The 144179-nt window shown below is 43.3% G+C and overlaps 2 protein-coding genes, 2 long non-coding RNA genes and 2 pseudogenes across 10 annotated transcripts in view; 2 read left to right on the top strand and 4 right to left on the bottom strand.

Moving 5' to 3' along the window:
- The window catches only part of LOC134486912 (uncharacterized), a 68747-nt gene extending 48130 nt beyond the window's left edge, over window positions 1-20617 (top strand). Inside the window, exon 3 of the long non-coding RNA XR_015620598.1 lies at window positions 20533-20617. This is a non-coding gene — a long non-coding RNA (uncharacterized LOC134486912). The remainder of the gene's footprint in view (window positions 1-20532) is intronic.
- On the bottom strand, window positions 18575-19252 carry LOC297756 (ribosomal protein S8-like; annotated as a pseudogene).
- A 7887-nt stretch (window positions 20618-28504) lies between the features above and the next one.
- Window positions 28505-58970, top strand: Sbspon (somatomedin B and thrombospondin, type 1 domain containing). The gene is given in 5 exon segments (NM_001399482.1): window positions 28505-28785; window positions 40204-40398; window positions 51053-51143; window positions 52749-52925; window positions 58286-58970. Coding segments are annotated over 5 exon segments (795 nt in total). The 5' UTR covers window positions 28505-28571; the 3' UTR covers window positions 58404-58970.
- Window positions 58971-68747: 9777 nt separating this feature from the next.
- Window positions 68748-97969, bottom strand: Terf1 (telomeric repeat binding factor 1). Of its 6 annotated transcripts, NM_001012464.1 has the most exon segments (10): window positions 68748-69667; window positions 73470-73576; window positions 76566-76654; window positions 77602-77661; window positions 84765-84877; window positions 85430-85579; window positions 88498-88584; window positions 89498-89619; window positions 95905-96000; window positions 97666-97945. In NM_001012464.1, coding segments are annotated over 10 exon segments (1266 nt in total). In that variant the 3' UTR covers window positions 68748-69505.
- Window positions 97970-103070: 5101 nt separating this feature from the next.
- On the bottom strand, window positions 103071-104045 carry Ergic2-ps2 (ERGIC and golgi 2, pseudogene 2; annotated as a pseudogene).
- A 17164-nt stretch (window positions 104046-121209) lies between these two features.
- LOC148005612 (uncharacterized) lies at window positions 121210-127347 on the bottom strand. Of its 2 annotated transcripts, none has more exons than XR_015620100.1 (2): window positions 126683-127347; window positions 121210-122216 (listed from the first exon to the last, which is right to left on the bottom strand). It is a non-coding gene; the product is annotated as an uncharacterized LOC148005612 (long non-coding RNA). The 2 variants fall into 2 exon arrangements; XR_015620099.1 differs by lacking the exon at window positions 126683-127347 and adding an exon at window positions 125322-126487.
- Between the last annotated feature and the right edge of the window lie 16832 nt (window positions 127348-144179).

Consider the following 144179-nt stretch of genomic DNA (forward strand, 5'->3'; position numbering starts at 1 on the left):
TTTCAGTTTGTTTATATAATGGATCACGTTGATGGTTTTCCGTATATTAAACCATCCCTGCATGCCTGGGATGAAGCCTACTTGATCATGGTGGATGATTGTTTTGATGTGCTCTTGAATTCGGTTTGCCAGAATTTTATTGACTATTTTTGCGTCGATATTCATAAGGAAAATTGGTCTGAAGTTCTCTTTCTTTGTTGTGTCTTTTTGTGGTTTAGGTATAAGAGTAATTGTGGCTTCGTAGAAGGAATTCGGTAGGGCTCCATCTGTTTCAATTTTGTGGAATAGTTTGGATAATATTGGTATGAGGTCTTCTATGAAGGTCTGATAGAATTCTGCACTAAACCCGTCTGGACCTGGGTTCTTTTTGGTTGGGAGACCTTTAATGACTGCTTCTGTTTCCTTAGGAGTTATGGGGTTGTTTAACTGGTTTATCTGTTCCTGATTTAACTTCGGTACCTGGTATCTGTCTAGGAAATTGTCCATTTCCTGCAGATTTTCAAGTTTTGTTGAATATAGGCTTTTATAGTAAGATCTGATGATTTTTTGAATTTCCTCTGAATCTGTAGTTATGTCTCCCTTTTCATTTCTGATTTTGTTAATTTGGACACACTCTCTGTGTCCTCTCGTTAGTCTGGCTAAGGGTTTATCTATGTTGTTGATTTTCTCAAAGAACCAACTTTTGGTTCTGTTGATTCTTTCTATGGTCCTTTTTGTTTCTACTTGGTTGATTTCAGCTCTGAGTTTGATTATTTCCTGCCTTCTACTCCTCCTTGGTGTATTTGCTTCTTTTTGTTCTAGAGCTTTTAGGTGTGTTGTCAAGCTGGTGACATATGCTCTTTCCTGTTTCTTTCTGCAGGCACTCAGCGCTATGAGTTTTCCTCTTAGCACAGCTTTCATTGTGTCCCATAAGTTTGGGTAGTTTGTACCTTCATTTTCATTAAATTCTAAAAAGTCTTTAATTTCTTTCTTTATTTCTTCCTTGACCAGGTTATCATTGAGTAGAGCATTGTTCAATTTCCACGTATATGTGGGCATTCTTCCCTTATTGTTATTGAAGACCAGCTTTAGGCCATGGTGGTCTGATAGCACGCTTGGGATTATTTCTATCTTTCTGTACCTGTTGAGGCCTGTTTTTTGACCAATTATATGGTCAATTTTGGAGAAAGTACCATGAGGAGCTGAGAAGAAGGTATATCCTTTTGCTTTAGGATAGAATGTTCTATAAATGTCCGTTAAGTCCATTTGGCTCATGACTTCTCTTAGTCTGTCTACGTCTCTGTTTAATTTCTGTTTCCATGATCTGTCCATTGATGAGAGTGGGGTGTTGAAATCTCCCACTATTATTGTGTGAGGTACAATGTGTGTTTTGAGCTTTAGTAAGGTTTCTTTTACGTATGTAGGTGCCCTTGTATTTGGGGCATAGATATTTAGGATTGAGAGTTCATCTTGGTGGATTTTTCCTTTGATGAATATGAAGTGTCCTTCCTTAACTTTTTTGATGACTTTTAGTTGGAAATTGATTTTATTTGATATTAGAATGGCTACTCCAGCTTGCTTCTTCTGACCATTTGCTTGGAAAGTTGTTTTCCAGCCTTTCACTCTGAGGTAGTGTCTGTCTTTGTCTCTGAGGTGTGTTTCCTGTAGGCAGCAGAATGCAGGGTCCTCGTTGCGTATCCAGTTTGTTAATCTATGTCTTTTTATTGGGGAGTTGAGGCCATTGATGATGAGAGATATTAAGGAATAGTGATTATTGCTTCCTCTTATATTCATATTTGGATATGAGGTTATGTTTGTGTGCTTTTCTTCTCTTTGTTTTGTTGCCAAGATGATTAGTTTCTTGCTTCTTCTAGGGTATAGCTTGCCTCCTTATGTTGGGCTTTACCATTTATTATCCTTTGTAGTGCTGGATTTGTAGAAAGATATTGTGTAAATTTGGTTTTGACATGGAATATTTTGGTTTCTCCATCTATGTTAATTGAGAGTTTTGCAGGATACAGTAACCTGGGCTGGCATTTGTGTTCTCTTAGGGTCTGTATGACATCTGTCCAGGATCTTCTGGCTTTCATAGTTTCTGGCGAAAAGTCTGGTGTGATTCTGATAGGTCTGCCTTTATATGATACTTGACCTTTTTCCCTTACTGCTTTTAATATTCTTTCTTTATTTTGTGCGTTTGGTGTTTTGACTATTATGTGACAGGAGGAGTTTCTTTTCTGGTGCAATCTATTTGGAGTTCTGTAGGCTTCCTGAATGTTTATGGGTATCTCTTTCTTTAGGTTAGGGAAGTTTTCTTCTATGATTTTGTTGAAGATATTTACTGGTCCTTTGAGCTGGGAGTCTTCACTCTCTTCTATACCTATTATCCTTAGGTTTGATCTTCTCATTGAGTCCTGGATTTCCTGTATGTTTTGGACCAGTAGCTTTTTCCACTTTACATTATCTTTGACAGTTGAGTCAATGATTTCTATGGAATCTTCTGCTCCTGAGATTCTCTCTTCCATCTCTTGTATTCTGTTGGTGAAGCTCATATCTACAGCTCCTTGTCTCTTCTTTTGGTTTTCTATATCCAGGGTTGTTTCCATGTGTTCTTTTTTGATTGCTTCTATTTCCATTTTTAATTCCTTCAACTGTTTGATTGTGTTTTCCTGGAATTCTTTCAGGGATTTTTGTGACTCCTCTCTATGGGCTTCTACTTGTTTATTTATGTTTTCCTGGAATTCTTTCAGGGATTTTTGCGATTCCTCTCTGTAGGCTTCTACTTGTTTATTAATGTTTTCCTGTGTTTCTCTAAGGGAGTTCTTCACCTCTTTCTTGAAGTCCTCCAGCATCATGATCAAATATGATTTTGAAACTAGATCTTGCTTTTCTGGTGTGTTTGGATATTCCGTGTTTGCTTTGGTGGGAGAATTGGGCTCCGATGATGCCATGTAGTCTTGGTTTCTGTTGCTTGGGTTCCTGCGCTTGCCTCTTGCCATCAGATTATCTCTAGTGTTACTTTGTTCTGCCATTTCTGACAGTGGCTAGACTGTCCTATAAGCCTGTGTTTCAGGAGTGCTGTAGACCTGTTTTCCTGTTTTCTTTCAGCCAGTTATGGGGACAGAGTGTTCTGCTTTCGGGCGTGTAGTTTTTCCTCTCTACAGGTCTTCAGCTGTTCCTGTGGGCCTGTGTCTTGAGTTCACCAGGCAGGTTGCTTGCAGCAGAAAAGTTGGTCTTACTTGTGGTCCCGAGGCTCAAGTTTGCTCGTGGGGTATTGCTTATGAGCTCTCCGTGGCGGCAGCAACCAAAAAGATCTGTGCCGCCCTTTCCGGGAGCTTCCGTGCACCAGGGTTCCAGATGGCGTCTGGTGTTTTCCTCTGGAGTCAGAGATGTGTGTGCAGAGTGCAGTCTCTTCTGGTTTCCCAGGCGTGTCTGCCTCTCTGAAGGTTTAGCTCTCTCTCCCACGGGATTTGGGTGCAGAGAACTGTTTATCCGGTCTGTTTTCCTCAGGTTCCGGTGGTTTCTCAGGCAGGGGTCCTGCCGCTCCTGGGCCCTCCTCCACGGGAACCCAGAGGCCTTATACAGTTTCCTCTTGGGCCAGGGATGTGGGCAGGGGTGGGCAGTGTTGGTGGTCTCCTCTGCTCTGCAGCCTCAGGAGTGCCCACCTGACCAGGCGGTGAGGGCTCTCTCCCACGGGGTTTGGGAGCAGAGAGCTGCTGTGGGCAGGGATCTGCCGGTTTGGAACTTCCATTTGTTGTTTCTTGATCTTAGAGCATAAGCCATTGGTGTTTTGTTCAGGAAATTTTCCCCAGGGCCCATGTGTTCCAGTTCTTCCCCACTTTTTTCTATTAGTTTGAGTGTATCTGCTTTTATGTGGAGGTCCTTCACCCACTTGGACTTGAGCTTTGCACAGGGTGATAAGAGTGGATCGATTTGGGCTGGAGAGATGGCTTAGCGGTTAAGAGCACCCTCTTCCAGAGGTCATGAGTTCAATTCCCAGCAACCACATGGTGGCTCACAACCATCTGTAAAGAGATCTGATGCCCTCTTCTGGTGTATTTGAAGACAGTTACAGTGTACTTATATATAGTAAATAAATAAATAAATCTTTTAAAAAAAAAGAATGGATCGATTTGCATTCTTCTACATGCTGCCCTCCAGTTGAACCAGAACCATTTGTTGAAAATGTTATCTTTTTTTCTACTGGATGGTTTTAGCTCCTTTGGCAAAGATCAAGTGACCATAGGTGTGTGGGTTCATTTCTGGGTCTTCAACTCTATTTCATTCATCTACATGCCTGTCTCTGTACCAATACCATACAGGTTTTTTTTATTTTTATTTTTTTATAACCATTGCTCTGTAATACTGCTTGAAGTCAGTGATGATGATTCCCCCAGAAGTTCTTTTATTATTGAAGATAGTTTTTCCTATCCTGGATTTTTTGTTATTCCAAATAAATTTACAAATTTCTCTTTCTAACTCTGTGAAGAGTCGAGTTGGGATTTTGGTGGGGATTTTATTGTACCTGTGTCTGGCTTTTGGCAAAATGGCCATTTTTACCATATTAATCCTGCCAATCCATGAGCATGGGAGATCTTTCCATCTTCTGAAATCTTCCTTCCTTTCTTTCTTCAGAGACTTGAAGTTCTTGTCATACAAATCTTTCACTTGCTTGGTTAAAGTCACATTGAGGTATTTTATATTACTTGTGACTATTGTGAAGGAGTCATTTCCCTAATTTCTTTCTCAGCCTGTTTGTCCTTTGAGTAGAGGAAGGCTCCTGCTCTGTTTGAGTTTATGCCCAGCCACATTGCTGAAAGTGTTTATCCGGCTTAGTAGTTCTCTGGTGGAACTTTTGGAGTCACTTAAGTATACCATCATATCATCTGCAAATAGCGATATTTTTACTTCTTTCTTTCCAATTTGTATTCCTTTGACCTCCTTTTGTTGTCTGATTGCTCTGGCTAGGACTTTGCGTACTATATTGAATAAGTAGGGAGAGAGTGGGCAGCCTTGTCTAGTCCCTGATTTTAGTGGGATTGCTTAATGTTTCTCTCCATTTAGTTTAATGTTGGCTACTGGTTTGCTGTATATGGCTTTTATATGTTTAGGTAGGGGCCTTGAATTCCTGATCTTTCCAAGACTTTTAACATGAAGGGGTATTGGATTTTGTCAAATGCTTTCTCAGCATCTAAGGAGATAATCATGAGTTTTTTTCTTTGAGTTTGTTTATATAGTGGATTGCATTGATGGATTTCCATATATTGAACCATCTGCATCCCTGGGATGAAGCCTACTTGATCATGATGGATGATCATTTTGATGTTTTCCTGGATTCAGTTTGCCAGAATTTTATTGATTATTTTTGCATCAATCTCATAAGGGAGATTGGTCTGAAGTTCTCTTTCTTTGTTAGGTCTTTGTGTGGTTTAGGTATACATGTAATTGTGGCTTCAAAGAATGGATTGGATAGTGTTCCATCTGTTTCTATTTTGTGGAATACTTTGAACAGTATTGGTATGAGGTCTTCTGTGAAGGTCTGATAGAATTCTGCACTGAACCCATCCGGTCTTGGTTTTTTTTTTTTTTTTTTTTTTGTTTGTTTGTTTGTTTGTTTGGTTTTTTTTTTTTGGTTTTTTTTTTTGGTTGTTTTTTTTTTTTTGTTTTTTTGTTGTTGTTGTTGTTGTTGCTGTTGGGAGACTTTCAATGACTGGTTCTATTTCTTTAGGAGTTATGAGACTGTTTAGATGGTTTATCTGATCTTGATTTAACTTTGATACCTGATAACTGTCTAGAAAATTGTCCATTTCATTCAGATTTTCCAGTTTTGTTGAATATAGGCTTTTATAGTAGGATCTGATGATTTTCTGAATTTCCTCAAATTCTGTTGTTATGTCTCCCTTTTCATTTCTGATTTTATTAATTTGGATACACACTCTGTGCCCTCTGGTTAATCTGGCTAAGGGCTTATTTATCTTCATGATTTTCTCAAAGAACCAGATCCTGGTTTTGTTGATATAGTTCTGTTGTTGTTGTTGTTGTTGTTGTTGTTGTATAGTTCTTTTTGTTTCTACTTGGTTGATTTCAGCCCTGAGTTTGATTATTTCCTGCCTTCTTCTCCTCTTGGGTGTATTTGCTTCTTTTTGTTTTGGAGTTTTTAGGTGTGCTGTCAAGCCATTAGTGTATGCTCTCTCCAGTCTCTTTTTGGAGGCATTCAGGACTATAGAGTTTTTTTCTTAGCACTGTTTTCCTTGTGTTCCATAAATTTTGGTATGCTGTGCCTTCATTATCATTAAATTCTAAAATGTCATCAATTTTTCTTTCTTTATTTCTTCCTTGACCGAGTTATCATTGAATAGAGCACTGTTCAACTTCCATGTATATGTTGACTTTCTGTCGTTTTTGTTGTTGTTGAAGACCAGTCTTAGTCCATGGTGATCTGATAGATGCATGGGATTATTTCAATCTCCTTTTATCTGTTGAGGCCTGTTTTGTGATTGATTATATAGTCAGTTTTGGAGAAGGTACCATGAGGTACTGAGAAGGTATATTCTCCTGTTTTAGAATGAAATTTTCTATAAATATCTATTACATCCATTTGGTTTATAACTTCTGTTAGTTTCTCCATGTCTCTGTTTAGTTTCTGTTTCCATGATCTGTTCATTGCTTAGAGTGGGGTTTTGAAATTTCCCACTATTTTATTGTGAAGCACAATGTGTGCTTTGAGCTTTAGTAAGGTTTCTTTTGTGAAAATAGATACCCTTGTATTTGGAGCATAGATATTCAGGATTGAAAGTTCATCTTGGTGGATTTTTCCTTTGATGAATATGAAGTGTCTTCCTTATTGTTTTTGATAGCTTTTGGTTTCAAGTAGATTTTGTTCCATATTTTAATCTCTACTCCAGCTTGTTTCTTGGGATCATTTACTTGGAAAATTGTTTTCCAGCCTTTACAGGTAGTGTCTGTCATTGTAACTGAGATGTGTTTTCTGTATGCAGCAAAATGCTGGGTCCTCTTTATGTATCCAGTCTGTTAGTCTATATTTTTTATTGGGGAATTGAGTCGATTTATGTTAAAATGATTGTTGTTTCCTGTTATTTTTGTTGTTAGAGGTGGAATTATGTTTGTGCGGCTCTCTTCTTTTGGGTTTGTTGCAAGAAGATTACATTCTTGCCTTTTCTAGGATATAGTTTCCTTCCTTGTGCTGGAGTTTTCCATCTATTATTCTTTGGAGGCCTGTATTTGTGAAAAGGTATTGTGTAAATTTGGTTTTGTCATGGAATATCTTGGTTTCTCCATCCATATGTTAACTGAGATTTTTGCTGGATATAGTAGCCTTGTCTGGTATTTGTGTTCTATTATGGTCTGTATGACATCTGCCAGGATCTTCTGGCTTTCATAGTCTCTGATGAGAAGTTTGGTATAATTCTCATAGGTCTGCCTTTATATGTTACTTGACCTTACTGCTTTTAATATCCTTTCTTTGTTTTGTGTGTTTGGTGTTTTGACTATTATGTGATGGGAGGAATTTCTTTTCTGGTCCAATCTATTTGGAGTTCTGTAGGCTTCTTGTATGTTCATGGACATCTCTTTCTTTAGGTTAGAGAAGTTTTCTTCTACAATTTTGTTGAAAATATTTACTGGCCCTTTAAGTTGGGATCTTCACTCTTTTCTTTACCTATTATCTTTAGGTTTGATCTTCTCATTGTGTCCTGGATTTCCTGGATGTTTTAGGTTAGGAGTGTTTTACATTTTCTTTGATGGTTGTGTCAATGTTTTCTATGGTATCTTCTGCCCCTGAGATTCTCTCTTCTATCTCCTGTATTCTGTTGGTGATGCTTGTGTCTATGTTCCTGATCTTTTTTCATAGATTTTCTATCTCCAGGGTTGTCTTCCTTTGTTCTTTCTTTATTGTTTCTATTTCCATTTTTAAATCCTAGATGCTTTGTTCAATTTCTTCACTAGTTTAGTTGTGTTTTCCTGTAATTCTTTAAGGGATTTTTGTGTTTCCTCTTTAAAGGCTTCTACTGGTTTACCTGTGTTGTCCTGTATTTCTTTAAGAGAGTTATTTATGTCCTTCTTAAATTCCTCTAACATCATTATGAGTTGTGATTTTAAATCTAAATCTTGATTTTCCAGGGTGTTTGGATATCCACTATTTACTTTGATGTGAGAACTGCACTCTGATGATGCCAAGTTGTCTTGGTTTTTGTTACTTAGGTTCCTCTGCTTGCCTCTTGCCATCACTTTGTCTCTGGTGTTAGCTTGTCTTGTTGTCTTTGACAGTGGCTTGACCCTCCTGTAAGCCTGTGTGTCAGGACTCCTTTAGACCTATTTTCTTTCATCAGGATCTGGGAACAGAGAGCTGCTCCTGGGTTTGTGTATCCTGAAACCTCTAGGCTGGTTGCTGGAACAGAAGAGTTTGTTTTACCTCTGCTCTCAGTGTGTCATCAGTCCAAGAGACTGACTTCCAGCTCTGGGCTTAGGCAGAAACCAGAAGGGTCCTGTCTCTGACTGCTCCTAGGTTCCTGTATCCAGAGGGTACTAGGCAGGTTCTTCTTAGCCCAAAAATGTGAGCACCATTGGCAGTCTCCCCTGATCTCTCAGGTTCACACTTCTGAGAATTCAGCTGTCTCTGCCACAGGATTTGAGTACAGAGAGCTGTGGGAACTGTTCAACTCCAGGAGCAGGCAGAAACCGGAGGTGTCCTATCCCAGACTACTTCTGTCTTTGTCTGTCCTGAAGGCACCAGGCCAGTCACTTTGAGCAGAAGAGTTGGTCTTACCTCTGCTCTCAGGTGTGTCCCCTTTCCTGGTGACTGGCTTTCTGCTCTCAGAGCAGGCAGAAACCAGAAGTGTCCTGCCCCTGACTGTTCCTAGGTTCCTGTGTCCAGAGGGTACTAGCCAAGTTCCTCTTGGGCCAGGAATGTGAGCAGCAGTGGCAGTGTCCCCTGAGCTCTCAGGAATATCAGCATTTCTGAGAGTCCTGCTCTCTTCCCCACAGGATTTGGCTACAGAGCCATTCGTAGTATTAATATGTGGTCATACGTGGTCTTCTGTCTTTTGTTTGCCTCCAGGAGGCACCATGGTTAAGGAGTGTGGGTTCCAATCCAAGCTCTACCTTTATACTGATTATCTTTAGGCAGGCCGCATAGCCACAACATGCTAGGTTTCCTGTTGAATTGAAAATTAACTGCAAATTGCATTTGCAATCACGATTCACCCACCTTCTGCCTTCTCTTTCAAAATAGTCTCTTCTCCACTTTACCAAATTCAGGCAGAATTCTGAGATGTGTGACCAGAAAGGATAATGGGACAAAATTAACCTGCAAAGTGCAGCTGGGTAGCCAAAGAAGCACACAGAGAGGTGGTACCTGAGATCTTGGTAGAGGAAGTGGGTTGGGGGGGATGTGACCCAGAAGTGAATGCAGATGCTCTGAGAGGGCTCAAGGGTGAACAGTGACCTGGGTAGGATCCACATGGTTGTATATTCTTTAATACCACCACTCAGGAAGCGTAGGCCAAGGGATTTAGAGTGTGAGGGCAGCCTAGGCTACAAAGCAAGAACCAGTCTCTGATGAATATGAAAACAAATGTTCTCAGTGCTTACATAAAAAAAAAGGAGTAAATTTATAATAATTCTGTCTCATAACAATGAGAATTTTATATCTACGAGTATAAAAACATTTTTTAAAAGTTCCAGATAATATCGCGAGGATTATTTTGGGATACCTCTCTCCTGCACCTAGATTACTCTAGAGCAGTGCTCTTCCACCTTCCTAATACTGCAGTTTTAATCAGTTCCTCATGTTGTGGAACCTTAAAATTATTTTTGTTGCTACTTTTTACCTGTAATTTTTCTACTGTCATTAGTTGTAATGTAAATCTCTGTGTTTTACAGATGATTTTAGGTGACCCCTGTAAAAGGACCCTGAGACTCCTGGAGAGGTCGTGACCCACAGGTTGAGAGCCCCTCTCACTCTTGGGGTCTCTTAAGAAGCACTTCCCCCCATTTCACTCACACTGCTAAACCGGGATAATTAGAGGAAAAGAACCGTGGTTTTTGAAGTCAGAACTTGATTAATTGCAAACAAAACATTTCTGCTTTTCATTGTTTATTGTCTCTGCAAGTACACAGTCAAAGTTGCTTATCCCAAGCTTTTGGGCTCCTCAAGACTTTTTGAACGTTGAGTATTGGCTAATCTTAAACGAAGTCTCTGGACCTTTGCTATTCTACTGGAAGTTTCTCCTGTAGTGGAGTAGATTTCATTTAGAAAAGTACCTTTGCTACCTGACCTGTCTCCATGGTCAGACGGGGCAAGGGCTCTCTAATTCAAGAGCCATCAAAATACTTATTTTAAAAACTTTGGAAAAAGGTTGTACTCTTTGCACTTAATTTTTTCATTTTGTATCACTGATGTACTGTGATGTAAGTCATTTGATCAAAGAGATGTGCATGGTTTAATCTGACAAATAATTGTCTGAGATGAAATATGAAATTTTATGGGAATTCTGCTTTGGGAGCACAGCCTCTCCATAGAACCAACCTCACCATGGTTGGGCTGACACTAGGAAGGCAGAGGCCAAGCAAGAGAGGAGCCCAGCCGGAAAGAGGCCCAGACACTGGCCAAACAGCTGCATTTCAATTGTCTCCCAGTTCTTCCAAAGGTCAAGGGTCCTTAGCTTCTTTTATCTCTGTTTCTTGTCTTGTAAACTGGAATCCTCTTTCCTTCAGAGGGTTGTGGCTTGTGCAAAGCTTCACGCACAGTAATGTGAAGTGAGGCGTGTGAGGTTAGCTCAGTGGTCAAGTGCTTGCTAAGCAAACTTAAGACCCTGGGTTCAGTCCAACAATGATCTGTGGGAACTGAAAAGAAGTGCAATTGCTAATTACTGTCCTGATAGGAGCAGATGCCCTTTCTGAAATGTGTCTTGTATAGTATCATCTGTACACTTAATGTGTACCCCAAGTATTGAAGTAAAACTAAGACAAATTCGTTAAAAAAAATCAAGGTCCTTAGAGATCTTTGAAGTAATCCTTGAGATGAAATGAAAAGATTCTTAATAAACTTAACAGGCTGAATCATGACTTCAGTGGGAAAGTGACTCTAGGTAGGCTCCCAGCTAGGGTCCACAACCCAGGGAAACCCATCCACCAACTAGTCACTTAGGAGCGAGTTTGAGAACCATAGAATCACATTTACACACACCAGACAGCTTCGAGTCTTAGAAGCCTTTCATTCTGGAACTTTGGAGGGTATGTACTGAGCCGTGTGTGTGTGTGTGTGTGTGTGTGTGTGTGTGTGTGTGTGTGTGCATCTCTAGAGTGTAAATATACAAGGAAGTAGCAAGAGTGGGAGGACGGAAAGAAAACAGGACGACGCAGTGTGTTTGAAGTCTCCGGATCCTGACTCCATCAGTCCAATCCCCGGAGGCCCAACACACTGAGCAAGCTTGTTTGCAGCGAGGTGTGGTGGCTCTCTGCCAAACGTGGAGGTGTGGCAGCTCTCCCCTACAGCCGCACCTCAGCCCAGCTTTGAAGTTGAACTGAACAATTGTCTCATTGAGTGTTCAATATTGCTGTGGCTGTAATTTAAACTTGAATCAAGAACAAAGTCTTTTACTATTGACTAAATTCTATGTGAAAACAGGCCTTCTGTAATAGACTGCTTCCCTCTGTTCCCCCTTCTTGGTGGTACAGAAATACAGACAGACACATATATGTACACACACCCCAATGCACGCAGGCAAACACACACACACACACACACACATACACACACAGGCACACACACACATACACACACACATACACACACACAGGCACATACACACACACAGGCACACACACACATACACACACACAGGCACACACACACATACACACACACAGGCACACACACACAGGCACACACACACATACACACACACAGGCACACACACACAGGCACACACACACATACACACACACACCAGCTTTGAAACCATCTCTACGTAGAGCAGGTCAGCAGTTATGAATCCAGGGCTCATTGCAGGGCCCTGCAGAGATAGGGCAATTAAAAAACAACAACTCTACCTCTTCCCCTCCTTATTTTTTCCTTTCCTTGCTTCTTTTTCCTTTTTTCTTAGAAAAAATGATTATGTCTTCCCCCATCTCTTCCTCCTTTTCTTCCTCTTTTTCTTTTTCCTCCAAGGATAAACTTGCTATCTATGCAAATATGACTTAAGGCTCTGAAGGGCTGGACTGACATGCATGCCTGGGACAGGAGGCCGTGCTTGTGAGGTGCTGGGGATGGAGCCAGGGCTCCGTGAACATACAGAAGCATTTTGCCACTGATGCTACATTGTTGGTCCTCCTCTGACTGCTTACAGCCCCAATGCAGTAGGGTAATACATGTAGTGTTCATTGTAAAAGAGTAAGAAAAACACATAAGCAAAAACTGAACAAATCTAACAAAAATGCACGAGTCATTTCATCCTAAGTTAACATTTTGGTGATCCAGAATTGCCATGTATCTGTCTCTCTGTCATCTCACTCATGAGTGTGTGTGTGTGTGTGTGTGTGTGTGTGTGTGTGATGAGTCTCACTTCCCCTAACTTGATTCAATTCTAATTCTAGATAGAATCTTCCATCTGTGTCCTCCACGGGCCTTACTTTGGTTTTGTTTACCCGCAGCTGACTCAGGCTGTGCAATACGATGCAGTTTTCAGGCCGGCTTGTGTCTCAGAGCGTGACGTGGAATTAAAAGTCTGAGTCGTCAGTATGAGCTGCTACCATTTGCTCTGAGCAAGTCTGAACAGGCTTGTCTTCGTCCCTACTGACAAAGTGTGACTGAGAAAAGGAAGTGCGCACAGTAGGCTTCCTCCTCCCTTCACCCTGCTCCCCCATTTCCAAGGGGATGATGCAGTGGAACCACATCTGCTCACGCACAGCACCAATGCATAGTGTAGAGCATGAGGTCTAGCCTTCGCTCATTCTGTATGAGAGAGAGAAGTGTTGGTGGAGGGATGCGATGGGGTGGGAGGGGTGAAAAAGAAAGAGTTAAGGATGAAGAGGTTAAGGAAAGATTCTGAGCTGTGCACTCAGTCTAACTTTATGGGTCCTGGTAGCAAGGCTGACAAACAGCCTCGGCTCAGGGAACATGTTAAGTGTGCCCACACGGAGGGAGAGAGAAGAAAAGACCATCATCAAAATCAAATGTCACTGGAAGTAATGAGGCCTGAAGTAAGGCTTAGCAATTTGGGGCAGTTGGAAAAGAATCTTCCTGCTCTGCCTCTTTGTCTCTTCAGTTCCTCTGTTGCCCAAGCCACATATTAGAAGCTCTCTCTTGGCAATTCCTAGAAGCTCTAATGTTACAACAGCCCTGTTCTGGTTTCCACCACAGCTGAGAATGCCTTCTAGCTTATTTCAAGATTTGCACAATGGCTCCTAATGAGCTAGTTTGGGCATGAAAAAAATTGAAGACCCCTTTTATAAAGGAGTTTCACCCTTGATAATTCAGCCATAATATCTAAAGGGAAACATGGAGAGAGGGAGGGAAGAAGCAAGAAAGAGAGAGTGAGAAAGAGAGAGAGAGAGAGAGAGAGAGAGAGAGAGAGAGAGAGAGAGAGAGAGAGACTGAGGAGAAGAGGGGGCAGGTAAGAATACCCAGTGTATGTCTATACCTCTGTCTATTGAGACTGTCACAGCTGACTGGTTGCCTTTGAATCAAGTCTGCCCCAAGACACTGAGTGCTGGTCTGGGTGTGTCAGTTTTAACAGTCACATGGGACCACTGTGATCAGGGCTTACCCTGAAGACTTATTTGTTACAGTGCTCCCTTCAATCCATCCTTTGTCACTAAGGAGTTTTAAAAAACATGGATTACCTGGACTATCCGGTCCATCTTAAAGTCCTTCAGTTTGTTCCTTAAGATTAAATACGTCACATGTTCACGTGGGAAGGATGGGGAGGGTGTGAACGGAGGGAACTGGAATAGGAATCACCAAGAGCAAAGCTGAGTACTGGGGACCCTGGATTCTGCTTTGTCAGTCCTGTCTCATCGGTGGCCTTGCTTCTGCACTTTTAACAGTATTTGGTAGAAATGTGTTCTATTTTATTCTGCTCAGATTTCTTGATTCTTCACTGTAATACTAGGGACAAAAATCTGTTCCAAGTGAGGGATTCAGTTATGGCAATATGGATCATAAATGTTATGTTATCTAGTTTTTTTATAACAAAATAGCTGAAATAAGTAAGTCACAAACAGAGAAGGTTTCTGTGCCTCCTGATTCCAGGCTATGATGAAGAAGGCCCCTGGCTTTTAGACCCTTGTAGATGGGGATGCTATGTGGCACTGACTGTGAGCATGCGATGGAGAAAACAAATAAGGAAGCGACCAGCTCCTTCAATGCGTGCCCTCAATGACCGAGGACTGCACACAAGGCACATAAGGCCCCACTTATAGATCTAGCCTCCACCCTGTAGTGGCGCCCTGGGCTCACATGCCTTTAGGAGACATTCAGAAGTGTAAGAAATAGGGGCTGGAGAGAAGGCTCAGCTCTTCAGAGCACTTACCACTCTAGCAGAGAACCTGTTTCATTCCTAGTATTTACACAGTGGCTCCCAACTGTCTGTAACCATAGTTCCAAGATTTGACACCCATGTTCACATAAAAGGGTCTACTATACATACACAGGCACTCTCCCCCAGGAGCTAGAGTAAATGAACTTACCTGCTAGTAACTGATAAGAAATAAAACTGAGAAATAACAGCTCTGGAGGTCTCTGTGTACGAGGTCATGACCAAATCCCGCCCCTGTAAACAAACAAACACCATCACCACATGACACCCCTTCCGGCTTCTCATAGTCATCGAATGGTGTAAGCAGACTTGGGATTCTGAGACACTTCCTGCCCCTTTTTTTCAAAAGAATAATTTCAAAGCGTCCTTTTGAATCTATTCTACTTTTTAGCTTTAGGAGTGAATGTCAAGTGCCAAAATAATTCAGCCCCAAACAAACTTCAGGAACCGGTGGAAGTAGAAATGACATGAGGTTGACCTCCACGAAGAGATTAAACACTTCTATGGCTGGCTGGTTAACTCGCAGTTCACAACAGTCTTTGGGAGGGTAGACGCAACAGTGTGTCAACAATTCACTGTCTCAGTGATTACAATGGATCCCGTAACTAGATAAAGAGGCTCAAATTGCAGGTTTAGGTGGATTTTGTTCCTCTGCCCCGAACAATGTGTCTGTCCCTGAGGCCAAACGTAGCATCGATCACGTTAACACACCAGACTCACATTAACAAACTCAAATTCATCCACAGAAGCAGGCTGAAACGTGTGGCTAGGTGGAGGACTGTCTGTGCTAGCTAGTTTTTCTGTTCATATGACAAAAGCCAAGAGTCTTGTGAGAGGGGAGCCTTAATTGGGAAAATGCCCCCCATAAGATCCAGTGGTAGGCAAGGCATTTTCTCAGTTGGTGACTGATGTGGCTGGCCTAGCCCATTGTGTGTGGTAGCATCCCTCAGCTGGTGTTCCTGCGTATTACGGGAAAGTAGGCTGAGCAAACCAAGAGGAACAAGCCAGTAAGCTGCACCCTTCCGTGCCCTCAGCTCCTGCTTCCGGTTCCTGCCCTGTTTGACTTTCTGTCCTGATTTCCATCGGTAATTATGATGTGAGATTGTAAGTTGAAATAACCCCTTCCTCTCCAATGTGTTGTCGTGTTGTTACTGTTGTCATACAGTTTCATCACAGTAATGGAAACCTTATCCAAGACGCTGCTCAAAAGTTCTTTCATGTGATAGCACAGCTGTTTGTTCCTTCGTCTTCTGTCTCACTTCAAGCTAGGAAGCCCTTCTCCTCTGCAGGGCAGCCTTTCTCCCTTCTTGTTCAACCCACTAGGAAGCTGTTCCTCCCTAACAAAGGCTGCTCTTAATTAGCAGGATACTGACTTCTGACTGATGTGTTCACACAAGGCTTTCTTATGTCTTTATTTCCAACATCTACCTCAACGCTGACTACATCTGAGGACTCAGAAATGATTGCGTTGATGGCTGCTGGGGAAGGTGGCAATGCACAGGGATGGACCAATAGCAGCCATCTCGTAAGGACTTCTATTCTGGTGTATTTTATAGCAGTAAAAATGCTATATGCTGTCAATGCAAATATATCAGGACCCATCACTATCTGAATGCTAGTGACAGGAAAGGCAAGATGCTGTGTAGGAAATCTTTATCCTACTGTTACTTGAAAAAGAAAAAGGGAGAAATCTGGTTTAAATAGGAGAGAATGAGGAGGTGGGTACAGAGACTTGCCACCAGCCCTGGAAACCCGAGTTAGATCCTCAAGACTCTCACATTATGGAAAGAGAGAACTGACTCTCACAAGTTGTCCTCTGACCTCTACACGTGGTATGCCCCTTTGCCCTTACACATGAGTGTGCATGTGTGCACACCCAGAAATAATTACATAAATAAAATAAATGCAATAAAATGTGAAAATAGAATCCCATCTCCGAAGTGATTTTAGTGGTTGCCCACACCTCTATTCAGGTGTGGCTGAATTTCAAAGCCCATGGCTATCTTGCCTCTTTTTCAGTGTTCCTACCCTAGATGAGTCCCTAGTTATAGGGACTATATGAGTGGACATAGTTATAAATATAGAAAACAAGCAAGCAAACAAGGAAAACAAAACAAAGCAAGCAAACAAACAAACAAACAAACAACCCCATTTGACTATGATGGGGTCACCTATAACCGAGGAGGAAGGCCTGGCTCGTACCCTTCCCTGAGAGCTGTGGGAAGGATCCAGCCCACCCATCACTTGCAGCCTCCGGACCAGAGACGATGCCATCTGAGTAGTCTGGTGTGTGGAGCTTTGTCACAGAGGCCCCAGCAAATTAGAAGAGGAAGAAAGACAGGTCTGTACACATGTGAAATAAGGACTTCCTGAGATGAAGATCGTGAGTTGTGTGGATGAATCTAGAGAAGTAGGGAGGGCCCCAATTTAGTTCCCGGCACCAGCCAGCAGGTGGGGCTGCTGATTGGAACGGTTTCTGTGGAAGAAGGGCAAAATGTCTGGATGGCCCTTTCCAACCTGTTCTCAGGTGATGGATCCAAGTAGCCAGGATGTAGTAACTGTGTACATCCAGTCTGGAGGGCTCGAAAAGCAGAGGTACTGTTTCCTGTGATTCTAAGCCATGCAGGCCCACATGGTTCAATGGCATGCCAACACAGAATTGAAATCTCTGCCAGGTCCAGTTACAATGTAAACAATAAAGGTTTGTGGCCAGATGTGCTGTTCTGTTTACATAGCATCTTAGATAACATCAGGAAATGGTCTTTCTGCCTTGGCATGGTGGCACATGCCTGTGATATCAGCACTTGGAAGGGCAGGGGAAAGGAGAACAGGCCTGAGGCCTGCTTGGGCTACATAGTAAATCTCTGCGTAAAAACATATCTTTCTTTGAGAGGGTGATACCTTTATTCCTTTAGGCTTACTAAAAGGAGACACACTACATCTTATAAGCCAAGGTATGTACAAAGTTTGAATTTAAATCTCTGAGGGCAGGAGAAATGACTTTGGAGCTAAAGAACTTGCAGTTCAATCCCGATCTCTGAGTTTGAATCCTCAGAGTCCACATAATGCTGGGCAGTGCTGCACACAGCCAGAGCCCCAGTGTTCCCACAGCAAGAAGACAGATGGAGACAGAAGAATTTCAAGGCTTGAGGGATAGTAAGCCTCAGACTCAGTTCAGAACAGCTGAAGCCCAAGGGTTCTGACAACGAGGGCTGTCCTCTGACCCTCATAAGCACACTGTAACATTTGTGACCTGGACATGAGCACGCGTGCGCACACATTCATACACACACACACACCCAGGGACGCGCGCACACGCGCGCACACACACACACACATTTTAAGTTTTTTGAAGTTATCTAAGTAAGGTGACACACACCTGTAACAGGAAGATTTGTGCATTGAAGGCCAGCCTGAGTTATACAGCAAGACCCCGCCTCAATCATTCAATCTATCCATCTGTGAGGCATGTTTCCATTTGTTGTAGGTTATAAACATCCAAATGTGAACAGATTTCCATGTAATGACACTCTAACAATGACAAGACACAATAATGCTTATAAAGCACTCTCATAGATACGGCTTTACTTGATCCTCACAAGATCTGTTTTTGTTTTTAGTTTTTGTTCTTGTTTTGAAATAATTTTGTTGTCCCTACTTTATAATGCAGAAAACTGAGACTTACAGAGTTTGCTAAATGCCCCAGCTCACATCCAGAGGACATAACAGAATCGACTTTAGAACCCACCTCTCCACCCTCCAGCTCAATCTTTCTCATTAAGTATTTCAGAACGTAAGACACTGTCTGTAGAATAGAGGGCTCCCCCACTCGGCCTTTCCTCGTTCATCATACAGTATCCGGGAGATTCCGTGTTTTATAGACGCATTTATTTTATGAGTATAAATGTTTTGCCTGTGTGCATGTGTGTGCACTATGAGGAAGCTGGTGCCTATGGGAGTCAGAAGAGGGTGTAGTCTCCTAGAACTGAGCCACGGATGGTTGTGAATCACAGGTGATGGGAAGGGCTCTTTTTTTTTTTTTTTTTACACGAGTATGACAGTTTATTTGCCTTTCCGGGTTTTGATCTTCCGCAGATAGAAAGAACTCCATCTCCTTGCCTTTTAGCACACAGCCATCTGCTCTGCCACACTGGCCTGGTCTTGAGGCAATACAGGCAAGAAGCTTGCCCTGCTGGAACTGCTCCTCCAGAAGACTGCTGATTTTGGCATTCTTTTTCCTTTCATCATATTTCTTCTGAATTTTCTTTGATCGTTTTTTGTTTAAAATCTCTTCCTCCTCAGGAGTCAGCTTGGCCCCCTTCTTGCGGCCCAGGGGCAGTGCATAGTGGGACTCGTACCACTGTCGGTACGGTGTGCTGTCAATAAGCACAATGCAGTTCTTCACCAGGGTCTTGGTGCGGACGAGCTCGTTATTGAATGCATTGTAGACAACATCAACGATCCTTGTTTTTCGAGTACAACACTCAGAGCCCCAGGAAAAGTTCCCCACATCCAATCTCAGAGCACGATACTTCTTATTGCCTCCTCGAACTCGGACTGTGTGTATGCGGCGAGGGCCAATCTTAGTGTTGGCGGCCAGCCGTCCCAGCTCATACTTCCGCTTCTTGTGGTAGGGTTTTCTCTTACCCTACCGGTTTTGCGGCGCTTGTGCCAGTTGTCCCGAGAGATGCCCATCGCTCGGCGCTGGCTGGAAAGAGCGGGAAGGGCTCTTAATCTCTGAGCCATTTCTCCAGTACCACTGATTGATTGACTGATTGATTGAGATAGGGTTTCCCTATATAGATCCAACTAGTTATGCCTCTCTATGTAGACCAGGCTGCCGGGAACTCTGAGATCCTCCTGCCTCTCTTCACCAGTGCTGAGAATAAAGGCATGCATCACCAGGCCCCGTTGGCCTTTGAATTTTAATTCATAGTAAGTCATTAATTATGCAGTTAACTTTGTGAGCAGACACAGAACTGATTTGAGTATCTCTAAGATGCATTCTTCATACATAGCTTCAGCAGCTTCAGCTATGATGATACATTAAGAGCCAGCGAAGAACTGTGGGGCAAATAGACCTCTACAAACAGTAGCTCCGTTACTCCTGGTATTTGAGAATCTGGAGGCTTAGCGTGCAAAGAACACATTTTCCCTCAAGCAAATGTCTAGGTTCAAGGTCACAGCTATGGAGTGCCTCCACACCCACGCAGAGCTGTCCGCCTGGTCAGGGAGTGTTGCATGTTTGGAATAAATGGAGAAGGAACTCTCTGAAGGGGCACATTTCTCCCTGGCTAATGCGGCTCCCATCTTAGGCCTTTGTGCCCTTTGCTGACACAGAGTTTGCGTGTAGGAAGGAAGAACAATTTGCTATAAAGATTCCTGGTGTGGATCAGAGGCATTTTACTGTAAAAGGAACAAAGTTACATATCTCTTTAATGTCAACCAGATGCTTTTTCTCCTTTGCGTTTTTCAGCTTTTGCTTATAATTGCAAAGAATTCCCAAGCAGCATGGGAGAAATCTTGGCACTGTGTGCAGCTTCGCCGTCACCAACAATGTTTGCTGGTGTGAGGTTTCTGGCTGCACCTTTTTAAACTTCAGAATCCTGTCTTAAATAAACCACTGACACGCGGATGAAGGCACTGGAGTGAACCCAGAGTGTCGTGCACAGTGCTTCACGGAGCTTTAGAGCTGGATGCATAGTCTAGGGGCCAACAGACTTAGTCGGCAAGGACATTAGTATAAGTTAGTGTTGCAGGTCTCAGAGCTTTCATTTGCTGCAGTGACTCGGATCTGCCCCTGCAGTGAGGGGTGGTAGATGAACCTGGCACGCCCTATGGCTTGTATGTGTTCCCCAAGAATTTCCGTGAAGCATGTTAGCAAGTCTGACCTTTGGGAGGACTACAATTATGAAGACTCCACATAAGTTAATGAATTGATGGTGTATCACAAAATGACTTTGTTATAAAATGAACTATCTTGCTTGCTGTCCTCCAGGTTACAGTGCAGCTGAGCAGATGACGGTGCCTTTCTCTTGGATTTTCCAGTCCTGTGGGTCAAATAAACATGTGTTCTGATTAAACCACCCAGTCCGTTTTTCACATCCAGTAACAGAAGGCCAGTTAAGATAGCATACTGTGTTTCAATAAAACATCGTGGATTCTGGGCTCGTGGGGGACCTGCACACCGGTCGTGGTGCCTGCCGCTGCTAGAAATATCTCATAACAGAGGTCCCTCTGCACAGACTCAGTCTCACTCAAATTTGCTCTCTCTGGTGTCTCCCCAGCCTGTCCACCACGGTGAAAGCACCATGTAGCCATGCTTACTGAGCATCTTGTGGACAGAGAGCCCACTGGAAGCTGGCTGCTGTGTCTGCTGAGCATGGGTCATGTGGTTCACTTTCCAGACCGGTACTCGCTGCTGCTCTCTAGCACTGGAGCCATTTTGATTTGTGGATCAGGATGAACTGTTAATGGCGTAGTGTGCTGAAAAGGCTACAAGAATAACAAATTATCCAGTTGCAACTGGAAACATTTCTACTCTCTTGTTTATTGTTCTCAGGAAACACTGTGTGAGCCTCTGTGTGGCCTGAACGCTAAAACTGGAGCACAGTCCTTACTTCTTGTCAAGTAAGTACTCACCAAGAAAAATTCCCCACCAGTCTCAGTTAGGCTCAGGGCTGATTTGGGTGGCGAGGGAGGACTGTGGTCTCTGTGGGAACCTGCATGTGGAGGAAAGGGTTAGCATCAGACATCTTCCTCCCCATCTCCACCTTATTTTTAAGATGGGGTCTCTCACTGAATCTGGGGCTTACCAGTTAGATGAGATTGAGCAGCCAGCAAGCTCTGATGATCTGCCCTATCTCCTCTCCATCCCCAGGACTGGGATTATGTATGTGTGCCACTATGCTTGGCCTTTTGGTGGGTGCTTAGGAACCAAATCCAGGTCCTTAGGCCAGCATGGCGAGCACTTTATGACTGAGCCAAGTCCTTGGGGTCACAATGGTCAGTTTGTGTGTATTTGTCTTGTTTTTCTGGAGTTGCGTGGTCATTGGTATAGGAATCTATTTATGGTTGTTAAACTAAAACCTAGAATGTTCTAAAGGTATTGCTACTGCTGTTAAGAGAAAACACTAAGCCGGGGCTCTATGGCTTCCGTGATGCCATTCTGGGTTACAGAGCCTGTGAGAGTCAACAGTGATCAGACTCCCCTAGTACAGCTCCAGTTACCAGGGAAGCCTTCTGACTCACTGTAGATACCCACAGTCCTCAGAAACTTGTTTTCAACTCAGTTATGTGAATGGTCACTTCTACAGGAACTGCCCTCTGGGATTTTTGGAAAGAAACAGGGACAGATAGGACAAACAACAGAGACTCCAATAGAACAGAAAAAGAGAAACAAACCTGATATGGTAACACATGCCTATAATTCTGACTCAGGAGTCAGAGGCAGGGAGATAGCAAGTTCCAGGCCAGCCTAAGCTACACAGTGACACACTGTGCTCAATTAAAACAAAGGAAGCAAGCAAACAAGCCACTCCCCAGAAGAACATGCAAGGGTTAGGAGCCGACTCATTGGGTAAGGATACTTACCAACTTGTGTTGCCTGGCAACCCAAGTGTGGTCCTCTGGATTCTGGAGGTGGAGGCAGAGAAGTTCCCCATGAGGCTTGTCTTGTTACCTCCACGCATGTGCCATGAGACTTCTGCCCCCTCACCGGGCACAGACATGAAATAAATATTATAATCTAAGGAAAGCAAGGGCCAGGGACGTATCTCAGTGGTAGAGGGCAAGGTCCTGGGTCTGAAAAATATCAGCCAGTTGAACTGAACTGTACCTAGATGTTTGCTTCAGCAGCACAAGTACGGACATCAAAATGAAGCGGATTGACTTGGCTCTGCGCAAGGTTGACATGTGAATCCATGAAGTGTTTGTATTTCCATGGTGCTGAAGAAAATTGGTACCTATGAGCAGAAGAATGAAAACAGATTCAGATCTCTGAACCTGAACAAAAAAAAAAAAATCCATTCAAAATGAAGCAAAGACCTTTCTGTGAAGTGTGCATCCTGTAAACTGCTAGAAAAAAAACAGAATATGCCCAGAACTAGATGCAGCAAAGGGCCCTTGAAAAGATTTCAATGCCTTGGGAAACAGTATCAAGGATTACGTCTGACATCGTGGTGCACGCATGTAGAGCCAGCATTAGGGAGGCAAAGGCCTGAGAGCTAACTTGAGTTTGGGGCTGGCCTGACCTACATAATGAAGTCCACATTCGCCATGGCTATATGGTAAAATACTGATGTAGAAAAGGGGTGTGTAATGGCTTATGCTCTAAGATCAAGAATCGACAAATGGGATCTCATAAAACTGCAAAGCTTCTGTAAGGCAAAGGACACTGTGGTTAGGACAAAACGGCAACCAACAGATTGGGAAAAGATCTTTACCAATCCTATAACAGATAGAGGCCTTATATCCAAAATATACAAAGAACTCAAGAAGTTAGACCGCAGGGAAACAAATAACCCTATTAAAAAATGGGGTTCAGAGCTAAACAAAGAATTCACAGCTGAGGAATGCCGAATGGCTGAGAAACACCTAAAGAAATGTTCAACATCTTTAGTCATAAGGGAAATGCAAATCAAAACAACCCTGAGATTTCACCTCACACCAGTGAGAATGGCTAAGATCAAAAACTCAGGTGACAGCAGATGCTGGCGAGGATGTGGAGAAAGAGGAACACTCCTCCATTGTTGGTGGGATTGCAGACTGGTAAAACCATTCTGGAAATCAGTCTGGAGGTTCCTCAGAAAATTGGACATTGAACTGCCTGAGGATCCAGCTATACCTCTCTTGGGCATATACCCAAAAGATGCCTCAACATATAAAAGAGACACGTGCTCCACTATGTTCATCGCAGCCTTATTTATAATAGCCAGAAACTGGAAAGAACCCAGATGCCCTTCAACAGAGGAATGGATACAGAAAATGTGGTACATCTACACAATGGAATATTACTCAGCTATCAAAAACAACGACTTTATGAAATTCGTAGGCAAATGGTTGGAACTGGAAAATATCATCCTGAGTGAGCTAACCCACTCACAGAAAGACATACATGGTATGCACTCATTGATAAGTGGCTATTAGCCCAAATGCTTGAATTACCCTAGATCCCTAGAACAAAGGAAACTCAAGACGGATGATCAAAATGTGAATGCTTCACTCCTTCTTTAAATGAGGAAAAAGAATACCCTTGGCAGGGAAGGGAGAGGCAAAGATTAAAACAGAGACTGAAGGAACACCCATTCAGAGCCTGCCCCACAGGTGGCCCATACATATACAGCCACCCAATTAGACAAGATGGATGAAGCAAAGAAGTGCAGACCGACAGGAGCCGGATGTAGATCGCTCCTGAGAGACACAGCCAGAATACAGCAAATACAGAGGCGAATGCCAGCAGCAAACCACTGAACTGAGAATAGGTCCCCCGTTGAAGGAATCAGAGAAAGAACTGGAAGAGCTTGAAGGTGCTCGAGACCCCAAAAGTACAACAATGTCAAGCAACCAGAGCTTCCAGGGACTAAGCCACTACCTAAAGACTATACATGGACTGACCCTGGACTCTGTCCCCATAGGTAGCAATGAATATCCTAGTAAGAGCACCAGTGGAAGGGGAAGCCCTGGGTCCTGCTAAGACTGAACCCCCAGTGAACTAGACTATGCGGGGAGGGTGGCAATGGGGGGAGGTTTGGGAGGGGAACACCCATAAGGAAGGGGAGGGGGGAGGGTGATGTTTGTCCGGAAACCGGGAAAGGGAATAACACTTGAAATGTATATAAGAAATACTCAAGTTAATAAAAAAAAAAAAAAAGGGGGTGTGTGTGTGTGCAGATTCCATGAAACTAGAAAGTTTCCAAACCATGTTCATCATCTATTGTCTATTGTCCCTGCAGTTGGGAGGCGTAGGCAAGAAAGCTGACAGGCGTTCGAGCCCAGGCTATGCTATGTAGTAGGTTCCAGACTTGCCCAGGCTGCAGTGAAGCACTCTCTTAGAACACAACACGAGCAAACAAGCAATCAAGGAGGCAAGCAAACAAGCAGAAATCCTCTTCTGAGTAAAGGAGCAACCTAGCAAGTGGCTGCCTGCAGGAGGACAGGAGGTCTTCACTTGCTATGTAGCCGACATTAAGACCTCATTGAAGTATACTCATCTCTGAAATTAAAATCCTTCCTATGATCTGTCTGCATTATTTTGTCTTAGGACAAATCAAGCAAACAAACCCCCACAGATTATGTAGTCAAAGACATCTGGAATTCAGAAAACAGGTTACAGAAATCCATTTGGTGTTGTGCCTCTGACAAATGGCTTCCAAGTTGTCAACTGTCCTATCTGTCACCGATCTCAAGAGATTTCCTTCTGCCTTTCAGAGCACCCTGGCTGGTTTTAACAAAGCTCTTTATTCAATTTTTATAAGTAAAAGTGTAAAACTTTTATTTTTTATTTTTTCCATGTTTTGTGTGTGTGTGTGTGCACATGCATATGCACATGGGCACACACATCTGTACATGGGTACCCGTGTATGCGTGTTTGCATGCAAGTCTGAAGTTGATAGTGAGTGTATTCCTTATCTGCTGACCCATCTCCTCAGCTTACATTTTAAATGCACTCCAGCATCTTCAGAAACTGCTGGTATTCTGATTTCTATATACTTAGACTTACTTACAGTACTCTGCCCAGTAGTTCCTAATGTTATCCATCTTTTTTCTCCATTGTCATATTTTTTTCACTACCCCATCCCAAACTGGAAGTTATGGAAGACACTTTTGTGCGTTGGAAAGGGTGATTTTGGTTCTGGGCCTGATTACTTACTAATGTGTCTCTCAGCTGTAAGACGGGGGAGGGATTTGCTTCACAGTTACACAGGCTCAAGCGAGACCGTGCAGGTGGAGTCCCCTACAGTTACTGTGTTCTGGAGTCTGATGGACCAGGTAAGCCTCAGCCTCTCTTTGTAATTTTCCCGATCTTGGATAACTCCCAAGGACAACAGACAGGAAGTCTTTCAAGGAACCCTTGATTACTTCCTATGTTTGTCTCGGTGGTGATTTCTGTCCTTCAAATATCCACACAGCAAGGCAAACAAAGCAAGTCCCTGTGATAGCTGACTGCGTCCAGTCTCTAGCAAGGATGTGAGGGAGTGTGACTGCTTCACATGTTGCTGTCCCCTCGCTTTGCACTGTGTTTCGCTGGGGAAGGGTCTCTTGATGCTTGAATATGGTACCGTGAGCTTCTTCAAGCATTACCAGAGGCAAGTGCCCCTTTGTTTGCTTTAACGGAATGATCTTTTCTTCGAGGTCTTCTTTCTTTTTTTAAATCTTAAACTTTGCACTTTCCAGTGTGTTGCACACCAATAGAGCTGTACTTGTCTTTCACTTGCTATTAGCATAAAGAAAGGCAGGGAGTGGCCCCACCATAAGATATTTAGTAGACAATTTGTGCTCAGTTTACACCTGTCACCACATTTCCTGTAGGCTTCTGTGGAGATTGGAGTAGATCTGAATGGGATGAAGCTGTTGAGGTGATTGTCAAGGATGGCAGTCCTTGTTCTTTCTAAATGCAAAGCCCAGACCCCCGAATTGTGAACTTGAAGCTGGTGGGGTTGGAGCAGGGTTGGAGAGTCTCCTCCCTGACAAACCAGTATGGTAACCCTGCAGTTCCAGCCCATTTCTAACCCTTTTCCTGTCAACTTTTGCTTTTGTCAGTGCATAAAGGAAAGGGAAGTGAAGATATGGCTTTTGAGCAAGCATTTGACATTATGCTTTTGTGCTTCTCTGTTTTATTTTTATAAAATGTGAGCACTCACATTCTGTGTGTGTGTGTCTGTCTGTCTGTCTGTCTGTCTGTCTGTCTGTCTGTCTGTGTCTGTGTCTATGTTTCCTCTGTGCTCAGATCCTCTGGCACTGGAGGAATTCATCACCCTTGGGTGCAATGGAAGGACAGCCAGCTCCTCTAACCATTCCCTCTCCTCAGCCCATCTTGCACTTCTGTTAAGACAGAGCTCATCTCTTCTCTGCGACCATTTCATTTCATGTTTTGGTCTGGAAAATGAACGAGTCAGTGGATTGTTTGCTTTTATACCTCTCTGGCATGATTCCAGATTCTTACGGCATTGCAGAAGTTCTGCCCAGAGGCATCACATGGAGGAGATGGACTGGAGAAGGCACGGAGATAAATTGCATGGATGTGTTGCTACACTACAGCTAATAAAACTTCTAACAGGAGGGAAGCTGAGGGTGTATGTAATCTTTTGGCAAGAGTATTTAGTCCCAACCATCAAAACTAAAACAAAAAGAAGCACATATTATTTCTTTAAACTACAAAAGGAAGAGTTAGTTGCCAGAAAGGAAAACAAAAAAGTTTTCCAATGCCCAGAACTTATTTGTATAAACTCACAAAGAAAAGTTTCTCTCTCTTTTTTTTTTCTTTTTAGAGTATATTTTCTTTGGACAATCAAATAGCATTACATTCTACATTGGTCAAAACAATCCCAGACCGGGGCTTATCAGATACAGCCCTTACAATGTAGGTTTTTCCATTGCATAACATGCTTACTTTTTATATTGGTTGCTAAGTTGCTTTACCATACATGTAGTAAAGTTTAGGATTTCTACTTACATTACTTTCTCTCCAAGGAGAGAAATATCACTTTGAGAAGACCTTGTACGAAGAAGGAAGAAACTAGACTTTGAATTTAATTTGATTTCTTAGGTTCTCAGATATAGAAAATGTTTCTTTCCATAAGCCATGCTAATTAAAATGATTTAAGATAATAAAGAAAAAGTGAAACTTCCAGAATAAATTTCGGTGAATAACGTGTAGAAAACTTAATCTATTTAGAGAAGAGAAAAAACACATATAAAAAGTTGGGTGTGAAGCCGGGCATAGTAGCTTTTCACTCTAGCACTTGGGGGACAGATGCAAGTGGCTTTCTGTGAATTCGAGACCATCCTGGTCTACGTAGCGAGTTACAGGTCAGCCATAGATAAGTAGTAAGTCCTCCATCTCAACAAGCAAGCAAACAAACAGTTGCGGGTCGGGTGTAGCTTCATAGGAGAGCTTGCGTTGGTCAGGATCTAGTTTCCATCCTCAGCGTGGCAAGAACACAATAACAAACAAGAGACATGCAAGCAAATAAACCCTCAAAAGTTAGGCTAACGGGGGTTGGGGATTTAGCTCAGTGGTAGAGCGCTTGCCTGGGAAGCGCAAGGCCCTGGGTTCGGTCCCCAGTCTCCGGAAAAAAAAAAAAAAAGAACCGAAAAAGAAAAAAAAAAAAAGTTAGGCTAACACCTTAAAGTGTTTTTAAAAAAACAACATTATGGGTGGGGTTCTCTTTGGGGAACTGGCTTTAACAGAATACAGGGCACAGTTTCCACTTTATCAGTTCCTTCATATTCATTACTTTGTCCCTTAAGTGAAGCAAAGTAGTATTTTTCTGAGTGAGGAAAAAGCCACTATAAAATGTTGCGGAAAGTTACTTCTGGCTCCTCTGTGCCCAACAGGGCCTAGGAGAGTTGGGGAAGTCGTTGGAAAAAGCCTCCGAGAGCTTTCTAGAGCGAGCTGGGGCGACCAGGGGTCGCCCAGGTGCACAGGGGCTCCGTTTTTCGGACGACTTTCCAGGTGCAAACAGGCACAGGCTACCCTGTCCCCAGACCTAAGGAGGCAGAGTTTGGAGCCTGGGCAAAGTAGCCGCGGGGTCAGGCTGTGCAAGCACCTGCTTTGCGGCGGTCCGGGGCAGTCTGGGGCGGACTGGTGGCCGGGAGGAGAGGCGCGTCCCACCTTGGCCCCAGTGCCACCCGCCCAGCGCCACCCGCCCAGCGCCACCGGCCCAGAGCCCGCCGGGCGGGCGCGCAGCCAGGGCAGCCAGGGGGCGGTGCGGAAGGGCGGAGGGCCGAGGGCGGGGGCTGCGGCTGTCGGAGGAGCAGAGCGCTCGCCCGAGGCTCTGGCTGGGTTGGCTCGCAGGTGTGGCCGCAGCTCTGGCCATGAGGACCCTGTGGATGGTGCTGTGCGCTCTGGCGCGGCTGTGGCCCGGGGCCCTGGCTGGCTGCGCAGAGGCGGGCCGCTGCTGTCCTGGTCGGGACCCAGCCTGCTTCGCCCGTGGCTGGAGACTGGACAGAGTCTATGGAACTTGCTTCTGCGATCAAGCCTGCCGTCTCACCGGGGACTGCTGCTTCGACTATGACAGGGCGTGCCCAGGTGCGTGACTGAGCCCGGGGAGGGGAGCACTAGGAAGCCAGGAATCATTTGGTCCCTTCTAGGTCAGGCCAGTATCAGCCTTCCCATTCCCAATACCCACCTACTTCAACCCCCGCCCCGCTCAATCCCAGGCTTCCCAGTCCTCTTCATCCAACGTCCCGAAGCACCCCCAATATCTGTGGGGTCACCTCTAATTTGCATTCTGTGACTCAAGAACTCCAGCCACATAGAGTCACCTGGGGCCTGGAAGGATGGTGCTGACAGTTGTCAGGGGTGTGTCCCTGGACCAGCCTTCACCACACTCATTCTGTCAACCTCATAGATAAAGTTTGGGAATAGAGAAGTGACAAGGGCAGAAAGGTGAGACTTTCCCACTTTGTACCACGCTTGCCCAAGGGGCCTCCAAGTTCTCAGAGGTCTGAAGTGTTCTGTGGTGGGCTCCAACACTGACTACAGCTGCTTCCCGTGAGGTTTCCTGTGCTCCTGGAGCCATCTTTAGGATACTTTCCTTCCTAGAGTCTCTGTAGTGTTGACTCCGGCCAGCTTTCCTTCAGAGTGAGGCCTTTTCTTATTTAACATTCTCATAGCATCTCACAGTTCTTTAGGTTCAGTCTACGCTGGTTCAATTGAATTTAAAGGTAAAGGAAGAAATAAGAAACACAGTCCTGAAAACCAAGCGTGCCCAAGAAGTCAGCCCTGGAAACCGAAGCAGCTCTGCCTCTTGCTAATCAGATCAGCCCCAAAGCCGTACATATGGTAGGGCCTGAACTCACCGTTCCCCACACGAGTCCTAGGCAGTGAAGAGGAGAGGACCCGAGGGCCGTGCCACACCTCAGGAGCCAGAGGCACATCAGTCACCCAGGCCTGACACCGTGGCAGGGCACAGATGAAAAACTACAAGATTTACTGACTGGGACTAATCATTTACCTGTGGCGAGGATGTTCCTTTGATAGCTGCCCCCACCCCTTTCCAGGGCATCTTGCCTGAGACTAAAGGCAGCTGGAAAAGTCAGTTAGTCAGAAAATGAAGTGATTCTGAGCCATGTGTTCCCACCCCTGACAGCACCTTAAACTGGGTGTCTCAGCTTCGTCTCCCTGGGTCTTGCCAAACCGCTCGTTCTTGAGGGGTTTGCCTTCGTATTAATCATGGAGTCCTGTAGTCCTGGTGTGTAGCCAGCACACGGATGGTGCATGCGTGCGTGTGTGCGTGCGACACTGAAGGTGCAGTCTCTACTCAGGAAGTCACTGTGTACCAGAAGCACAGGAGAAACTGCACACACACAGTACAGAACGCTCCCTCTTCCTGCAGGGGACACTGTCCATGATGGCCAGGGATGCCCAATAGCAGAACTGGATTGGATTTGTTCCTGTGTGTCCTTTCCTACAGTCCCGGGGTTCATCTGTCCTCTTACATTTTATGCTGTGGCTCGTCTCCTGTATTTTTACTTTTGCGCCCCATGGCTCTGTGTGAGTGAAATAATACCCCATACATAATATTACCACAGTGGTAACATTCGAGAAGGCTCCTGCATGGCTAACAGGAAATAGCATGCACGTGAGGACAGAGGGATGAGCAGTGCTTGGAAAGAAACACAGGAGCAGAGCAGCTCGAGACTTCCTCCTGTTATCTGGAAATGCACAGGCGTGAACATTTATTAGTTACTTCTAGAATTTTCCATTGAATATTTTCAAACAGCTGGCTACAGGTAACTGAAGGCAGTAGAACTAGGGTCGGGAGAGAGTTTTACTAAAACAGGAGAAAGACAGTTTGCAAGGATATACTTGGAAGATCTGTGGAAATTCTCCTAACGTCCCTGCCCAGTTGCCTGTAGGGGGCAGGATGCTTCTGCCAGGCCCTGCAGCTTATAGAGTGGACACAACCAGATAAAGAGAGATTCAGGCTCTCTGGAGGGATGGTGCCATGAGAGGAATTTAGAAGTAGTAGTAGTAGTAGTAGTAGTAGTAGTAGTAGCAGCAGCAGCAGCAACAGCAGCAGCAGTAGTAGCAGTAGTAGTAGTAGTAGTAGTAGCAGCAGCAGCAGCAGCAGCAGCAGTAGTAGTAGTAGTAGTAGCAGCAGCAGCAGCAGCAGCAGCAGTAGTAGTAGTAGTAGTAGTAGCAGCAGTAGTAGTAGTAGTAGTAGCAGCAGCAGCAGCAGCAGCAGTAGTAGTAGTAGTAGCAGCAGTAGTAGTAGTAGTAGTAGCAGCAGCAGCAGCAGCAGCAGTAGTAGTAGTAGTAGTAGCAGTAGTAGTAGTAGTAGTAGTAGCAGCAGCAGCAGCAGCAGCAGTAGTAGTAGTAGCAGCAGCAGCAGCAGCAGCAGCAGCAGCAGCAGTAGTAGTAGTAGTAGCAGCAGTAGTAGTAGTAGTAGTAGTAGCAGCAGCAGCAGCAGCAGTAGTAGTAGTAGTAGTAGCAGTAGTAGTAGTAGTAGTAGCAGCAGCAGCAGTAGTAGTAGTAGTAGTAGCAGTAGTAGTAGTAGTAGTAGTAGCAGCAGCAGCAGCAGCAGTAGTAGTAGTAGCAGCAGTAGTAGTAGCAGCAGCAGCAGCAGCAGCAGTAGTAGTAGCAGTAGTAGCAGTAGTAGTAGTAGTAGTAGTAGTAGCAGCAGCAGCAGTAGTAGTAGTAGTAGCAGTAGTAGTAGTAGTAGTAGTAGTAGTAGCAGCAGCAGCAGCAGCAGCAGTAGTAGTAGCAGCAGCAGCAGCAGCAGCAGCAGCAGCAGCAGCAGCAGCAGTAGCGGTAGTAGTAGTTTTTGAGACAGGGTCTCTCTCTGTACCTCTGGCTGTCCTCAGACTCACAGAGATCGTCCTACCTCTGCCTTCAGAGTGCGGAGACTAAAGATGTACACTACCACACTTGGCTGTACTTTGTTTCTAAGCTTACCATCTCGTGAAGAACTCCACAAGACTCCATATGGTTTGTTTTTTTTTTTTGTTTGTTTTTTTGTTTTTTTGTTTTCCAAACAAACCATAGAAACCATACTCCTTCCAGAAAGGTTGTGTGTGATAGACGGAGGAACTAAAGTGAGAGAAGGGCTAGTGTGTGGTTCCAAGAGTCCTACGTGAACTTTCCTGGGGCTAGAGAACAGCAGAGCAATAAGGCCCCTTGCTGACATGCTCTGCCAGAAGTTCCTTGAAGACACAAGGAAAGAGCAGCCATTGGAAACTGGCTACTTGGTGAAACTGAGCCCGCCTATGCATTACAGGAAAGGATAATGGGCAAGGGCAGGGCAGGGCCCCCTCAGCACTGGGCGAGCACTGTGGGTCAGGGTTGCTGTGGACCTGCCTCCAATGGCCACAGCTAAATTTGCAGCTAGAAGCTGCCCTGAGAGCAACACTTTGGCAGAATGCCTCTAATCTGGAATTTCCCTCCAAATATTTATTATTTGTGATCCCCTTTCTCTCTGAAATAGCCATAATGTTACGGTTTTGTCCCTGATGTCAAAGACTCCTGGGCTTAACCTTTACTTTGCCATCCATTGGCCCTAGGGGTTTGGAGAGTGCGTGCAGGTCTCTTGGGGCTCAGAGTATGTCCTGTGTAAAGGAAATGAAAAGAACACCTTGGAGGGCTGCCTATCGATCCCCAGAAGATAATACCTAAGAAACTTAGCACAATACTACAATCAGCTCCTGGTTCTGGGCCTACCTGCTCTGTCGACTACATGAACCATTATGAGTAAATTAGTTAAAAGTCACACACTCGAGATGTCATTTGCCTAGTATGGGAAGGTCTTGAGTTTGGCCACCAGCACCACAATTTATTTTTCTTTGTTGCAAAAATCTGCCCCGGACCCTGGGGAGAAAAGACACCCAATAAAGTATGCACATTGGTGTTTATCTAAGTACATCTGCCTAAGGTCAGGGAAGGCCTGAGCTCAGAAACTCGTCTGACTCAGGGACATTGGGAAACGTGCAGTTGCCCTGTGTTACCATTTTACAAATGCCAACACTGAGCTATGCAAGAGCTCCCATCACCCCAGCTCACAGGGGTGAGCATAGGACTACGGCTTGATCTCAGGTTGCTCCTAGCCACCTCTTTGAATGGAATCTTTGGTGACATTTTCTTACACACAGTGAAGTCGAGAGTCCCAGGTAACTCAGTACTCACAGCCGTCTCACCGTTCAGACTTTGTTCTTGCCCGAGGTCATGCTTCCTATCTTTGTTTTCCAAAGCCCTTTGACTGACAGTATGACCAATGTGATTCCCAGGACAGCCAGGGATACACAGGCAAAGTCGGGAGAACTTAGTGTGAGTCTTGCTTGCCCAGTCCCTCTCCCAAGTTGCTACTCAGAACTGGGCTCCTACGACCGAAACTGTACTGGATCCTTCACAGAAATGTCGGGAAGAGGTAGAAATATGTATAGCAAGTATTAACTCACATAGGACAGGGCAAAAACTGTGTCCCCTGTGTCTTCTCCCGGATCTATGGGGAGCCCAGGAAACAAGCCGACTGAAATCCAATGGGGAAAGGGACAGCGTGCTTAAGAACCCGGGCTCCCAACCAACCAAGAGGAGGGATGGCTCAGACGGTGAGGACAATGAAGGTGAAGCTTTTCCAATCAGCTCAGCATGAGAGGTAGGCTGTGCAGGACATGCCACCCTTACACAGCTGACTTAGCAGTGGTGGCCTACAGTTAGGAGAGGGGAGACGTTGACACTCGGGTGACATTCCCCTGGGCCAGCACTGGCTCCCTATCCCCACCCACACACTCCTAATCACAGCACAGCCACCTACAGCCATTGACTCCCTGTAGTATCATGACCTGCTTAAGTTACACTTGATTTTGGTCTCATCTTATTCCCCAGCATTGCCAAGAGGATGAGGGGCCCAGAAGTGCATACAAGGACACAGTCCTATTGCAAATGCTACCCAGAAGAAAACACCATTACCTTTTTCCATTTGTATTTTCTCCCTCAGCCCCACCCCAGATTTACGTGATGTCTAGAGTCCCGCTTATCAAAGTAGCTAAATTCATTGTTCTGCTTGAATTTTATAAACTAGTCCACCTGATATCTTAAAAGATTTTGTAAAAACCTACTGAGGTCCAGATGACATCGTTTTTTACAAGAGCAAAAACCAAACCAATACAACAATGCTGAAAACTAATTTTTTTTATTGATGTAGAAAGAGTCTCTTGGGCAATCTGGGTTTATCTGAGTCTCAGAAAGGCTTTGACAAGGTGCAGAAAAGGATGTACATGCCTAGAAAGGAAAAGGAAGACGGCAGAGATGTAACGTAACATACCCACAAGATATGCCTGCCCTTCTGTGCTGGTTTGGACCTTTTGTATAGACTGTCAAGAAGTAACTGTTGTTAACAGATGGGCCCTTCTGCAGCGCCTGCGCAGAAGTTGTTAACAGACAGGCACATTTGTAGCGCCTGCGCAGAAGTTGTTAACAGACAGGCACATTTGTAGCGCCTGCACAGAATTGTTAACAAACGGGCACTAATGTAGTGCCTGCACAGACTATTCCAAAGGGTATAAGGATGTCTGCACCTGATGTGAGAACGCATTTAACCTTTGACTTTTAGATGGACCAAGCAGGTAGGGTGGGGTGACAAAGAAGAGTGCCTGTGTTTGTGTGACCAACTCAGGAGAGATTCCTATATGACGACAAGATCCAGATGCTACACCAGAGAAAGAAGAACTCAATGGTACTGATCGAATGAGGGATGCTTCTCTTGCTAGCAGTTTAATTTGTGATGCGATGGTGGTGTGTGCTCACTTTGAGAGCAAGTATCATCAAGAAAAATGATTTTATTTTTGAGATAGAACGTTGTCCATGATGTAGCCTGTGGTGCCTTTGAATTCACTATGTAGCTGAGGATGCCCATGAACTTCTTTCTGACCTTCCTACCTCCAACTCCCAAGTGCTGGGATTGCGGACATGTACCACCATATCTGGCTGGAAAAAAAATAAAATTATCTTTTGAAGATCGTAGTGGTCCTGTAATCCTAGCAACCAGGATACTGAAGAGAGAAGGACTGCAATTTAGGCCAGTTTTAGCTGGATGTTGAGTTTGAAGCCATCCTGGTTTTACACCGGTGCATTGTCTCAAAACACAGCCAAAGAAAACAAATAAAAATTTCCCTTGGGAACCTGAAGACTAAAAGTAGTCGGCATAACTTAGAGAAAGACCATGGTAACCCTGCTCCACAGAAAGACAGCCCAGAACTTCAGTACGCCATGGGGAAAGACCACGCCAAGCAGGCAGGAGACAGTCAGCCTGCGAAGGGCACAGAAAGGGAACATTTCTTTCACTATATGCTGAAACCTTTGGGTGAGGAAAGTTGGGATCAAATAAAAGGCAATACAGTTTCAGGCCTCCGATGATAAACTGAAGGAGCTCATCACTTAAGACGAGGTACTGGCAAGAGATGTAAACAAGCTAAAAGGGGTTGAGAGTCCAGGCTGCCAGCAGAGGCCAGCTCTCCCCAAGCTACACGGAGAGAAAGGACTGGGCTGAGGAACCAGTTTGTCTGAGACTTTAGCAGTTCTCAGTCATACTTTGTACAGAAAGAAGCCTGAAGGAAAGTGAAAATGTGCCCAGAGGCCTAGAGCACACACGTGCTTGCAGTGTCCTGGGAGAAGAGAGGCGGTGTAGGTAAAGCTTGGTGCCAGTGTGGTGCGTGTGTGCTGTGAGGAGTCTGGATTTCATGCCATATGAAGCAAGGGTGGCTTGAATAGAAATATTCTCCATAGGCTTGTGTATTTGAGCCCCTGGTCCCAGCTGGTGACACTGTTTGGAAGAGGTTGTGCAGCCTTGCTGGAGAAACTGCATCACCGCGCACAGGCACTGAGGGTTTGTGCCCCAGCCGACTTCATGCTCCATCTCCCTTTCCCAACTGCAATGGAGATGTGAGATTTCAGTCTCTCGGCTTCCTGCATCGACTACATGCTGTACCTTTCTCCAGTTCTCAGAGACCATAAGCCGAATACACTTGTCCTTTCTGTACTTGTTTTTGGTCATGGTATTCTTTCGCAGCCACAGAAAAGTAACACCCTTTCAAAGAAAACCAAACAACAACAACAACCAGGACAAAAGCGAAGCCAGGTAGGAGAGCGCACACCTTTCCATCTCAGCCCTTGAACTAATCTCTGAGAGTTCAAGAATAGCACGGGTGTGATACCAATGGGCAAATCTCGGCCACTTGGGCTACATGGTGAGACCCTGTCTCAAAACAGTAACAATAACAAACAAATAGGGGTACAATTTTTAAAGTTCTTGAACTTGGACATGACTGGCTGTCCCTATCAGGACATTCTTTCATACAGTGTATCTGTTTGCTCTTGGCCATTCCCTTATGCCTGGAGGTACAGATCTCTGAGACCATTGACCAATCAGAACTCCACCATTCCTCACTCTCTGGTTGATCCATCGCCCTAGTGTCCAGTGGGTTAGAGTCAGAGGTGTACTAGGCTAACAGCAGGAACATGGCTATGCATTCTGTGTTTGTTCTCCTGCACTCCCAATGTGTTTGGTAGACTTACTTTCCAAATCAAGGTCTTACATTCAAGTCTACATCCCATGGGCTGCTGCTTCTGAAAGAAGCCAACCTGAACACCGAGTTGAGTTTAAACAAAGAAGAGAAAGATGTCACCAAGTTTCCTGTACTGAATTTTGGTGCCCTGAAAGGGGTGGGATGATGTCATCAAATTGTTAAACAGTTGAGCAGAGTGAAATCCAAGGCCATCAAGCACCAGCTGATTAGGTGGCAGTGTGACAGACCCCATCAGCAGCTGGTAAAAGACTGAGAAGACTGAATTTGAAGAAAGAATATTTTATCTTGTTGTCTTTAAAGATAAGCTTTAGTGGGAACGGGGCAGGGCTGCTAATGAAACAGTTCAAACAGAAACATGTCATGCAGCTGAATATATGACAGGCAATAAATCTGTCAGAAGTTCCTGTACTTATAACCTCTGGGACCAAAAATCTCTTGTGGTAAATTCCACCTACAGTGAATTCCATCTCACAGAATCAAAAGTTCACAAGAGAATCAGAAATAGACGAAGGACTTAGACAATTCTAAGCAGTCCACAGATGTGCGACATACGAAGGTTCCTCCTTTAGATGCGTTCAAAAGGAGAGAGCTCATCAGGAGATGAGCCGTTCCTAAGGGGAGTTTCCATGGTTGGTGCGGCAACCAAGACTGGCCTGGCTCACTTCCTGCACAAAGGCACTTGACTCTGACACCAATGGGCTTTCAGATGGCAAACGGAACATGCTTTGAAATACTCTAAAAACTCAGCTTTCAATGTGTATCCGCTTTTCATACCAGGTGTAGGGTGTTTTCATGTCAGAACTGTCAGACATTTCCAAAAGTCAGAGGGATTGCTTATAAATGACACTATGTCTTGAGGGTAAGGGGGGGTCTTATTTTGTAGAAAAGAAAGTTTTGGCATCTAACTCAGGGACACGTCCATAACACTTGGATTCCTTAGGCTCAGATGGCTACCAGCGTGGTGGAACACCTTTAATCCCTGCAGTTGGGAGGCAGAGGGGCAGGGGCAGAGGAGCAGAGGGGCAGAAAGGCAGAGGGGCAAAGAGGCAGAGAGGCAGGGGCAGAGGGGCAGAGGGGCAGAGGGGCAGAGGGGCAGAGGGACAGAGGGGCAGAGAGGCAGAGGGGCAGAGAGGCAGAGAGGCAGGGGCAGAGGAGCAGAGGGGCAGAAAGGCAGAGGGGCAGAGAGGCAGGGGCAGAGGAGCAGAGGGGCAGAAAGGCAGACGGGCAGAGAGGCAGAGAGGCAGGGGGCAGAGAGGCAGAGAGGCAGGGGCAGAGAAAGAGGGGCAGAGGCAGAGGGGCAGAGAGGCAGAGGGACAGAGAGGCAGAGAGGCAGGGGCAGAGGAGCAGAGGGGCAGAGGGGCAGAGGGGCAGAGGGGCAGAGAGGCAGAGGGGCAGAGAAGCAGGGGCAGAGGCAGAGGGGCAGAGGGGCAGAGGGGCAGAGGGGCAGAGGGGCAGAGGGGCAGAGGCAGACACATCTCTTTGAGTTTGATGCCAGCATGGTTTGCAAAGTAGGTTCCAGGACAGTCAGAGCTATGTAGAGAGACCTGTCTCAACATAACACAAAGCAGCACAACACAGCGAGGCTCGGGTGGAAGCTATGCTCAGCTCAGGAATTGGAGCTGAGACCCTGAGTGGTAGAGCTGAATAACACTGCAGTTCTATTTTTAGAGTTTTTGAGGAACCTCCACACTGATTTCCATGGTGGTTGTACCAGTTTATTCTCTAGTTACAACAGCGAACTAGGGTTGCCCTCGCCAGCATTCCCAGTCATTTATTATCTTGATAATGGCCATTTACCTAACTGGGGGAGGAAGTGCGAAGGAACACGAAATGTAGAAAGGACATTGAAGGCACAGGAACATTGGTTAATAAAACAAGCACCTTTCCTCTTCTGGGTCTTGATGATTGTGGGGGTCCAGGAATCGCCCCCTAAGCCACATAAACACTGATCTCAGCTAAACAGGCATGGTTTATTGAATGCACATCCCAAGAATGATCGCCAAGGGCAACAGCTCAAAGCTGTGAGCTGGACATTTCTCAGGGCCAGATTATGAAGGTTAAATCAGCAAAAACCACAGTGAGCTCAGATGCGGGTGCTGGAAGTGCCGCCCAGTGGTCAGGCCTGACTCAAACCATTTTAGACCTAACAGTTCATACTGACCTTTAATTTGATGGGTCCTATGTGAAGCTTACAGTTGTGGAACTTCTTAAGATTAACAAACCTTTGAACATACAGAACATAGCATGGCATGTGACCAGCATGACCCTGCTCTGAGTCGGTTATTTTTCTGTGTCAAAGACTAGCAGGCAGATTACAGCAACAAAATGAATAGTTGGCAGGCATGGAACAAAATGGCGGCAGCTATGCTAGGGGGACAGACCTCAACACTGATAGCAGACAGTGAAATGACCATTTATTAACCGTGTTATCTTCATGTTTGACTTCTAAGTTCTGGTATACTTCCGGCACTAATTCTGTCAGGTGTACCACTGGCAAAGATTGTTTCCTATGTTGTAGGCTGCCTCTTCACCCCATCAACAGAAGCTTTTATATTTTGTCAGATCCCACTGTCTCCATTTTTGGCTTTATTTCCTGGAGTCCTGTGTGTGCACATAGTTTCGGGTGTACGCACTACTTTATCTTGTAGTGCTTTTAGAGTTTGACAGCCAACACTGAGATCTTCGAGCCACTGGAATTGATTTTTATGCAGAGTGAGAGATAAGGATCCAATTTCATTTTTCTATTTGTAGATATCCAAATGCCCCAGAATCATTTGAAGAGCAAAATAATGGAAAAGCATTCAGATTTTATATGATGGCCGGCAGGGTCGGGTCTGAGCCCATGCAGGCTGTGTAGATTCATCCAGTACTAGCTGCCCTTACCAGAGCTAGTTGACTTTGCAGGGAAGGTTATGGGGTGGGTCCCAGTGAACAGACACATTGCGGCTTCTTTACCCAACAATAATCCTTCTGTTTACCCAGCCAGAGTCCCCCTGTTTAGGGCGTGGTCACCAGCACTGCCTGCTTAGGTGAATGGGGGCTCTGGGACCTTGACAGCTCTCCGTTCTCCAGTGTGTACTTCTGTTTCCTTTGTCAACAGTCAGGTGGCTGTAGTTCCATGGACGTCTGCAGGTCTGCAGGGACCTTGTATTGCACAGACCTGTGTGTCCAGTTAGTCTTTGTTGAGTCACACGTCTCATCACTACATTTTCTACAGGGATTGATCAGGAAGTGTGGGGTTACTGATGGATAAGGTGCACTTTTGTTTTCTCATAATTATTTTCTCTGTTTCCTACAGTGAATGTATATTACTGTTAGTAGTGTTCTGGGAAGGGAGGAAGAAAGGCCGTCTGCCAGGTGTTAGAAGAAATCACTCCCAATGTTCTGTAGCCAGATGACTGCGGCTGTTAACAATTTTATATTCCAAAATGGCTATAAGTTCTGCCTACAGGAAATGCTCAGTGTTTAAGAAAGTCGGTTTACCAGTGACAAATTTGAACATTATACACTTGTACACGTGTATTGAACTAGCATACCCTTTTCTATAAATATGTACATGTGAAAATACAATCTGGAAAGAAATCGTGTTAAAAATTAGTGGCTGGGCTAAAAGTTACTATAAGGGACCAAAAAAAAAAAAAAAAAAAAAAAAGTCAGCAGTATAAGGAAGTATACTGTAGAAATGTACCTGTGTCCCTGGCCAACCCTCAGCATCCCAGACCTCCGCAGAGGCACATGATTATCAGTTAACCATCAGGATGGGTGGAGTTCATATCTCTGAGACCTGCTGTGTTCCCAGATACAGGTCATGGCTAAGTTTACGAAGTTTACACAGCTACATTGATTCCACTGTTGGTGTGGGCAGGAACAACCCGGCAGGTTGGTTGGGTTTACTCCAGTGCGAGCATGTTGTTCTATTTTCCAGCTCGCCCTTGCTTTGTGGGAGAATGGAGTCCCTGGAGTGGCTGCGCAGGTCAGTGCCAGCCCACCATGCGTGTGCGCAGGCGTTCGGTCCATCAGGAGCCACTGAATGGAGGGGCGCCCTGCCCACCCCTGGAAGAGAGAGCCGGCTGCCTGGAGTACTCCTCGTCACAAGGCCAGGATTGCGGGCACTCCTTTGGTACTGGTGTTCTCATGACTGCTGTCTTTGTTGCTTTTGATGACTTTATTGCCACTTCCTGAAAGGTCATGTGGTGCTCAGAGAAAGTTCCATGAAGTGCAGAGAATGAGATGGACTAATCTGCCCAAAGTAGATACGCAGTTCAGGAAATGCTTGTTAAGGGGATGGGTAGCCAGCTGCACAAACGCCTCTTTCCTTTGCTTCCCTCAGGGTTTTTGGTTTTCGTGATTGGTTTTAGGGCAATGGTCCTTTCAGTTTTGCATGGACGTAGTAGTAAACACGTGAGAATATTACCAGCTGACTGACCCTTTCTCCTCTTACTGGGCACTGAAATATATACTAGTTAAGAACTCCACTGCTGAGCAACACTCCAGCACTCACACGCATGCGTTCGGTTTTCCCTCCAGCACTCATCGGCACATGTCTTGGGCAATCACTCAAGCTAGGGACAGAGGAAGTTAGACGTTTCACACAAGAGAGCAGTCTCTAGCCAGGGTAACCTTTTCACTGTCTTGGTGGTTTTCTTAATCCCACAGGGTGAGATTACTATCTCGATTTTTGATCCAATTTTGAGGCAAGCCTTATTAAATACTGGCCAGGATGATGGTCACTGGGCAGATCCATACCCAGGATTCCCGAGAATGGCCCCGAATTACATTAGTCAGGTGTTTATAAAGGCAAACCCCACAAGGTTGTATACTTCCTGTATCTGCCATGGACGTGTGATCAAATACATCCTGTGCAGTTGGGGAACCAGTCTTGTTGACAGAATTGAAAACTCGTAGCTTTTTATCGCACATGCATGACAACTCCAGCATTCTAGGAGGTCGTCTGTCCTTGGGGGAAGTGAGGTTTACAGGGTAGAAGAGGTTTTATTTTGTAGATCTCTCGAGCACAGTAATTAAGACTTAAAGCATAACTTCAGCCTCATAATTTCCGATTAAACAGGACTTTTAATTTATTCATTCACAAACATGAAAAATAAAAGAAAACTGATTCATTTCTAAACTATGATAAAATGATCTTTTGAAGCACTCACCTCTCCTTTCAGGCTGACTGGACTGGGGCTGACCTGGTCAGGTTTGTGAGTCAGCTGAAAAGGTTATGTTGTCTGAGCGCAGGGGCAGTCACGTGTACGCAAAGCTACTCCAGGGCAGAGAGATCATTAAATCAAGGAGTTCAAGGCCACCCTGAACAAAGTCATCAGAGCCCGTCTCAGCAAACAACCAACCAACCAAACACATACACAGTCAAAAAGAAAGAAAAGGAGAAATGGATATGGTGTGGAGTAGTTGGTGAAGTGGTCAGAGAAGCTGGTTCACTAACCCACCAGAAACTGTGTCTTATGAGGAGATGAACAGAGGCTGGCTCCGGTGCTGCTCTGGACTGAATTCAGTGTGGCAAAGCATTGGCTTTCCTGGTAGAAAACACCATATGTTTTGTATAAACCTGGAAATTTTTACATCAATGTGATCTTTATCAAACAATTTCATTCTTTTTTCCCCACATACATGTATTTATTTGCTGAATGTCAATTTGGCGCCAGACATGGGCTGTATGGTGGGTTACCATTGGGAGGAATGTTAATGTGAGACCCAAAGTTCTGAATACTGCAGTTTAGTGGGACGGTACATAAACATCTTATAATCCCAGGAAATTAATCTAGAAATTTTAACTGCGTTAATTTGTACAACTGAGGCAAACAAATCACTCATCCAAGGAGCCGTAAGCAGGAATAATACTGACTCCTTTTCGTCTTGAGGGACAGGAGTTATTTTTTTGGAGATGAGGCCAAGAACCCCTAGCCACCTAAAGAAAGGCCAGCTTGCTTAAACCTGATGATCAGTTGTACACAGGTGGAGGGACTGATTAAAGCCCACGTAGGCCCACGAGAGACAAACCTGAACTGCCGGTGCTTGAGCAGGGTATGTGGAAGGGAACGCCTCACGGCATGGCAGCCGGGGGTCTACGAGGTAAAGTCCTCTCTCATCAGTGGATATTGGGTGTGGTGCCACAGCTGGGCAAGTGAGCCCTAAATGCTAAAAAGTTGCTTTTGATTGTTAGAGGTGTATATATTCATGTGTATATGTGTGCATACATGTGGAGGTCAAAGGACAGCCTCCATGTCATTCCTCAGGCACCATTTCCCTCATTCTTTCACTAAGATCTCTTACTGACCTGGAACTGAGCAATTAAACTAGGTTGGCTGGTCAGAGCCCCAGGGATCTGCTTCTCTATGCTTCTCTCAAGCTACTAGTATACCAAGCACAGAGTCCCCCTCCCCCATGTCTGGCGGGTTTTATGTGGTTTCTGGGGATCAAACTCGAGTCCTCAAGCACTTTACTGACTGAATTGCTCTTCAAGCCCTTGTTTGGCTATTTAAAAAACTGAATGTGGAAAATTTGGGGGTTGGTGCCAGCAAGCTTCTGAACTAGAGAGAACTCTATTTTTGGATTCCTGTCTTTTTCCGAAGAGCCTTGGAAAGGCACACTGAGGTGTTTTCTGCTGCAGGGACCATTGTAATCAGACCAGGAATTGTAAAGGGTCACAGTGGACGGCTTTGGTGGAGGCCTGGCATTGATTCGGTGGTCACATCAAGCTTAGGGGGAAATCATTATGCAGCTCCAAAGGGACCATTCACAGAAGCCATTATAGGGCATAGTTCATTCTCAGTCCAGGCCCTCAGCAGAAACACAACACAGCAGGCCCAGCAAGATGGCTGTTGTATGGTTTCTGGTGGCTCTAGTCCTAGAGTCTACCTAGCAAGAAGAGCATCTATTCTCTTCATTCACAGTATTTGGGTGCTGGAAGGGTTTCTTCAACACCCAGGCCATTGTACTTCCCAGTCTTGAGTCTCTACTTATACCCAGGGGATAGTGTGCCCCAGGAGAATCTGGTTCATGCAGAGCCCCGGATGTCTCTCTTCTGCCTAGAGGTGCTCACTTCTTGTCCAGCAGCTCCAGATCGGCCTCCTAACTCCTCTTCCACATGGTCCCAAATCTCTGCCTCACAGCTCCTGCCAACACACCCCACTGAGGATTTGATGTGACAGTCTTTCTCTCTTGCTTCCTAAAGCTGCTAGTGGCCTTGGCTTACACTGGTGTAGACTCTGCGTTCACACTCCCTACAGGCATAAGGAATAACCTCCTAGTTTGCAAAGAAGAGGTACATCTCCAGTTTTAGTCCTGACTTGTCCCCAAGCTGGCTGGGGAGCAGAGTGTCCATTGAATATTGCACTGAGATCCTGAACCAGGAGTGTCTGAGCCACTTAGAAATTCATCAGAAATATAATTCTGGGGCCTGGCCCAGACCCATGACATCAGAATACCTGAGGTAGGTTCAGAATTTTGTCTGAATTGTAATGAACTTTTCTGGATTGACCAATGGTCACTAGAGTTTCAGAATATCCCAAACATGGCCATGCACTTCTGCCTGTGTCATGGCTGGCAAAAGTTCCCAAAGTGGATCTTCTTTTGTAATAATAATATGAACAAAAGGGAATTTGTTTACTGTACCAGAGAACCTTTCAGAACTAATGATTGAGTCAAGTCCACTCTGCAAAGAAGGATGTAGAATATGCAGGGTTTCCCCACCTTGTTTAATTAGACAAACTTTCCCTACCCCAGAAGCAACTCAGTAAAATCACTGGTGTTTGTAAATATGTGATAAAGGTGAACAATTAGAGGAAGAGGTAAGTGATAGGCAGAACATCCGCCTTGTTAGATTCTTCAGTGCCTGTTTCATACAAGGTCCTGCTCATTCAGACTCTGCGAGCTTAGGTAGAAGTCCGAGCTAAGGAGCACATTGTTCTCCTCCATCAGGGCAGATCCTCCTCTTCAGTTAAACACACACCCTCAGAAAGGATGACAATGGAAAGTGTCAGGGAGGAAGGGGACACCTGCCCAGCAAGTCAGAGCAACACAATCGAACCTGGTGATCAGTGGGGAGACACATGACATGGCCCAGTCACATATTCATCTAACACTTGCTTCCTGCTTCCTGCCATGACTGTTTAAGATTTTAGAGATCCAGGCTGGAGAGATGGCTCAGTGGTTAAGAGCACCGACTGCTCTTCCAGAGGTCCTGAGTTCAAATCCCAGCAACTACATGGTGGCTCATAACTATCTGTAATGAGATCTGATGCCCTCTTCTGGTGTCTGAAGACAGCTACAGCATACTTATATATAATGAATATGTCTTTAAAAAAAAAAGATTTAGAGATTCGAACCCAGACAGCAAGTGTATCACAGCTGCTATAGCTCAGGTTCATGAGCACTGTGCTAGGGAGATTCTCGGGCTGGAGGTCACTTGTCACTTGCTGGAACCCACACAGTAGAAGGGAGGCAAACAACTCCTGCAAGTTCTCCTTTAACCTCTACACACTCCCTCTGGCATGCACCAAGCGCTACCCCCAATTTTAAAAGTGGTGTGTGTGTGTGTGTGTGTGTGTGTGTGTGTGTGTGTGTGTGCATTTGTTCTGCCCTGTGGTGACATATGAACCTCCACCACAGTTCCTGTTCATGGAGCATGAGCACAAGCATAGTTACACTTCGCTTTTGAATGGCACAGATAGCTTTTGTTTGCTTGCTTGTTTTTTTGTTTGTTTGTTTGTTTGTTTGTTTGTTTTTGAAACAAGATCATGATCATGTAGCCCAGGCTGAGCTCAAACTTTCTATGTACCTGTTAATGACCTTGGACTTCTGATCCTTCTGTCATCCCCTCCCAAGTGCTGGGATTACAGACTGTTGTCACCTGCAGATATGCGCATGCCTTGTTCAGAGAGCTCTCATAAGCATTCAGTTTTCAAAGAAATCATCCCGATGGCTGCTGGAATAAATCGCCAAAAACTCACTGGCTTAATATGACACATATATTTTCTTATGGTCCTGTAGGACATAATTTAGCAGGTCTACGTGGATTAAAGCTAGTGGGTCAGAAAGGGCCTATCCCTTCCTGAAGGCTCTTTGGGAAAACGATTCAAGCCTGTTCATGAGTGAGAGAGGATCCTGGTGCACAGGGGCAGAAAGCACAGTGGGTGTATCTCCAGTTCCATGGGAGTAGAAGTTGTAAATGACGAATGGACCTTGTGGATTTAGCCAAGGAGAACCCTAAGTGTGATGTTGTACATATAGCCTGGGTTCTTCTTACCACTTATAGTAAATCAGAAGTGAAAAGAGATACAGAATGAGAAGAAAATATTTAATCTTAATGGAATCAGGATTACAGATTGGTAAGTTCTCAGTTTATGGAAGACGGCAGCACAGCGGTGATGATATGCTCTTAGGAAAAACACAGGTTCTAGGAAAAACACCAAGGTTATGGCTGTAAAGTCGCTTAACATCTCCAAAAGCTAAGGTGCCACTGATTTAGTGACCTAGACAATTCAATATCTTACCATTCTGGAGGTCAGGAATTGGACACAGGTTTCACTAGGTTGAGGTATCAGTGGGGCTTCATTCCTTCCTGGGACGTGGAGGGCCAGTCTCTTTTAGACATTTTTTCCTTGCTGACGTTTGTGGGCCTAGCCTTTAATGGCTAACCATCTCTCCAGCTCCTTTCTTCATCGTGCAGACTAACTACATTCCTTGTCTCATGGTCCCGTCCATCCGCACAGCATCTGCCTGTACCTTTTTTCTGAAATCACATCCCCCTCCCGGCAGATATTTTAAGAGTCCCTAGTGATTGCCCGGGATCCATCTAGAAGATGGAGAGCCTTCCTATTTCAAACTCAACTGAGGAGAAACGCGAGTTCCATCTGCATGTGGAGTCTCTCTTTGCCACATACCACTGTGTTCACTCTGGAGACTGGGACTTGGACATCTCGAGGGCATGGTGTGCCTCAGTCCTGAAGCTTGGCTTACACAGGGAGACACTGTAGAGTTCTGGAAGGCAATTGGTTGTTCGTGGCTATCAGGACTAAAACTTACACCCCGTGGGTTCAAATCCTGTGCTGCTTCCTTTTCATATTGTCATCATCAAAATTAGGACTACAGAGCTGGTGACCAAGTCAAAATATAAAAGTCCCATGAAGCCCGTGAACACGACTACTCTTTTCTAATGAGTTTTTCTCATTAAACTTAAGGGATATAATTATATTCTATCTGAAAAAAAAAACATAAAAGGCCAAACTGCTGCACATTGCTAAGGTTTATGTGCATTTTTTCTTCCCACAAAAGGCCAATGTGCATTAGCAATAAACTATGTTTCCAGGTTGGGGTTATTTGCCAAGTCCCCCCTCTATTCTTTTCGGTATTGTATGTATAGAACAGAGGTCCTAAGCCTGCTTTTGTGGCATGCCCTGTGTCAGAGGCTTATGAAATTCTCAAAGCAAACTTCATTTACTTTCATGTTCAGAGGAAATATGTGCGGTGCTGTGCTTTTTTTTTAAAGTGAAACTTGTAAAAGTGAACAATGATAGGTTCATAGGTTGCCAGAAAGTTGGCAAATGGCCTCTGAGCAAAGACAATATTACATCTGAACAGGGCTGCCACCAAGGGACAAGGAAGGGGCAGTCATTTATGGGGACAGTGTCCTGAAGCACAGCCTACAGAAGCAGAGGCAGGCTGAAGGCAAATGTAACTTTTAAATTATTTATGACCCTCAAGGTATGAAAATTAAACTTGTGGATTATTATTGAAGAGTGGCTTTGGTTCAAAGTGCTGCAGGCCATCTGGCCCTGAGTCTGCACTGAAGACTCAGGGGAGGGATATCCTGGATCCAAACCCTGCAGCCCCTGGGGTGGGAGCAGCCAGGTTCCTCAGGAATGCTTTTCTTTTAAGATGTGTCATAAGGCAGGGGCGTTAAGGCTCAGGCAAGAGGATTTGGACTTGAAAACCAGCCTGGGCCACAAAGAAAGAAAGAAATAACAACAACGATAAACACTATAACACACACTATCAACACAGAAACTAAAGACTCCTACAGTCCAGACTGGGCATGAACCTCTGATTCTCATACATCTACTCCTGAGTGATAGGACCACGTGTGTGTGTTCGTGCGTGTGTGTGTGTGTGTGTGTGTGTGTGTGTGCATGTGTGTGTTTGTGTGTGTGTGTCTGTGTGTGTGTTTGTGTGTGTGTGTCTGTGTGTGTGTGTTTGTGTGTGTGTCTGTGTGTTTGTGTGTGTCTGTGTGTGTGTGTCTGTGTGTGTGTGCGCGTGCGTGTGTTTGTGTGTGTGTGTGTGTCTGTGTGTGTGTGTGTGTGTCTGTGTGTCTGTGTGTCTGTGTGTCTGTGTGCATGTTGTTGCTGTTGTTTTCCAGTGCTAGGGATAGACTCGGGGCTTCATGCTGAAGAAAGTTTTACTGACTGAACTACATTCTCAGCCCCCGGACAGTGAAGTCTGAAGACCGGAAGGTGAAAACCGAACATGGTGCATGTGCTTATGATGCCAGTGTGGAAGTGTTGATAAGCTGGACTCGAGTGATCTCTAGAGGTTAGAGGCTACAGTGACCAGACAGTCTTACTAGAGACCTTGTCTCCTAAAACAAAGCAGGAGGCTGTCGAGGACTGACATCTCATGTTGGTCCTGACCGCCTTGTGTCTGAGCACACACATACACATCTGGTCTCGGCTTGGTGAAAACTGCATAGACCTTCCCATTTGGAAAGGTCAGTGTCTTCTGGGCGCACACATTTTCTTGTAGCCACTGGCCCCATCACTGGTGCTGCCGCCCCAGCCAGAACCAAAGCCAAGAAAAGGTCTAAGGAGTCAGATAAAGGATTTGGACTCTTGACTAATCCTCTCCAAACGCTCAACTCTGCTGCTTTTGTCTAAGAAACATGTAAATAAAGGGCTAGTCCTGTTTAAAACAGAAAGAGAGGAAGGAAGGAAGGAAGGAAGGAAGGAAGGAAGGAAGGAAGGAAGGAAGGAAGAAGAGAGGAAGAAAGGAGAAAAATAACAAAAACCCACAAAGCAAAACAAAAGAAAATCTGAAAGAGAATTTAGGCTGCCTTCTTGAGGCAATCAGGTGCCAGGAAAGTCAGCATATAGTCTGAAGCCTTTTGTCCTTTTTAAACTAGCACCCTCACACCACTTTGCTCTTGGTAATTATTTTAGCATTTCAAAACCAGCCTTAGCCTGTCTACCCTTATCTAGATTGTCCAGTTCCTGAAGCAAAAGGTAGGAGAGGCTGTTGAGTCACTCACAGGCTCTGCCATACAATCTGTAGATTCACCCAAGTAGGACTGGAAATATTTGAGATAAAATTGTCTATACTGAACATATGCAGCCATATGGGGTGTGTGTGTGTGTGTGTGTGTGTGTGTGTGTGTGTGTGTGTGTGTGTGTACAGAGATTAGAGGTTGGCACTGGGTGTTTTCCCAGTCTCTCTCCACCTTATCTTTTGAGAAATGCTGCCTCATTGAGCCTGGAGTTAGCTCACTGGCTCAGCTGGACTCTCCCGAGTGCTAGGATTCTACAGGAACTGCTGCCGTGCCTGTGTTTTCTTTTTTAATGTGGCTGCTAGGCACGGAACTCAGGTCCGCACACTGCAGCAGCAAGCACATTACCTCCTGAGCCACCTCCCTGCCCGGACTCTTTCCCCCAAGATTGTTTCTAAACCAGGACTTCTTAACTTTTTCCTCCGGTGACTCCTTTTCACCCTCCAAATTTTTATTTCATCCCAAGTATATATGATAGGTAAATAAATAAAATGTTTACTGATAATAAACCCTGATGAAAGTTATTTTAAAACAATGCTTTTTTAATATAATTTTGCCACTTATTAAAGATAAAAGCAGATATGCACACTAATGAAGTAGATGTGATTATTTATTTTCTCATAAAAATTAAGTCCTGATTGAATATTTAATATACAGGACACACAAAAAAACTTTGATATTTTTCAGAGTTGATTTTGATTTTATAATTTTATAGTTGATTAATGTTGAACACACTGTTCACATAAAAATGCAGTACCAAATAGCAGAAGGATGTTTAAGGTCACTTCAGAAATTGTTGGAAAATTTGTCCTAATTTCAAGTTAAAATAACTGAATGGCCTTTTAAAAAAAAAAAAAAAAAGGAAATTCAAGTCAGCTACGAGAACAGCAGTCTTTAAATTCAAGCATTCTAACACTACACTATACGAAGAAAAAGAGTTAATACTTTTTTGACATCAAATCTTTATATTTATATTATATTTCAGTAAGAGGAAAAAACTTTGCATCTACATTAAAAACACTAAAAACCTTAATATACCATAGCCTCAAACAGTGGCTGATCCAGCGCTTCTTGGTGTGATGACAAATTCAGTGCCAAGCATACATTTTCAGGATCCAGGCCATGGTGAGGTCATGTGACGCATGTCGGCACATATTGCCAGAAACAGCTCCCATTCACTGTAAGTCTAACCTTGAGTTACTTTTTGGTCATCGCACATCCAAACACCTTTTGTTCTTGCCAAATTTTCACAACCTTCACATTCAATTCTAGGGAATCCTATCTGGGACTTCAATCCACAGTTTAGGAAGCTAAAAAGTAACAGCGATTTGTGCTGCATTGGGTATTTTAAGTATTTTGAATTTGAGTTAAAACATATGGGTGGAGTTGGGGTGTAACCCAGTGGTAAAATATGTGATTAACGTGTGTGATGTCTTAAATATGATCCCGGCACTTAAAAAGTGTAACAGGGGAGGTATTTAAGTGTATTTTATTTAAGGACTTAGTACACCCAAGGGTTCTGGTATGTTTTAGAGGTCCTAAAACTAACAGCCTCAGACACCAAGAGAACAGTGCATAAAGCAGACCAGAGGATGTAGGACCTGTGTGTCTTGGTAGAGACCCCACATCTTCACTCCATTTCTCAATGGCCCATCACTCATGGTACAACCATGTATTATTGAGTGTATTAGAGTACTAGGGGTACAGTGATCACCATGAAGTCAAGCGGCTTATCGAGAGATACTTCAGCAGACTTACGACTGAACAGAGATGAACAGATAGATAAAGGAAGGGATCAGAGGAAGTACCCCTGGCTGCTTACTTTCCTTTGAACGGGATAAGGAAAGGGACCATAGGAATCTTCCTTTCCCCAGGGTTGTTGGGACAGGCAGTGGTAGCTGGTGCTGGGCAGCCACACTAGGCATTGTGCCCGACCGGGACGGTGGTGGAGCAAAGCTTCCAGGCTCTGACTCCCAAGAGGTTTGGAAATGCCCGCAGTGTTTTCTCTCCTTGCTTCTTCTGGTCTTCCTCATTTCCTCGGCTTTTTTCTCCCCCTTCCCCCTTTCTTCTGCTCTCTCTTGTGTCTGTTCTTGAGCTTTGTTTACGCTGCCTTTTCACCTCTTCTCTATTTCTTCTTCCTTCACTTTCTCAGGCTGTAGTCTCCACCACTGTTTGCTTTGCCTTGCCCCTCTCCCTTTTATATCTGCAGGCTTTTCTTTTTGGCCCCTCCCCTTCTTGGGCCCGCCCCTTCCTTTACATGTTCATGCCCAGAGGCCAATGTGCTCCCCAGAGACCTTCTGCTCCCTCCAGAGCTATCTAGATGCATATAAATACTGAGTGAGCTTGTCAGAAGATGCTGCAGCAGTCTCATTTGATACAGTGCCACTGAAATCTTTGGCTCTGGAAGTAGAGACCTCAGACAGGCAGAGAACAGAGTTTGGGAAACCTTATCGAGTATTTTGGCTGGACAAATACAATGTGATTCTTTCTTTTCTAGTTCCTGCCTTCATAACTAGCTCTGCCTTCAACAAGAAGAGGATAGTACAAGCTGTATCTCCACAGTGGCCTACACATACTGAGGATGCTGGGTAATTTGTTGCCTTAAAATTACTGTTATGTTCTTCCTCTCCCTCCCTCTCCCTCCCTCCCCCTCCCTCCCTTGCGTTCTTCTTTCCCTCCTTCCCTCCCCCACCTCTGGTTTTCAGAGACAGGGTTTCCTTGCTTTGCCCTGGCTTTCCTGTAACTCATTCTGTAGTGAGTGGCTTGGAACTGAGAGGTTCACCTGCCTCTGCCTCCAGAGTGCTGGGACTAAAGGCGGGGCCACCATGCCTGGTTTTCCTGGTCTTTCTTTTTTTTTTTTTTTTTTAAAAGATTTATTCATTTATTATATGTAAGTACACTGTAGCTGTCTTCAGAAGAGGGCATCAGATCTCTTTACAGATGGTTGTGAGCCACCATGTGGTTGCTGGGAATTGAACTCTTTCCTGGTCTTTCAGAAAGAGTGAATTTGTTCTGACTTTGTTTTCTCATGCTTGCCCATTGACTTTGGGTGAAACATGAGTCCACCGTGAATTTGGAGAGTACTTTTCTTCCTGGTTTTATGCTGCTGTAGTTATGAAGTGTTATGCATTGGCGCTCCCCTGAGAGTCTTTTCAGACAGGCAAAATTGTCCAGCTGTTCTGGAACCCAATATGCAGGCCAGGCTGGCCTTGAACACACACAGAGATCCATTCACCTCTGCCTCCTGAATGCTGGGATTACAGGAATGCACCAGCACACCCAGCAGTTTCGGAGTCTTCCTAAACTCTTTTGAGAATTTGAAAGTTGCACACACACGTTCGTTCTGAGGCTTCCCACTGGCGCGTCGTGCACCAGCTGGAAGGCACCAGCTGGAAGGCACCAGCTGGAAGGCACCAGCTGGAAGGCACCAGCTGGAAGGCACCAGCTGGAAGGCACCTCCATCCTCACCTGGCCACGCTTCTTCCATCAGGGACCTAACAACCACGTGACCAGCTCCCAGGCTGCCTACTGGTGATTTTCATTAATAGATTTTTTTTAAAGATTTATTTATTATATATGAGTACACTGTCTTCAGACACACCAGAAGAGGGTGTCAGATCTCATTACAGATGGTTGTGAGCCACCATGTGGTTGCTGGGAATTGAACTCAGGACCTCTGGAAGAGCAGTCAGTGCTCTTAACCAGTCAGCCATCTCTCCAGCCCATTAATAGATACTTTTATTCTCAAAAATTATAATATTTAGTTGAAAAGGTCATGACATACTTGTAATCCTAGAATTTGGAGTGGGGTGGAGTTAAGAGGATCAGGAGGAGTTCAGGGCCAGCTACACTGCTGAGTTTGAGGCTAATTTGAATCATGTGAGCCCTGACCTCAATTTCATGTATGTATGTATGTATGTATGTATGTATGTATGTATGTATGCGTATATGTATGTATCCATGCATGCATGCATACACACATGTTGGGCACTGTGACACATTTGTAATGCCAGCACTTAGACTAAGGCAAGAGAATTGCCACAAGGTAAGCTTGAGCCGTAGAGAAGCCTTGCCATAAAAGTAAGGAATGAGTGATATTTACTACGTGAGGGTGACGTGGCTCCTTAAGACTTCCTACAGTGTTGGGCCACTTCTGAGTACAGTAAGTGGCCTCTTGACTTCTTTTGCTACAGATACTGTATGGAGTTCAAGACTGAATCCTTGACTGCCCACTGTGCTCTGGACAGCCGTCCGCTGACTCGGTGGATGCAGTACCTCCGTGAGGGATACACAGTGTGTGTGGACTGCCAGCCTCCAGCTATGAACTCCGTGAGCCTGCGCTGCTCTGGAGATGGTCTGGACTCTGATGGGTAAGGAAGGACAACTGACCTAGCTTTCTGCTTACCCTGAGGATCTGCCCTTTTAGGTCGTAAAGAGCTGAGCAGTAGCTAGCACATCAATGCAGGTTGTGGGCAGCAAAGAGGACCTGTCCAGGAACTCAGATCCAGGGCTTTGGTTCTCACCTCGGGACTCAGAGGCTCTCTTGACCAGAAATACACAAACCAGCTTGGTTATTTGGGCTCATTTCAGATGCTCTCCAAAGACTATCGAAAATCTGATCACTCCAAAGGTACTATAGGACGCTTGATTCTGAATCTCTTGGGTTGGAGACTAAAGATGCTATGCGCTTGGCCCTAGAGAACCAGAGTTTTAGTACACTCTTAGGTTAGGACCTAAAAAAATTTTCTATAACATGTCAGAAAGCAGTTATTTTTGGTTTTTCATTCACTATACTCTTTTTCCTAACTACTAACTCTGACATTGGCCTTAATCAAAGCAGCTTCTGATAGTATTTAAACCTTGGCTTTGTTCTAACCAAACTTTATTTGCAAGCACCAAAATAAAAGTTCTGGATGGTATGATGGTTTGCATATGCTTGGCCCAGGAAGTGGCACTATTAGGAGGTGTGGCCCTGTTGGACTAGGTGTGTCACTGTGGGTGTGGGCTTTAAGACCCTCACCCTAGCTGCCTGGAAGCCAGTCTTCTTCTAGTGGCCTTCAGATGAAGATGTAGAACTCTCAACTCCCCCTGCACCATGTCTGCCTGGACGCTGCCATGCTCCCACCTTGCTGATACTGGACTGAATCTCTGAACCTATAGGCCAGTCCCAATTAAATGTTGTCCTTAAAAGAGTTGCCTTGGTCATGGTGTCTCTTCACGGCAGTAAAACCCTAAGACAGAAGTTGGTACTGTCTGGGGTATTGCCATGGTAGGTCTGACCATGCTTTTGTTTGGAAGACTGTGGATTTGGGAACTTTGAATTTGGAAAGCAGTGGAATGCTTTAAATGGGGCTTAAGAGACTATCCTAGTAGGAATATGGAAGATTTGGTTGCTGAGAGAGATTTGAACTATGAAGACCTGGCCCATGAGGTTTCAGTGGAGAATTTCAGTATGAGGACTAGAGACTGTTTTTGTGGGATTTTGGTGAAGAATGTTTGCCCTTGTATGAAAAGTTTAGTTGAGGCTAAGGTTAAGAGATTTGTATTAATTACATTGACAAAAGAAATCTCAAAAAAAAAAAAAAAACCCAACAAAACAAAACAAAACAAAACAAAACAAAAAAACCCCAGTAGAGACTTTGATCTCTGGTTAAGCATCACAAAGAGCATTTTGAACAAGCATAGCAAGTTTGGAAAGGAAAAATATAAAATATATAGTTTGAGTATTAAAGGGGCACCAGGAGGTAAAATGGAGCTGAATCCTGTGATCAAGGATATTAAATTGAATTAAGGGGGTAGTGACCTTGGGGCAAGATCCCACCCAGATAAGTTTAGGTCCAGGCATGGTAGCACAAGCCTTTAATCCCAGGAGGCAAAGCCAAACAGATCTCAGACCAGCCTGGGACAGAGCAAGTTCTAGCTGAAGAAAAACTTAAATACAGGCTTGGTGGACCACACCTTTAATCCCAGTGCTTAGGACACAGGTATGCAGATCTCTGAGTCCAAAGTCAGTCTACAGAGCAAGTTCCAGGACAGCCAAGCTTAGACAGTGAAGGAGTTGGAAAACAGAAAGCTGGTGATAATGATAATAGAACAAGGGGCCATGCTCCAGCCCCAGCAAGCAGCAGAACTTGGCATGGCTTTAGAGTCTAGAACAGAAGGAACTACTGGGACAATTGATGCTGGTTACCTGAAGCTAAGAGATTTGTGGTGATTAAGAAGAGACCAGCATCACTGAGGTGAAATCTTCTGGGAAGTGCTTTTTTTTTTTTTTTTTTTTGGTTCTTTTTTTCGGAGCTGGGGACCGAACCCAGGGCCTTGCGCTTCCTAGGTAAGCGCTCTACCACTGAGCTAAATCCCCAGCCCCTGGGAAGTGCTTTCTAAGGGCACAAAGAAGCTGTGTTCTAGAGATGGCCATGTTTGTACCTCGCACTTCAGCATTGGTTGGTAGTGTGTAAGAGTCACCCAGGTGGTACTGGTTTTGAAGGCATGAAGGGGTCATGAAGAACAGCTTGGCACTGTGAGAGGCCATGGAAGGCCATGATGAAGGTGAAGCCTCAGTTGCAGTTGATGGCCCAGGACTGAAGGAGATTCATGCAAAGGATTTGAGGCTTGGCACCATGAAGAGAGCCTATGAGAGGCTATTGGTGAGGCCTAGTTGTAGTGGAAGATCCCAGCGCATTGGGATGATCACCAAGAACAGCAGCAGCAGTGGAGGGGATCAGCCTGAGCTTAGAGTACTGCAGAGGGCAGAGTTGGAGAAGTGACACCAGTCCTTTGGAGGAGCCCAGAAGATCAGGTGTGGATCCCAGACATTGAAACAAGAAGCTGTAACACTGAAGCTGTCTTGGAGACCTCAAGATGTTCAAGATGCCAGAGCCGTGGGCTATCTGCTGGGAAAAGCTGCTAACAGAGTGGAATCAGACCAGGAGAAAGAAGTTTGTTGCAGTCAACAAAGATGAAAAAGGACTTGGAGATCTGAAGACCGCCTTGAAATCAGACGTGGAGATGCAGAGTTTGGAGTTTGCCCAGCTGGGTTCCTGTCTTGCTTTGGGAATTACAGTTAACTGATCCGATGAAACTTGGAAGAGACTTTGAACTTAGGACTCTTAACATTGTTGATACTGCTGTAGGCTATGGGAACACTTGAAGTTGGACTTAATGTGTTTTGCATTATGCTATGCTTAGGTATGGCCCCCATAGAATCATATTTGAACAAGCCTCTGGGGGACAGGGAGTGGAATCCGACATTTTGTATATGCCCAGCCAGGGAGTGGCACTCTTAGAAGGTGTGTCCTTGCTGGAGTAGGTGTGTCACTGTGTGTGTGACCCTCATCCTAGCTGCCTGGAAGCCAATCATCTAGCGGCCTTCAGATGAGGATGTAGGACTCTCAGCTCCTCCTGCACCATGCCTGCCTGGACGCTGCCATGCTCCTGCCTTGATGATACTGGACTGAACCTCTGGACCTGTGAGCCAGCCCCAATTAAATGCTGTCCTTAAAAGAATTGCCTTGATCGCAGTGTCTCTTCACAGCAGTAAAACCCTAACTAAAGACATGTGACTTTCACGTGTCATGAAATATTGTTCTTTGGATTTTTCTTTAACTCTTTGTTGCTATTTGATGCACCATCCTAGTCTATGTAAGGATAGCCTGGGTCTTACTACATAGGTCAGGGTACCCTGGAACTCAGGGCAAACCTCCAGAGTCAGCTTCATAAATACCACAGGCTACTACACCTGCCTTCTCTGATTCTTCAGAACATAGAAGTTTGGGCCAGAGAGCTGGCTCAGCAGTTAAGAGCATACGCTGCCTTGGCAGAGGACCCAGGTTCACTTCTCAGCACCCAGGTCTGGTAGCTCACAACTACTGCTATCTCGTTCTGGCTTTTTTGCGTTCCTAAACAGACAGACCCACACACATATTACATAATTAAAATCAATAAAATCTTACAAAAAAAAACAAAAAAAACAAAAAACCAAAACCCTATCATTCGTCCTTAACTCCCAAGTCCATTCAAAAAGAGGGGGCAGGCAAATAAGTGGCCACACTGTGCTAGCCCTGCCCAGGTGATTCATACCCAGTAATGTGTGAGGTGGGTGTCTGAGAGCAGAGTTGCTGTCACGGTGTTTCCTTGCAAGCCTCTCCCAGCCCTGCACTCACTTTTGGTTAGACCTACTAATGCTACTAATGCTAGCTAGAGGAACAGCTACCTGGAACAGCTTTGGACGAGGACCAATTTAGCCACACACACATAAAGGTTTCCAACATGTCAGGTGCAACTGGTAAAACCAGATTACAAGTAAAAGACTGGCCTTCCCAGTTAACCATTATTGCCATCGTGTTTTAATATTTAATAATTCCGTTCCTGTTATTAGTCACCTGTGCCTAGCCACCTCTATTGAGCTCACCATATGAGCAATAAAGTGGGCAAGGAATTCATATCAAACGAAACCTAATATTTGGATTTAATGTTTTTCTGAATACCTCATCTCTATTTTGACTTTAAATGAATTTATAATTCAATTTGTAGCCAATAAAGCAAGCACTTAAACCCTGGTTGCTATATGAATGACTTAATGAATAATATTTTTAATTCTCTGGCTTTGTTTCTATTTTTCATTATGAAATCAGAGAGTTGGAAATAGATGAAAGTGGTCTTCTGGTTAGACTCCTGACTTAACCCTGCACAAACCAGCACTGTAGAACCTATGTCCTCCTGAGAGAAACGGACGTGAAGGCTAGCAACAATGCTGAACAAGGATTCTTACACAGGGATCAATTTGTGACTTATATTGACAGAACCCAGGAAAAATAAGTCTTCTTCCTGACTATAAAGAAGGTGTGGGGGGCTAGAGATGTTCTTTAGTTAACAGCACTAGATACTCAAAGCACCCAGAGAACCTGGGTTTGATTCCCAGCACACACACAGCAGCTAACCCCAGTTCCAGGGGGATTCAATGCTCTCTTCTGGCCCCCACAGACATACATTTGGGCAAAATATTCATACATGTAAAATTTTAAAAAATGGATAAATAATTTAAAACAGACTTTTAATAAACTTTGAAACTGTGTCTATATTAGTTATGGTTCTATTGCTGTGATAAAATATCATGATCAAAAGCAACTTGCGAAGTAAGGCGTTTTTTAACCTTATTAAGTCAGTCACTTAGGGAGGCCAGGGCAGGAACCCTCAGGCAGGGACTGGAGCAGAGACCATGGAGGAATATAGCTTACTTGTTTTGACCCTTGGCTTGCTTAGCCTTTCTTACAGCACCCAGGACCATCAACTTAGGGAGGGTACCGCCCACCAGGAACTGACCCCTCTCCTCTCAAGCGTCAATCTTAAAAAATATACCACAGGCTGGCCCACTGACCCATCTGGTGGGATCTTTTTCTTAGTTGAGGCTCCCTCTTCCTGAATGGCTCTAGCTTGTGTCAGTTTTAACAACAGTGGTTAGGGAGAAGACTCAGCAGTTGAGAGCATGGGCTGCTCTTGCAGAGGACCTAGACTCAGTTCCTAGCAGCCACGTAGAGGCTAACCACCCAGCTCCAGGACCAAGCACCCTCTTTACCACATATGCATACAGTGTACTTACTGACGTGAGACGAAACAGTCATGCGCACACAGATTAAAGAGCACTAACTCTTGAATAAGTTCCATTCATGTAGAATAGAATGTCCTCTGGCTTGATTTTAGTAGAACCTACACTTCTCCAATATCGTTTCAGAAATCAGACTCTTCGCTGGCAAGCCATCGGGAATCCTCGATGCCAAGGAACCTGGAAAAAAGTGCGTCGGGCAGAGCAGTGCTCATGTCCAGATGTGCACCGATTCATTTTTATATAGAGCGCCTGGGAGCTACTTCGGAGCACGCATGTGAATGGGCTGAGTATCGACAAGATAAGTTCCAAGCTTCAGAGGCCTCCAAAAGCTGCACTAAGGACCAGGACACTTGCCATTGCTACACTTTGCCACCAAGAAAGAAAACTTGGGGATGGTTCTCAAGATAGACCACAGTCTCTTTGCTTTTATTTTTAATGAGTTAAGGACCCATAGTAAAAGCTCCTGTGACTTATAGATTTTGACCTTACATTTGGTCTGTACTAGAATCACTACCATGTGCTCCAGTTCTCTCTCTCTCTCTCTCTCCCTCCCTCCCTCCCGCTTTTAAAATTTAAAGACAGGTTCTCATTCTATAGCCTGGGGCTCACTATGCAGACATCTGCCTGCCTCTGCCTCCTGAATGTTGTGACTGAAGGTGTGTGCCACCATGCACTGCTATTCTGTGTCTATTGCTTTGGGTGGGGGGGCATGGCAAGACAGGGTTTCTTTGTGTAGCCTTTGCCATCCTGAAACTTGTTCAGTAGATCAGGCTGGCATCAAACTCAGAGATCTGCCTATTTCTGCCTCCCAACTGCTAGGATTCAGGACTACCAATACTTAAGAGCTTATTTCTCACTTAAAATAATACATATATGTGAGCTCTCACACATGAAGCTGCTGTGCTCTTTACTACCTTTGTAAGTTCTAGACTTATTTCCAGTAAATCATCGCAAATAATTTTCCACAAGGAAAGATGTTAAAATTTCAAAAGATGTTTTATAATGAAAAGCCAATACCCATGCTAAAAACATTTTTAAAGAAGAAAAAAAAAACTTTTTTGGTTAGCTGAAAAGATCAAATATCCATGCTAGATGAATAGGAATTCCTTAACAAGTTACGATTGTCCTGAAATTTTGGCATCAATGAACGAGCCAATTGCTTTAAGGATAAAAATTCTATCATCATCCATACCTACGATTTCCCAGCGTTTAGAGGCTGAAGACAATCTTTTAATGTCTGACTTCATGTTCAGGTAAAGGTTCTTACTAATTTTTTTCCTATAGCACATTGAGGCAGAGGCACAGAGGGTAGGAAACAGATTTTCCTGCAGATGTTATGATCTCTACATAGGCAACAACATATTAGCTTTGCCCTTGGCTGGCAGATAACTGTGTGGCTAAGAGGCATGGTGTGCTCATAGGCTTAGGACGGCAAGCTGTTTCTCAGGCATCTGCAGGCATCTGTCCAGCTCCTCATCTGGGACTCGACTTTGGTGAAGATTACCATGACCGTGCCCAAGACTACATTTTAGGCCTCAGCCTGGTTTTGTTTTGAAGCTGGTTTTAAATGAGGATATTTTCTTTGAAGAATTGAATCAATATTTAAGTGGTATAATACCTTTGGTGAGAATCGAATAACATAATTATTCACTAGGACAGCTAACTAAAATGCATATTTTTTGGTGCTGATCATGTAACAACCGATTGCCAACAACAAGTTTAAAGGGGCAGCAAGTGTCTCCTGATGGTATTTCTGATTATAGTTTCATTCAATTGCCAAAGGCATTTTCATGGAAAATCAATTTTAACAAAAACCTTTAAATTTGGGAGTTGGCTCGGCAGTTAAAAATGTGCTCATCACTCTTGCAGAGGACTGGAGTTTGGTTCTCAGCAGCCAGGGAGGATGGCTCACAATACCTGTAGCTCCAGGATGTTCGGTTTGCCACTCTGAAGCGTTAGTAAGCAGTTCAGTGTAAGGAAAGAGATATGCAACTTTTAGGTGAGAGATACAAGCTTCCTTCTCTTCCTTCCCTCGTCAATTACGTGGATAACATAGATGGGGGGGGGGGGGCAATCTCAACTCGGTGACTTTAAATGTATCTTTCCTCTTGCGACAAGTCCTGAGACAAGGTCTCATGTAACTCAAACTGTCCTCAAACCCACTATTTAGTTGAGGACAGACTCAAACTTCTGATTCCTCTGCCTCTGCCTCTGAGGTGCTAGGATTACAATTGTGTGCCACCACCCTCGTTCTAAAGAGCACTCTAGCAATTGGGACACATATGTTAAAGAGTGAAAGAAAATTATAGACTCTTGTAATGGAAAAGCAAGAGTGGGATGAGGGGAAGGGACTTCATTTTCCATCATTTAGAGAAGATGAAGTCAGCACTGAGGATCTTTCTCCTGAAAGGCAAGAGGCCTCTCTCAGTGTGGGGGACACTTTGAGCATCTCCTGCTTGCTGAGAGAAAACTAGGTTTCCTAGAGAGGAGCAAACAGAACAAAACCTGTAAGCCCCGAGAGGACTAAACTTGAAGCCAGTGTTCTATTCCAGCTGTCGCTGGGTATGTATGAAGGAGTGACAGCCTTTCCAACAGACAGAGACAGGCCTTACAAGTACTAACATCCTTCTTCATAAAGTGATTTTTTTTTTTTTTGGTTCTTTTTTTTTGGAGCTGGGGACCGAACCCAGGGCCTTGCGCTTCCTAGGCAAGCGCTCTACCACTGAGCTAAATCCTCAACCCCATAAAGTGAATTTTTAAAGAAATAGAAATTTGAAGACACAAACACAGGAAAGTCAGAGGATCAGAGATCATCAGAGAATGAGAGTTCTTTAAAGCAGACTGTCAGCTTGGCTCATTAGTTTTCTTCAAGGAAATAAATCATTATGCAGACACATAACAGAGGTCCAGAATATAAAAGAATACAAAATATTCTCCACAGAAAACACCTGGTTCATATGTTATATGACCAGTAATTTGAACAGTATGTGATAACTTGTAGTGCAACATCTGAAGCTAAAAGACAACAGTAATACTTTTAGAATTCAACAAGGAAATTATTTTCAAGCTAAAATTCTATACCCAGTGATGATATTCACCACACACAAGAATAAAGCAAAAATGTGTTTTACACATGTAAGTCATGGAAGTCTCTACTCCATGCTCCCTTTCTGGGAGGGTATCAGGGGCGTGCTGCACCTAAGCAGAAAAGGAGTGTAGACCAACAAAGAATAGCTGGAAAGAGGGAGCACACGGAGGAGAGACAAATGGGGATTCCCAGAGTAGAGAAAAAGCCCAGACCAAGCCAGCCACAGGGCGGGGGAGAGGGAGCAGAGAGGGGAGGGGGAGAACCAGATTACCTGGAGGTGGAAGGAGGCTGGACAAGAAGGCAATGTGGTGACACAATACCATCACCTCTTAACAGGTTGGGGATTTTCAGTATGGTTAGAGGAACTGGAGATGAGTAAATTACAGATACACAGAACCTACAAAGTCCAGGTGTAAATGGCAGCCACAGAATTACAATGATCTAAAGATTACTTTCTGTCATTATACAAAAATGAAAAAGAATCCTGAGTACTGTTTTAGCATCAAGACGGCAAACTCTGAACCCTGGAGAGACCAGGTGTGGTGAGAAGCAGAGGTGGGTGTAAGTATAGGGGCTGGGCATAGACGGGATGGCGTGCAAAGGCCTAACACTGGTTCCTATGGCAAGGGCCAATGAAACGTAAAAAGTATGAACATATTTTTCAAAATGTTGAAATACCTGAGGAGAAGTGAAAACTTCTGAGAAGAGCCCCCTGTAGGGAACACTGAAAGCTGGTAGATCCTCATTGTAAGCCACAGTGAACAATTCTGATTTTACAATTATGATGTATTACCAAGCTCCAGAAAGAAACTACTAGTAAAAATACTCAAACATGATGTAGACTCAACAAGACGTAGTTTTGAGCTACCAAGAATGGGGTGACCACAGACCGAGAACGGGCAGTTTACCTTGCCAGTTGTACAAGTCATGTTTTCTGTTCGTGTCACCAATACTGAAGACCACTAGCTAACAGAGGATTGTTTAGACTCGAGCTTTGGAGATCTCAAGCCCTTGAGTCTGTTGATCCTGGATCCTTGGTAAGGCAGAGCATCATACCAGTGACAGCTTATGTCAGAGGCTGCTCAACTCACAGACAAGGAGCAGAAAGAGGGAGGGAAGGAGGGAGGGGGGAGGAACTAGGAATTAGGCAAAACTTTCACAGGGTCAGCCCCAAGAGCTGGCTTTTCCAGTTAAGCCCCACTTCCTAACATCTACAGCACCTCCCAAAAAGCACTGTCCGCTGGGGACCTAAATACTGAGATTGGTTCTAATGCTTTGAATTATCCCAGCCCCCAAAACCTGGAAACTTCGTGTCCAAACACTGAAGGTCCTTGCCCCCGATTGGTTTTTTGATCAATCAATAAAGAGGCAACGGTCAATGGCTAGACAGAGAGGGAGTGGGGCAGAACCTTTATTGCTCAGGCTGGGATCTGGGAGGAGAATCACCACCATTCATCCGGAGGGAGACGGATCAGATTTAGAGCTGCAGAAGGAAAATCATCCGAAATGTAGGTGAGGAACAGCCCCCAAAAGCACCTTGGCAGCAAAGACAAAACATATTAAAATTAACGTGTGTGTGTGTGTGTGTGTGTGTGTGTGTGTGTGTGTGTGTCTTTTATTTGTGAATCCAGATAGCTCCCGGGCAGATGCGTTTGTGTGACCAGCCGGGAGCCAAAATGGTGTAGCCAGCTACCACTACACCTAAAACACTGCAAACATGAACCTGTGGGGGAAGTCTATAGTCAGAATATATTACTCTTCTCTTAGCTGTGACCAAATGCATGACTGGAAGTGGTTTAAGTGAGGAAAAGTTCATTTTGGCTTATAGAAAAAAAGGGATGCCATCCGTAAATGTGTGTATGTGTGTATGTGGTGGGGGTGGGGGGTAAGCCAGGCTATAAAAACCTCAAAGCTTGGGGTGGAGGGAAGTGCGATACCACTTGAGATGTAAACAAATGGAATGACTAAAAAAACAAAAAACAAAAACGAACTCAGAAGCCTGCTTTTAGTGATTCACTTCCTCTAGTATCCTCTAGTGAGACGGCCCCCTCAGTCTCACAGCCTCCCAAACCACAGCCACCAGGTGGAGACCAAGAGTTCAAACACAGGAGCCTCGTGGAGGCTACAGCAACATAAGATTACTTTTTTTTTTTAATCAATTTTGTGACATGGGCATGGTGGCAGAGACCTTCAAGCTACTGGGAAGTCTGAGGCAGAAGGATCACAAGTTCAAGGCCTGTCTTTGACTACAGACTCTCGTGTCCTTCGGTTATCCTGCAACACAGCATTGCCGTTTTAGGACTTAATCATAACCCCAGGATCTGCTGTAATACACGATACCAGGTTTGTTTTCTTTTTAAACTTTTTTATTTTCAGTTATGTGTCTGAGTTTACGTGTGTTGGAATGTGCATCTGAGTGCAGGTGCCAGCAGAAGCCAAGGCTTCCCTCACGGCTGGAGTTGCAGGAGGCTGGAAATCGCTGCATGGTAGAGACTGAACTTGGGTCTTCTGCAAGAGCAGTGTGTTCTTAGTTTTGTATTTATTTTTAGGTTTGTTTTTTTTTTTTTCTTTTTTTCTTTTTTTCCGGAGCTGGGGACTGAACCCAGGGCCTTGAGGTTGGTAGGCAAGCGCTCTACCACTGAGCTAAATCCCCACCGAGCAGTGTGTTCTTAACCTGTGAGCCCGCTCTCCAGTCTCAGTTCTTAATTTAAAAATCTTATCCTGTATGTATAGTTATTTTGCCTGCATGCTTGTCTTTAGCATGTGTGCACAGTGGCCACAAAAGTCAGAAGATAGTCAAGTACCCTGGAACTGGAGTTACAGATGGTTGTGGGTCCTGGGAATCAAATACAGGTCCTCTGGGGGAACGAAGCTGGTGCTTTGAACTGCCGAGTCATGTCTGTAGCCATTGTTTGTTTTGAGACAGGCCTTAAACTGCAGCACAAGCTGGCTCTCTTGCTTCAGATCAGATTATAAGGAGAGAGCCACCATTTCGGTTTCTGGCTAGTTTTGTTTTGCATCAACCAGTATGTAAAGCATCAAAAATACTCAAGAGGGGGCTGGGGATTTAGCTCAGTGGTAGAGCGCTTACCTAGGAAGCGCAAGGCCCTGGGTTCGGTCCCCAGCTCCGAAAAAAAGAACCAAAAAAAAAAAAAAAAATACTCAAGAGGTTGTCAGACTGAATGACAAACTAAAACCAAAGCAGTCAAGCAATAAACTGTCTGACAATGTCAAAGAACCACTAAAGGAATGGGGGCCTGCCTAGTGTGCATCTGTAACACTGGTACTCACTCCAGAGGCTGAAGTTTGTGGCTAACTTGGCCTACAAAATAAACACAGGAAGAATTAAATGGAAGCAAAGGAGTAGAGGGAGTGAGGAGTCATGGAGGAGTTGGATGTGTTATCACATGGGGGAATTGTGATGACTTCAGCCAAGGTTAAATGACTACAAAATGGAGGAGACAAGCGTCTATTTAGATGCTGAGTAAAATCTCTACAGAGAAGGGCTGGAGAACACAAAAATGAGCCTTTAATTAAGAGCCACTCAGGATTCTTAAAAATAATAAAGAATTCATGTGAAGAATGATCTGGGAAGATAGAAAGGGGTCTGTTTGTGTTACATAGCTGGCCATGAATTCATGGCAGTCCTCCTACCTCAGCTTCTCAGGAGCTGGGATTATAGGCAGGAAGCAATGGGAGATTTAAGAGGCTTGGGGAAGCTGACCCGCCTTACTTCTGAGCACCTGCTGTGCTTACACACATACATGTGATCTATCAGACGCATAGTTCAGTCTCCTGGCATCGCAAAGTGTTAAACATACATGTAACTTCCTTCCTATTCAGAATTCCAAGTTTATAACAGATGAGATCTCCATAAAATGACTCATCCTAGGATTGCTATTCCTTAAGAGCTTTCAGCATGCCTGACTTCTCCCTACCTGGTAGGGGGAGAAGGGCTTGGAACAGCCACTTGATGTCACTGCTCACTGGGATCTCAGAGGGGAAGAGTGCTTCACACTGTGAAATGGGCATTTGCAAAATACACATTCTACCAAGGGTGACTCCCTCAATCTATCGGCTGTAACCACAGACTTCCATTGGTATTGAGACCCCTGACCTATGCTAGTGACTTTGACACGGTGGAATAAACGTGAGAGATCCTACATGAATAATAAATTTCCTATTGTGGAGTATCATTCTGTGATATGCTTAATACAATTTCAGGGTAGTTAAAACAACTAGTTTGTGTTCACCTCTTGTGTGCAACAGTTAATACTGTCTTGCCTACTCATTAGAGATTTGCAAGAAATGAGATATTTCATGCAGATATTGTGTATAGTACACATTTGTGAGTGCCTCAAAGAATCCCGAGGGAAGGAAAAAAATTACCTTTATAAGGAAATGTAAATAGCTAGGGAAAAAATAATATAATGCTCTTATCATTTGATTACTATAGATCATTTGAGCCCTAACGTTTATTGTGTCACAATGTCTTCTATAATTCTTGGTCAACTCATCTCAACAGTGAAGTACCATGATGTGAATGCATGTGTACAAGGTACAGACTACATGGGAAAAAATAAAAGCATTTTACGTAGCATTATCATCTATTGGCTTTCAGCTCCAAGTTCACCCTTCTTTGCCAGACCTTGCAATCTCTAGAGCCTGAGAGTAGACTCTAGACTCTGTAATCATGTCTTGATTCCATAACTGTTAAGCTAAAATTGCGATTATCTTCAGGTATTCTGATCTAGCACAGGTCCCCATGATGAGGTGGAGATGTGCTCCGTTTATTCCATCCCACACCATACCACCTACGCCCTGCAGGCAGCTATATCACCACTTGCAGGCTGCTTTCTACCTGTGGACAGTTCACCTTAGACAGGGTCTGCTTAGTGTTGGAGGAATGCCTTCTCTTCTTCAGCAAGAGGATCAGGGGTCAAAGCCCAAGTCTAGCTTAGTGGGCCCAAGAGGCTGTGACGGGTTAGCATCCTGTAGATTAGGAACCCAAATTCCCATCAGATGGCTGCTTTTGGATGTAGTTTACAGATTCAGAAATAATCTGTGGCCAGAACGAAGTTAGCACAAGTATAAGGAACTCCACAGGGAAGGCAGTAGGGTGCAGGCTGAGGCTGTGCCTGAGCACCATTGGTTGCTGTGAAGTTTAGGGACACAGCCATACTATTCATCTGCGTGCTATCTGTGACTCGTTCCAAGTGCACAGAGTTTAGGGCCTGGACGCCTAAAATATTTGCTGTCCTGACCTTTTTTTTTAAAAAAGATTTATTTATTTATATGTGAGTACACTGTCGCTGTCTTCAGACACCCCAGAAGAGGGCATCAGATCCCATTACAGATGGTTGTGAGCCACCATGTGGTTGCTGGGAATTGAACTCAGGACCTCAGGAAGAGCAGTCAGTGCTCTAACCACTGAGCAATCTCTCCGGCCCGCTGTCCTGACTTTTGAGGCCCTGGTCTTCTGGAGTTGAGACCCTTTAGTGTTGTTAGTGACACTGCTGAGTTAAAGGTGCCTTTTGTTGTTGTTCTGTTTGTTTAGCTTTTTGTTAAAGATTACTGAAATACTTTCAAGTATGCTATTTTAGTGCCTGTGATTACAAGTCCACCCTTTTAATGGCTGCTCTAGAAATTATATTTAGCTCTAACCTTTCATGGTTCAAGAGTTATACCTAAGGTTTGGGAGATGGCTCAGTTGATAGTATGCTTGCTATGTAGGCTGAGGACTCCTGTTGGATCCTCATCACCCCTAAAACAAAACCAACCAAGCAACCAACAACAACAACAGGTGAGGTGGCACACACTTGTAATCCTAGCGTCAGGAGATAAAGAACAGGAGGGTCTGGGGGACTCAATGGCTAACAGGACTAAACTGGATAGGCCAACGTTCAGTGAGACACTCGGTTTCAAAAAACAAAAACAAAAATCCAAGAATGACCGAGGAAGACACTTGGCACCCAACTCTGCTTTCAGCTTCATAGTATACCTGCAGACAGACAAACAGACGCACATACAAACACACTTCTATTTCCAGTGAAATACCAAAGTCCAGCAGCCAGACTGGAAGCAACTCCAACTGCCTGAATATTTGAACAAATGGTGGACAGAATCTATGACAAAAGAAGTCTGACCACACTTCCCTGGCAACCAATCCTAGAAGCCAAACCTCTGTAACCATCTGCGTAGAAAGGCCAGAGCCTGCTGATGTCCTAACGCCTCGCTTCTACTTCTTTCTTGTATCTAAACAAAAAAAGCCAGTTATACCCAAATGCTGCCTGGCCACCTCCCAGTTTCTTATGAGTTTTTGTTTTTCTTCTTTCTCTTTTAATTGAAAGCTGACCCAATCCTGCCTATCATTGATCAAACCTGACTGCCTTGCAGCACGCTCCAAATATTCTATTTGTTCTCATTTTTGGATGTCTTTATTTCCACAGCTCAAATGTATGTTAAGAACATAATAAATGTGAAAAGCATATAATAGATTATAATGTAAAAAAAAAGCAAATTAGATATAGATATACTTTGGATCCTGCAGTGACAAAGATACAAGCAAAAAAAAATACTTGGGAGTATTTAATTTAATTTCTTTAATCATAAGCACAAGTCCAGGGTAATAAAACCAAACACTCTCTTATGTTTTGAGGTTGGATCAGGGCTGGGGCTTTCAACACCTGCCCCAGCCCTTTATGTCTAAGCTCTAATAGTTCCACAGAAGCTGGGGACCAGTCAGAGGTGCAGGTTGGACCTTCCTGAGTATCCAGAAAGCATGTCTAATACCCAGCATGGTGTAAAGGGAGCCCCAACCCTCGCTCCATTCCAGCTTCTAACTTTCCTTCCCAAGCTTTTTGCTGTTAGCTGCTTGATCAAGTGCTTTATAAAAATAAAATTATATTTCCATGTTAGTGTAAAACTGAACTTCACATGGCATTTCTATACATGTTATAACTTTGTTCTAATCCATCCCTCTCTCAACCCCCAGCAAGGTCCCCATCCTCTAATTCACACCTTTGTTTCATGAAAAGTCCCAATAACCGTCCCCTCACGGGATTCCTTTCTGCCCTATACTTATGCATACATACACACATTGATATATGCAAACCTTAATCTAGATTCTGCCTACATAGTGATACTTGTCAGAGTCTTGCTTAACTTGATCCCCAGGTCTGTCCCCTTGGACACACCTAAAACTGCCCATTTCAAGTTATTCCGGTTTAGATGAGGTGAAACAAAGACACGTCTCAGTTGAAACTCAAGAAACAAACACACTGAAACACCCAGCAGACTGCACTGCACTGCACTGTTTGATACCACGTCGGCCAAACAGCAACTGTGGACAGACGGAGGTGGGAAGTTGGAGACAGGGTGAGGTTGACACATATGACTATTCTGACTCAAGATGCCAGCTTTGGAACTAATCATCAGCAACGTGGGTAAACACAGTGACTGCAGCATGTGAGGTAGAGACTGGATCAGAAAGCATATAGCAATTATTAATGATTCTGTTTAATATATATCAGACAGCAAATTCAAGAGAACAGGAAAGCAGTGATGACACTTTGCAGGAAATACACAACGCTGAGTAATATTCCTGTTAATATTTCAATAGGTTGAGACTTGTTTTTACTTGTTAAGCATGGCACATAAAACTCAAATGCTAATTATTAGTCTTTGACTAAATATTGCAATGAATAAATATTTAGTGAAAATGCAACTTCCTTTAAATGAAACTTTGAGAAGCCAAGCCAGGCTTGTTAGAACTCATGGGTCGTTTTGCATACCCCTCTAGTAGTAACTCTTTAGTAAGTGGTACACTAGTCATTAATCCAGCAGCAAACTCACATCGAAAGATTTTTCCAACTTGGTCCATCTCTAGGTGGCACTCAGTAAGGTCAGTTTACAGTCATGGACTAGACAAGCAGTGACAGTCATGTACTCTTTATTTGTTAGGCTCTTGCTTCTGTAGTAACACAACATGGGATGGGGCTTGAGTTTGGTAGGGTTCTATGTCTTATGAAAATAAAGATTCTTATAGAAAATAATGATAACATATAATTTTACTTTTACAGTACAAATCTCTTGTAACAAAACACACATTCCCTCTCTCTTTCACACACTCTCTCTCTCACACACACACACAATAATGCTTCATCTTTACTGACCAAGAAGTTTTAAACAACACAGTGATCCAGTATTTAACTGTCCTATGTAGTGAGCTGAAACCAACCCAGGCAGCCTTCGGAGTCTCAGCTAATGAGCCTTAGCCTCCTCATCGTTCTCCACCGATCCTTTAACATGACACTTGTTCGGTTGTTGAACTTATAATGGGATAGTATTTTAGCCCAATTTCCCTCTCCATATTTCCTTACACCACACTTCAAACTTCTGTCTTCTTCCCAAAGCCATGTCTGTTGAAAAAACATAAAAGTCACTCAAAGAAATATTCTTTAAAGAAAGTACATCTTTTAGACATCAGAGCAATAATTAGACTCTTAAAAATTAAATGATTTTTTAAAATATATTTTTATATATATGAACACAGATACATACATACGTGGTTTTGCAAGATCTTCCTTGCCATTTCCACGTAAACATTTTAGGATAGTTTTACAGAATCTCAGCCATCTATAATGGGATATGTATAACAGTCTGACTTATCTTAAGAATCTTTCATCTAACTCTTAATAGATTACATTTCTAAATAGAACTCATAACTGTATAGTCTTTCACTAATGAACTCAGTGAAATTCTGTGTACCTGCGATGGGGGAGGCGCACGCGCACGCACACACACACACACACACACACACACACACACACACACACACACACACACAGAGTACAAGTCTTTTGTAAGACAGACTTTCAAAACACAACTATTATTTTTTTTTAAAGACTTTATTTATTTATTTTTATATATGTGAGTACACTGTCGCTGTCTTCAGACACACCAGAAGAGGGCATCAGATCCACTACAGATGGTTGTGAGCCACCATGTGGTTGCTGGGAACTGAACTCAGGACCTCTGGAAGAGCAGTCGGGTGCTCCTAACCGCTGAGCCATCTCTCCCGCCCCAAAACACAACTATTATTAAAATGTACAATTAAATTGGGAGAAAATGCTGAAAAAAAAACCTTAATTGAAATCTAATACTTTGCACACAGAAAGTACTAACATTTAATATTTGATATGGGTGACCAACTAATTATCCCTTTTTTGGATGATAAAAGAAGGATTTGAGTGCAACACAAAACTTGTACACTAGCACAGCTGTGTTATCCACAACACTAAAATGAGAAAGCAAGTCAGGTGTCCATCAATGAATGAATGAATTTGCAGCATACAATATATAGGAAATATTATTTATCCTTAAAAGGGAAGTTCTGACAACATACTTAAGCCTTAAGAAAATTATGCTAAGTGAAATAACATAGACTTGAAAGGACAGGTACTGGGGCCAGGGTGATGGCCCAGTGGTTAAAAGCACTTGTTGCCCTTCCAAAGACAAGGGTTCAGTTCTCAGCACCCTCATGGTAGTTTACAACTAACTGTAACTCGGGTTCTAGGGGATCCAAGGCCCTCTTTTGACCTTTTTGGCACCAGCTACACTTGTAGTAAACACTCACATAAATAAATTTTCAAAATAACTTAAGTACTGTATAATTTCATTGATATGAGGTTCCTAGAACTGTCAAATTCTGAGACAGGCAGTTAAAATGGCAGTTACCAAGAATGAAGGAAGGAAGAATGTTTTAATGAGTCTAGAGTTTGTTTTGAAAGACATTACTGTCCATATTGTGGTGATAACATGAAAATATGAATACGTTTAATGCTACTATACCATACACTTAAAAATGATTAAGGTGCAGAGGAGAGAAAGTTCACCAGTTAAGAGCACATTCTGTTCTTGCAAAGGAAAGGATCTGAGTTTGGTTCTGAGAATTGTGATGGATGATGGCTCACAACTGCTTTTAACTCCAGCTCCCAGAAACCCAACATTTGAACACCTTATTCACATACTCCAGAAATAGATATAAAAATAATGTCTTAAAAATCTCAAGATGATGAATTCACATCATGTAGATTTTAATACAATTGAAAAAGTAAGATTCACATCAGAAAATCCTAGTGTTAAAATTCACACTATGTAATCTTGGTGTAAGGGGTTTACTTCTGAAAGGCATTTACTTTTTCCTTCAATGGAATAAGTTTATAAAAGGCTCTACAAATTTAATTGAGGTAGGCTCAAGTACTTTTGTTTAATATACAAAAAGAAGAAAAAATCTATCCAAGTAGGCACTGAGTAATTTAAATAAAAAAAAAAATAAATTAAACCGAAAGCCCCAATACAACATAAAATTGTGTCAGCCAGCTTCTGAAACAAATTCTCTTCCAAAGTCAATAGTGGGCAGCTGAACAATAAAACCTAAGCTGAAAGTGTCCATATTAACTCTTTTGGTAAGGAAGCAATGGTATCATTAATACCCATACATTCTATAGATTATATGGTCGATACCTTCCCTACGAGAGAAAATACTGTTCTCTTATAGTTATCTACAAATGACACCTATGATCTGTACTCAAATCCTACCGGGAAAGCATTGTGTGCAGCAGAGACTTTTGGATTCTGGTCTCAAAAGCAAAGCACTCCCACCCCCACAGGGAAAAAGGAACAAGCTGCGAACTAGACTTCTTACATCTAGCAGAGAGTAAGTCATGGGCAAACAGAGGAGAATCAAAGGAACTACTGAAAGCTGTCTGTGGTGACAATCCCAGCACTGGAGATGCAAAGAAAGGAGAATGTAATGCACTCAATGTTTATGAACCTAGGGGTACAAACTCTAGGGGTACAAACATGGAAGTCTGACTTCCATGATGTCTAATACCATGTTTAGGGTAAAGATTATACAAAATCCATCTGTCAGGGGGAGGGAAGAATAGTATTTCGGAATACTCCCAAGTTCAAAATACTTCCAGAGCATTCCATTCACCTAATCAATGCCTGTTTTCAAATAATGTAATTTTACAATTACAATTTACAACTGACCATCTGTGCCCCTGTTCTAGGTCTCACCCAGGGAGTCACAGTGTTAAGCAGATAAAGAAGCATTTACAATGGCCACAACCGAGGACAAATGACCACTAAAAAGCCCACGAGGCCTAAAGATAAGACTTGCATGGAAGTGGTCTTATATCTATGAAAACTAGCATAAGAACAACAAACAAACCAACCAACTAGCCAAGCAACTAACCCAACAACACGAGGGCGCAGTGGACTAATGAAGCGGCTCACTGGTACAGCAGCACTTGTGTAGTATGTTCAGGTCCCACCCCTGCCAGACTGACGTGCGGGAAGCAAATCTAAATCGCTGTTGATTGCTTTGACTAGTATACTGATAGGACAGACATCTATACAAAACAGCTTGGGGCCATAGAAAATAATCCTATTGGCCTAACTCCCAAAGCTCTTACACTTGAAATGACTCAAGCATAAACAGGTTGGGGGAAAAACCCAACACATCTTAAATTGAGTAAGAAAAATAAATAGTAATGACTAGATTTATTGATCTGTTGTCAAGAGTTAGGAGATCAGATAAAGTACTTTATCAGTTTTCAATACTGGAAAGATAGCATTATGATTACATTTAAGTGAGAGAAACCATGTAAACACTGAAGCTGACCAGATTTAAAAAAAAAAAAAAAAAAATCTAATCAAAGCCAGGCAGCGGTGGCACATGCTTTAGTCCTAGCATTAGGAAGAAACATGTGGATCTCTGAGTTTGAGGCCAGCCTGGTCTACATAGTGAATTCCAGGACAGCCAGGGCTACAAAGAGAATCACTGTCGCAAAACAACAACAAAAACCCAAAAGACAACAAAAATGATCATGGAATTATTTTCTATTTTGTATGTGGTTTTCAAGTGCTTAAAAATCCTATTTAAGGGCTGGAGAGATGGCTGACTGGTTAAGAGCACCCAACTGCTCTTCCAGAGGTCCTGAGTTCAATTCCCAGCAACCACATGGTGGCTCACAACCATCTGTAATGGGATCTGATGCCCTCTTCTGGTGTATCTGAAGACAGCCACAGTGTACTTATATATAATAAATGAATAAAAAAAAAATCCTATTTAAGTTAAACCTACTAGGGAAATCTGAGTATAAATGCTTGCTTTAATGTTCATAAATGTTTTTCAAATATAGTGAAAATTACCTGTTTTTTCCTGCGCCCATGTTTTTCATTAGTGTCCGGCTGATTCTTTGAAATACGTAATCTATTCCCTCCACTGGTTCTTCTGTTTCGTTTTGTTGCTATTTCACCTATGAAAAAAACACTTAACACTGAGTACTGTTTCATATTAGGGGGAAGTTGGACTTTCCAAAAGTTGTAAAATTCTGTTAATTTTAGATATTATAAGAAAATGAACTCTTTGTCTCTATTCTTTTCCCTTCAAATCTGTAAGTGACATAACTGCAGGAGTTCATCTGACTGCCAGAGAAGCATCATCCCACCTGCAGAGAAAAGCAAAAGCACTTTTGGTACATGGTCACTGAAATCTTGTTTATGATAGTGCTGGGAGTACTTGATCCAGTAATAACCCTTTCCTTATTCTTTTACTTTGTTTCTGTTTGAGACAGTATCACACTATGTAGTTTAGGATGGCCTGGAACTCACTATGTAGAACAGGCTGACCTCAAACTCATAAAGCTCTCCCTGTTTCTGCCTTCTAAGTACTGTATTCATGGTGAGCACCACCATGCCTAGTGAATAACTCTAACACTGAATTCGTTATCATAAAATGTAAATAAAAAGCATGCATCTATAAGCAAATGTTACATGCTAAAGAAATAACTGTTCTTATTCATAGGAAGACATAATTGCACCTTTTCATCTTCATGGTCTATAGTTGGTTATAATTTAGACTAAAAATTCCAATCAGACTTTTTTTTTATAACTTGACAACATTCCAGCTGTCTACATGGTTCCTCTAATTCTTTTTTTTTTTTTTGGTTCTTTTTTTTCGGAGCTGGGGACCGAACCCAGGGCCTTGCACTTCCTAGGCAAGCGCTCTACCACTGAGCTAAATCCCCAGCCCCTCCTCTAATTCTTACAAAGCTCAATCATCCCCTCACGCTGTAGATTCCAAAGCTCTTCATAGATAGGCAATTAAACAGATGAAGGAAGTCAAAGCAGGACACCACTGACCGGCTCCTGGGAGTGTACTGACTTCTTTGCTACTATGACGTTTTATAGCTTTTCCAGAAAGTAGTAAACACTTAGGCCAAGAGCTGAGCTAAAGCTGCTCCCTTGAACGCATTTACCTGGGTCCACTGCACTGGCCATGGGATTTACCAATGCAACTGCACTTGGACCACACAAAGATATAGTGCTGAGGTGTAACGGCAACCCCTCAGGAATGCAGTAGGACCCACACATACTGGGAGTCTGACAACGCTACTGTTTCCAGTCAGGAAAATGGAAACACACCACATACAAACAAAAACCTCAGTACTAGAAAAAAGGCTTTAAATAGGGCTAGAATTGGGAGGGGAGCTAACATAGAGGCAAACTTGCAATGATAGCTTGGTTTTTTCCTCAGCAACTTTTAGAATATATAGGTAGGAAATAAGAACTAGAACATCAGGAAGGCACTATTGACAACTTGACCTGTACAACTTTAAAAAATTCCATTTAATAAAAGAATACATGTTCCACTCAGGTATGCATCAACAACAATCACCATGACAGACCAAGAGTAGGATAAACCACTAAAAAAAATCCTTTCAGGGGTTGGTAAGATGATTCAGCAAGTAAATGTTCTTAGTGGGCAGCCTGGCTATCCAAGTTCAATTGCTGGTGGAAGGAGAGAACAGACTCTTGAAAGCTGTCCTCTGGCAACTGGCACTTGGGAGGCCACTGCAGAATAGATTGTTGCAAGTTTATGGCCAGCTTAGGTTGTAGGTCTCCTTTTGTCTATGAGCTGTTCTCAGACCACAACAGAATTAAGGTGGAAATCAGTAACAGATATTTGGAATATGCTTCAATTACCTGGAAATTAAATAAGCAAGTACAAATAGTCCATAAGTTCAGGAAATCTAAAGAGAAGTGAAAAATCACTTTAACTAAACGGAAATCCAAAACGAAAGCAGTAATTTAGGAGAGGTCTCCAGCATTAAGTGCATATGCTAGGAAAACCTGGTCATGTAAGGGAGAACTCATAAATAAAGAGGGGGAAAGTTGTATTACAAGTCAGATTTCTCCACTGTAGCAACTGAAAATCAACTTGTTAGCAAAGCTATGACCAAAATTTATTTCTAAAGAGTATTATAGACTTAGACAAAAAGCTTTACAGAAAAAGACAGTAGGTACTCTTCGCATTTAAGAAAATTTGAAATTATAGACTTAAAATCCAGGCAAAATAGAAAGAAAATGAAGACGCAAGGAAACAAGAAGTCTGATGGAAGGGTTGATAGAGAATAAATTTAACTCGACAAAGTAGAATTTCATATCATGAAAACCATGCTACAAGCCCTGATTACATAAGACACAAGAACTAGGCATGGAGACACACACAGTAACTCCAGAACCCAGGAGGCTAAATAAGACAATCAAAAGTTTGAAATAAGACTAAACCTCACTGCCAGGCTTTGAACAGAACAAAATTATTCTTATTTACATTGGTAAGCCAGCAAATCACGGGTGACTAGGAAAAACAGAAGACTGGTTTTGAGGACAGATTTCTACTTAAATCATCTAATACTCTAAAGCTTAAATGTACATTTGCAAACACAAGTAAAGCACTTCATAGTCTTTATTTGAATTTTAAAAATTATATTCATTTATTTATGTGTGGGCATATGCATGTGTACCTGTGGAAATCACAAGGCAACATTGAAGAGTTACATATTATTTTATTCAGACACACATTATACTGCTGCTGGCAATGAGTCAATACTAAGGAGCCAACACCACAGTGTCTTTAAACAAACAAACATAAAACCAGACTGTGATTATTTGATAAAAAAGTTACTGAAAATTAAGCAAACCTAAACTTTTGTATTTCCCCTGCAAGTAGTGACTCAAGAGTTCACTCAGTCAACGTGAACAATGAACTTTGATTGTATTTATCACTCCAAGGTCTAAAGCTGCTGAATACAGCTAAGCAGAAAAACTGCCAAACACACGCCAACAAATCAGACCAGACTATTGAAGCAGGCTTCCGGTCTGCTGAGCCGCCGTGCTGCAGTGTGCAGTGCTAAGGTGGGAGCTAGAACGTCCATCCCTCTCAACCATAGCAGTCGTACTCACACTGAAGAGTTCCTGTTCTTGCTTCATTCCTATTGAAATCTGGCTGAAGACGTCTGCTTTTCAACGGAGATAAGGCATTCTTGTGAGACCTAAATAAAACACGAGAGCTTGTGACTGACTCCGGAGACTAGACCTGTCTCATCTTTGCTACAGAATCTTCCACACTGGCCTGTCTCTCTTGTTGCTCTCTGAGTGGTCCATGTTACTTTTTAATAATTTTATTGTTGAACTTCCATTTGTTTTATCTTTCTTTCTACAGCTCATCTACTCAGAAATGAAGATTTATCAGTTTTCCAAATACATTGAGAGAGAAACAAAACTAAACAAAACAAGAACTCCCAAACACCTCTCAAACCACATACATTTATTTTTCTTCTTCCCTGTGGCTTCTAAATCATTTTCTGCAGGAGAATTCAAAAATTTCTTTATCTACTGTTAGATCCCTCACTTTATAGAGTCGAAGACTTTTTTGTAAAGGTAAAGTTATACGCTGGAAATAATGAATGTGACATGTTTTAAACAGTACTTCAAAGCTAACATTCTAATTTTCCTTTATAATTTATTTTTATTTAATGTTCATTTGTGTTTTGCCTGAACTGTCTGTTTGTGTGAGGATGTCAGATCCCCTGGAATTGGAGTTAGACAGATGTGAGCTGCCATGTGGTTGCTGGGACTTGAATCCAGGTCCTCTGAAAAAGTAGCCAGTGCTCTCTCAATAGCTCTTCAGCCCTGCATCACTCTAATCTTATATACAAGCAAAACAGAATCTAAAAATCAATGTGCTTGAACTTAGGTTGCTACCCCCACCTAATATATACACATTTTAGCTATACTTTTATCTACAAAAAATACTCTATAACTAAGCAAATCCTTTCTTACCTTTCCTCTCTTCTAAAATATTCAATTGTATTGTCTAGAATGCTATTCTCAAACTCTTCACCTCTAAATCATAGTACTGACATGCCAACTATATTTAAATATATATAAATTGCTTTTATCAGTGATTTTAAGGACAAAGACAAATGTCATACTTTACCTTACTGAGGATCCTGTATCCACCAAGGATTCAGTTTCTACAGACTGTTGGCCATTAACACTTTAAAAGAAAAAAAAATCTAAGATCATATACAAGTGGAACTTTATATAAGAGAAGTATAGCCTAGACATCTTTCAATCTACCAGAAACCAGTCTGGAAAGGAAGCCTGATTGGATTAAGAGCTATCTAGTCCACTAAAAGGTAGCCAAATGTTTACTCAGATGTGTTTATGAGGTACAAATCAGACTTCCCCAAACACAGTTAATGCTACAATCAAGTGTTTATCATGTTTTTTCCTTTAGAAAACTCCTACTCCATGATGTGTCTTCTGCCAGCTTGACTGGAGTACAACTGATACATGAAAACGCATGTGCTTCATGTATATAATTTAATGGGTTCAACTTTATTTTTTTTCTCTTTCTAAGCAGTTTCAAATTGAACTTTTGAGAGATTGTGGTGGTGGGTAGGAAGTGAGATGAGGTCTTGTGTAATCCAGGCAAACATCAAACTCATGGCCCTCTTGCTTTAATCTCCCAGGTCCTAGTATAAAAGCTATAAACCGGGGTTGGGGATTTAGCTCAGTGGTAGAGCGCTTGCCTAGAAAGCGCAAGGACCTGGGTTCGGTCCCCAGCTCCGGAAAAAAAAAAAAAGAAGCTATAAACCACTAAATTCCCACCTGAACTTTAAAAAAAAAAAAAAAAAACCCTCCTTGGCTGGTACTAAAGTACCATCCATAAAAGCAGCACAACCACATTCAATTCCATCCTCCCACAAATCTGTTTCGCTTTTCTGAAATCACATTTGTTCTTGCATCTGATATTTTTTTTCTCATTTTTTCTGTCTTATTCTTGAGACAGGGCCAAGGCTGAAGCCATGCGGGCTTTAAGCCTGTTATACAGTCAAAACAGACCTTAAACTTGTTTCCATCTCCCAAGTGCTAGGATTTTATGTGTACTTTACCATTTCAGGTTTCACGCTATGCTGGGAATCCAATCCAAGGCATTATTCAAGACAGTCTAGTACCAACTGAGCCACACCCCATACATAAAGATTGTAACCAGCTGGGCACACACATCCTTTAATCCTAGCACTCAGGATGTCTGTGTTTGAGACTAGGCTGGTTTATATCAAGTTCCATGCCAACCAAGGCTACCTAGTAAAACCTTGTCTCAAAACAAAACAAAACCACTAAAACCTCTGCCTATCTTAACTCCAATATTGACATCCTGTGAAGACATAGAGATGCAGCTCCCAGGCAGGGTCAAGTAAGGACTGGTGACAGGTGCAAGTAGGGGCTGGAATGCTGCCCCTGAGAAGAAAATGTTTTTCTCATTTGGCCTTAAACTATGTTCTGTTATATCCTGTTTCTGTGGAAGTGGTTCTCATGCTCTCTTGGTAATGGCAAGTATATTTTGATAATAAGAAGAGAGGTGATTTGTTATGTGAATATTTTGTTTAGTTGTATTTCTTTGTTTAGTCTTGCTTCAGTTGTTCCTGGTATTGTAGGAATAATGATGTTATAGTATCTTGCCAAAATGGAAATTGAAGTAATGCATATTCATATCTATATAAGGATTAATAAGGCTTGCAACTGCGTGCAGTTGCTTCTGCCTTTGCTCTGCACCCCCTGTGTCCTGGTGGTTTGCGAGTGTACCCAGGGTCCCCAATACACTAGATGTTGACAACATCTTATCTATAGTTTAACAATGAATTATGGGTTTTGTGCTGAGGTTTGTATTATACGTAACTAGGTTAGCTCTGAACTCAAGGTCCTCTTGCTCTAGTCTCCCAAGTGCTGGGATTACAGGTATGGGCCATCATGCTTACCTTGGAAATTTTTTCTTTCCATACAACTTCACAGACAGACTATGTTCTGACAAGCTGAGTAAAGCAGTATACCCCTGTGATGCTGGAACTTGAGAGGGGAAAGTAGGTAGACTGAACTTCAAGGACACCCTCTGATACATTACCACTTTTGTTTGTGGTCATTAAGTAAAATAAGAGTTACAGGGATCCAATCACTGCAATAACGCAAATGTCAGCTGAAATAAGGGTTGGGAAGGTTGCAAACACAGCAGAGAGACTGGTCAAAAGTATTATTTATATTACTCATCTGTAAAAAACAAAACAAAACAAACAAACAAACAAACAAAAAACAAACCAAAACCAAAAAACACAGAATCTTCAAACTCTCAGGTAAATAGAGCTAGAAAAAAAGTCATCCTAAGAGGTAATTTAGACCCCAAAAGACAAATATCCTATGTTCTCACTTATATGTGGATGACAGCTGTGAAGTTGTTGACAAGCAAGCTACAGTCCATATCACCACAGAGATTAGGTAGATAGTAGGGAGTAGTGGGAAAAGACTTCTCCCTGGGAAATGGAATACAATAGACAGTTATGGATGGACATGGCAGGGGGACTGGAATGGGATGGGGAGGGGGAGAAGAAGGCAGGGAGGAAATATGGAGAAGGAAAGCTAAAACTAAGAGCCATTTTGAGGAGTCATATCGATATGCCATACAGTACTAGCTTTCTATTAATACAAACATCCATGAAGGCGTCTAAATGAAATAGTCAAACAAGGGAAGTCAGAGCCCCAAGTGAACATCTCGTCACCAAACGAAACTTCCAGTATTAGGAATGGCTTATGTGTAATTGAGCTGTTGCCAAAGTAAACTGACAATAAGGTCCTAATATTACTTAAGACAACAACTACACAACTCATTGAACAAGGAGAAATCATGCTGATGCCTTCCTGAAGTCTTTACCTCTATTGATTAGCATTCATGGTATAGGAATGTATTCTGCACACTACCAAAGAAGAAAGGTAAAGCAAAGACCAACCCAGGTACAAACCCTCTTTAAGAGTGACCTGGCAAGATACACTGGTGCAATAGTGGCTTAAAACCTGTGGGAGTAACTAATCGATTGCTCTGAGTTAAGGCCCACTCCATGAGATGGAACCCAGACACAGTACTGCTTAGGTTACAAAGAACCTGAGATTAGATAGTCCAGTACTGAGTCTGGCTTGGTCAGGCAAGGGACAGCATGACATGGTTTCTGCCCATGGAACAGAGTCAGCAGGACATGGGCCTCCATGGCTGCTGTGAGCATACGACTTGTTTGTATAATAATATACATATTTTCATGTTCCTCCTTCTAGGAGTGTCCTTTCTGTCAAGGTTAATGACTCCATGATAATCAGAGTCTGGGAGGCAAAGGTGTGGCTAATGTCTTAGCAAACTGGTAAATGCTGAGACCTTCAGGACAGTCCTTAAGGCTGTGGAAAAGAACTTTGAAAACATGAGTTCAAGACTATGTAATTTCTCAACTATGCAAAATATGAGGATGCAATATAAACTGTATAAGGAGCTTCAGAGGGGCTGGAGAGATGGCTCAGTGGTTAAGAGCACTGACTGCTCTTCCAGAGGTCCTGAGTTCAATTCCCAGCAACCACATGGTGGCTTACAACCATCTGTAATGAGATCCTATGCCCTCTTCTGGTGTGTCTGAGGACAGTGGCAATGTACTTATATATAATAAATGAATAAATCTTTAAAAAAAAAAAATAAGGAGCTTCAGAGACCTAAAAGAACAGAGGCTTTGCTGCACTGTGATCCGGCTTGTCAGAAAAATATAATGGCAGGCAGATTCCTGAGTTCAAGATCAGCCTGGGCGTAGTAGGAATGGCTATCTCAGAGCAAGATCCTACCCAGCTAGCTTATTGTTGTTGCTTATAAAGGTAGGCAGATCTCTGAATTTATTTGCAATCTTAAAAAGAAAGTGCTTGCTGCTTTTCTTCCTAAGAATCAGGGGGCTGGAGTCATGAAATACTGATTGGTGGGATAATCAAAAAGGCATCTGGAGTAAATTATTGAATTGATATGTAAATAAAAAAACTGGGCCTTGGTCTGAGCTATCTGAAGATCTCCAGAGAAAGTTAGTCTTAAGCATAACACAGGTCATCTGCATGTTCCCCATGATTTGACTTTAAATGAGTAGTTCTTTTGCTGTTCCTAGACACCCCTTCCTCAGAATCCCCTTCACGCTGAGACTGGTCCTCCTTGGCAATCCAGGGACCTAGGGGAAAACAAATTGTTCCCCTGAAGAAATGTAGCAACAAAATGACTAATAACATTCTGCTATACTCATAAATTTGTGTCTCTCTCAGCCAGCATGGGAAGTTTTCTCCTGTAGCGGATGGGAACAAATACAAATTCACAGCCAGACATTATACTGAGTGAAAACCTTCAACACTCATCCTTAAAAACGATGTCTCCACCAAATCCCTCTCCTTGGGGCTCGGAGAACTATGTAGAAAAGAGGATGAAAGAGTGTTAGAGCCCGTAGAGAGGAAGGCATCAAGGCCTTCTAGACAAATCAGACTGGTGCACACATACACTCAGACTGCAGCATGCACAGGGCCTGTGTGGGTCCTGGTACTGGGAGGAAAGTAGAAGCACGGCCCATCACTAAGACTGTCTCCAATTGATAGATACTTGCAAATGAAACATTAGTTTTCTTCCAGGGTTTTCACTAGGGAAAGAAACCACTTGGGAGGATAGACCCCACGCCTGTAGTAGATAGCCCAACATAAAATGAATTCGATGGTATCTTTAGAGGTTCTTTATCTCATAGTGTCTTATTTGACATTATGTGGTGGCTTTTTTCCTTTTCTATCTTATAGGTCCTTTGGGTGTGTATCATGACTTCTGGTTTGGGGGGTAGTTTTTAGATTCTTTAATGTGGGAACATGTATCTCTGCACTTATATATGTTTCCTGTACTTTTTCTTTTTTGGTTTGTTTCTTGTTGGTTTTTTTTCATATTTGTTTGTTTTTGATTCACCTCATTTTATTATTATTCCTTAAATGCTAGTTTGTTTTCTAATGTGAGATGGAAAAGATGTGGATCCGGATGGGAAGGGAGGTGGGGAAGAACTAGGAGCAGCAGGGATAGGGGAAACCACAATCAGAATATATATTTAAAACTTTATTTGCAATAACAGAAAAATAAAAAGTATGTTTCATGTCCTCTCCTGAGTTCAATCTCTAGTACTATGAACTAAAAGTTTTATATGAGCACACTGTAGCTGTCTTCAGACACACCAGAAGAGGGCATCGGATCCCATTACAGATGGTTGTGAGCCACCATGTGGTTGCTGGGAATTGAACTCAGGACCTCTGGAAGAGCAGTCAGTGCTCTTAACTGCTGAGCCATCTCTCCAGCCCCAAACTAAAAGTTTTAAGTTGGGAAGAAATCTAAACATTTACCTTTGCAAAAGCCAATCTTAGAACTTACTTTAAGGATGTATTTGTGTGGTACAAAGCACATTATAATCTTGGTTGTAAATCATCATTAGTGTTTCAGAGATGAAAAGACAGTTGGATGCATAAAGACAAGGAGAGTCACAGTATAAAGAAGCAGATGAGAACTTGAGGGTTCTACTTTACGCTCTGTACTGTGTCTATATCTAGGAGAGCCTCTGAAACACGTGAGTAGTGCTTTATATAAGGAGAGAACACAGGAAATGTACTTTTTATCTCCAAGAATCATGATCTAGGTCTTAATTCTATTATATAGCACTATTACATTGGGCAAGATGGCTTCAAACAAAAAATAATGAAGCCAAAATGAGATACTTAATTCTCAAAACGGGTTGTTTATCAATGACAAAACAGGACTTCAATATACCCTTTGCGATGAATGAGGAACAAGTTGTCCTGGGATACAAAGGAACAAAGGGAGGGAAGATACTAAGATAACTGAGCCCTAGTCCTAAGGGTTACAATGAAGTGTGTTTATCTAACTTGGGGTCCAACTCCTACCTTTAAATATAGTTAAGATAGCTTCCTTGGAACTTTAAGTATCATGTGGGTTACCAAATCCATCCATCCAGAGATCGCAAGGTTCTAACCACCCAGTCTTTGGTTAAGTGTATAACAACAGAAAGAATCTAACATGGGTTAAAACAGAGGTCTTGGGTTGACAAGATGGCTCAGTGGGGAACAGCACTTACTCTGAAATCTGATGATTTCATTTCAGTTCCCAGAACCCACCCTCAAAGGCAGCAAACAACTACATAACATCCTATACCCTTTACACATGCACTACGGTACACATAGCATGCACTCCACACACAATAATTAAGAAACACATGTAAACAATAGAGAATCCTCATCATCTAAGTTTATCTTCTTCAATAGGGTTAACTTTTACGACAGAAGTTAAAAATTTACCCTTAGCGTCCTGAGAAACGGCTAAGTGAGTGGGAAAAGGTTAATGTTTGCTGCCAAGCTTGACTACCTAAATTCCAACTCGGAGAGAAAAGAGAGCCAGCTCCCACGGGCTGACACTCCTATTCCCAAATGCTAACCTCCCTTCCAGTCCCCGGCTGGGTGTGGTGGCCTATACTTATAATAAACGTGACACCAGGGCGGTGGAGGCAGGGGATCAGATCTGTTTAAAGTCTTCCTCAGGGACAGTGAATGTTTGATTAAGACCAGCTGCAGTTACATAAAAAGCTGTTCAAAAGAATAAAACAAAACAAATAAAACAAAATCCAAAAGCAAAACCAGCCTTGAAAATGTGTGGCATTTCCAGACAACCTGAACTGAAGTATGTCTTCAATAGACGGACTAACTAGTGCACTTCCTGCAGCCTTGGGGCCAGCTGCTGTTTTTTGTATTTTTTTTTCTTTTCTTTTTTTCAGAGCTGGGGACCGAACCCAGGGCCTTGCGCTTGCTAGGCAAGCGCTCTACCACTGAGCTAAATCCCCAACCCCTGGTTTTTGTTTTTTTGAGTAGTGCATCATATTCTTGAAAATAGGGAGAATGATATCTTAAAATTCCAAAATAACTTAGTGAGATCTGAATTCAAATAAGAGGCAAATGAACCAGGTTTCCAAATTCAACCACATTTCCTAAGCACACCTTCACTAAAATTAGTAAATAAATTTATACACATTAAACTGACATTTTCTCACTCCCTACATTACTAAACATATAATTCGTGTAAGTCATGGAATAACTCTATAGTATCCCACATATTCAAACTATCAATTAGAGATCCCATCAATTACTCAATTATGGCTTACTAGCATCACTTATTTAGTTAAAGAGGTACATTACTAAAACAATCAAAATCAAGAGCATACAAACCTTTCTCCTTTATTCGAGTTAACTTCCGTTTCTGTTCCAGTGTTGGTGGCCTTTGCTTTATCCTCCGAAGCTACTGTCCTTGCTTTTTCATTTTCCACTACTTTTGTTGCTGCCTTTAAAAAGGTTGATTATGAAGGGAAAAACAGGATGTATTAGGCGTTTTAAACAAGTAGCACGGTCTCTGACAGCTGCAGCAGAATCATCTGTTCACAGGTCCAAGGCACCAAATGAGGTTCATGATTTTGACAACACTTGCGACTCCATAGCTACTGCTTGCCTTATAGGCATTATGGAAGCCTTTTCCTCACGCAAATACATTTGATAGATACAAAGTTCTCTAGGCAATTTTAAATAAAATTTTAGTGGCTGGAGACTGGCTTAGTGGTGGAGCTTTTCTTGTTGAGGATCAGAGTTGGCCTCTGTTGTCCTCAGGTGGCTCACAACTGGTGCAAGGATGTGACACCCTCCTCTGGCCTCTGCTGGTGCACACTCACGTGTGTACTTACTCATGTACACACCTAAATATTTTGTGGTAAAACCACCTCAAATTAATAAAGAAGGCCACTTTAATAACCCATTAACTTAAAATCTGGATTACATTTAAGACTTTCTCTTTTAAGTACTCTTTGTTATAACAATTTCTCTCTCCTTGAGCAAACGTGTACCTTCATTAGGAAAGTTGATGATTTCTCATTTAACACACACTCCACATAACTCTGAATTTTCTCCATCATGAGGTTATAACTGAAGCGTTGAAAAAGGACGTGGAAGACGTCTTTTTGAGAGATTATCTTAAGTAATTTTCTTTCTAAAGGCTAAAGAACAACAGAAATGTATATGTTAATACAAATTTCATTTCTTATAAATATATATTTGATTAAAAAACAATTATTTTATAAAAATAAACTAATAGAGATACAATTAAGAGTTATAATTCTGCTTTAAAAGACCAACTTATTGTCTTCTTTGTTAATGCCCCTACATTTTGTTTCAGACACAAAGAAAGAAACAGATTATAAACAAAGCATTATCAATATGGCTAGAGTTTGTTTGTGCCTGCAATCTGATCCCACTCTTTGTCCCCATCTATAACTACTACTCGAAATTCAAATTTACTATCTTTACTGAAGGGATGTATATAGCTTGTCAGAGACAGTGCTTGTCTAGTCTAAACAATGCCTTGGGCTCCATTTCCAGTCCTGCTGCCTCCCCAAAAGTAAATTTCTTTATACTTGTACATTGGTATGTCTGTGAGCAATAGACAGCACTGTTTACCGTAGTTCTACCTTTGTTTATCTATTTGGGTGTACATGTGTGCTGATCGCTGCATGTATCACTAACACTGGCTTACAGTTTCTGCCTCCAGGTCTGGATGTTTATGTGGATGTTGGGAATCTGAACTCGGGTCCTCGTGTTTTTGCACGGCTAGCACTTTACTTCGCTGCACTGTCCCTGAAGTCTTGTGACTTTGATTTTGTACAAATGGTATCATCCGTGTAACAGTGATTTTTTTCCCCCTGAGATTTGCTATATTTGCCTTAGCTGCATATTATTTATGCAAAAAAAGTTGTTTGTACTTCAGTCTAGTATATTGGTCGTGTGTTCATTTAGCTGCTTGAAGAACTTAGGTTATTTGCTATTATTGCAATGTTCAAACATTTTCTCTTAATATTTTTGTGCTCAATGTAAATGTTTCTTCAATAGTAGTTGTACGAATGCTGGATAAGCAATAACTATTACAGAACTTGAAAAGAACCTGTAAGTGTGATCTTAAACTAACTGTCTCAATGAGATCTGGGTTTTTTTTTGTCTGTCTGTAAAGCTTTTGGAAATGTAGAACAAACCATAAGTTATTCTCAGACATTTACCTAGAAACGAGACTCACTGGGATGTGTGCGTGTACATTTTGCTAAGACTCTTTAACCTATCAATTTATCCTCCAGAGAGGAAGCTGTGCAGTCGTCTAAGCACTCTGCCAGCTTTTGAGCCGATTGTTGATGTCCAAATCAATGGGAATTGCTGCAGGTCTGAGAGTATGGCAAACAGTTCAGTGAGTGAGTTGGTAAAGTCCCACTGATTATGCCAGTATTAGGAAGTTTGAATACTTTTTTCCTAAGTGCTTAATGCTTACTGGTCGAAAGTTTTCTTCTTATGAGACAGAAGCGGAGTTGAGTTTTCACTAATCTACTAATACTAAGAAGAAAATATATGGGTAGGAAACTCTACAAAATCATTAGGCTCTCTGCTGAAATGTCGGGGGGAGTTATACCCTTACAGAAGGGTCAAACCAGAAAATGCCTTACCTAAACCATAACTTACTCAATTAGGCTAAGTCAGTTATTAATTAAGCCAAATACCCCTTCAACTCTATCCACCAATCTACCAAATGGCATTCCACCTTCAATAGTTTTCAGGCAAATTAAACCGAACATGATAGAACTACAGATTTGCCAGGAAGGTGAACTGAAAACCACAAGTGAGGTCTACAGAGCAAGTGCTGTTAGCTCCTTTGGAAAAGCACTGGCAGGGCTTACTACAACTCAATGAGTGTTCCTTGAAAAGTGAACAGCAGATGAGTACCACAAATGAGTACGGCTAGCCAATCCAATCACCTGGGAATTCTACTCCAAAGTACACCTGGCATGATACCACTATAAAACAAATCTTTAGTGGTAGAAGCTGGTTGGTAGTTACTCTGGAGAAGACAACCATTTTCTCAAATGATTGTAAGATTTGACGAAGTTCTAGGTTTTGAGAAAAGACCTTACTACAGCCAAGCCAGTCTCCAATGAAGGATATTACCCCCAAAGCCCCCTGACCCCCATGCTTGAGTGCTGGATTATAGGCATGTACTGTACAATGCCTGGCTGACCTTTCTTTTTGATGGTGCCAAGACCCAAACCTCAGGTTTGTATGTGTTAGGCAAATCCTACAGTGCTACACAGAGCTACACTCTGAGCTCGGTTGTTTCCTGATGTAGGGCTCATCCTCATCAACTACTGTGTTCCCTGGTGCAAACCTGTCTACCTTTACATTTAAGACACGTTATTTTCTTCTAGAGGTAGAGATACTCAGTAAAAAATTAACTACAAATTTAAGATTTTTTTCTTTCTTTGAAGAGGTTTAATTTATCCCAATAACACTATTTTTAAGAGTGTTTTAACTATGTTAACAAGTTGAGGCCTATTGACTGTATTAACATACAGACTCAAACTGCAAATGATCATATAACAAACTCCAGCTGGGTGTGGTGACGCAGTCTTGAGATCCTATCTCAAAGAAAGAAAACGGAAGGGAAAGGAAAGAGGAAAAGAAGGTACAGAAAATGGGGATAACCCTAGTAGTTCATGTCTACATCCTAGTACCATCTAGAGTGGTGCAGTGATCTTGAGTTTTGAGGTTAGCATTGGATACTGAACCAGTTTTTAATCTCAACAATACAGCAATATAAACAAAGAAACAAATAAGAAATATACAAGGTAGGCCACTCTATATTTATGCTGTCTAATGTGGCAGCCACCAGCCCTCAAAATGTGTCAACTATAAAGCTGGACATACTGTAAATATAAAGACTTGACATTAAAAAGGGTAGCTAAAACACTAAATTCTTGCATCCATTAATGTTAAAATTATCTTTTTAATATACTGAGTTAGGTCAAGCTTTCCCTCCAGTTTTGTTTTCCTCACCCCATATAAAGTTATAAAATTAATTCTCTTGTTTTACTATAATTACCGTGTAAAATTCTGGGTCACCAAATATTCTTTCAAACACTTCTTCTGCTTCCTTAAAGCTGCCCATTTCCATACACACAGCTACAGCCTTAAAGATGACATATACAAACTTTAGTTTGCTTTTAAAATATTCAACCATTACTTGACTAAGTGCATAAAGTTAAGTCTGAAAGACTTCATTTAAAACATTTGCATGCATTTTATTTGATAAAGATATAATTGTTTTTCAATGATGAAATAATTATGTCTTAAAAAGATGTAAAAATTTCTGTGCACATTTACAACATGTTCAGCATCCCAAAGCAGGCATTAATAAATTATAAGTCAGTTTATTATCTGGAAAGACTACTGATCCTGCTGTTCATCTCCATATGTCTCTAACTGTAGAGACAGGCCACACCTGCTCCATAGAACTGCTGTGAGGCTCATACAACTGTGACAGAAGAGAAGTACACTGAGCTGCTGCCACCTTCTCAACTGTCTGCAGTGAGGTAATCAAAGCCAGTGTTTCTTAGAGACCTAGAGATTATGAAATGTGAAAAAAAAATTGTACTAAGTTGAATTTTTACAAGAATCAAGTCATTTTTCTATCCAATATGCCTAATCTCCAGGTCCTAATTTCACTTGATAATCACCACATTGGGGAAAGTAGGAAATGATCTTCCCAAAGTACAGGCTAGAGCACAATCTTCTTCTCACTACTTTTTTCATTTCTTTCTTCAGAGTTTTGCTCTTTCTGTGCATAAATCTCTGTGTGTGTACCTGTGTGCAGCTGCCTGCAGAGACCAGAACAGGGAGCTGGGGTTCCAGGTGGTTGTGAACTCATACTGTGGGTGCTGGGAACTTTACTCAGGTCCTCTGAAAGAGCAGAAATGCTCTTAAGCACTAAGCCATCCCTACGACCCCTAAGTTGCTTCTTGTTAGGTATTTTGTCCCATCAATAAGAAAAGCAATTGACATAATATTCTAGCAAAGCAATAAGCACAAAACAATACTCATACCTGAATTTTAATTAAATTCTGTATTTCTTCATGAAGTTTGTCATGTTCTTTTTCAATTGAGTCCCAAATCATCAGGGCTGATTCCAAGGGTGTAATCCGCTCATCAACTTCAAACTGTGCATCTTTTAAGACAGAAAAGTAAGTAAGTTAACGGAAAGTTAAGTGGAAACTTAAAAAGTTCATTCTAGGGCTGAAGAGATGGCTCAGCGGTTAAGAGCACTGACTGTTCTTCCAGAGGTCCTGAGTTCAAATCCCAGCAACCACATGGTGGCTCACAACCACCTGTAATGAGATCTGATGCCCTCTTCTGGTGTGTCTGAGGACAGCTACAGTGTACCTATATACATAAAATAAATAAAAAAAAATCTTAAAAAAAAAAAGTTCATTATATTTCAATTTTATCTAGCATATACATTCCAGGCAGTTTTCAGATAGAACAGTTTAGGGAAATGAGCTTCCTAAGTTAATTTGTTAACTAAAATAGACAAAACCAAACCAAACCACTGCAATTAGAAAAGTCAGAAACGTCTTTTTCTTGAGACAGGGTTTCTCTTCATAACCCTGGCTGTCCTGGAACTCACTCTATATAGTCTATGCTGGGCTTAAATGCAGAGATTCACCTGCCTCAGCCCTCTGAGCACTGGCATTAGAGGTGTGAGCCACTACTGCCTGGCAAAACAACAAAAACAAAACAATTAAACAAAAGGAACCAAAAACATTTTATTTTTTTTATGTATTTTTAATTAAAGGTCTTGCTGTGTACTCCTGGCTGGATTCAAGATCATTTTTTTTTGTCTTGGCCTCCAGAGTACTGGAAACACAGGTATGTACCACCATGTTTAGCCATCATTTTAAGTATCCCTGTGGGAGCCGAATTGGATTTGGGCCTGGTTGCCTTATCACTGTTTGGCCTTAGTCTTAGATTGTAGGATCAAAAGCCTCTCCCTGTAATTTACCACACAAGAAGTTTGCATTCATGGAATGTTTTCAGCAGGAACAAGACCCTTCTGGGTCTCCAACAAGGTTTGACCCCTGCTGAGCCTTGCCCTTGCATGTGGAAGGCTTTTGTTCCCAACAGGCTGTCTTGCCAGGTACTTCTCACCTGAGTCAGAATTAGGCTGCCCTCCCAGGTTATTTCCCTAATTTATTCAGGCCACATAGCTGGCCTCCCAGGTTATTTCCCTAATTTATTCAGGCCACATAGTAGGTCCTTTGTTACCGAAGTCTCAGCCAGGGTTCCCCACTGTGCTTGGCAGATACCTGCTAAGTGGTGTTCTTTGGATATATAGTTTGGTCAATAAAGAAACCAGAGGCTCTCTTCCTCTTCTGGCTTGACACGAATAACCTGTGTATGTGTGTGTTTCTTTCATCCCAGAGGCTTTCGCGGTACCCTGTCGGTGCAGGCGCCAACATATCCCGAAGGCAAAAATACTCTTATTTGTTCACACAACTGTATTTTACATTTTGAGGCAGGAACTACTAACTACTTATATTCCTCTAAAGCTCTAGTTTCGGAGATGTTTTGGTTCATTTCAATGCAACTACAGAGTAAATAAATATATTCAGGAAAAATTTCAAGCTGGGTATAATTTCATATATTAAATAGCACATGTATATAGCTATTGCAAAATTTTATTTTCTGTTAGCCTCTTTGGGCATTTCCAAACTTTCAAATTAAAAAAAAATTACTCATTTATAATTTGAGCTGTGCTAAGTACGTACGCTATAAACACAAGGAGAAACCACCTTCATGGAGACTCAAGTGTGAAATCCCAGCACTTCAGAGGCTGAGGTAGGAGCATTGCCAACGATTCAAGCCTAGCCTGGGTGAGACCTTGTCTCAAATAAACAAACAGAATAAACCAATTCCTGTCCATGCGGACCTGGACTATCCACACATGATGCAATGAGGACGGTGTGACCGGCCCTTCCCTAGGACTATGGTATTATGCCAGTCTTCTCTTTGTTTACTTTCCTTCAGCATTATCCAGAAAGACTCACAGATGGACGGCTACATAAACCTGGTAATGGTTTTGTTTAAGCCTTAGAACGTGGTCTAGGGATGCAGTTCAGAAGCAGAACACTTAAGTCTGCATACATGAAGCAAAGAGCTGTTAAGAAGGAAATAACAGAAAAGGATAGGGAGAAAATAACCAAGAAAACCACAGAGGATGGGAAGATAATGTGTGGGAAAGCGGAGGTGAAAGATAAGGCAGAGGTATACTGTTACAGTATCTTTATTAGCCAGACGTACATGCCATCTGAGGCTTACTGCTCTTACCCTTATTCTCACCCTTTCTAGTTCTTTCTGAACTCTTGGCTTGTTGAACTCAGCTGTTTTGGCTCAAACTCTCCAAGTGACTGGTTTCAGTCTGGCTTCTGACTGCATTTCTCTGCTTGGCCTCCTCCTAATTTTGGCAGTATGCTCTACTCTCTTGGTTCCTTCTCATTCTGACTTATTCACCTGTGTCTGGCTTGTTCTCTCTGCAGTGTCTCTGCAAAACTGCTTCTGTCCCTCTCTTTCTCTCTCCCCACTTCTCCTTCCCGTCTGTCCGTCCGTCCTTCCTTTCTTTCTTCCTTCCTTTCAAGTTGCCTCTCTTTCCTGTCAGTTCTTGTGAGACTTGGGCATATCCTATCTCTGAGTCATTCTGTCAAATCTTTCTCTGATTCATCCCTTTGTTTGCCCCCCTCTACCAATTAGACTTCACTTTCAAACATGGCTGCTTCCTCTACAAACTAACTCACTTTCATTGTTTGGGATTATAGGTATGTACAAAGAATGTGTCTGTACTCCAGCCAGATCATACTGTAATCCAGAGTGTCTTTCTATTCCAGCTGGATCAATCCCATAGACCTAAAAGGTCTTTGGGTGTGATCTCTTTGCCAGAGCAGTCATGTTGCTGAATTAAAATTCCTCTACAATTTACAAAAGAAATTCTTACTAATAAGTAAAAGTCATTATTTCTGTCATCCTTGCTCACTAAAGGAGTCCCAGAAACCTAGGAGAGGGCAGTTACAAGTGGGAGAGACAGATGCCAGGACCCTTTTTTTTTTTTTTAAAGATTCATTTATTCATTTATTATATATAAGTACACTGTAGCTGTCTTTAGATACACCAGAAGAGGTCATCAGATCCCATTACAGATGGTTGTGAGCCACCATGTGGTTGCTGGGAATTGAACTCAGGACCTCTGGAAGAGCAGTCCTCTTAACCGCTGAGCCATCTCTCCAGCCCTTTTTTTTTTTTTTTTTGGTTCTTTTTTTTCGGAGCTGGGGACCGAACCCGAACCGAGGGCCTTGCGCTTCCTAGGCAAGCGCTCTACCACTGAGCTAAATCCCCAACCACCAGGACCCTTAAAAATCACTTCCTGATTGTCTCAAAGAAAAGTTCACCTTAGCAGATGGCATGAGCCTGTACACAAAGATCCTAATAACTCCACCATGAAACATTTAGATTTGATAAATACTTTTAGTGAAATAGCAGGATAAAAAAAAATCAAAGTGCAAAATTTAGTAACTTTTCCTTATTATCAGTAATAAGTTTGTTGAGAAAGACACAAGGAACAAAACTCTTGTTCACAATAAAATAAAGTAGCTAGGAATAAACCTAACTTAGAGGATAAATGATCTATAAAATAAAATATTTAGGATACTGAAGAGGTTGAAGACATTAAAAGATGAAAAGACCTCCTATACTTATGGATTGACAGAATGCTGTAAAAATGGCTATTCTTATGAAAGTGATCTACAGATTTGATGCAATCTATCAAAATCCCATTTACATTTTTCATAAAATTGGGGGGGAATCCCTATAATTTATGTGGAACAGCAAAAGCAACAGTAAGCAGAAGGAGTGATATGGTAAAGATCACATAAATACCTTCCCTTAAACTAGGAAAACAGGTGGAAAATGTAAAAAGAATCACATTGTATAGGACAAGGAGCAGACACAGAGCAACGACAGTGAGGCAAAACAACATTTTGAAAAAAAAGGGCCTCCTTGGAGGTGAGCTGCTAATTTGTTCCTGGTTTCTTTCCTGGCCTTATTTTGGATGATGTCTCAAGATCTGGTAGGGCAGGCAAAAGCAGGCAGTATTTTACAGGGGAAGGAAAAATAAGAAAAGCTTCTGATTGTTTCCTTGTCATTAGGTCAGTGGAGTGGAAACTAAACAAACTGAAAACACATGACTCACCTTTCCTTACCAGGGCATCAGCTAAGTTCTGTAGGAGGCCTGAAAGTTCCTAGCCTCAGATCTTATGAAATTAAGAGCCAGGCATAGTGGCACACACCTCCAAGTCCCTGCGCTCAGGATCTGTGACAGAAGAACTACGAGATCCTGGGCAGCCTGGGGCACATAAGTCAGTCTTTTAAGATGAGAGATCTGCTATACTCGTTTTCCCCTGAGGTGCTGCTGTGTTGTGTAGCTCTGTGGGGCTAAAGACTGAAGCCAGTGTGCACCCACTGGTTACTCATGAGCACTCAATAGTCAAAACGCGACGAATCCAAACAGACGTGCTTTACGCATAAGATACTACATAGATACTACATCGTAAACGTACTACAAATATAGGATAGCTCAGCTTTTTGTATATTACTTGGCGTATTTTAAAAATATTAGATTACTGAGTTAATAAACAAGATATCATTAAAATTAATATTTCCTTTTAGTTGTCTTAATTTAACAACTAAAACATTGTAAATTTCAAACACAGACCACATTGCTAGTGGGAAGTACTCCTACAGAGCAATCACAGAAAGATTATATGGGGCTATAGCTGGGTGAATGCACATTCCCCAGGCAAGTCAAAGGCTCAAGACACATAACACTATAAAGCAAGCAAGCAAACAAGCAAGGACGTCAAAAACCCCTAAACCACTATCTCTTTCAAGTCAACTAGGATAAAACATTGATTCTTACTAGCTGATCCTAGTGATTTTTCTAAGATAAATATTTAAAACAGAATTTTAGTACATTTAAAGATTAAGCCATGAGATCAGGATATATATATGTGGCTCAGTGGTATAGTATGTGTCTAATTCACACAAGACTTGGGTTTCAATCCTTGTAGCTATGCAAATGAACAAACAAATCACCCATAGGGTTACTCAAAATCTGTTTTTAATCCCTTGGTTTGAAGGGAAGATTTCCTGGAAAGAAACTAAGATTTAAGGAGTAACTATGTATGCAAAGCATTGCTAGCAGTTAGAATATTCTGATTTACAAAACCACACAGCTAACTATAACACTGTAAGGTAGGGCCTTCAATTTTCCAGTTGTGTACACATCGGCCTGTTATCTTTCTCAGCCACAGGCCCTAACCTACATAGTCCTCTCTTCTGCATCTACTCCAGCCTTGTTGTGTACTAGTTTTTCACCAGTTCCAACATTCTATCCTAGAGGGAGGTGTATAAAGACTTGGGAGATAAACAACGCAGAAGGCTCAAGCTCTCCATGAAGCTCCCAGCTCCAGTGCTGCTGAGTTGCCTGCTGTCCATGCTGCTGTGAGCTCTGCCTGTACTGTGCAGCTGCCTTGGGGTTGCCCACAGCCCTGTCAACAGCCGCAGTAAGCCAGTTGGCTCGCTACGGCAGAGCTTGGTGGCAGTGTTCCTTTGGTTGGTCATGGGTTCCATAGTGTGGGGGAGACTGTTAATCTCTCCAGGAATAATGCCAGACAAGCTCCTAACTTCAGTCTCCAAATAAAGCAGGCTGCATGGCCTGGCTATAGTTTACTATGGGACTTAATATTCTGGGAGTTTAAATAATACATTTTTATAAGTAAGCAGTTTCATGTCAATACTGCTCACCAACAAGTATTGTTGGGAAAGTACCTTGTAAATTATAAAAACCAATGGAATTATTTTTACAAAACGTCCATTAGATGACCAGGTTGTAAATGAGTCATGATTGGTAAAATGAACAAAGTCGCTCATTACAACCTAAGATGAACCGTGGAAATGAGGGACACAGATTACAGCTACAAACCATAGTTTTTGCTTAAGAACCAGCATCAAGTTTAAATAGCGGCCAGTAAACAGTGTGTACATGATAGCTGTGATCACTAAAGAACGTGAGAAAACTTCGACTGAAATTCTATAAACGTAGTCCTCGCACTGCCACATCTCAACCATGTGGGAGCTAACCTCAGAGCGAGGCAGAATGACTCTACTGTTTAAAGATGCACTTTAAAACATAAGCTGAAGCAGGCTAAAGGTTGAGAGTCACTGCTCTAGAAAGATAAAATTATATTTGCTTGTTTTAGGTATGCTTATGTGTATGACAGATGCAGGTAGGCAAACTTCCTCTCTCAACCTCCAAATCAGAAAAATATGATTATCAGTTTTCCATGTGCTATACTTAGAAATAAGTTAAAAGACTTCTAAATATAAAATAAAAATGTATACTTACCAAGAGACTTTCCTGCTGCAACTCTTGTCAAAAACTGACATATATATACAGTTTTCAACTGGTAAGCTGTAAGACTGGGTAGTCCATGAATAATAGCTAAAAAGTTTTAAAAAAGAGTTTTATTAAAATATTATCACAAACTAGCACACCTACTATGTAGATACAGTGCAGTGTTAAATAATGGATTATAAACACTTGGTGGCGGCTGTTCTTGGTTCTCAACTTGGAATTGACATCTGGAATTAACTAAGACCTAAACATGGCTGGGCGCACCTGGGAGTTAGTTTTGCTTACCTGGATCATCTGAACTGGGAAGATCTGCCTCTACGTAGGAATCTGAAGTGGGAGACAAACTTCTAATCCAGATCTTTTGACTGGATTAGGATTAGGGAAGACTCATCTCCTACCTGGGCCACGCCTTCCTTCACAAGCTTACTCCTACTCTCCATAACAAATCCATTCCTTCACTGACAGTGGAATCTACTTTGGGATTCTGGTATACACTGAAGACATCAAGCATCATTGATAGAACATTATTGAATTCTTATAAAGTTGTTACTCTAGAGAACCCTAATAAAATACACAACAAAAACTGATCATAAACTTAGAACTGTGGATTCTAGTCAATTTAAAAAAAAAAATCAGGAACAAAAGTTTTGTAACATTACTGCTCTTACAAAATGTAACTCAAATGTGCAACGGATAGTCAAAATTGTTCTTACAAGTAGTACCAAGATTCACATCAGAATTTAAAAAAATGTATCAAACCACTACTTTGAAATATATACCATGACATTCTTTTTTTAGGAAATACTATTTTAGGAAATTGTCAAGGTTTCCATTGAACTTGCTCAATTCATAATCAAAACATTTATCTCTTCAATATCTGAACAAACACAAAGACGCACTTGGCAGTGAATATGTACACTGGTAAGCCAACCATATTCCTGGATCTCATCCACACACAGGCCAGAGGACAAACTTGAGTCTCATTTTTCAGGCACTGTCAAACTTTGTTTTTCAAACTTTTTAATCATTCAAACAAAAGATTGATATACTTTTATTTTATGAATATGGATATGGTGCCTGCTGAGGCCAAAAGAGAATATTAGATCCCTGCAACTGGAGTTTAAGACCTTGCCATGTGAGTGCTAAGAATCAAGCCCGGGTTCTCTGGAAGACCAGTTAGCGCTCTTAACTTCTGAGCCATCATCTCTCCTGCATCCCGTCCTCCTCAGTCAGGCCTTTGCTTTCGGGATTCCATTGGCCCACAGCTTGTCAAATTAGGTTAGGCCAGGGGTCAGCAAACCCAATCCACCTGTCTTCCCAGTACTGTGGGTATGCGTGTCTTCAGCTTTTTGTATAGCTTCTGGGGACCAAATGCGGGTTCCCTAGCTGGCAAGATAAGCATTTGACAAGCTGTGCTACCTCCCTTGGCACCCGCATCCCGCTCCTTCTTCAAGTCTTCTATATTCATCTGCTAGTTTGGATCTAGGAGGCGTTAGCCCCTGGGCTGGCTGCTTTTTTTTATTTTTATTTTTTAAACATTTTAACCCATCTTGACCTTCAGTGAAGCCCGCCGGGTCTCGTTTCCGTGTGCGGTCGAGGGAAATGTTAGGAGTGGGGGCGGGAACGAGGACTCCCAGGAAACAGGAGGCGGCGGGCTTCGCGCGGCCTCGGCCAGTGATCCGGCCCGGGTACAAGAGAGAAAGCAGGTCCCGGCCCGCGACGCAGCCCTCGGCCCCGGCGGCCCTCACTCACCCTCGGCGCTGTCACGAGTCTGGCGAAAGTCCTCGCAGCGGCCGTCGCGAAAGGCTCGGCACAGAGACAGGCAGAGGAAGTCGAGCATCCAGCCCGCAGCCACGGCCTCCGCCTCGGCCACAAGCTCCGCGTTCTCCTCCTCTCTCGGGGGCCCCAGCTGCACCCGGCAGTCGAACAACTCTGCGTCGTCTCTCGCCGCCTCCTTCTCTGGAGAATCCGCGCTTGTCCCGCCCGCATTGCTCCGCGCGCCCGGAGCTGCTGAGGTGACAGTCCCCGCCATGTTAAACCGAAAGCGTGCGAAAGCGCGCGTTGTTCCTCAGCTGGCGCAGTTTGGCTCACGATGGGCGTGGAAGTCAGTCAATCGCAACGCTAGAATGGGCTGGTGGCTCGAGCTTGGCTTCCGATTGGCTGGGACCTGCTAAGTTCCCGGTCAGTCAGAGGGCGGGATTTTTGGATAGAGTAGCTTCTGGCTGGTAGGCTAGGATGTTTTAAAAATGCTATCGGCACTGGAAACAACCAGAGTAGTTAAAACAGAGAGGTTTTTGCCTGCAGATTTTGACTGCAAGGCACTGCACGTCTGTAATCCTAGCAGCACTCGGGAGGTGGAGACAGGAAGATTAGGAATTAGGGCCATCTTCAGCTACAAAGTGAGCCCCAATTTGAGCAACATCTGCAGCAGCCGCAGCCGCAGCCGCAACAACCACAGCCGCTGCAGCAGCAACAACAACAACAAAGGAAATTAAAACTTGTCACTATAAACATTTGTATTTAACCCTGTTACAGTGTAATCACACTGAGTGTCTTATTGAATTCAATTAAGTGAATGACCTTAGTTATTATCATTATTAGTTCATGCAGTGTGCGGTGATTATACCTAATGGTGGGTGTTGCAGTCAATATTATATGGGGTTCTACCTCACCTTTGATCATTTAGTTCTCAAGTAAAAGACACAAAACCATTCTATCTATAATTTTAAGCACTAGAGCTGCTCAGATATCAATTCTCTATGTGATTTTGTCTAATTCCCAGTCAATAACTCCACATCCTGCCTGGGCTGTTCCTACTTCATCTGTCTGGCCCTCGTGTCCATGCACTCACGATCCCTTTACTGCATAGCAACTTCTTCCTTCTTTCCCTCCTCTCCGCATGGTCTCTCTAGAGACCTCAAGCCCAAGACCACCTCTCTTCTTCCCAGTTACAGATCCTCATGTAGACCAACTTTTGCTGTGTAAACCTTGTGTGCTGGTCTGTTTATGCTTGGCCCAGGGAGTGGCACTATTAGGACCTACGGCCTTGTTAGAGTAGCTGTGGCCTTGTTGGAGGAAGTGTTATCCCTATGGGGGTAGGCAATGAGACCCTCCTCCTAACCACGTGGGAGCCAGTATTCTAGTGGCCTTCAGATGGACATGTAGAACTCTTACTAACCTCTGCACCATTCCTGTCTGGGCTGCCATGCTCTCACCATGATGATACTGGACTGAACCTCTGAACCTGTAAGCCAGCCCCAATTAAATGTTGTCCTTATAAGAGTGGCCTTGGTCATGGTGTCTGTTCACAGCAGTAAAACCCTGACTAAGACTCCTTGTCCCTCATCCCTAATTGGTTAATAAAGGTGTGTATAGCCTGTATAGTCCAGGAGTGGAGTTGCCTGGCCTTCTGGCTATTCCTCACATGGTTCAAGACAGCATCTTTATGTGTGTCACTTGCTCTGACTTGATGGTTCTTCAATTGTAGATTTCTACCCAAACTTATTTTATTCAGATGGCATCTTCACTCAGAGATGCTTCCCTTGAATACTCCATTTTGAACCCATCTGAATTAGTTATACTGTATTTATCACTAAGGGACAACATAGATGTGTTTATTTAGGTACTGGGATCAAGACTGACAGTATTAATATTTTCTTAGTTTCTTTGCCAGTCTTTCATTAAGAAGCAAAATTCATGAAAAAAAAGGCACACTATGCATGCACAATGGCAATTTTTGGTTGTCGACTTGACCACATCTGGAGGATACACTTGTTAGAGACTTCTGCTTAAATTGAAGTAGGTAGATCCATTTTTAATCTAGATCTTTAAGGTTGGAATATACAAGCCTTCATTCCTGATCTTGATGGGGGAAGACACACCTTAATCTGGGCCACACATCGTGTTGGACTTCATGGAAGAAGGAAGGAAGCCTTACCCTCTGCCTGCCTGCCCCCACTTGGCTAGCAAGTCCATTCTTTCATTAGAGCCTACTGCAAGGTTCCAGAGCTGAAGGCCAACTGGCACACTATGGGTCTGAGCAGCTACCGGATTCCTCAACGTTCCATCACAGCTGCCCACTGTTGGAATAGTTGGACTGTAAATCATTCTAATAAATCCTATACGTATAATCCCATACATAATCTATAAATTCTGTTACTCTAGAGAACCCTCCCTAATATAGCATGTCTTGTTTGTACTGTGTCCTTAATGCCTAGGAAAGTAAGAGTCTCATGGTACACATTCAATAAATATTGAATACATGTGTTACATTTGCTATAGGTTTGTTTCTATAGTTTCAAGGTTAAAAACTGATACTCAAAAGAATAGAAAATAGCTGGTCATGGTGGTACACACCTTTCATTCCTGCACTCGGGAGGCAAAGGCAGGTGGATCTCTATGAGTTTGAGGCCAGTCTGGTCTACGAAGAGAATTCCAGGTCAGTCAGAGCTATACAGAGAAACCCTGTTTTGAAAAACAAACAAACAGAATGGAAACATGTCTTGTTTTGAGGAAAGAAGATCAGTGTGACCTGATAATGATCATTCATTCATTATGTAGATCAGCATTTCCTCAGACTTGTATCGGCTGTCACTGCTCTAGAGGTAGTGGGACCTGGGAGAATCGCCTGATAAATGAGGCAGACCAAATTCTCATGCAACAGCAAACTTTATTCAGAGCATCAGACAATTCATACTCTGAGAGTTAAGAATCATACGAGTAAGTGTGCAATCACAAGGACAAGCTGCATGTGGTAAACCATAGAGGCATATAAACAAATAACAACAGCCTGCTGTGAGGAATAATCAAACATAAATTCATCCTGCTACACCTAGGACACAAAACACATTGAAGACCAATTTCATGTTTTTGAAGAAATTTAAGTCTTTTTTTTTTTCCTGTAGAGTCAATTTTAATGGAAAAGATACATCTCAGTAAAATTTTTAATGTGTCATTTAGAAAACATTGAAATAATTTAAAATAATCTTAAATCTTTTTTAGAAGCATTGTAATACTGAAAATAACTCTAAATCAGTATTTTCTTTCCTGAAAGCTGACTGAATTCCCTATCAAGTAGACATGAAGAGCAATATTCAGTCTCAAGTGACCAACATTCCAGTTCTTGCTAACAGTTCTTGTCCTTCTTCTGGGGACATGTTCTGTATCTAGACCAACTATAAAATTTAATGGGAAAAACAAAACAAAATACAACAGAAACTTTAGAGAAGACTCATTATTTTAAATTTCCTGGATTCATTTAAAAAGTTTTAAAACATTGTAGTAGTATTAGTCATTTAACTCTTGACTCTTAATACTTCATACTTTAATCAGAATGTCTTATTTTCTACAAAATGCCATTTTTCGCATGTACTGCTAAATGCTTTGTTGGTGTCTCCTTCCCTGATTGATACTCTCTTTGAAGAAAGCTGTTTTTAAGGATTAAAAACATTTCACTTGAAACACTAACTTGTGACAGGCCACAGGCTAAGTCACCACTGTCAATATAGTCCTGTAGGGACTCAAACCGTCTTGTCTTCTCGCTCAGTGACTTACCCTCCAGTGATTAACTTCTGCCCTTCAGCATCACGGAAAGAAAAGAGGCTGGTAGTTTCTAACAGCACCGGACAGGGCTCCTTCAAGTCACTGTAGCCTCATCACTTCTGTGCAGAGCCCTGAGGGCAGCGCCCTGTCCAGTTTTACAGCTGTGCCTTAGCTGTGTAAGGACACTGCCCTGCCCATTGTAGGTAGCTATCTAGTTTTCCACTCCTCGCAAGCACACAGCACTCGGCGTTTCCCTTCACACTTTACAAATTGTGAACGTTAATTTTTTTTTTTTTTTGTATTTTGTTTTTGTTTTTTGGTTTTTTTTTTTTTTTCCGGAGCTGAGGACCGAACCCAGGGCCTTGTGCTTGCTAGGCAAGCGCTCTACCACTGAGCTAAATCCCCAACCCCTAATCTTTTTAAACATTTATGCTTTCTTCTCCCTCTGGTGTCCCTTGTACAAGCTGTGGGTGACACCCATTGCACATCATAGCACATGCATACTTGGCCTTGGGAAACTTCACCCCAGTCTTCTAAGCTTCAACCTTCAACAGTCAGGAAAGTCAGCAGCTGGAATTCAAAGGAAAGTGTTGTACCCTCCTGGGTCCCCCGCAGTGTTTGACCCCCTAGTCAGACCCTTCTGGGTGTTTGACCCCTGCTGAGCCCGACTGATGCATGTGGAAGCCTTTTGTTTCTAACAAAGGAACGCCCCCGCCCTGTAGCCACACACCTGGGTGCACACTGGCGGTCCGTTAGTTCCTGTCTTTTGTTCTCAGTCTTTGTTCCTGGGACTTAGGCTGGTCTTTCTGGATTTCTCCCCAGTAAATTTGGGGCACATATTCGGTCTTTTGTTACTGAAGCCTTAAGCCGGGTTTTCTCACTGTGCTTCCTGAAATTTTCCACCCGGTCAACTTGAGGTATATATTTAATGAATAAAGCTACAGAATTGGCACTCTCTCTTAACACGAATGACCCGCTTATGTGTGTATTTTTTAATCCCTCCGGCTTACGCCCTGTTCTTGGTGCCGTGTTAGTGCGGGCATAGACAGGAAAGCAGTGACCATCACCAGAACCCCAAACTGGATAACATCATCTTGTCAACACGGCTTAACATTAATATGGCTGCAACACAGGGCCGGTCCCTGCTTCCTTCATTAACCACGTGAGCTGATTACAGTTTTTTAAAGTCTAGACTAGTTTTTCATATGTTTTACACATTTTATTCTGACATGTTAAAAAAAAAAGGACGCAGACACATTTGCATTTATCAACGCCCTTTTCTTTAAGTATGGGTTCACGTCCATCCTCGAGGCCCTGCCTCCATATTGTCTGTTTGCTGGGAGAGCTTCTTCGGAGGCACTGTCCTCACCTGGCACTGTTGGCTGGGCTGACTCCCCAGTTAGCTGCATAATTTCTTCTAGGACATTTGTAACAGACACAACATATACAAGACGACTTCAGTTTGTTTATTTTCCTTGGCTGTTTCTTCTCTTTTATTAAATAAGTATGTTTCTGGGTTCTCATATTTTCTTTTTCTTTGAATATATTGCACAACATTTTATTACTAGAAAAGGCTTTATGTCTCAGGCAAAAAGTTTTTCTCCACCCATGAGGTGCTAATGTGTGTTACTCTCTAAAAGAGTTAGGTGGTTGTCTTTGTGGCCATCGGTGAAGGGGACAGAATGGAAGGGCTTGTAGGATTCAAGTCTGAAAGGACAGCAAATGATTTCCACTATGGATTTTCCAATCCCATCTTACATACCTGTTGTTGAAAAGATTCCTCCAATAATACCACAGAGTCTTACAAGAAACTGCCAGAGAGCATGTGTTCCTCAGGGACTGTCACCATGACAGGACTGAGATCGTATTTCATAAATATTCCAGAGATGCTGTGGCTGCCTGCAGCATGGTTGATGATGCCTCCCTTTCTGTCACAGAGAACTGGTGGGTATCTGCTGAAGTCTTGTATGTATGTAGCTTTGTTGGCACAACTGTAATGAAATATTGGAGCATCTGGTTGTGATCTACAGCGATCTTTTCAGTTCCTTCCAAAGGATTAATAATTCCTGGAATAAGTTCAACAAAAGACAAATGATCTCTTCTGTGAGAAAAGTTGTAAGAATCATGGTTGACAAGTGCTGCCAAATGTGCATGCCCTCGAGGATGTGGGGCTGCCTTGCCCACAGATACGTGAAAATCCCCTGCTACTTTATTGACATAAAGATGACCATGATTCTGCACCCATCTGGAGTCAGTGATCTTCCCTTGGTGGCAGTGCAGTTGATGAACTTTTAAATGCACATCTGAAGATCGCGTCTTGAAGGGAATGCTCTTCTTGCAGCCTACTCTGAATCTACTGCAGCACCCTCTGCCACTCTCTCTGCTGTGGTGAAAGGTCAAACAGTGCTGGTTCATAAGCCAGACCATCTGCAGAAGCAACCATGGTCTCTGCTAAACCCAGTACATCTGCTCCAACGTAGAGAAACTGTTCCCCCACTGGCTGATGTCTCCACATAGCTGTTAGGAACCTTAGGAAAGGCATCTAACTCTTTCACCAAACTTAAGGTTTTTCTCTGATTTAGTTGCCTCATCTTCAGAAAACCTTCCTTTTCCTTTATATAGTCATGCCAGTGGTACAGTTCCAGCCAACCACCATGTTTCACAGAAGCCTGGGTTGCCCAAGCCCAGTGCACACAAAGATCGAAATTTGTCTTTAGACTCTTCTTCCTCCTCTCCCTCCTCCTCCTCTTCCCCCTCTTCCTCTTCCTCTCCCTCCTCCTCCTATTATGTATTATTATTGTTTTTGTTGTTGATGTAGTTTTCGCAAGCACTCATAATCCTTCTTACACGACTTCATTCTTGGACTGTGTTCTAACATCTGAGTATTTTTTTAATACGATATCCAGGATGGTTTAGATTAGGTAAATCCAATTGTCATCTGATGCATGCACAGTCTATAAGCAAGCAAATTATAAACATAATGAGTATTAAATCTATGAAAGCATTGTTTGCAATACCCTGCCACCTAGAACAGTGATCCAAACTATTGCCATTGGTTTCATTAATATATTGATCAGAAAAATGAGGGAATAGCTTGAAATTAGACCCATATGATTAAATTCAGGTATCTGGTAGAATGTAGGCCCATATTTGTCTTTAATAGCAATATAAATGTTATGATGTGTTATGCAAGTGGGAAATGATTTAAATCCCAAGGAAAAATTGAATACAGGCCCTTCTCCAGATGAATAAATGATTCTATTTGATACCAAGGTCCAGGCATAAATATAGAATCTTTAGTAAAGATAACAGGAGTTGGGTTCATTCAAACTACGAGTAGAAGCAAAGGGGGAGAAGGAACATAAGACCAAAGCACATGTTCAGAAGCACTCACTGCAGATGCCTGGGTCAAACCGTCAGAAGGATATGTTCAAGTGACGTAGAGCGTTACATGTTTTGTAGAATATCTTCTCCCTTGGTGCATGAGGCCTTACCTTAACCATAGGGAGCAGACTTGATGTCTGATGATACGGTCACTGTCTCCTTTTGCCTTTTAGCTGGAGGTTTGCCGTCTTTCTGGTTATTTCTACTGTCTCCTTGCCTGGTGCTGTCTGACATCCTTGGGGGCCTGGGGCGGTAGAAGCCCTTGGAAAGCAATCCACAATGACCAATCTGCAATGACAGGTGCATACCCCTTCCCAATTTTCTTCTGGAAAAGTGAAAATAGGTCAGCTGAATGCATTAGCTTATTTCCTTCTGCAAAAAAACCAGGGAGGTTAGGGTATACACAAGTATGAGTCTGTTGATAGAAACAATCCTACAACATGAGCAGAAACTAAAACAGTATTTAATGGTTTGTGAGTTAACCACAATAGATGAATCAAAAAAGTTCTACATGTTGGGCTCAGGAAAAGGAAGTATTAATAGATTGATGAATGTCTCGACCATGAATCTCTCCTAGATCATTTGATAAACCATCAATAAAATAAATATCTGCCTGTGGACTGGGAGAAGGTTGGTCAATTTTTGTAATCACAAATTCAGTTTGAGAAAATCCCATAGCTTACCAGCTGGATAATGATTTAATTTAAAAATGAAATTTGAAAATATATATAGCCTGTAACGCTATTAAAAACTGATTATTAGTCAAGGGTAATACAGCAAAGATCAAATCCATATGATTGTTGACATGGGGCCTTCTCCTGAAATACTAATTGAGCAGGAATAATAAGGTAAGCAGTTAGTATGTTCTGGCCCTTATGCTGTAAATAGATCTATTTCAAAGGTTTATTCTCTTGTGCTAAAATACCTGTAGGATACAATTTAGTGGGGAAAATCAGTAAGTTTAAAGGCAGAGAAAGATCCACACAATACACAAATGCCTCATTTAACCTGGATTTCAAAAGTTTCAGTTTTTCTTGCCTCTCAAGATAATATGGGAGGATTGTCTAACATTGTCTTTCCTTCTAGAATTTTAAACAGATCAGTTAGTACATCATTAGGGAAACATTCTGATTTTGTTGAGACTGCACTAGAAATGCCAAATGCAGCCCCCGAGGCCTGGCAGGATTTGGTAAGCATTTCCATTCCCTGACATGCCCTAGCTAGCCTAGGTTATAAAGTTAAGATTTTCATAGGGTGACTTAAATCCTCCTCAAAATATGGAGAGAATTCAAGATTAATTGATTATCAAATTGCTCATCCCATGCTTCAGGGTCATTAATAGGCAGTGGAGGATGTGTTAAAGGAGGCTCCAGTCAGGGAGCTGAGGGAGTCCACACTGGCAGAGTTACTGGTGTTGCTATTTTTACTTTTTTTTTACTTTTGCCTGAATGGGTAAGATTTCTCTTTCTTTCTTTTCTTCTTTCTTTCTTTCTTTCTTTCTTTCTTTCTTTCTTTTTTGCCTCTCTTATCAATTTTAAGGTTTGATTATCTAGTTCATATTCATTTTAAGGAATTAGCCATCTTCTTGTCATGATTAATATCCTCCTTGTCTTCTTAAGTAATTTTATTTACAGTTTAAGCTAACGCCCAAATAACCAGACATTGAACAGGTGTCAATGTCTAGCTCACTGTGGTCCCAAGGGTAGAGCCACGTTAACAGGACACAGGGGGTACATAGCCACAGTCAGCCAATGCACAGTTTATTCAAAGTTTCAGCGTCTTTTATACAGAAGGCAGAATAAAGATTTTCCCTCAGTTTCCAGTTTACACCAGGTCCTGTTTACCTAGCAATAGCTTATCTTGTTTCAAAGTGACCCAAACCTCCATGCAGACTGAGAAATCTGTCAACAGTCCAACTCTTAGATGTGTTGCTTTTTTATAATCACAAACAAGATTACTTTCTCATGAGAGAGGGAACACTGAGTCCCTTCCTCAGGTTTGCAGCTTCCTTGGCAGAGCACCGGGATTCTCCTTGGTCTCAGTCTGCTGGGAATGACAATGACCCCAGGTGAGCTTGACGCTGCAAGCTGGGAGCAATCTCCTCATGCCATTTCTCTACAAACAGGATCCTGGTTTACATGTCTTTTCAATATTCTTTTGAATTATTTCCCGTATTTCCTTTCCTTAAAGTTCCTTCTTCTGGAAACTAAGGATTATAATCATAAACGATTTGCAAATAATATAATAGTTGTGATAACACTTGTGACTCTTCTTTCTTTAAAAAAAAAATTACACACAAGCTTGGCATAAAGCAGGCCTTCCCTGATTTTTGCCCCATTCTTCTGACTGACCCTTGGGAGGCTCCTCTCTCTTACCTCTCTTATCCAGACTCCAGAATTCCTGTCTCCACCTCTCTTCCACTCTAGAGTGACGGTGGGACCCCGAGACGGAGTTAATAAATGAGGCAGACCAATAGACAGCTTTATTCAGGGCATCAGACATTTTGTACTCTGAGGCTTGAGAAGAGTCACTTGAGTAAAGTGGACAATCACAAAGACAAGCTGCTTTTGGGAAAACCATGCTTTCTCATACAGACTTGGAAACAAATGACAATGGCCAGTTGTGATGAATAATCTGTGGTAAATACACTTCTACCTGCTGTACCTGGCGAGGGCATAAAAACACAGTTCAAGAACACTTTTATGTTTTTGAAGAACTGAGGTCACAAGACTCTTATCATGCTTTCTTGGGGTTTTCTCACAGGTTGCTACTTACATGACTCCATTCTTAGACTGTGTTCGGGCAGCAGTCCTCCTGTTTCTGTTTCAAAAGTTCTGAGATTGCTGTCTTGGTGGAAGGTCAACCTCGTCTTCTTTAGTTTCCCACTACCTTGTTTTTTGCTTTTACCTCATTGATTTTGATGTTTGTTTTTGCCTCATTAATTCGCCTATGATGGCTGGGCAGGGAGCCGCAAGGATCTGCCTAGCTCTGACTCCCCAGCACTGGGACCACAAGACCCTACCATACTTCGTTTTCCTACATAGGGGTTAGGAATTTCGCTCAGGTCCTGTGCTTTTGTGCAAGCATTTTACCGGGTGAGCCACCTCCCCAGCCCCAAGTCATCCCTATTAGTTAAAACCCTCACAGAATTTGAAAGTGTCACCTTTAAAAATTAAATAGGTCAGATATGGCTCTGCATGCCTGTAATCCCAGCTGTGTGGTGGCTGAGGCTGGATTCCAGCTCAAGAACAAACCAACTGACCAAATGACCAATGGGGGATTTGACTATAGCTCAGTTAGAGTGCTAGCCAGTACATGACAAGTTCAAGAACCAGGACCACAACAAATCAAGTTAAATAGTATAAGGCTTTGCTGTGTTTACCCACAGAAAAATAGGGCCTTCAGTGCAAATTTATTTACTTTACATCCTGACCTCAGTTTCCTCTCCCCCTTTCCTCTACCCCCCCCTTTTTCTTCAAAAAAGGACAAAGCATAGGTTGAAGGTTTTATGGTTGGTATCCCAATCCTTCCAGAGATGGCCAGTTCAGGCTCCATAGTCCCCATTGTTGGGAGTCTTAGCTAGGATGAGGCTGAAGCCCCAAAGTAAGAATAACTGAGGGACTTACTGTCAATGTTTCTGTTTTGTTAGCACAGCACTGTATGTAACCTAGGCTGGTCTCAAGCTTTCTATGTAGTTAAGGACGATATCTTACCTCTGCTCTCCAAGTATTATTGCATGTGCCTTCCTGGTCGGTTTCAGGAGTTGAGGGAAATAAACATCCTACCAATTGAGCTCTAGCCTGGTTGCCAACTTTATCACGTTTTTGAAGACCTACAAAAAGTTACACGGAAGCCTCCAGTCTGTTGTAAATCTGAATCCTCGTGGACTCCAGAGACAACAGAGACTCATAGACAGGTCCCGGGGTTTGATACGACCAGCTCCAAAGCGGGAGGGACTCTGGGATGGGAACAAGTTGTCCCTATAGTGGGAATCTAACCTCAAGTTCTGTGAAATGGGCCTTTCATTTGCTTTTTGCTTTTCTGTGTTGCAGTAACAATTAATTTGAGAGTTTCTACTTCATCTTTGATCATTTAGTTCCCAGATAAAAGACACAAACCTTTGTATTTATAACAAACCTTAATAGCACTAGAGCTGGGCAGATATCAACCTTCTAAGCTAATTTATCTACTTTTCTGTTAATAACCCAAAGATATAACTTGCCATGTTCAATCTAGGCCACTCTTACTCTGACTTACTCCTCAAACCCCAAACTAGAAACTGAAGTTCCTCCTGCCTCTCTTCTGCCAAGCTACAAGGTGTAGGCATTGTTATTGACCAATTGGGGATAACCTAGGGGGCAAGGTTATATAGTGTCACTTGGTGAATGTTAGGGATCCTAGTCCCTGGCGGCACCCAGACCTTGGGAGCCAGTATTAAGCTTTACAAAACATAACAACGTTTTTGTTTATGGTAATTTATAATTTTATTGGTTATTTTAAAATCTGAGGTGGGAGTCTGAAGATGTTCCAGATGTGGAGAGGCAGAGAGCCATTGAGGGGATGTAGCAAGGTCTGGAAGAACTATTTTGGTAGAGACTGTAACCATGAGGTAGTGTCTCTGTTCTTCTTTTCAAAGTCTCTGGGAAGGGTTACTATGTAGATGGAGTTGCAGGAGTGTGGTGGTTATGATTCTGTGTGTTTGTTTAAGGACAACCTGTGTGACTGTTCTCTTCCACATCCCCTCAAACAGTAAGAGCTTCTTTAAGCCATCCTCAGCAGATTTGATAATGATCCACCAGACTGCTGGGTTTTAGAGCAGCTGTCGGGAACCGGACTGCCTGACTAGGCAAAGCTAGTGCCCTGCCCTGAGCAGATTCCTGAGAAGGGCTTGACCTTTTCAAAGAAAGAACATGTCCCGGGAAGACTGTTGCCTCCTAGTCTAAGGAGAATATCTTGCGGTTTAGAGATTCACCTTATGTCCTTGGGCACTTCCCAGTACTCCCCAGCCCTAAGCTTCAGTTCCTGCTTCAGAGCTTTAAATGCTGTACATTCCTCTCAATAAACAGACCTTGACAAGGACACTGCTTGGTCTCGCTCTTCTTTCTCACCCGTTCTCCCACAGGTATGGGTCCCCCTCGACCCCCACGAATAACTGGGTCCCCGCTGGCGGGGGCAAGCAGCAATGACTTAGCTGTGTGTATCCCTTGCTCCCGCCCCATACTTTCCTGTACTTAAGTCTAAACCTCTGTCAGCACTTACAAGAAGGGTGGGAATCCTTGCTTCCAGTGTTCCTGCACAGGTATGCTAATTACAAACCTTCCCTTGATGTTACCCCATCACTTCTGCTTCTTTCCTCTGGAGGGTTTGGACAAGCCTCGTGTTGGGAGACCCAGAGTTGGTGTTCTGGTTAAGTCTTTAGACAACTGCTTCTAACCTAAAGCAAAACAAGCCTTTAGGTCAAGCCTTGAATCCCACAAGTTTAGGCTAAGGCAGGATGACTGCTGGGAGTTCCAGGCCAGTCTGGACTGTAGAAGGAAGCTCTGTCTTTACTGCTCTCTACCCTCCAACACATCCAAAGATACATACATACATACATACATACATACATACACACATACGTATACATATAAATACACACATATATACTCTCATACATACATATACACATAGACTGGTAGATCTGCCAAAATGTTGAGGTATAACATTAAATGTTAAAGTATAAGGTAACAGATGTGTGTGTGTGTGTGTGTGTATTTATATTGTATATATTGTGTATTTATATACATATATATTTATATGTATATATATTATTTTCTCTACTTCATAAGTTTGAAATATATAGAATCTTTTTAAAACTAAAAGTACTCAGAGTGCCATGGAACTTAACAATTCTAAATAGTATGTCTCTCAAATTGTATTTTCAAGTTCTTGACTGACAAAACCCGAATCTGTCGGTTTTTGTTTTTTTTGTTTTTTTTTTTGTTTTTTTTTTTCAGTTTTAGTGGTTCATTTATTCAGCCAGTAGAGGTCGCCATACAGTGATATATTTGGTTAAGTTACTACGTGGTATAATTTCCTCCACGTGAAGATTTTTTTTTCAGTTTTTTTCTTCCCAATCTGTGAAATGCCTTCTTGCAAGTTCTTCTATAAGCCCAAGATAGAAAGAACTAAGCAGGGTAAATGTGAAGTGTTAAGGTCCAAAAAGCTGGTTTGCAAGTGACTATGCGAATAGAAGTGACTTTGTGAATATATCGTGGCTCTTGGGGTTTTAGAGCTTAGTGTGACACCTGTTGGGGTGACATCATGAGAGTCAGCGATTGAGGAGCAGGGATGCACTTAATCAGAGGAGAGGTGGCGCCTGGGAGCATGGCCCACACCCTCCACGTTTGGACTGCAACGTTAGACATATCTTCGGAATGCTTGCGTGCATTAAGGCTGCCTTTCTCCTCCCCCAAAAGTCTTTTTCCTGTCATAGACCGTTTGCCTCTCTCCTTGGATATTTCACAAGCCAGGACCAGGAAGAATCCATTTTAAATAGCACAAATCACAGGGTAATGACATATACCTTATAACAAGAATGTGGGTGTGAGTCAGTATGGAGGGGCATTTGTAAGTTGGACTACATCATCAAAGACCCATGAAACACCATGACCAAAGCAACTTGGGAAAGAAAGGGTCTACTTGACTTCCGTGTTATGTTATGGTTTATCATTAAAGCAAGTGTCTCAGTTAGGGTCTCTATTGCTGTAAAGAGACACGATGACCACGGCAAGTTATATAAAGGAAAGCATTTAATTTGTCTGGCTTATAATTCAGAGGTTTAGTACATTAGCATAGTGGTGGGAAGAGTGCGGGCAGACATGGTGCTAGAGAGCTAAGAGCTCTGTATCTTGATCCTCAGGTAGCAGGAAGGAAGACTGAGCCACCCGACCTAGGTGTTGAGCTTCTGAAACCTCAAAGCCCGGTGACACACTTCCTCCAATAAGGCCACACATCCTAATAGTGCACTCCTTATGTGCCTATGGGGGCCACTTTCTTCCAAACCACTACAGGAAGTCAGGATAGGAATTCAAATAGGGCAGGAACCTGGAGGCAGGAGGCGTTGCAGAGGTCATGGAAGAGTGAGGCTAATGGCTATCCAATGCTCATTTTTTGTTTTAACTTAATTTTTGTTAGCATATGAAGAAATGAAATTGCTATGAAATTGCCAGATACATACATCCTCTGCTCTTACACCAGGCTCTCCCCTGAGTCTCTCTCCCTTTTTTCTCCTCCTTCCTGCCTCCCTTCCTGCTTCTATGACACACATTATAGTATATAATGTATATGTGTATATTTTTCAAACTCCCCCTTTCCCTCCATTTAGAATTCTTCCTATTGTATTAAAGACTGACTTCTCCCTTGCTCTTTCCCTTCTTTCTTTCCTTTCTCCCTTCTTTCCAGTTTTTGTTAAAATTTTAAAAATAACATGCATTTATTTGTGTGTGTGTGTGTGTATGGGTACGTAAATGCCAGGGTACGCATGTAGAGATCAGGGGAATTCTTGGGAATGGCTTTTCTTCTTCCGCCATAGCGTTTTGGGGGATCAGGATAGATGGTCAGGCTTGGCAACAAATGCCTTTATCTGCTGAGGCATCTTGCCGGCCAGCCACACCCACCCTGGCAGCTACACAGCTATCTCACCATACAGTCTTGACTGGCCCTGATTTTGCTTTCCTCAGTCTTCAGAAGACGCTGATCCCTCTACTTCCTGAGTACTAGGATGGCGGGTGCACACTACCATGCCTGGCTTATAGTCATAGCGCTCTCTCTCTCTCTCTCTCTCTCTCTCTCTCTCGTGTGTGTGTGTGTGTGTGTGTGTGTGTGTGTGTGTGTGTGTGTGTGTGTGTGATGTGTTCACCTGAGTTTGTGGTATGGAAATGATTGAATGTCTTTCTCTATTCCCCTCTTTATTTATTTATTTTGAGACAGGGACTGAATCTGGAGTTCACCAATTTTCTAGTGCTGTGGTTTGAATAGGTTTGGCCGCTATAGATTCATGTATTTCAATACTTGGCCATAGGGAGTGGCACTATTAGGAGGTGTGCCCTTATTGGAGGCTGTGTGCCCTTGTTGGAGAAAGTGTGTCATTGTGTGGGTGGGCTTTGAGGACTTCTATGCTCATGCTCTGTCCGGTACTCAAGATGATCTCCTTTTGACTGCCTGCCCAGAAGACAGTGTCCTGACTGCCTCTTGATCAAGATGCGGAGTTCTTGGACCCTCCAGCATCAAGTCGTCTGCCTTCACACTGCCATGCTTCCCACCATGGTAATAACGACCTGACCCTCGAAGCTGTAAGCCAGCCCCAATTAAATGTTTTGTGTATAAGAGTTGCCTTGGTCGTTTTCCTCACAGCAGTAGAGCCCTAACCATGTTATCCGGGTTGGCTGGCCACTGAGCTCTGGAGAGTGCGCTTCTTGTCCCCCACCTGCCAGTACTGGGGTTACAGAGGCCACACATATGCTGGATATCTCAACTCAGATCACCATGCTTGCATAGCAGGCACTTTTTTTTTTTTGGTTCTTTTTTTCGGAGCTGGGGACCGAACCCAGGGCCTTGTGCTTCCTAGGTAAGCGCTCTACCACTGAGCTAAATCCCCAGCCCCGCATAGCAGGCACTTTTAAACATACATTCCACATGAAAGAAATGTAAAATTTGTCTTTACAAGTTGGCTTTCATTGCTTAATGCAATGATCTCCAGGTTGTTCGCTTTCTTGTTTACAGCTGTGATTGTTAATTTTAACTGCCAATTCCACACAATCTAGAATCAGTGGAGAAGAGAGTCTTAATTAGGAGTTGTCTAGATCACTTTGGTTTCGAGGGATTATCTTGATTATGTTAATTGAGGTGGGAGGAACTGCCCAGTGTAGGTAGTATCAGAGTCTGAGGGGCTCCTGGTGGAGTCTCAATTCATTAGTACATAAATTCCCATCTGGGAATCCCACTTCAGACACATACCTTCCTTCTTATTTTTCCCCCTTCTGAGGCTTCCAAAGTAAGTGCTGTATCAGTGAGCCACACATTTAACAAAAACAAGGCTCAACCCTACTTTTAACATTGTTAGTTAAATGTAAATCCATTCGAAACTGAGCCACAGGCCTGGCATGGTGGCACATGCCTTTAGTGCCCACACTTAGGAGGCAGAGGCAGTTAGATTTCTGAGTTTGAGGCTTGGCTTGCTCTACAAATTCAGTTCCAGGATAGCTTGGTTTGAATAGTGTGACCTTGTTTCAAAAAACAAAACAAAAACAACTAGTCAACAAAACAAAACACTAAAGGTCTTCGGAGTCCTGCACCACATGTTACTGAGCCACATTGGTGTAAGTATCAAGGGGAAGGCAGGGACTTGGTTTCTCTGCAAGAGAACTGAGGGTGAAGAAGGCAGCCTAACAGGGGCCCAGCCCTCATCCCATGCCTATGGGGCGATTTTATATGAGAGGTAACACTTCCTGCCTAAAAATTCAGTAACTTTCCTTATCAAAATGCTTGTTTGAGTACTAGATGGACATCTGGAAATGGCTGAGAGATCTTACCTCATTGTCCTTTTGGTTCCAGTAAAATACAGTGAGATCTAATGCGATTACAGTCTTAAATTCTTCTTTTGGAAGCCTTTATTTTCCTCCTGTCTGGACGCTTTTAACAATTTCTTCTCGATGCCATTTTCTGAAATTTCATGATGTTGTTTAACATGGTTTTTCTTGGTGATTATCTTTAATTTAGAAAGTCGTGTTCTTTAGTCATGTCTCATGAGTCTAATGAATTGCATTATTTCTAGTAATTCCAACCCCCAACCCCCATCTTCTCTGTTTCTGAAGCTTCTAATGGTCAATAAAAAGTTCTCTGGTTAATTGTTTGTTAGAAAAAAAATCGTTTTTCTCTTGTGGTTTTCTATTTCTTGGAAATGGAACTGAGTATTTTGACAAGAATGCTTAGTTATTCTAACTTAAACCTTGCTTTTTAAGAAGATGTAATTTTTACTTATATGTCTGCATGTATGCCTGCCTGAGTTTATGTGTACCATGGCATGGTGTATGGAGGCACCCTCTGAGGCCAGAGGGTGTAAGAACCTCTGGAACTAGAGGTAGAGATGGTTGTGAGTGCCCTGCAGGTCCCCTGTAAGAACAGCAAGTGCTTTCCACTGAGCATTTTACCCATGCCTGGTCTGTGTAACGCCCATGAGCTGTATATCTTTCTCAGGATATATTTCATATTTCAGCTTTTGCCCATTTGTCCCAGCTTCTTTCTTTCCTTTCTTTTAAATATTAAATGTTTTCCTCAATTGCCTTTTAACCTTCGCCCATATTTGAGAGGAGAACACTGAGGTAGTCAGCAGCTATGCATTCGGCATGGCTGTTTTCACTTGAAATTTCCCAAATCCATTGTCTGATACAAGTCTGCTTTTGCTAGATTTGTTGCTGCGATTTGGAAGTCCTGCTACTGTACACTTTCTGGAAAACCAGGGGACAGACTAGTGCAGAAGACAGTTTCTTTATTCAAGTCTGACTTGAGGATGGAGGAAAATGGGGGTAGAGATATTTTGATCTCTCAGATCCCCCATTTGCAAAACAGAAAAACACTCTCAGGGTTTCTATGGGGATGGTCGGTAGAAGTTGCCTGCCTTTACAGCTCTCTGGCTTTAGGTCCACTCCTTCATAGAAGTAGGAAGGCAGGGTCAGGTTTTGTGCCTTTGGAGATCAGTTTCAAGTCTGGATTCTGCAGAGCCTATTCTAGACATCAATTAGGCAAAGATGATTGTGGACGGTAACCTGAGATTCTCCCCTGCCTACTGGGGCCCCAGCCCTTTCGCTCTTGGCTCTTGGTTTTAGAGTTTGTGTCTAACTCGTCTACCGGATAAATCAGTGTCGGGCCCTCCTGGGTCCCATCAGGGTTTGACCCCTTCTGAGCCTTGCTGATGCTGATGCAAGTGGAAGCCTTTTGTTCCTAACAAAGGATCGCCCTGGCCCTGAGGGGGCGGGACACCTGGGTGATAATCGGTTCCTGTCTTTTGTTCCTCTTTCTTTGTTCCTGAGGGCGAAAGCCGGTTTTTCCACTGTGCTTCCTGGATTTCTCCACCCAGAGAACTTGGGATATATATTCGGTGAATCAAGTAAAAGATTTGGCATTCATGTAACACGTATGACCTGAGTATATCTTTTTTTTTTCTTTCTTTTTTTCCGGAGCTGGGGACCGAACCCAGGGCCTTGCGCTTGCTAGGTAAGCGCCCTACCACTGAGCTAAATCCCCAACCCTGTATGTCTTTTTTCTTAAACCTCGAAGGCCTACCCCTGGCTCTTGGTGTCGTGTCAAGGTATTACAAATCAGTTATAGTGCAGAGTGATAGGGGACTCCTGGATTTTTTTCCCCATTAAATCTTCTTCTTCTTTTTTTTTTTTTTAAAGATTTATTCATTTATTATATATAAGTACACTGTAGCTGTCTTCAGATACACCAGAAGAGGGCATCGGATCTCTTTACAAATGGTTCTGAGCCACCATGTGGTTGCTGGGAATTGAACTCAGGACCTCTCGAAGAGCAGTCAGTGTTCTTAACGCCTGAGCCATCTCTCCAGCCCCCTTAAATCTTCTTAATGACTAGCCATTTGTAGTGCCTACAGATCTTCTCCCTTGGGTTGGGTGGTTTCTCCAGAAAGGAATCCTTTGATGTCAGCTGGAGTGCTCCTAGTCTGAGACTAGAACTAGGGGAAAGAGTGTAGGTTGTTTTGTTTTCAGTCAGAACATTGACTTCTTATACTGGCAGAGGACAGCTTCCTTACCATTTGCCAGTTGTGTAGCGATGTAGCTGCCCAGTCATCTCATTAACTTGGTCTGGGGTTTGATGTGTCCTCTGCAAAACTCACTTGCTAGAAGCTCAACCTCTAAAGTGATGGCATTTACATACGTAAGGAATTTAGTGTTGCATCCTGTGGTGTTACAAAGAGGAAGAGAAACCAATCTCACATCTTGTTCTCTCACTGTGTTTTCCTCTGCCATGCTATGGGCATGCGATGGGAAGGTTTAGATGCTGACAAGATACCAGTACAGTGCTTTTGGCCTTTCCAGTTCTAGAGCTCTGAGTTATAAAACAACCCTCCCCTTCATCTCCCCACTCCTGGCCACACACACAGCAGAACAAAACCCATAAAATCAGGTTATGCAGTCCTTTAATCCTAGCTACACTGGAGGTAGAGGTAGGAAGATGACAAATTTAAGGCTTGCTGTAAAATCTCTCTCTCTCCCTCCCTCCCTCCCTCCCTCCCTCCCTCTCTCTCTCTCTCTCTCTCTCTCTCTCTCACACACACACACACACACACACAAACACACACACGCACGCTTGCAATCACGTGTGATGTCAGTGGCAGTGGTGGTGATAGTCTGTGGTGTAGGAGTATTAGGGATGCAGATCAGTTAGTAAAGTACTTCCCTAGCATGAAACCCTAAGGTTCTAACCCTACAACTATATAAACTGGCCATCACGGATACAAATGTAATCCTAGCACTTGGAAGGCAGAAGCAGGAGGATCAGAAGTTCAAAACTATCATCAGGTACATAGTGAGTTGCCTAAAACTATATTTGGAAAAAAAAAAGGGTTGGGTTTTGGTGTGTGTGTGTGTGTGTGTGTGTGTGTGTGTGTGTGTGTGTGTGTATGTGCGTGTGTATAGTTAAGTGCTTTTCTAGTATTCTAAGAAACATAGGTTCATTCCGAAGTGTCCCTAAGCGAAAATCTTTATAAGCTACCCAGTGTTCATATTTTATTACAACAAGTATTCTATATAGCAACGGAAGTGAGAATAGTTATCCTCCATATAAAGAGGAATAAATGCTTCAGCTCTGAGTTAGACCTTAGAAGAAAAGAACTGTCGGTTTTCTTATACCACTCTTCTACTCTCAATGGTTACCTAGTGCATGTTTGTTTGTTTAATATATTTTCTGCATTCCTGAAGTAGAATTCCCCCATCTTGGACTCAGTATCAAATCTGCAAGCTATGCTAAGTTAATGGCCTCCAGCCCATCTGCTTTCAGAACAGGTGTCTGCTCTCACCCACCACTGTCTGTCTTCCTTCCAGCTTCTGCCAGAGCAGGAGCATTATACATGGGAACTGTCTTGCCCAACTTATGAGAAGCATTTTTTTGAAAAAGAAGGTTGTACTTGAGTAAAATGAAATTATGGATTTCAAATTAAATATCAATAGCAAGGCAATTTTCCCAATTTAAACATAGGCTCTGGGGAACAAGCTATGTGGTACAATATGTATGTTCTTAGAATGTATAAGGTCCTGAGTTCAAAATCAGCCCTCACTGACCAACAAATACAAAATGCAAATAACAGAAGCAGTGATTCTCATCCACAGCTGAACTGCAGGGGGTTTGGTAAAGGCCTCACATCATCATCTATCCAAACCCCATACAATCCTTGTAACATGTTACCCACACATTCCAAATGAGGAAACTGAGGGTAAGAAGTTAAGGAACTCGCCTAAAACCATACCCTCACTAAATGTGCAGCCACGAGCAGAGCTTGGGTGCACTGGTATCAGACCCTTATTCTCATTACTTTTCAGGTGGCACTTGGGGGTCTGGAGAGATGGCTCAGTTGTCAAGAGTAGTTGCCGTTCTTCTAGGAGAACACATAATGTTCACTGTAGCCTGTGACTCCAGTGGATTCAGTGTCCTCTTCTAACTTTTAAGGATATCTACACTCATTTGGCACATGCATTCGTGTGTGTATATACACATGGATAATAAAGCAAAAATTATAAATGTTAGCAAAAAGAAATGACAGCTTGGAATGTGAAGTTTATACAAATAAAAATTTCCAGAGAGGGGACTCTAAATTTTCTACATTTAGTATATTGTTAACTGATACTCTCTGGAAAGAATCATTCAGGAAAATTGATTTTTTAAAAAAAAAATTTATTTTAGTATTTTCGAGTATGTGTGGGTGGGTGGGGTGGGGGTAGGGAATGTTACAGATCACCCAGAAGATGATGCTAGATTCCCTGGAATTGGAGTCACAGATGGTGATGGGGTGACGTGGGTGTTGGGAGTTGAACCAGGGTCCTGTGCAAGAGAAGCCAGTGTGCTCAAACCACTGAACATCTTTTCAGCTCCAGTTGGTTTTATTTTTTCGAGACAGTATCTCATGTTGTTTGGACTTACTATGAACTTGCTATGTAGTGGAGGAAGACCTTCAACTTTTGATTATCCTACCCCACCCCTGAATGCTAGGATTACAGGCATGAACCATCATTTTTGGTTTTGTGTGGCACTGGGCATTTATCTTGGCAGGCTAAGTGAGTACTGTGTCACCTAAACTATACTCCTATGCCCCCGCCAGCGGGGACCCAGTTATTTGTGGAGGTCGAGGGGGACCCATACCTGCGGGAGAACGGGTGAGAAAGAGGAGAGAGACCAAGCAGTGTCCTTGTCAAGGTCTATTTATTGAGAGGAATGTACAGCATTTAAAGCTCTGAAGCAGGAACTGAAGCTTAGGGCTGGGGAGTACTGGGAAGTGCCCAAAGACATAAGGTGAATCTCTAAACTGCAAGACATCCTCCTTAGACAAGGAGGCAACAGTCTTCCGGGGACATGTTCTTTCTTTGAAAAGGTCAAGCCCTTCTCAGGAATCTGACTAGTCTGGCAGTCCGGTCCCCGACACTCCTAGACTAGCTAGTTGGAATTGCTAGTGCAGGGCTACATAGAGTACAGCCTGCAGTTGGTGCCGTGAACTACTGCTTTCGGTTACTAAAGAACAAAGCAAATATGAAATATCTAGGAACTTTTGTAAGACAGGGACTCATAGAGCCCAACTGGCCTGTAATTTACTGTGCAGAGGAGACTGGATTTGAATTGAGTCTTCTGCCCCCAGCCCCTGAGTGGTAGGATACACATGCGTGCCACCGTGCTCAGCTTAAGAGACTACAGCAATGAATTATTGCTGAGATATCTAATTGTAGACTGGTTGATTTGTCTAGTTAAATAAAGGTCTAGACAAGTTCAGGTATTATTGAATTCTAAGTAGTGAATCTCATATGAGCATATGGCCAGACCTGCAAATTAGTCATGAGCTGCCGAAACTGGAGATAAAATAAGAAACTGGCCCTTCACCACAGACTGAGCACCATTATAAAATGACTTAAATATGCCAATTAAGCCAATTTAAAAATTAGTCAGTGCTGTACTGTTTCTGAGATCTCTTTTCAAAGATTTTTCTATGTTTTCCCAGTTGCAGATTTCTCCTTGAGGTCACTACAGAGTTTAAGGTCTTGTGTGTGGTAATGAGTTTAAGGTCTTGTGTGTGGTAATGAGCAGACAGTTATTGAGCTCTGTAGTGGGAGAGCAAGGATGTCAAAGGCAAAATGAGGAGCCACAAATGTGTGTTCATGGAGTTAAGAAAGTTTGTCATTGGTCAATCAGTAAGGCAAGAGGGTGCATAAAGCCATAAGATTATAAACAATAAAAGGGGCAGTGTCAAAGAAGAGTGCAATAAATACTGTGGTCCAAACCCTTAATCCCAGGACTCAGGAGGCAGAGGCACGTGAACCTACGAGTTAGAGGCCAGTTCGGTCTACAGAGTCAGGTCTAGGACAACCCGGGCTACACAGACAAATCCTGTCTCAAGAAACATAAAGAAAATAAATGTCTGTCTTTTCTGTCTGTCTGTCTGTCTGTCTCTATTATCTAACTACCCATCTGCTTATCTATAATCTTGACCACCCTACCCTCCTTTACCTTCCTTCCCCCCCACCCCTTTTCCTGCTTGCCTTTCTTCCTCTTACCTCTCTGTCTTTGTCTTTGATCTCCCACCTCCAAGCAAACCTTGGTCTCAAACATGCAAAACAGACATTTCCCCCTCAACCTGTATCTCTAGTCCTGTGACTTGATATGTATCTCTGGCTGGCCTGGAACTCAATATATGGACAAGACTGACTTTAAAGTTACAGTGATCCTCCTGCCTCTGTCTCCTAATTGCGGGGTTATAGACATAAGCCACCACGCCTGGCTTGTATTTGGTGTCTTAAGTATTTCCCCAGAGTCCATATGGCAAAGACTTAGTCCCCGTGTGACATTCCCGGAGGAGCCTTCAGGAGAGTACTCAGTGGGAGATCTTTAGGCAGTTGGAGGGCATCTTTGGAAGAAGATAGTGGAGCTGTTCTCTCCTCATTTCCTCTTACTCTCTAGTCATTCTTTAAAACAATATTCTTATCCTGCTGTATGTGTTTGAGCTTTATTCCAGAAGGTTGATGAAGGGTTGATATGAAAAGCTCTCAGGGAGAACTTTCCCTCGGGATGGAGACCCTCCAACTCCAAAGACCAGACCGAGACACCACAGGATGCAATCAGCAAGAGGATTTGGTTTATTGTCGGGATACACAGGCACAGGCACCTGCGGGCGCTTCAGTCACTCGGGGGACTGGCGCACCCCACGGAACCAAGGATGGGCTTTCATAGGATTTTGGGGAGCAGAAGCAAGCATACAGAAGCAGATGCATGGTTACAGGGATATAATTGGTGGATTCTAATATGGCAAGGGTTTAGCCCGGGGGCAAGTTTCCTAGCTACCTTCCTGAAACATAACGGCTGACTCGGCCCCCCAAGGGTTCAGCCCGGGGGCAAGTTTCTTAGCTACCTTCTTGGAACATAACGACTGACTCGGCCCCCCACCAGGGTGTGGGACCTCTCTCGGGGCTTTTTTTTCATTGTCAGGTGCTCAACCGAAGTCGTCCTGTTGCCAGGCCTTCAACCAAACACATCCTGCTTGGCAGCCGCTGTGTACTCAGTGTTCTAACCTTTCCCTGAACCAGTCATCTTAAGTACAGCCTTGCAAAATGGCGTTACTGCTGCTAAGCTGGGGTCTTTCATTCCCCCATTTTTTTTTGTTAACTTTGAGTGAAATCTTTCACTCGACTTGGTCAAGAAATTTCTGTCTGGTGGGGGCTTATTCCCCCACTGACTCTAGGCCACAAAAGGGCTAGGAGGAGCCACGTAGGAGTTTTAACTTTAAGGGGTTTGGAATGCGCTGAACTCTCCATGTCTGGGGTGTAGTGTTGTGATTAGTCAATTCCTCAGACCGGACTGCCTTGACGTGTGGTGTGTGGATCTAAGCCGAGACTCCGTCTACCTTTAGGGCGGTCGGGGTAGTCAGGAGGACGGTGTAGGGTCCTTTTCACCGTGGCTCGAGATTCTTGGTCTGGTGTCTGTGCACCCACACGGTGTCTCCAATCTGGAACGGGTGTGGCACCACCGGATGCTCAAGCTTGTCCTGGTAAGCAGTGGCCAAAGGTCTCCAGACGTCTCTCTGCACAATCTGTAGGGCCTGTAAATGGGCCCTCAGAGAAGGGCTGTCAGCAAAATCAGCAATGTTTGAATCAAAGAAATGGACAAATGGGGGTGGTGTTCCATATATTATTTCAAAAGGAGTTAGACCATGGGGGCCCGGGGTATTCCGGGCCCGATATAGAACTAGGGGAAGGAGGGCCACCCAATCCTTTGAGCCAGTTGCAAGCGTTAGTTTGGATAAAGTCTCCTTAATTGTTCTATTTATGTGTTCTACCTGACCTGAACTCTGGGGTCTATAGGCACAATGTAATTTTTAATCAATCCCCAGCAATTTGGCCACCAACTGACTTACTTGGGAGACGAAAGCGGGCCCGTTGTCCGACCCCAACGCTTGAGGCATGTCATACCTGGGAAAGATTTTCTCGAGGAGCTTCTTGGTGACCATTTTTGTAGTCTCGTGTTTCGTGGGGAAGGCTTTGACCCATCCTGAGAAGGTGTCTACAAACACTAGGAGATACTTGTATCCATATATACCTGGTTTAATTTCAGTAAAATCAATTTCTCAATGGATGTCGGGACGGTGTCCCCTAGGACGAACTCCTTGTCTAATCATGGTCCTTTCCGGGTTAACCTGAGCGCACGCTTTGTAACTCTCAGTCACCTTTTGTATCGCTTTGTCCCGATTTAAAAAAAAAAAACACAGATTTATCTCTTCCCGATCTAGTAAGGTTTTTATCTTCTTAAACCCCAAATGGGTTAATTTATGTAAAAAGGAGATCAATTAGACCCACTGTTTTAGTTGAGGGTGGTAGATGGCCCCCATTTTTTCTAGGAGCTCTATGTCCTCATGGGCATAAACCCAACTGGTTTGTCCCACTGGTGGGGGCGTGGGTTGGTCTGGGCTATTTAAGGGCAAGATTTGTTTGCTCATGGCCGCTTTCATGCCGTGGCATCAGCCAGCCGGTTTCTTTGTGCCTCTGGGTTGTGCCCTTTCTGGTGTCCTGGACAATACATAATATTCAGTCTTTTGGGCAAGAATAGGGCTTCTAAGAGGGCCAGAATTTTAGCCTTATTTTTAATATCTTTACCCTTAGATGTGAGCAGCTCCCGCCTCCGGTAGATCTCCTCGTGGATGTGTACCGTGGCAAAGGCATAACGGCTGTCTGTATATATATTTAGCCTCTTACCTTTTGTCATCTTGAGCGCCTGAGTCAAGGCGATGAGTTCAGCCCGTTGTGCGGAGGTACCAGCAGGCAGGGCTTTCGCCCAAATCACTTTGTCCTCCGTAGTGACCGCAGCTCCAGCCTTTCACTCTCCCTCTGCCAAGAAGCTGTTGTCATCCGTGTACCATGTGTGGTCAGCATTCTGAAGAGGCTGGTCCGATAGGTCCGGCCTGGTTCCATGTACTTCTGCGAGGATTTGTAGGCAGTCATGCTGTTTTGCCTCCTCTGGTAGAGGAAGCAAGGTGGCAGGATTGAGGGCGACTACGGGCCCAAACTGAACCCGTTCTGCATCCAGTAACAAGGCTTGGTGCGAGAATTAGAGAGCCAGCGGTCTGGGGGCTGCTTTACCAAGGCCTCCACTGCGTGGGGTGTTAGGATGGTGAGTGGCTGTCCCAAAGTCAATTTTCCAGTGTCCTTGATCAGGACAGCAATAGCAGCCACCATCCTTAGGCACGGTGGCCAGCCGGAGGCCACAGGGTCCAATTTCTTAGACAGGTAGGCCACAGGGCGTTTCCAGGGTCCCAACCTTTGTGTTAGGACCCCTTTAGCATACCCCTGTTTCTCATCGATGAACAGTTCAAAAGGTTTGCAGGAGTATGAGGGTGGGATGTTGAACCCTAAAGTCAGGAGCAAATTGTAAGGGTTTGGAACAGTCAGATGAATATCTTCTATCCTCTTGTTGACCTTTCTCAAGTCTTGTACTGGCCTATAATCTCCAGTGCCAGGTTTCTTACAGGCAGAAGAGGCGTATTCCAAGGCGACCGGCAGGGGATTAGGATGCCTTGATCTAGAAGCCTCGTAATGTGAGGCCTTATACCTTGATAAGCTTCATGTGACAGGGGGTATTGTTTTATGGAGACTGGAGTTGTAGTGGCCTTTAACTGTATAATTAAGGGGGGCTGTTGGAGCGCCAACCCCATCCCACCAGTCTCTGCCCAAGCCAGTGGAAAATTCGTGACCCAAGTGTCTATTTCTAGGGATTGTGGCTTGTCCTGTCCCGGTTCATATAGTCTATATTCATCCTCTAGTTGTAGGGTTAGAACTTGAAGGGGAGTTCCGTGGGGGCCAGTTATTTGGGCCCCTCCTTCCTCAAAATGAATTTAGTTTGGTGAGCAGGTCACGGCCCAGCAGAGGGTACGGGCAGTCCGGAACATGTAAGAAGGAATGGGTCACCTTACCAGTAGCCAGCTGAACCCGGCGGTCCGTAGTCCATCGGTATTGTTTCTCACCAGTAGCTCTTTGTACCCAGGCCGTCCGGTCGCTGAGTTGTCCTGAAGCTTGAGTGAGGACTGAATGCTGGGCTCCTGTGTCTACCAGGAAAGTAACCGGCTGCCCCCCAACTTAAGCGTTACCCTGGGCTCAGGGGGGGGGGGGCTCCTGGCCCTGACCTCCCTAATCTTTATTTGGGCCAAGAGGGAGGTTCGTGGTCGAGGCTTTCGGGGTCCGCCAGGCTTCTTGGGGCACTCTCTGGCCCAGTGCCCTTTCTCTTTGTAATAGCCACATTGATCTTTATCCAGCTTCAGCCCCTTTCGAGCTCCCCCCTATCTCCCTTCCTTTTTTGGCCCTGAACTACGGCGGCCAAGATTTGACTCAATTCTTTGTTTCTTTTTTTATCTCTCTCTTATTAAAAATCTTTTTAGCTTCTTTAAGTAAATCCTGTAATGTATAGCCCTGCAAATTTTCTAACCTCTGTAACTTAGTCCTGATATCTGGAGCAGCCTGCCAGATGAAGGACATAGAGACACTCGTCATTTGTCCTGGGTCATCTGGGTCATAGGGAGTGTACATACGGTAGGCCTCCTTAAGTCTCTCTAGAAAGGTGGAGGGAGTTTTCCCCTGCTTCCTGTAATACCTGTTTTACCTGAGCCAAATTAGTAGGGCGTCGTATAGCCCCTCGGAGACCCGCTAGAAGCAACTGGCGATAAAGGCGTAGGTGTCCCTTACCTTCAGCTGTATTAAAATCCCAGTTTGGTCCTCAGGCAGCTGGGTGGGACGCCCATCATCTCCCAGAACATGCTTTCTGGCCTCTAGGAACACTCTTTGTTTTTTTTTTTTTTTTTTTTTTTTGAGGTTAAGAGGGACTGTAAGAGCTGTTGGCAGTCATCCCAAGTAGGCTGGTGGGTAAGTAAAACAGATTCTATTAGGTCGGTGAGTGCCACCGGATCTTTGGAGAAAGAAGGGTTGTGTTGTTTCCAATTGTAAATGTCAGCTGCTGAAAACGGCCAGTATTGGGTCTGGCCACCGGTTCCCTGTCTAAGTGGGAAAGCCTGGGAGGTTGAATCTGGCATCACCTCGCGCTTATTGCGCAATCTCCCTGCGACAGGGGAGAAACCCTTATCAGACTGTGGCCCGGCAACTGATCTGGCCGGCGGCTCTGCCTCCTCTGTTTTAGCCGGGCCTGTCAGAGAGAAGATCTATGAGAGGGGAGTTTGGGTCTGCCGGGAGGACAGGTTTCTTAGAAGGCTCTGATTTCACAAAGGTAGAGAGAGGAAGACGTGGCCGGCGGACCGGGCGGGGCAGAGGGGACAGACTGGGGGTTGAGGGGAGGCCAATTTGGGTCCACGAAGGGTTCCGCCCGGGGGGGGGGTTAAGGCGAGACTCTCTCAAGTGATAATATAAGAAACCTGGTCAGGATGTCCGTGGACGACCCGATCTTTAACCTGTAAAATAATGATCTTATTAAATGTGCCATTCACTGGCCATCCCGCTCCGAAAGTGGGCCACTCGGATGTGTAGAGAGTCTGCCCTTTTCCTTTTTTTTTTTAACCTCGACGGACTGGTTGTGTGCCCGGTCGTGGACGTCTTTCTAATGATCAAGAGTGAGACTTAGGGGCGTTGTTAGGGACTGTCCCATGTTAGTTCTAAGGAAGATTAGAACACAGAGAAAACAAACAACACCAACAGTCAAACGAACAACAGACAGGCGTGCTGCACGGCTTTGGTACCAAACTGAAAGCAAAAAGTCAGATGGAGGTGGCAAAGGTCCGGGGCCCTCTGAAAGCCAAAAATACAGACAGAGTGCCGTTAGTCCGGATCTTTCTCCTCTCCCAGATTGGGCCCCGAAAAGTCGGGCCCCAACACCCTTGGAACGTCTTCCAGGGCTGCGGGGCGAGAAGCTCCTTCTTCGTCCCGCCCAAATTCCAAACAACCTGGCTGAGCGCTCACAGAACAGACCTGGCTGAGCGCTCACAGAACAGACCTGGCTGAGCGCTCACAGAACAGACCTGGCTGAGCGCTCACAGAACAGACAGAATAAGGCAGAACGAGACAAAATCAGACAGACAGACAGACGCCGGCCGGCTTACCTCCCAGTGGGTGGTCGGTGGTCCCTGGGTGGAGGATCTCCTTTCCCGGCCAACGCACCAAATGAAAAGCTCTCAGGGAGAACTTTCCCTCGGGATGGAGACCCTCCAACTCCAAAGACCAGACCGAGACACCACAGGATGCAATCAGCAAGAGGATTTGGTTTATTGTCGGGATACACAGGCACAGGCACCTGCGGGCGCTTCAGTCACTCGGGGGACTGGCGCACCCCACGGAACCAAGGATGGGCTTTTATAGGATTTTGGGGAGCAGAAGCAAGCATACAGAAGCAGATGCATGGTTACAGGGATATAATTGGTGGATTCTAATATGGCAAGGGTTTAGCCCGGGGGCAAGTTTCCTAGCTACCTTCCTGAAACATAACGGCTGACTCGGCCCCCCAAGGGTTCAGCCCGGGGGCAAGTTTCTTAGCTACCTTCTTGGAACATAACGACTGACTCGGCCCCCCACCAGGGTGTGGGACCTCTCTCGGGGCTTTTTTTTCATTGTCAGGTGCTCAACCGAAGTCGTCCTGTTGCCAGGCCTTCAACCAAACACATCCTGCTTGGCAGCCGCTGTGTACTCAGTGTTCTAACCTTTCCCTGAACCAGTCATCTTAAGTACAGCCTTGCAAAATGGCGTTACTGCTGCTAAGCTGGGGTCTTTCAGATAATTACTCTCTTTGATGGTCTTGCTGTGTGATTTAAAATGCCAGTATTTTTAGAGTGTGATTTTTATCGACTTAAGAACTGCAGGTGCTCTCCAGGACAGAGTCGCAGTTGACTCTGTAGGTAACCACTGATACCTGTGACTCACAAGTATCCAGGAAGGGTTGATTGCTGCTCCTAACCTGTTCTCTTTAGGACACAGTCAATGTAGGAAATATTATGTAGTACTTGAATGTTTTATCAACATTGCAACACCATTTAAACAGGTAATTTTAATTCTCACTGTAATTAATGAGAAAGGATAGATAGGTGGATAACTAGCTGGATAGGTGATAGATGGCAGTTTTCCATTGTTTGTGGAACAGACCATTTACAAACTTTGTGACATAGAGAAAGCCCATTCATTTGTCTTACGAATCTGCATTGCCCAGCCTCTGAGGAGGTGGCTAATCTCTGCTGCATGTATAAGGGGACGTGACTTAACTGAGAGTTGGGAGGTCTGATTCCAAGGTGATATACTCACATGTCGGGGTAAATTGTTACTGGTTGGTGGTTTGGGCTTCTGCAAGAGGTATGATTCAGGTCTTTGATTCTTTGTGTGCCTGGGTTTTTCTTTGCATACTGACTGGGTCCCAAAAGCAAAAAAAAACTCTAAAAGGACACACTAAGAGGAAGGTTTAGTACCCTCTACAGCCTAGCCCAGAGAGGCTGCTTGGGCCAGTGGTTCTCAACCTTCTTTTTTTTTTTTTTTTTTTTTTTTTTTTTGGTTCTTTTTTTCGGAGCTGGGGACCGAACTCAGGGCCTTGCGCTTCCTAGGTAAGCGCTCTACCAATGAGCTAAATCCCCAGCCCCGGTTCTCAACCTTCTTAATGCTGTGACCCTTTAATATAGTTCCTCATGCTATGGTGATCCCAACTATAAAATCATTTTTGTTGCTACTTGTTATGAATTGTAATGTAAATATCTGATATGTGATCCCTATAAAGGAATCATTACACTCCGAAAGGGGTAGGTTGAGAACCACTGACTTAGATTATCTCTGACAAGCTTGTTCAGCCTCATCATGGCTGAGACTATAGGTTATGGGGTATTTAGCAGTAGTAACACAGGCTTCACTAGTTACAACTCTTTGTTTCTAGATACTGCCAAATGTTCCCAAGGGAACAGCCATTCTTGAGTGTAAACCATCGATGTTGTTTGTGGTACATGTACTATGTCTTCCCAGATTTAAGGAAACACAAGATACAGGATGTTAGATTTCAAACGTGGTGCCCTTAGCCCTAACCCTGTTACTGTACAGGCAATTCTGCAGGCCTGCGAGACAGGGGCGTGGCGGTTGCTTACATTATCATCTGTCATTGTCAGGTGTGCCAGGGGTGTGTGCTGCAGATAAAAGAACTCTCCAGCCACCCAAGCTCTTCCTCCACCTCCTTCCCTCTGTTCCTCCCTCTCTTCCCCTGTCCCCTCTCCCCCATGCATTTCTCTTCTCTGCATGAATGCCCTCTCTTTCTCTGTCTCCCTGTCTCTATGCTGATTTCCCTGACCTCATTCTCTGAGACCAGTGAACCCACCTGAAAGCTACCCCCCAATAAACCTGTTTTTATACTTTCAACTTGGCTTGAATTGGCTTATCATTGGTGGAGAAAACCTATTACAGAAACCAGCTAAGAACACATGTATGCCAAGAAATGTAATTGCTACTGTCAGATAGGCATGCCACAGTAACCCTTTCACTACCATTATGGACTGCCTTTGTCCTCCCAGTTTGCCCGTGGAACACTGGTTCTCAGAATGATGGATGGCATGTGGAGATGAACCTTTGAATGGCAATTAGGTATTGAAGTTAGGCATGAGAAGAGACATCAGAGGACTTGCTCATGTTGCCTGTTGATTTCTGTTTCTTGTTTCCATTTTTGGTCTCTGTCTCTCTTCCATGTAAGAACACAGCAAGGAGGTGTTCATCTACTCACCAGGGAGTGGGTCCTCAGAAACTTTTGGCATGTTGACCATAGACTCAGCCTTCAGGAAAACTGTGAGAAATATATTTCTGTTTCTTGCAATTACTAGGATAGAGTATTTTACTGTAGTGACCTTAATTAAGTAAAATTCTAAAGGGTATAAAAATACATTAATTTTGGTAGCATTTTTATGCCAGCTATTTAAAATGAACCCTAATTATAGTATTGTCTCTAGTTACAGAGAATTCTCATCTCATTTATCAATTTAAGAACATAGTTCATTCTCATTCTACTGTCTTGACAATTTTGATGTCTTAGTCATGAGGAAGTTCTTTTAGTCGATCTAATTAAAACAAACCATCAATTTGCATTTGTAAAAAAATAGAATTGACAGTTTACTGGTTCCTTATTTCCAGTGTATAAGGTCACGATATGTTGATATACTACCATTTAATTAAGTTTTCAATTTTCAACTATTTAATTTTGCTTCCAGTGATTAAGAACTGAATTTGTTTATTTTATTGTTTAAAATTAAAATTACATTTTTGAATATATTTGCTATGTGTACATGTGTGTGCTTTGGGCTAAAGTGAGCACGTGTTGGCCCAAGAGCAAGTTGAGGGAGTCAGTCCTTTCCTTCTATTATGTGAATCCCAGGGCTTGAACTTGTGTCTCAGTTTTGGCAGAAAGCACCCTTGCCTGCTGTGCCATGTTGCCAGCCCCCTGCTCTGCATTGCTTTGCCGTCACAGAATGGATAGTCTCACTGTTCTATGAAGCACAAGTGCTCGTGGATGTTTCTGTCTTATAACATCAACATGAACGAGTGTTTAGATGTTTATCTCCTCAGTGACGGGAAATCGGAAGTTTTCAGAATCCCAGTTTAAGAAGTAATAGGAAGTAGCAATTAAAACAAAAAATCAGGCCTTAAAGCTCAAAACCGTTTTAAATTATCATGTAGAAATATTCCCTCCCACAGATCCATCCCATAAAAATGCCCTATACCATTTCCTCTATAATCCTTTCAGAACTACCATGACAACCCCTGAGGAAGGTTTGGAGGGCTATGGAATGTGGGCTTTTCATTCTCAGATTCATTTTATAAAAAGATCTTAAAAGGATGTGACTTCACTTGAAAATTTGTAAAGACTTTCCATAAAAACCTATCTCATGCCTTTGAAAATTTAGGCTGCCTAACATTTACTGAGTATGTATTATGCAGATGTTTCACTAATTGTCTGTTGAGACCCTATTGATGTACTTACTGTTCTGATCCCTATTTTGCAAACAAAGGAACTCGTATTAGGTCAATCACTTCCTTTGTTATTGGTAGAGCCCTAGTAAACCCAAGGAGTATAACACTGGAGCTGTGGGTCTTACCACTGTGCTAGACTTCCAACAGTGATGACTGTCTAAATTGTACAACATTTTTGGACTTATGGGTTGGGAGTGGTTACCGCCAGGTAGGCGAGCATTATTTTATCCATTATAATCTGTACACAGACACTGTCTCTATGCTTAGAGGCTTAAAACCATAATTGTTTCTCAGAGACAGCAGGGTTGGTGAACTTGTCTGCGCTGATTTGTGTATTTTGAGGAATTTGCTGGAAGAACTTCAAGATGGCCTCATTCAAGTGTCTGTTAGTTGAAGTTGGCTATTGGCCAGAGAGCATCCTAATTTCCTTTCTGCCATCTATTATTGCTATATAATATCCTTTTTACTCATATATCTGTAGGTCGGGGACTTAAGCATGTAAATGACTCTTTTCCACTCTACCTGGTGCAGACTGGGGCGCCAGGCTTACAGCCATCTAGTACTGTGGGATATAAGATGATCTCAGTCATATGGCCATCTCTGGCACATTAAAAAAGACAATTCAAAGGACTATCAACTTTTTGGATTCTTGTGGTAATGGTGAGGTTCATGCATAGGCCAGAATCCTTGATTTTCATTCATGTGGCCTTTCTTTCTCAGTTTCTCCCCCCCAAAACCTGTCTTTATGACCTTGTTTGATGTAGCCTATACTCCTTTCCAGGGCAGCTGAGTTCCAAAAGAACAGCAGCAGACTTCCTTAGATCTCAGGTTTAGGCTCAGACAATGCTCCCTTCCTTCTTTCTGGGTCAAAGCAAGGCATGAGGCTACCCCAGAGTCTATTACGGTCAAGTGAACGTTTTGTTTCTTGCTAAGAGAAGGAACATGCATGCATGGAGCTGAGAAGAACTATAGAAAGCCATTGTTGCAGATGTGTACCAGAGTGTTTGAGCAAAGGTGAAGAACTGAGAAGTTGGTATTAAAGAATTGGTCTAGACTAGCGGCTACCCAAACAAAATTGCCTCTAACAGCCGAAGGATTCTGTGTAGGGAAAAGCAATGTATATGAGAACGCTCAAACATTTCTTTCAAATAACAAATCAAGCAGTGGAGGACAATCTAAGGTCAGTGTTGAGAAGTAGGGAGAATATGTTCCGCAAATAGCATCTTTATTCTAGACAGCTGTGGATGGTCAATCAGGAGCATTGGGATCCCCTGCACTGAAGAGAATGTTCAGTGGTTACATAGCAAGCATCATGAGGGTCCTCAAGTCTTCTCCAAAAGTATTTAGTCCTGCTCAGATAAATGTAGAATGTATCCTCCTACTAAAGGGATGAGATCACAAAATATCCCTTCCATCACCAAAGCTTGGGAAGGACCCAGAAACAGATGGCCAGGCAATATGGAGACTCTAATTAAGGAGAGAAAGCTGCAGGGCCACCAAAATAGACGGAGACATTGTCCCTTAGCCATAACTAAGGCACTGTAGGCATTCCCCAGATTGTTTTGGAGAAAAATAAAGCCTCATTTCGTGCCAGCACTATTTATATGCTTCACATGGAATCCTACTGCTTCCAGTGCTTTTTATTGTATATTTATTTAACTTAAATGCTTGTTTCATGATGCTTGGGACTGAGTCTAGAGCCCACATACATGCTAGGTGAATGCTATACCACTGAGGTATACCCCAACGCTCCCTTTATTGGTTTAACTTTTTTTCCACATGAATTTTTTTTTTTAATTTTTACTCTTAAAGGCATTGGAGAACTTCCAATAGTCATGACATTCATGATAGAATGAAAGTGGCAAAAGTTAATAATCTTATGCTTTAAGTATTCTGGGCTTTTTATATAGACCCTCTCTAGTTCTGTGGGTTAGTGTTATCATGGCAACAACAATAGTAATCATAAGGGGGTGATATTTAGAATAAATATTTAATGTTTCTACAGTATATTTACATTTATTATTATTGTTTTTGTCTTATTCTCTCTTGATGGTAAATCTGGATTTCCTATTGATCGTGGACCTCTGGATAGCCTGTGGAAAAAATCATAAATCAGAAAACATAAATGGTGTCACTGTTGTCACAAATTTCTTATAATGTTTGGGCTTTTTTTTTTTTTTTGCTTCCTTTTCTAATTTAAAGGCTCACTGTTTTTAGTGAAAAGCAAAATACATTGTGTCTGGGAGCCAAAACTTAATTAGAATTCATAAATGCTAATTTCCTCTTTCTTCTAATGGCAGCCATTACTTGTAGTTCCTGTATGTGCCCCCATTAGCACACAACATGAAAAGTGATAGCATTACTGGTTAATTAGCCTTAACATTTAACACTGTGCTTGAAGATTGCTCAGAGCTGTTAAACATCAGTACACACCAGTAGATTCACTTACAGTACTAGAGTCCGGATGTTAAGTACTTCCCAAAGGCCCAAGTGTTGGAACTTTGGTCCCCAGGGAGGCAGACTTAGTGGGGGATTTGGGGGGAAGAGGCTTTGTAGGGCACAGTTCAATCCTAGCCCCTTCTTTTGAGGCGAGAGACGCATTTCTGTTCTGCCATGCGCTGCCTTTGGGTTCCTTTGCTTCATGCCCACCGTGAGGTGAAGCCAGCCTCCGTCTTCCCAAGTTGATACCCAGACGTTCAGAATGTTAGAGAGTTGTCTACCACAGAGGACAAGAGAACTTTGTTGGCCATTTCCGTGGTGGCCTCTCTGGGTAGGCCATGTAGCCGCTGCAGTGTGCCTGTGATGACAGGTCGCTGACACCGAGGAATGTTTGTGTTGTACAGAATAGGCCCAGGACTTAAAGACCAGAACCGGCAGAGGATACACCAGGACCAAGTTTCTCAGCAAAAAGATTTATTTGCCTCAGAAGGTCAAAGATCACAGAATAAGAGACAAAGACAGGAGACAGAGGACAAGGGAGAAGGAAAAAAACAAAAACAAAAACAAAAAAACAAAAAAACAAAAAAACAAAAAAACAAAACAAAACAAAAAAAAAACAACAAGGGAGAAGGGGAGGGACATTTGCTCCACAGGACAAAGGACCTCCTGTGGATATAGAGGAGACACATGTGGCCCATAGGCAAATGGCAGTTTATAAAGAAAAAAAGAGAAACCTCCTGTTAGGATGAGGTGCTTAATTTCGATCAGGCATGTTAATTAGGTGAGCCAAAAGGGAACGTTTGACTGCAGAACTTAAATACTTTGAGGGCTGGACCATAGCCCTTGGTGACTAGCTTTAGGATTGTGCCCTAATGGTTTTTAGCAAGGGAGAGGCAATGGGAGGACAGCCAGGCTTGCCAGAGCTGTGTTTGTCACACTCAGGCAGCTAGAGTCCCTGCTCCTTTTGCTTTCCGTCATTGTCTTAGGTAGACACAGGTGTGAGAACACTCTGTCCAGTAGACTGTTAGTAGGTGGTGTACGCTCTTAATGAGCCAAGGAAGTGAGACCCAGCTTTCCTCTTGTGCTGCAGCTCAAGCAGAAGCCTCCTGGTGAGGACAGGGAGTCACTGGATGAGCATGGTGTGGAGGACAGTTGCTGGAAAGGACTTTGTATGAATGAAAAATAAGCATTTTTTTCTTAACAACAACATTCGTTGTTGTTAAAACACTAAGGTTGAGGTGGTGATTGTTGTTGCAACAAAGTCTAAGCCATTTTGACAAACAGACACACTTGTCCTAGGTTTCCTTCTCTTGCTCAGGTAATTTACAGATGCCTCACAACTGTTTCAGTACAGGCGAGATTTTTCTTCTGCAGCCAAGAGGTATGTGGATCTATGATGCCGTATGGGCATGTGTGTATTGTTTGACACAACTATTCTGCTTCTTCCTCCTTTTCCTTCTAACAACAAACGCAAAACAAGACCGCCCCCAAACATAAACATCGCAGCCCCACCTCCAGACAATAGTCAAGATGCTGTCACAGACTGCTCATTGAGGAGCACCTCTGCTTTTCTTATGTGTCTTGTTTTGTTTTGAGACAGTGTGGGCTGGAACTCACTGTGTAGACCTGGTCAGCCTTGAACTTGCTGTAGTTCTGGGCTTGCCTCTTCAGTGCTGGGGTTACAGTATGAGCTACCTCACCCAGCTTTCGGGGCATCCCTTTTAGAAATTAAATGAGATGTTATGGTCTCTGTCCGAGTACTCCCCATTTGCCACCAACTTGTCCAGTACTGTTAGTGTCACTGTAAGACTCGAGAAAAGCCCACTGAGTCATGTGTCCGGAATATCCCCCTCACAGAGACACAGAGATAGAGATCGAGGTAATAAACAAGAGGGTTTTCTAGTCCAGTGCACTAGGGTTGTTCTGCAATCGGGGCAGAGGTGACCTTCAAGAATAAAAGGCACATACTTTTTATACCATTTTAGGGGTACAAATTACATCAGCAAGGTTACAGTTTAAACTTATTGGCTAAGCATATTGACCTTTAAATCTATTGGCTAGTAAGTATGGCAAACATTCAAGCTCCGACAGGGAGATATCTTTGGCCCTGTAGAGGAGCTAGTGGGGAATCCTGCCCCTATTGAAGTTGTGACACTTCTAGAATGGGGTGTTTACCCAGCAAATTCTTGTGCAGCTCCCAGGCGGGAAGTTCCCGACGCCTGATGTTTTCTAAGATAGCTTTTGCCTGCTTGGTCCCCACATTCCACATCACAGAAGTGACTCTACCCTTGTACCCTGGGGAAATGGGATGTGGGTATAGAGTGCACCCATTGGGTCCTCTTGGTGTTCCTTGCCTATACATGCACACATACTAATGCTCATGTTTATATGTAAGGAACTCGTGGACTTGAATACTGCTTACTCTGTATTAAATGGTAAGGTTTGCCGTGGTGATAAGTGTGTGTACACATAGTTCAGTTTGCGGTGATTAGCCCATCCCATGAATATACCATATTTCCATTCTCTTTCCCCGTAGAGGTTGCCATTGCTTCAGTCCCTGTAGGTAGCATCTGTCAGACACCTATGCAAAGAGTTGCTCTCAGGACCAATAGGAGCGATGGAGATGGGGTTGTCGAGGCATAAGAAATAGGGATTTTTGGTTTTCCTTGATGCTGTCACAGGATTCTTTTTAAAAATCATTTTAAAATTTTTGACATAAGTACAACATAATTACATCATTTCTCCCTTCTTTTTCCTCTATCCAAACCCTCCCATATACCTTTGTCATACAATTCTTAAAGCAGCAGATCTGTGTTTGTCAGGGGAAGGTATTTGTAAAGCCTGTGTTTTGCATAACTTGACCCTGTGACCTGTTACAGACCAAGTTAGTATATCGTACCCACTTGTGGACAGCTTCCAAGATGCCCACACTGGTCCTGGATGATTGTGTTTTACAACACTTTCAAGAATCTTTCTTTCTTTCTTTCTCTCTCTTTCTTTCTTTCTTTCTTTCTTTCTTTCTTTCTTTCTTTCTTTCTCTCTCTCTCTCTCTCTCTCTCTCTCTCTCCCTCCCTCCCTCCCTCCCTCCCTCCCTCCCTCCCTCCCTTTCTTTCTTTCTTTCTTTCTTTCTTTCTTTCTTTCTTTCTTTCTTTCTTTCTTTCTTTCTTTCTCTCTTTCTTTCTTCTTCAAAATACATATCTGTGGGTCTGCATTTTACCCTGCTGTCAGGGTGTGAGACACACTGCTGGAGAGGTGAAACAGGGGGAGCGTGTCTAACAGCATTTACTCAGTGTTGCTGCTGCTACTGCTGCTGCTGTTGGGTGCAGGGCTTTAGGGAAGCGCCAAGACACCACTTGGGGGGGGACACAGCCTAGGATGTGGGAGACCAAAGCTGGGTTTCCCTGACTCCTGGGCATCCAGTCACTGTTGGAAACCCGCACAGAAGAGTTGGGTATGAAGGATTGGGGGTCCACAGGCCTATGCTGGGGCTGGGACCAGGTGCTTCCAAACTCCAGGACATCTAGGTGCCCTGGGTCATGAAGAGTTGGGAGTGGAACTGGGGCCCCGTAGGCTGAGAATGATGATGAGCTCAGGGCCGGGGAAATGGGGAACTCACGCTTCGCTCTTCTGTAAAAGTCCTTAACTTAGTGGTGGTTATCTGGAAGCGCAGAGAAGCCTTAGAGGAGACTTGGGCTACAACTCTGTAGGGGAAGGCCTTCTTCATGTTCCCCATGGTGGTTCTTGATGAAAGAGACAGTCCATGTTTATTAATACCATTTATTGACTGTTCATCATGGAAAATGGATGCGTACCAATTCCTCAGGGTGGACCAAAGATTAAATACCTTTTGCAGGGAGGAATGTCTGGGAAGGGAAGCTTATTGGCTAAACCCTCAGTGCCTCTAGATACCTCATTATCGTGGAGAACTCTGTTTTGAGCTACGTGACCACAGGTCATGGTTCCTTATGTAGAAAATTCGGCACATGTTCCAGGCCAGGATTCTAGCCTACCATCTCAGGTGTCTCAGAAGTCTGATGCACAACGGCAGCTTCATTGACCCAGGCAGATTCAAGGAGATGGCAGGTCAGTCTCTGTCTGGCCTGCGGCATCAATTCTTTGACCCTTTTGCAGAGATAAACCTGTAGAGTATTCACAGCGTCAGAGCAGACCCCCAACAGGGCGATGTCTGCATGGGGTGGGGGGTGGGGTTGGGCAGTGGGGGAGGTGGGGAGTGGAATGGGTAGGGGTGGGGGTGGGGGCTTGGGGAGGAGGAGGGTGTACATTAAGCCTGTGACAGTTTGCTTGGGAGCAAGGGTGTTTGAGGGATTTAGTCCTGGAAGGCTCCTTTAAGTGTGTTGTATTAAGGAAAGCAGAGGAAAGAGTTGAGGATTTATCTGCTTTGGATGGCCAAGGAAGAAAATACCTTGTTCATTATGTCTGGGATAGGTAGTAACAGCTTGTCTGTAAAAGGAAACTGGTTTGTCAGTGTAGTTGGTTTGACCTGTTGGAGTAGATTAAATATGACTTTTGAACCTTAAGAGAAATTTTAAACAAACTGAAAATTTTAGGGCAATTTTAGGTTAGAAGGCATGAATTCGAGGAGAAAATTAAACATTTAAATAAAGAAGCATGAACATTTTGGTGTTAAGGGTTTCAGGTATGTTTTTTCGAATTCTCAGCAGCAGGATCTTATCTGTCGTTGTTTCTCCGTGGGCTCTTGTTGCCTAGGTGGAGGTTGGAGAGGACTGCTCTGTCACACTGCGGCTGTGTGCTCTGGCAGGCAGGTTCCAACCCCCATCTTGTTTTGTCTAGCCTGGTCTGAGAGGGAATGTGGGCCTGAGGGAGAAGGGGGAGTGAGAAGGGGAGAAGGGGTCGGGGGAGGCCGGCCACGAACAGGTGGATAGAGAGGGGAATCAGAGGTTTTGTTAATGGTCTGTTGGGCTTTCTGGATTTGGGTAGGGCGGTTAGTGTCTTAAGCTCCGCCCGAAAACAAAAGGGAAGATGGGAGAGCACCTGTTTTCAAAGTGGGCAGGCCTTTGATGGGCCCCTGATGGGCCTTTGATGGGCCTCTGATGGATCTGGAGTTCTGGTGTGGGTTGGAGTCAGTCGCTAGTTGGGGTAACTTTCAGCTGGCTGTACCCCACATTGTAGGTTCAGGTATCAGTCTGTGTACTGGGCACTATCCGTGGAGATCTCTGGCATAGCAGGAGTGACCAAGCGAAGGGGAAAGGGTGTGAGTGCAGAGAGCTGCCCGTTGCTGCTGCTGCCCTGAGATGCTGGGCTACACAGGGCGGAGCAGGAAGAACACAGAGGAGCTTTCTGTGGGGAAAGTTTTGACAGAGGTTCTCTTCCCAGGGAGTGTTACAGTTCTTATAAAACAGATGCTCTCAGACGATGGAGTAATTCTCACACACCTTTATTCCTTCTGGATGGAGTCTTATATCCATTTTTTGGAGTGGTTTGGGTTTGACAGCAGATGGTTCCTATTGGCTGGGTTTAAGATGCTAGGGATGCCTCATTTGCATGTGGAGGAGCTTGGGGGCACTGCCCCTATGTGACTGGTAGTCACAATTCTCTCCTTGGGGTGCTGTGGTCACATGACAGGGGGCCTCCTATCATTCCTTTTTGGGTTCTGGGGCTTCAACCAAGCTTAACCTTACCAGATTTCCTGGCATAGTCCATTGCCTCAGAACTCCTTTTCTTGTTATAAGGGAGGGGTGTCTGAACCAAGATCTGATTAGTAGTGATCTTTGCAATGATACTCATCTGCTGCTTTAGAAATTGGATGAGGCAGGGTGCCAAGAGAAGCAAGGGTAGCGTGGCTCGTGTGGAGCCAATGAGGGGAAGAGACCAGGCTACCAAGGCGTCTTCCTAGCCAGAGTTCATCAAAACCCCGTGGGGTCTTGGTCCCAATTTTGTCTGACTTGTTGGCAACATTCATCTTGAAATAGGATTTCCCATTCCAAAAACATTGGGCAGGGAGGAACTGCAAATATTTCTCCAGTCTTGGGGCATGTTTAGGTTGGCAATACGGCTCTGTAGGGGAGATTTTCTCCAGGGTGCATGGGTGCCATCTTCCTTCACTGCCTGCCTCAGCTATTTTACGTCTGAGGCTTGGAATGGGTACCAGTTGAGTGGTTTAGTTCAATTGGGGTTGATATTAACAGAGAATGCTCAAGTGTTTTGGGATTCTTGTTCCGTATTGGAGTCCTGAGTAGCATAGGAGGTGGGGCTTGTTTTGCAAGGGAATCACAAAAACTACAAAGTTATTGCATGGTAGATGGTTTATTTAGTGTTTCCTCTGAGGGAAAAGGAGGCAGGGGTGGGTAGATAGACTTTAGTTCCCTTATTAGTTGGGTAAGGGCTGTGAGATCTGAAATAGGGTGGTCTTTAGTACCTTGATCTTTGGGCTCATCTGACTGAGGGGACTCAGGGGCTGTGTTGTTCTTAGCCTGTCTATCAGCCTGTCCTATGTTAGAGGTCCCTATGCATTGCAGCTAAGATCAGTAAAAAAAATCATGGGAAGGGTTTTTTCCTTCTTGGGTATCCCTGCTTCAGGTGAGAGAAGCTTCTTGGGTCCATGAGTCAGGGCTGTAATTATGATGATTGGCCGTGCATGGAGCTGTCTGAAGGACTTCTTCCCAAGACAAGGAGGCTTGTTTTTTGGTAATTTTTATTTCATGGGATTTTAGTTGGGTACATATCTCCCTGGCCTGGGGTGGGGGTGGGGGTTATGTGATCACCAGTTGTCCATGACAGAAAAGAGGAGAAATGTCTTGTCCAACAGAAATGTTCCCTTGGCCTATAGGCTTTGGAGGATTCCAAGAGGTCCAAAACGCTAAGTCTTCTAGCATATTTAAGTAAGAACTGGCAACCACCCTGTGGCTTTTAAGTGGCTGCTGAGTTACCAGGATTTTTGTATTTGTTTTAAGGAGAAGTTAGAGAATCTTTGCCAACACCCATTGTAGGCTGTCAGGATTTAGACAGGGGCTAGAGGGACCTTCAGTTAACCCCAGAGAGTAGCTCTGGCCAGAAGTCTTCAGTTGTCCCTTCACCTTGCCCAAATCCACAGCAGCATAAAAGTACAGATTGCTTGTGGCTCGAGTTATGTGTAGGGCTCACCTTCCTGTAGTATCCTTTGTAGTGCATTCACTGAAACAATTCCAAAAGGAAGAAAGAACTGGGAGTTACTTAATCCTACCATAACTACTTCCCAAACATTGCCGCTGGAAGTGGCTGTGAGCTTGTTTCATACGCGGAGTCGGGCTATGTTACTCTCCAGTTCTCATTTTCTTTTAAAGGAACATGTGACATAGTTCTTTAAGACCATACGACCTGTGTTTGCTTTGGATTGGAGTTTCTTCTAGGTTTGAAGCCGAGAGGAAGGGAAGAGAGAAAAGGGAATTAACAGAAGACTGTGCTGCATGCTAGATCTAATCTTCTCATCTCATCCCAGGACACAGGGCAGCCATGCATTGCATGATAAGGTCATCACTGCAGAGTGCCAGGGTCTCCTACATGACTTACTTTCCATCCACATTGCCAATATTTCACTGGGATTCTTTCCTTACCCCCATCTTCTGTGGAATCCAATGATCATAGAGGGTTTGAAGATGCAGAAGGCATGATATCCTGTCCTCATCAAAACCTCAGTGAATCCAACAGAGAAGAAATCTCTTCTGATGTGGACATCTGCCATCCATCTCAAGAGACACAGAGTCTTCTGAAGGCCCTGTTTTGGGATGGGCAGGGAACTTACCATGGAGCCAAAAGTCCAAGGGTAGAGATGAAGGGACGTGCCCTGACGGGATGAAGCAGCCAGGGCCAGGGGGTGTGGTGTGCTGGGATGGTTCTGAGTTCTCCCACATCTGAAGAGGGGAGAAAGGGTCAGCAGATATGGAAAGGCAAAAATGAAGGGCCAATATTGAGTACTAAATCTGCATTCAATGTGGAAAAAGAGTTATCAAGGCCTGTCTGAACCCAATGGGAGTGCCTAAGATAGATATAATGAGGATCAGGGTCCCCCAAAACTTCACTTAGCCCAAGGAGCATGCATGTCCTAGTTAGAGTTACGATTGTTATGATGAAACACCATGACCAAAGCAACTTGGGAAGGAAAGAGTCCCTTTAGCTTATAATTCTTCCTCATAGCTCATCATCAAAGGAAGTCAGAACAGGAACTCAAATAGGACAGGAACCTAGATGTAGAAACTAATAAGCAATGGAGGGAGCTGCTTACTGGCTTGCTCATCATCTTTACTCAACCCACTTTCTTCTTGGACCCAGGACCACCAGCCCAGGGCTTGCACCATCTACAATGGTCTAGGCCCCCTCGCATTGATGAGAAAACGGCCCACAAGCCCTATCTTACAAAGTCATTTTCTCGATTGAGGTTCCCTTCTATCAAATGACTCTGTCCAGCTGACCTAAAACTAGCCAGCACAATGTGTTAGTTCATTTTATGCTACCTGAAGCTAGCCACTGTATCAAGAAGTTTACTTAGCCCACTGTATGGAGAATTGAAAGCCTGAAGCAGGAAGCAGAGGGATTCAAGAGCCAAACTCTCTATCACAACAACCCATTCACTGTACAACATGAGCACCCATGTCCCCTGAGGGCCAAGCTCCAGTGCACTTACACATTTCCCTAGGTTCTGCTTCATTAAGATTCTATGACTACATGGGTTCAAAGCCTCCAGTTTACAAATTCTTTTTTTTTTTTTCCGGAGCTGGGGACCGAACCCAGGGCCTTGCGCTTGCTAGGCAAGCGCTCTACCACTGAGCTAAATCCCCAACCCCAACAAATTCTTTAGGAACAAAGTGGAATGTGTGGTTCAGAATGTGGAGCTGACTCCATGGCCATAAGACCCGAGTTAGGACACGTGGAAGAGCTTCATGGTCAGCTCCATGCTGAAGCTCTTTATTGTTTCTGAATAGGCAATAGGTCCAGATACTTATGGAGTCTCTGAAATTTGTTCCTGGGCTCTTAGACAGAGCAGAAATACGTCTTCCCATGTCGTGATGCTTGGATGTGCATGCAGGCTCCTGAGTGCCCTTGAGTGCTATCTGTGAGTGCATCAAGGCATAAGGGCTTATTAGGTAGAGGTGGGACCAGGAAGCAAGAGGCTTGGGTAATGCTCTGTTTTAGTTAGGGTTTTATTGCTGTGAACAGGCACCATGACCAAGGCAAGTCTTATAAATGGCAATATTTAATTGGGGCTGGCTTACAGGTTCAGAGGTTCAGTCAATTATCATTAAGGTGGGAACATGGCAGCATCCAGGCAGGCAGGGTGCAGGAGGAGGTGAGGGTTCTACCATCTGAAGGCTGCTAGAAAAATACTGGCTTCCAGGCAGCTAGGATGAGGTCTTAAAGCTCACACCCAAGTTGCCGGGAGTGCCTACACACCTGAGAGCAGAGGTAAGACCAACTTTTCTGTGCCAATTGACTTGCCTGATGGCATCAGGACACACAAAGGCAGAAGTCCTTTGGAACAGGACACTTCTGGTTTCTAGCTGTGCCCCGAACTGACCTGAACTGATCCCACAGTGCCACAGACCACCCAGGGGAGTGTCAGCAGAGGGACCAAGGCTTGGATTTCAGGTAGAGAATGGATTCGGCATGACAGACAGACACAAACTCGAGATGTGTGCTGCTGCAAAAAGCTTTACTTCTTGGCATAGATTTAAGCAGTTAGAACAGGTACACCATAATTGGCGATCATCCAGCTCTTATTCATCACCCCACCAATGTCCCTTGCCAAGAGAAAAGCAGAATGTACAGTCCAGGAAACAATTCTCAGTCTCAAACAATAGTTTAGAAAACTGCAGTTATACTGCCAGACTTGTGGGCACCAGGTATGCATTCATCATTTACCTTTGTTTTAATAAAGTTTAAATTCTATATTTATGGCCCCTCAGAATAGTAAGGAAACTTTTGTAACCATAGTTAACTCTTGATAAGTTTGTTCAATTTGTTGGAACTTGTCTATGATCTTTTTAAAAGAATTGTTACTGTTTTGAATCATGCTAAACAAAACTTATCCAAAAGGGGGGGAAAGGCTTTTCTGGAACAGTCATGTTGTTAGTAACTGTAATTAATTTCTCTCCTATTTACTGGGAGCTAATGGATACAGCAGTTGAATTCATCGCAGCCGTTGAGTTTATCATGATGGTGTGAGACGTTTCCGTCTCTGAACTTTCAGTTCCTGAGACATCTAAAGGTACATGACCATCTTCCACACTGCTATATTCTTTAAATCAGATATTGTTGACAGGCTTAGTTATCAAGATCACCAAGGCTAGAACACAGAAGGTACCTCCACCGAAAGCATAGACCCTGGTCATCATCTGTTTGTAGGGAGACTGCCAGGGACCTCCAGGAGGCCAGCCATTCCAGGCACAGGCCTCTGTTCTGGATAGAAACGAAGCATAAGAGCTTCATGTCACAGACTCTACTGGAGTGGGTGTGGCACCACAGCTCTCTGTAGCCAAATCCCAAGGGGGAGAGAGATGAACTCCCAGAAGTGCGGCAATCCTGAGACCTCAGGACGGACCACTACTTCTGCCCACCTCTGCCTACTTCTGCCCACTTCTGCCTACTTCTGCCCATGTCTTCCCACAATCCTGGCCCAAGAAGAAACTGCAAAGTATTTCTGGATACAGGAAGATAGAAGTAGTCAGCTGCAGGAACTGGCTGGTTTCTGGTTGTGCCTGGAACCAAACTGAACCAGTCACAGCTCCCTGCACTCAAATCCCATGGGGGGAGAGAGCTGGATCCTCAGAAGTGCCGACACTCCTGAAAACACAGAATTGACAAAAACTTTCTGCCCATATTCCTGACCCAAGAGGAAATTGCATAGTGCCATCTGTACCCCTGGGGCAAAGGGATCTAGGAGCAGTCATGGGCGGGACCCTTCAGGTTTCTGCCTGCGCTGAGAGCTGAAAGCCAGTTGCCAAAAGCACCTACACACCCAAGAGCAGAGCTCTCTGTTCCCAGACCTGGCAGAAAGAAAACAGCTCTACAGGAGTGCTGACACACAGGCCTACAGGAGGCCTTTCAGAGTCAAGCCACTTTCAGAGTCAAGCCAACACCAGAGACAACCTGATGTAGAGAGGTAAGCACAGGAACCTAAGCAACAGAAACCAAGATTATTTGGCATCATCAGAGCCCAGTTCTCCCATC

This window comes from Rattus norvegicus, chromosome 5 (genome assembly GCF_021556685.1).
Source record: "Rattus norvegicus strain SHRSP/BbbUtx chromosome 5, alternate assembly SHRSP_T2T, whole genome shotgun sequence".
Lineage (NCBI taxonomy): Eukaryota > Metazoa > Chordata > Mammalia > Rodentia > Muridae > Rattus > Rattus norvegicus.

Excerpts from the sequence above, each read along its gene's own strand:
- Terf1 (XM_087547819.1), bottom strand. The coding sequence starts at position 97,945 with ATGGCGGGGACTGTCACCTCAGCAGCTCCGGGCGCGCGGAGCAATGCG. Across the intron at positions 89,620-95,904 it reads TGCAGCAGGAAAGTCTCTTG|ATGCACAGTTTGAAGTTGAT; the intron begins GTAAGTATACAT and ends CTGTCTTAAAAG. Across the intron at positions 84,878-85,429 it reads CATCAACTTTCCTAATGAAG|GCAGCAACAAAAGTAGTGGA; the intron begins GTACACGTTTGC and ends ACCTTTTTAAAG.